The 144,179-nt window shown below is 42.0% G+C and overlaps 1 protein-coding gene across 4 annotated transcripts; it reads right to left on the bottom strand.

The window, feature by feature from the left end:
* Window positions 1–66,528: 66,528 nt before the first annotated feature.
* On the bottom strand, window positions 66,529–137,445 carry LOC121538373 (neural cell adhesion molecule L1-like protein). Of its 4 annotated transcripts, none has more exons than XM_041846305.2 (31): window positions 137,214–137,444; window positions 134,491–134,690; window positions 134,009–134,117; window positions 133,699–133,886; window positions 133,430–133,552; window positions 132,134–132,304; window positions 131,572–131,610; window positions 131,145–131,262; window positions 130,805–130,986; window positions 130,116–130,250; window positions 129,525–129,665; window positions 128,774–128,885; window positions 127,705–127,871; window positions 127,085–127,247; window positions 126,757–126,881; window positions 126,181–126,282; window positions 115,012–115,209; window positions 114,743–114,813; window positions 114,379–114,601; window positions 110,110–110,225; window positions 102,056–102,260; window positions 101,528–101,650; window positions 99,957–100,136; window positions 91,865–91,903; window positions 90,851–90,913; window positions 90,359–90,472; window positions 87,895–88,056; window positions 87,381–87,512; window positions 84,739–84,811; window positions 84,493–84,561; window positions 66,529–67,324 (listed from the first exon to the last, which is right to left on the bottom strand). In XM_041846305.2, the coding sequence occupies exons 2-31, from the start codon at window positions 134,570–134,572 to the stop codon at window positions 67,135–67,137; spliced, it is 3,915 nt and encodes a 1,304-aa protein (XP_041702239.1). In that variant the 5' UTR covers window positions 134,573–134,690; window positions 137,214–137,444; the 3' UTR covers window positions 66,529–67,134. The 4 variants fall into 4 exon arrangements, with proteins under 4 accessions (XP_041702239.1, XP_041702240.1, XP_041702242.1 ...); XM_041846307.2 differs by having other exon boundaries at window positions 67,249–67,324; window positions 84,479–84,561; window positions 137,214–137,445; XM_041846306.2 differs by lacking the exon at window positions 84,493–84,561 and having other exon boundaries at window positions 137,214–137,443.
* Between the last annotated feature and the right edge of the window lie 6,734 nt (window positions 137,446–144,179).

Raw genomic sequence — 144,179 nt, 5'->3', positions numbered from 1 at the left:
TGAGGGGTTGATAGTAGCGCCTCTAGACCTATTAGGTCTGATGATTCAGGAAGCACATGGGTTAGCTAATGTTGCAAGGGGGAGGTTAGGAGAAAGATCACAAAGGAGTATGGTTTTTGGGCACCATATTTGCTTGAACAGGTTGACTATGTCATAGGCAGGTGCACAATCTGTCTGAAAAATAATGTTCGCAGGGGTGTGACTGTTCTTCCTGGTTACATTCCTACACCAAGAGGTGCACAGGATGTCCAACCAAGCGAAAAGATGCTCAATCGGTTGCCAAGTTCTTGTGTAAAGAAGTCATAAGCAGGTGGGGACTACCCGATCGAATATCCTCAGATAATGAGAAGGAATTCGTGGATAAATCAGTGAAATTGATGTTGCAAAAATTGGGAATTAAGCAACGTCTTGGAGCAGTTTATCACCCACAAAGTCAAGGGATTTGTGAAAAAATGAACGGTGTCTTGAAAAATCGCATTGTCAAAATTTGTCAGCATACAGGTCTAAACTGGATAGCGGTGCTTCCTTTAGCATTAATGGTGTGTCGCTCAAGTGAGTTGCGTGATCTACGTATGACACCCCATGAACTGGTAACAGGAAGAAGGATGCCTACGCCTTGTTTGCGAACAAGCGGAAAGGGTCCAAGTTTGGCTCTTTTGGAAGATGAAATAAGAGCATACGTTACATATATGGCCAATTTTCATAAAAAGTTGTCGACATATGTTTCTGACAGACAAAGAAAAGAAGAGGTGCAGGAGAAGCTTGATGAGCAAAAAAGGAGTACAGTGCAACCTGGGGACAAGGTGTTCGTGAAGGTATTTAGAAGGAAGTGGTATAACGAACGTCGTGAAGGACCATTTGAAGTTGTTCGTAGTACTGGAACAGCTGTCCAGGTTAAAGGGTCTCCAACGTGGTATCATTTGTCACATTGTGTTAAAGCGCCTGGAGAAGAGGTGCCACGCGCAGAGAGACACGATGTTGAAGGCTCAAGAGAGCAGGATGGAGATAGGGGAGAACAGGCAGAAGGAGAGATGCATGACAATATCCAGAGTGAAAACCCAGAAGGAGAGATTGTCCATGTTGTGGACAATGTTGATGATAATGTTTACACTTCTGATGATGCCAGAGATGACTCTGCAATGGATGGAAAGGAAAGGAGATTTGGGGACATTGATTTTCAATACGTCCCAGAAACAACAGGGAATATTTCAGTGGAATGTGAAGCAGCGGAGATCAACAAGGGCAACTCTGTTACAGGAGAAGCTGGTGATTCGGTTAGACAAAGTAGGCCCAGACCAGTTAGGAGAAAAGTCAGACCAAAACGTTACGAAAACTAGGGTTGAAGTGACTCTAGGACAGTCAGCTCAGCTCCCATGTCAGTGCACGAGAGAGAACAGTGGTGAAGGGAAATTTAGAGTTCAGTGGGAAGATAGATATGGCAGGAGTTTAGATCTGTTAGGAGCAGTTGCATTGAGAAAGTATGTGTTGCTGAATGATAAGAGAAGACTGAAGATTGAGGGTGATTGCAGTCTTTATGTGTACAATTCCCAGCAGGAGGATCAAGGTAAATATAAATGTATTTTTTATAATCCACAGTTTGAAAGTGAGGGATTAGAGTTGGGACTGAGAGTTAATGTAGTGACACTAGTGGTGATAGATGGAAATACAAGTAAAGAGCTCAAAGCTGTAGGGAAAATAGATGAATCAACAACAATGACATCAACACTTCAGCCTAATACAACAACAGTGAGAAGCAATTCAACTCTTTCAACATTGACAGTTATTAAAGCTATAAATGTATCACATTTGATTACAATGGCGCCTCAGACAATCGCTCCAACACCAATTTTAGTAGAAAAGAGACAGACACCAACAACAACTTTTCTGAAACTAAACGATGTAGTAAGAGTGACTCAAAATTTTATGATACGGATGGAGAGTGCTGTGAATGGTAGTAAGGATAGTGTTGAAATAGGAGAGCAGATGGTAGTAGAGAATGATGTAGATTCATCTGAAATAGTGAAGAATACTATCCTGGAGGTAAAGGATGAGTTCTTTAATTTTGATGGAACACCAGAAGATATATCTGATCAATACCGCTTGTTAGGGAAGAGAGAAACTAAATGGAAGGCATATGGATTTGATTCTTCTGTTTTGCAAATTAAAGATGGATGGGCATGTAGGAATCTATGGTTCCAGCAGTTAACTCATTCTGTAAGATCAGTGAGGAATCTTGAGGGTCCATGTCTGTTTGTAATGAATACTCGGACAGAGTGGTAAGATCCAATCGCAGAATAGCGACGCTTTATTCGAGTACAGACAAGGGAATAGCTTAATCGTGGTCGGGCGGGCTGTGGTCAAAACCGGGCCAGGCATAGACAGGCAGAGGTACCAAGGGAGCGGGCGTAGTCGTAGTCGAGGGCACAGGCACAGGGTCAGAGTACGGTAATCACTGGGATAGACAAGCAGAGGGTTAAGCAATACGGGGAGTCAATCAACAAGGCACAGGTCGGATACACGGGTAATCAAAAACAACAAACTCTCTCTCTCTCTCTCTCGGAACAAAACGCTTAGCAAGTCACAAAGGAACAATACCTCGCACCGACTGAACTTCTGAGCACACCTTAAATCCTGCCCTAATTACGGACAGGTGTGCTCAGAACTCAGGTGAACCAGATCGAGTCTGATGACTCCCCCTCTCTGTAGATCGGGGAAGTGTCAGACTCTGTCTGGACCCAGCCAACCCCCGATCCCTTACAGTATCCCCCTCCCCAGGGCCGGCTCCTGACGGCCTTCTACCTCTACCGGGTGGTCTTCCTCTGGGTCGGGGTCCGGGATGATCTGGGTGTTCAGCGTGGAAAGTGGCCTTGAGAGCGGGGTCTAGTATGTCCTTAGCAGGGACCCAGGACCGTTCCTCAGGTCCATATCCCTCCCAGTCCACGAGATATTCGATGCCCCCTCGTCTCCGTCTTGACTCCAGTATCTCGTGGACTGTATAGGTGGTGTCCTGTTCATCTTCCAAAGGTGGTGTAGTAGGTTGTTGAGCGATGGGTGGGTACATCGGGCTATAATGGACAGGTTTCAACAGGGAGACGTGGAACGTAGGATTTATCCTGTAGTGTCGAGGGAGTAACAGACGGTAGGTGACAGGGTTAATACGTCTCTGTACCTTGAACGGACCAATGTACCTGGGTTGGAGCTTCTTGCAGCTCCGTCGGAACCGCAGGTCTCGGGTAGACAGCCACACTCGTTGCCCGGGTTGATAAGTGGGAGTAGGTCTCCGGCGTCGGTCGGCGTAGGTCTTTTGCTGTTGTGAGGCTTGACTGAGATGTTGATGGGCCGTCTCCCAGACCTGCGCACTCCGACGGAACCACTCGTCCACCGCCGGTACCATCCCTGATGCGGTATCCCACGGGAACAGGGGTGGTTGATACCCTAGAACACACTGGAAGGGCGTTAGGCGTAGGGAGGTGTGAATGAGTGAGTTCTGAGCATACTCTACCCAAGGAATGAATCGGCTCCACTCTTGCGGCTGCCGCGAACATTGTTGCCGTAGATATTTCCCAATTTCCTGGTTCAGCCGTTCTGTCTGCCCATTGGCCTGGGGATGATATCCGGAGGTTAGGCTAACCGAGATGCCCAAGCGTTCGCAGAAGGCCTTCCATACCCGGGATACAAACTGGGGTCCCCGGTCGGAAACAATATCCTCCGGGACACCAAACTGCCGGAACACCTGGGTAAACATAGTCTCAGCCATCTGAGTGGCGTTAGGCAACGGGTCATGGGTACCAACCGGCACATCTTGGAGAAACGATCGATGACCACGAGAATTACAGTATGGCCCTCTGATTCTGGTAGGTCGGTAACAAAGTCCATAGCAATGTGCGACCAGGGTCGTTGAGGAGTTGGCAATGGCATCAGCTTACCCTCCGGTAGTGCACGAGGTACCTTGGACTGAGCACATACTGGACAGGATAAGACATAGTCTCTGACGTCATCTGTGAGGGAATCCCACCAGTATTTTCGGCTGATGAGTCGTGCAGTTCGAGTGATTCGGGATGACCAGATCCCAGCGACGTGTGGCACCATTCCATCAGTTGAGGTCGAAGCGGAGCTGGTACAAACACTTTTGACTCCGGGGTTTCTGGAGGGGCTGGTTCCGATTGTAGGCTCTCCTGAATAGTGTCATCGATAGCCCACCTCACAGGACCAGCACGGCAACTCCTGGGGAGGATAGGTTCTGGTTCCACGGGTCTTTCCGCGCTCGGGAACTGTCGGTAAAGCGCGTCCGCCTTACCATTCTTGGACCCGGGGATATAAGAGACAGTGAATCGGAAACGGTTGAAGAATAAAGACCACCTTGCCTGTCGGGGAGTTCAGTCGTTTAGCACTGTGAAGATACTCCAGGTTGCGGTGGTCCGTGAGCACTTGGAACGGATGCTCTGCTCCCTCCAACCAATGTCTCCACTCCTCCAGTGCTAACTTCACCGCCAGTAGTTCACGATTACCCACGTCGTAGTTCTGCTCGGCCGAATTCAGTTTCTTTGAAAAGAAAGCACAGGGTCGTGATTTAGGCGGCTCACCTTGGCGTTGGGATAACACGGCTCCCACTCCAACCTCCGAGGCGTCCACTTCCACGATAAACGGCAAGGTAGGGTCCGGCTGACATAAAATAGGAGCGGTGGTAAAGCGTTGCTTCAACGTTTCAAACGCACGCACTGCCCCCTCCGTCCAGTTCAGACCGCGACCCTTGTAGCTGGTCATCGCCGACAGGGGAGCTGCGGTGGTGCTGAAATTACGCACGAACCGTCTATAGTAATTGGCAAACCCCAAGAATCTCTGGAGCTCTTTCACCGTCTGGGGTTGAGGCCAATCTTGTACCGCTTGTACCTTGGATGCATCCAGTTTAACCCCGTCGGGAGTGAGTATGGCCCCAAGGAAGGAAATCGTGGTGACATGGAACTCACTCTTCTCTGCCTTCACGAACAGAGAGTGGTGTAGGAGCCGATCCAGAACCTGTCGTACATGGGACACATGTTCACTCAGAGAGTTAGAATAGATTAGGATGTCATCAATGTACACTATCACAAAGCGATCAATCATGTCCCTGAAAATGTCATTCATGAACGCCTGGGATACTGAGGGCGCGTTGGTAAGTCCATAGGGCATGACACAATATTCATAGTGTCCTCGATGTGTGATGAAGGCGGTCTTCCATTCATCCCCTTCTCTAATGCGCACCAGATTGTACGCACTCCTGAGGTCCAGTTTACTGTAGATAGAGGCCTGCCCCACCTGCTCGAGGGCTGCTGGGATCAACGGAAGAGGGTAACGATTTTTTATGGTAATATCGTTCAAACCTCGATAGTCTATACAAGGACGCAGTCCGCCATCCTTTTTCTTCACGAAGAAAAAACTGGATGCGGCAGGAGACGTAGATGGGCGAATGGCCCCTTGCTGTAGCGCCTCATCAACATACTTGCTCATCGATTCTCGTTCCGGCTGTGACAACGGGTAGATTCTTCCACGAGGAGGTGTAGCCCTGGATAGCAGATCAATCGCACAGTCCCAGGCCCGATGAGGTGGTAATACGGTAGCCCTCTCCTTGGAGAACACCTGCGCGTAATCCTGGTATTCTGTTGGCACAACAGTAGACACCGCACCCTGCGCATCCTCCACAGTAGACGTTTTGCAAGGTAACTTGAGGCACTCTGCCCTACATACCTCACTCCAAGCTGTGATATCGGCAGATTTCCAGGAGATGACCGGATCATGGGTGACGAGCCAGGGGTGGCCGAGAACTAGCGGCTCCCGTGGAGCGGAGATGACGAACAAAATGATGTCCTCATGGTGTATGGAGCCCACTTGTAACTTGATTACCTCAGTACGGTGCGTAATGAACCCCGTGCCCATGGGTTCACCGTCTAGCGCGTTGACTCGCAGGGGAGGTTGAATTGGGATAAGTTGAACTCCCAATTCCTCAGCGAGACCCATATCCAGAAAGCTGGCAGCTGCTCCGGAATCAATAAGTCACTTTCTCTCCGACAGATAAGGTAACTGGCACATACATTTGTTTCGATGTAATGTTCAAAACTTGAGTCTCACTCACCGGTTTGGCAGTTCCGAGGCGATATCCTGGGGTACGGTTTGGTCGTACCGGACATAGACGAACGAAATGACCCGACTGACCACAATACAGGCATAGTCCGTCTTGCCGACGTTGTTGTCTCACCGAACCTTGTAGAGGTGACCGTCCCAGTTGCATAGGTTCCTCTTCAGATTCTCTCCTCCGCTCTGTCGATTGCTTAGGACCAGTGATCGAGGGCTCCCCGGACTGTGGATACCTTGTGTTGCACTATAAGATTATCAATAGAGATGGCTATTTTGATAAACTCATGTAGCGCAGTGATATCTCCTCGACAAGCCAACTCAGTCTGTACGTCCTTACGCAGCCCTCTTTGGAAAACGGTGAGCAACGCAGTCTCGCTCCATCCACTACCGGCTGCTATAGTACGGAACTCTAAAGCGTAGTCGGCTACTGTGCGACGGCCCTGCTGAAGTTCGCATAGTTGGTCTCCCACACTACGCCCAGATACTGGGTGGTCGAACACCTCTTGGAACAGTCTCTTGAACTGAACTTCCGCATTCAACTCGGGGACCTCAGCTGCCCAAAGCGCAGTAGCCCAATCCAGTGCTCTTCCCGTTAGCAGAGAAATCATGAAATCCACCCTGCTACGGTCATCGGGAAACATAGTACGATTATACGACATATACAGGGACGTCTGGAGTAGAAACCCCTGACATTTGCCAGGTTCCCCGTCGTACCTAGTCGGTAGAGAAATCGGAGGTGTAGGACGAGGACTGACCGTGCTCGGGGTGGTGCCTTCAGCTGCACAAGCGTTGAGTAGCTGTAGGAATTCATCCATGCGTTTCTCCTGTATCTCCCATCGCCTCTGTAATTCCGCTGGATCCATGGTAATGGCGAGGTATTCTGTAATGAATACTCGGACAGAGTGGTAAGATCCAATCGCAGAATAGCGATGCTTTATTAGAGTACAGACAAGGGAATAGCTTAATCGTGGTCGGGCGGGCTGTGGTCAAAACCGGGCCAGGCATAGACAGGCAGAGGTACCAAGGGAGCGGGCGTAGTCGTAGTCGAGGGCACAGGCACAGGGTCAGAGTACGGTAATCACTGGGATAGACAAGCAGAGGGTTAAGCAATACGGGGAGTCAATCAACAAGGCACAGGTCGGATACACGGGTAATCAAAAACAACAAACTCTCTCTCTCTCTCTCTCTCTCTCTCTCTCTCTCTCTCTCTCTCTCTCGGAACAAAACGCTTAGCAAGTCACAAAGGAACAATACCTCGCACCGACTGAACTTCTGAGCACACCTTAAATCCTGCCCTAATTACGGACAGGTGTGCTCAGAACTCAGGTGAACCAGATCGAGTCTGATGACTCCCCCTCTCTGTAGATCGGGGAAGTGTCAGACTCTGTCTGGACCCAGCCAACCCCCGATCCCTTACACTGTTGAGAATTCCAGCACGAGATACATGGGGTTCAATCTTAGAGACGGTGGCTCAACCTCTATCAAGTACGTGTCAATCTTATGCTTTATCATGGCTGTTGTATCAGCAACAATCATTAACAGATATAATAATGTCGTGGTCGAAGCATTTGTTTAGGCCTAGGTTTAAGTGTTCTTGGTTAAATGAATTACCCTATGTGAATTTGTTAGATCGAAGGAAAATCAGTTAACAGCGATTCCTGAAGCATTGGAGGTGAAACCCGTGAGGGCTAAAAGCTGTTTTTGTTCAAATAAAACATATGATGGACCGGGTATGTTTATGGGAATATCAGATTGTGATGATTATATGATGACTTTGGGTAAGCATGAACGTAAGGTTAGTAATGAGAAATATAATGTAACTTTTTATGTTCCATTTAGTAAGAAGAGCAGGACTTTGATGGTGAAAGATCAGCTTTTGCCTGGCAATGTGACTATTGGGAATTTTAGAGATATTTGGTGGGTTTGTGGTGATAAAGCATATATATTCTTACCCTATGGATGGACAGGATGTTGTTACATGTCGACGTTGAAGCTTCCATATGAGGTTTTTACCATTAAAAGAGGGGAAGCACCGGACACAGATAAATCTGATTCTAGGTTTGGAAATAGGGTGAAAATGGACATGGCGAAATGTCATAGTCTGGAAGCCTACCATTGGAGGATAAGTCTAGGAGAGAATGTAACATTTTTGGCAGATCACATTGATAATATTACCTATACTTTGCAGGGTTTTGCAAATGAAACGATAAGAGGGTTTAACCTTCTGTCAAATACTCAAAGAAGTTACAAACATGACATGGCTCTTGACTATATTTTAGCAAAACAAGGTGGCTTATGTTTGGCTATGAACTTGACGGGGGATGATTGTTATACTTTGATCCCCGATAGTTCCGATAATATCACTAGTGTTATAGATGCATTGAAGAATATAAGGGATGCGTTTGGTAGATCTGAAGGAGCTGGATAGTCAGCGAAGGCTTGGTTGCAAGATCAGTTAGGCCCAGTGGGAGCAGTGATAGCTCAGATTTTAGTGGCCGCTCTTATAGCGCTGTGTGTGATGTTTTGCTTTTGTACTTTGTTATTGACTTTTGCGAAGGCTATGATATTGAGATGGGTTGGAGTTGTGATGCCTGGAGACAACACTCAGATGCCGTTGTTAACTGTTACTGATCTAGATGGAGATGAACAAGTGGGACTGGATGGCGTATTGATGGATAGATATCCATTTTGAATATCCGATCATTTTTCTCATGTCTTTACATATTATTGTGATATTTAGTATTTTCTTATGAATCAAAGGGGGGAAATGGAATGTGATTCATTTTATATATCATTTTTATATTATTGTTGATATTGATGTTTTAATTTGCATGTGTTGTTTTGCAAAAGATACTGGTTGGTGTTTTCTTTTCTTCCAGAAGCATATGGGGGAATGTGTAGAGGGGATTCAAATACTCAAACATGGACAATATGAATGGACTGGAAGAAGTGGAACAAGGAAGGTGTGGAAATGTTCAGATTCCATCATCGACGTTTCATTGAAAGTTGACACTGCTGAGGAGATGCAGTGTAGTGGACTACATTCCAGTGTCTGCAATGACATATAGACATATTTGCATGTGTAATACATAATTTGTGTCATATTCTTTCTGTATAAATTTTTTGAAGAATTATGTTTTCTGTTGTTGGGTACATGTGGGGACCTCAGATGTTTTTGTTTATTTCGTGGATGCTTAGGGATATTGGGTATGGGCAGGGACAGAGAGAATCCACAGGAGGGTCCGATGGGTCGACCAGCCTGAATGTGGACATTTTTGATTGTATTTTGTTTTCTGAGGCTTTCATGTGTATTAAATTGCATCATAGTTTAAAATGCATTGATAAAGATTTATGAATTGATCTGGAGTACTTAGGTGGTCGCCTGGGGCAGAGGGGCCGTGAGAGAATTTTACTGTCTTGATTGATTGATGGATATTTGGAAAGAAAGCTGCCAGACAGGTTTTTCGCTCTCACACTCCATAAAGATTTGTTCATATTTCATAGAAATGTATTTACACTCCATAGAAAAATGTGTTTACTCTCCATAAATGTTGGTTTATTGCTAAAGTTACTCAATAAGATAAATTGTTATTTGTCATAATCATATTCTTTTTGTTTTTGAGACTTAATTAGTCTCGAAGGGGGGAAATATATAGTGTCTAAACAGTTTATGACTTTGCTGACGTTTGCAAATGGTGTGTTAGAGGAAGTCTGTTATGTGGAGGCCTGGGATTGGTTTATGGGAAAACCACCCATATCATGTTACAGATTATAAATACCATGGTTGGAACAAAGGACGAGGAGGAACAAAATATTAGAGATTGGGTCAGTTGTTCTCCAGATGTCTGCAGGAGTCTGTAAATTGACGCTGAAATCTTTGATGTAATAAACTATTATAATCAAGGACAGTGTCAGCGGATTTCTTGTCATCACAGCATAATTAGCATCGTTATTTCGATACCACAACTGGGTCTTTGTAACCGGACAAGAGACGCTCTTTGGAAATGGATGGATACAAGCGAAAGGGGGTATGCAGGTAGGCCTATGTGAATTGGGAATAATGTAAAAGCCTCACGAGAAGACCATTTAGAAACATTTTATGGATAGGCTACTTGGCTAATGCATGGCCAGGATAAGAAAGACACCTGACGCATTTCTGTTGAACCAGCTTTCGTTATAGTATGGTAAGTGTAGCTTACTGAGGGCTTGGTTTTTAATCTAATGAAACGGAAAACAAATATGAGGGTCACTGACATCATCGCATCTCTTGTTCTAATATGGGCACATGGGCAAGTAGCCGACATAGAGGGGTTTTTATGCACATCCAAAATAATAACAAGAGCTGGCAAAAATTATGTACACTGAACAAAAATACTGTATAAATGCAACATGTAAAGTGTTAGTCCCATGTTTCATGAGCTGAAATAAAATTTCCCAGCAGTATTCCTCTCAAATTCTATGCACAAATTTGTTTACATTCCTGTTGGCGAGTGTTTCTCCTTTGCCAAGAAAATCCATCCACCTGACAGGTATGGCATATCAAGAAGCTGATTAAACAGCATGATCATTACACAGATGCACCTTTATTGTGAACAATAAAAAGCCACTCTAAAATGTGCAGTTTTGTCACACAACACAATGCCACAGATGTCTCAAGTTTTGAGGGAGCATGCAATTGGCATGCTGACTGCAGGAATGTCCACCAGAGCTGTTGCCAGAGAATGTAATGTACAATGTCGTTTTAGAGAATTTGGCAGTTCGTCCAACAGGCCTCACAACCGCAGACCACATATAACCATGCCAGCCCAGGACCTCCACATCCGGCTTTTTCACCTGCGGGATTGTCTGAAACCAGCCACCCGGACAGCTGATGAAACTGTGGGTTTCCATAACCGAATAATTTCTGCACAAACTGTCAGAAACCGTCTCAGGGAAGCTCATCTGCGTGCTCGTCATCCACACAGAGTGTCTTGACCTGACTGCAGTTCGGCGTTATAACCGACTTCAGTGGGCAAGTGCTCACCTTTGATTGACACTGGCACGCTGGAGAAGTGTGCTCTTCACGGATTCATCCCGGTTTCAACTGTACCGGGCAGATGGCAGACAGCGTGTATGGCGTTGTGTGGGCCGTGGTTTGCTGATGTCAACGTTTTTAACAGAGCGACCCATGGTGGCGGTGAGGTTATGGTATAGGCAAGCATAAGCTACGGACAGCGAACACAATTGCATTTTATCGATGGCAATTTGAATGCACAGAGATACCGTGACGAGATCCTGAGGCCCATTGTCGTGTCATTCATCTGCTGCCATCACGTTTCAGCATGATAATGCGCGGTCCAATGTTGCAAGGATCTGTACACAATTCCTGGAAGCTGAAAGTGTCCCAGTTCTTCCATGTCCTGCATACCAGACATGTCACCCATTGAGCAGTTTGGGATGCTCTGGATCGACGTGTACGACTGCGTGTTCCAGTTCCTGCTAATATCCAGCAACTTCGCACAGTCATTGAAGAGGAGTGGGACAACATTCCACAGGTCACAATCAACAGCCTGTTCAACTCTATGAGAAGGAGATGTGTCATGCTGCATGAGCAGTGGCGATTGTAGCATGTCAATCTTGGTTGGGCAAAAAAATATATATATATTTGATGCATGCCAGCAAAGCCACTACACAACACAACACTAAACAATAAATTAATTGCACTATAACGGTGACAAACGGTGCCCACAAACTGTTAGGGCCTTCATAAAGCTGTCCCAACAGCAGAGTCCCAACAGCAGTCCCAACACCTTACCACTGCTACACCTGGAGCCTTGTCTGGCAGCGAAACAGTTCATTCAGCCTAATTTACTACCTTTAAAAAAAACATAGCTGATATGGCTGACTTGCTTAAACAAATGTGGTTTCTACTGACAATTGAGATGTACAAACTATGGCATAAGGGGATGATGAGCGGATAAGAGGCAATCCGTAATTTCGATTAAGACATTAATGTGCGAGCTAGGACGGACGTAGTCAATATAACTATTTGTTCAGCACTTTTGAAATGTACAGCGACAGAATTCAGAACATGGGGCTGTTCTTACAGTATTCTCCCTGTACACCAAGTCAGAACCGTAGGATAAATGAAGGGGGCATATAAGCAGACAATGAAAGTTCTTACAATATTCGATGATTACATTTCTCTAAAACAGGCTATAGGCTACATGTGCACCACCAAGTCACAACAGTAGGGAAAGGGGACCAAATTATTAGGGTGAGGCACATGGGCTACTAACAGCTTACTACACAACATACACTTAGTATTACTTTCTTAGCTACAGTATACATATCTCCCTGGCATATTACATCATTTATGCAGTAGCATACAAAACATTTTTGGACTCACCTTGTTGTGCTGGGCTCACTTGAACAGGAAGGTGGCGTGGCGGTCCTTCGTGGGCAAATTTTGTCATCAAACTTTGTCATCAAAGTCTGACATTCTCTGGATTTATGGTGCTTTCAAGACAACTGGGAACTCTGAAAAAAAACAAGGTCGAATCATGATGACGTCAGTGATCTTCAGGTCGGAGCTCTAGAAAGAGGCCCAAGTTCCCGACTTACAATTCCGAGTTGGATGACCGTTCAAAACATATTTTCCCAGTCGGAGCTCGTTTTTTCCAGTGTTGAATGTTTATATTTTTAAGATTGGAAAAGAGACCCTTAAACCCAGACTTGGACCACATACCCACTCCACTGAATAGCAGGCTAGTGATTGCTTTGCAACGCTTGCAGGTAGCCACTGATTCCTTCCAAACCACTCATAGTTGAATTTGCGATTTCCAACTTGTTGTGTAATGTTTCTGTCCAATAGCCGATGAGCACCGATAAATTGTATCTATAATTTCTCTTCATGACAAGGATTACAAAGGATTTACCAGTAGATTGTCGACTTGATTCATGATGATGACTGCTAGCTAAGATCTTGAAAGTATGATGTTGACATGATCAGTCCAATCAAAGCTACTATAGATATAACGTGATTTGACGTCATTTTATCTGTATCTAATGACCTTGAACCTTCTTGATGGGCACTTCTAATGTAACTCTATGGCAGCACCCAAGGGGTTAGAATTTTCGAGCTCTACCCTTAGATTTGGCGGGAACGTAGTGTCCCAATGAGTGACTGTACACTGAGCCAATCACGGCGCAACTAGAGAACATTACCAACCCCTACGCTCCGTATTTTCCACTGGCTGCCCCACCACCATTGAAAGCACTGAGCTAGGCTGAAACACTTGCATTTTGGAGCAGCCTTTCTCAAGAAAGCAAAAAAGAGACCAAGTTTGTATGCGGCTTTATTAACTCAATTATTATTATTTATTTACATTGTTTGCAAACTGATATGTGACACGTGTTAATGCCAAAATAACATGCAAAACAGGCAACCCCACCTGCCCTGAATGACGGGTCGCCACTCTGCATGAGGCAAATGGTGGTCATACCAGATACTGACTGGTTTTCTGAGCCACACCCCTACCTTTTTTTAAAGGTATCTGTGACCAACAGATGCATATCTGTATTCCCAGTCATGTGAAATCCATAGATTAGGGCCTAATGAATTTATTTCAATTTACTGATTTCCTTATTTACCTGTAACTCAGTAAAATCTGTGAAATTGTTGCATGTTGTGTTTATATTTTTCTTCAGTGTACAATACATAGATATAAAGGGGATGTCAGCTCGATGTTTGCGGATCCCAAACTTGATATTTCAATAAAGCTTTGGGGATAAAGATTAATTGCAAAGCGGTCTAACAAGCCAAACCCTTTATTGATAGTCTTGGCTACTTGGCGAATGCATTGGGAAAGGACAAAAAAAAGCCTTCATTGAGGGGAGGGGAGGGGAGTGGAGGGGAGGCTATGCTTGGTTTTTAATCAAATGAAAAAAATGGGAAAAACATTAGTTTTTTATGTTTCTAAATACGAGGTTCATGGGCACAAAAAGCACATCTCTCTTGTTCTATTAGCATGTGGGCACTGTGCATCATGGCTGGACAGGCTGCGGTTCCGCTGTCAAAATCCATGCAATAACCAACCACTTTACCGCTAAGACCTGCTTTTGGTGAGTCTTAAATCTCCCCATTTGTGTTGAATGAAATTGCCACTTTTGCACTAGTTTTTAAGGACACACCTCAAATATTGCACCCCTCCCACCTCAGCGCAAGCGAGCTGATGTTAGACAGGCGAAAGGGGTAGAAAATGCCAGAGCGTTTTTACATCCTGAAATTGCCAACTAAATTGCCAACTAACTAAAACAGGATTCAGGGATGAGTGTAAGGATGAGCGACTTTTAATGTTGCATAGGTCTTTTTTTACCCCATGGGAAGAAGTGTGAAGCAGATGGCCTACTACATTTATAGGCTGCCATAAACCCATGACTCATGTTTCACACTGATACAAAACAAATGGCTAAATCTGCCTGTATCTATACAACCCAGTGGAATGTGGTCCTCTGTAGCTCAGCTGGTAGAGCACGGCGCTTGTAATGCCAGGGTAGTGGGTTTGATCCCCGGGACCACCCATACACAAAAAAATGTATGCACGCATGACTTTAAGTCGCTTTGGATAAAAGCGTCTGCTAAATTGCATATTATTATTATGAGTATTAGTCAACTCATAATAATTCCACTGACTAAGTGACTCACTCTGGGCTCTTATATTGCCCTCTCTGATAAACTGAAAAATCACCCAGTAAGTATAGCTTGGGGTGGTGGCCAATCAGTATGCACTTCACATGTAGGCTCCATATCAGTGTAGGCCAAGAGAGGCACAATGATTAATATATTAAATTGCCATGATGAAGGATATCATAGCATGTACAGGACATTACAGATACAGATGTAAAAACACATTAAAATGGTCACTGATTAAACCTGTGCAAGTTCCCTGCTCTAAAACCACAAGCCTTTATTTGTTTTTCAAATTGGAAATATAACTACAAATACAACATGGTGCAGAATTATGGGCAATTACTCTCCTTTCATGCATATTTCACCAAACAATTTCATACATATAAAATCAAATATTATTACAGATCAAAAAGAAAACAGAAAATAAGCACATTGTGTGCAGGATTCATTCATCGGTATCACCACAATCCAATTCCATGTATTCAATACATAGGCTGGTCTCCTCATACGTTTGTAGACTTTCTAAATAAGGAAAGGTGAATACAGTAGTGGTCAAAAGTTCTGAGAATGACACAAATATTAATTTTCACAAAGTCTGCGGCCTCAGTTTTAATGATGGCAATTTGCATATACTCCAGAATGTTATGAAGAGTGATCAGATGAATTGCAATTAATTGCAAAGACCCTCTTTGCCATGAAAATGAACTTAATCCCAAATAAACATTTCCACTGCATTTCAGCCCTGCCACAAAAGGACCAGCTGACATCATGTCAGTGATTCTCTCGTTAACACAGGTGAGAGTGTTGACGAGGACAAGGCTGGAGATCACTCTGTCATGCTGATTGAGTTAGAATAACAGACTGGAAGCTTTAAAAGGAGGGTGGTGCTTGAAATCATTGCTCTTCCTCTGTTAACCATGGTTACCTGCAAGGAAACACGTGCCGTCATCATTGCTTTGCACAAAAAGGGCTTCACAGGCAAGGATTTATATAACACCAGGGACAGACTAATATTCTGCAAAAGGTACAGGGATTGGACTGCTGAGGACTGGGGTAAAGTCAATTTTCTCTGATGAATCCCCTTTCCGATTGTTTGGGGCATCTGGAAAAAAGCTTGTCCGTAGAAGACAAGGTGAGCGCTACCATCAGTCCTGTGTTATGCCAACAGTAAAGCATCCTGAGACCATTCATGTGTGGGGTTGCTTCTCAGCCAAGGGAGTGGGCTCACTCACAATTTTGCCTAAGAACACAGCCATGAATAAAGAATGGTACCATCACATCCTCTGAGAGCAACTTCTCCTAACCATCCAAGAACAGTTTGGTGACGAACAATGCCTTTTCCAGCATGATGGAGCACCTTGCCATAAGGAAAAATTGATAACTAAGTGGCTCGGGGAACAAAACATCAACATTTTGGGTCCATGGCCAGGAAACTCCCCACACCTTAATCCCATTGAGAACTTGTGGTCAATCCTCAAGAGGCGGGTGGACAAACAAAAACCCACAAATTCTGACAAACTCCAAGCATTGATTATGCAAGAATGGGCTGCCATCAGTCAGGATGTGGGCCAGAAGTTAATTGACAGCATGCCAGGGGGCGGATTGCAGAGGTCTTGAAAAAGAAGTGTCAACACTGCAAATATTGACTCTTTGCATAAACTTAATGTAATTGTCAATAAAAGCCTTTGACACTTATGGAATGCTTGTAATTATACTTCAGTATACCATAGTAACATCTGACAAAAATATCTAAAAACACTGAAGCAGCTAACTTTGTGAAGACCAATACTTGTGTCATTCTCAAAACTTTTGACCACGACTGTACAGTGGAGGAACACAACTCATAATGTATAGGCCTCAATCCACACCAAAGCAACGTTTTGTAGTGGAAGGTCACAATGTTGGAGATGATGACTTATGAATAACCTAAAGTTACTTAGTAACTAAACTTTATTCTCTGCATCTTTAAAATAAATATTTTTAAAAAATATTTAAAAATATTTAAAAATAATAAATATCTCTGCATGTTCGCAATGTTGTAGAATTTTTTAAAACAATTAGACAGCCTCCATTGCCTAGATCTTTGCCCATTCAGACATTTTCTTGTTTACAAACAGAAGTCACGTTCGAGTGATGCACGCGCTTCCCAGCACCAAAAAGCTCTGTAGCAGGATAGCTAACGCTAAAGTCGGGACATTGACAAACTTAACAGTGAGTGAATGATGACCATGAAAACACGCAAGACTGATGGCTATAGCTACAGGTAACTGCCAAAATAATGGAAACGCTTGAGTAAATGAGGGATACAAAGTATATTGAAAGCAGACGCTTCCACACAGGTCTGGATCCTGAATTAATTAAGCAATTAACATCCCATCATGCTTAGGATCATGTATAACAATTGCTGGGCAGGCCATTATTTTGGCTACCATGGCAATACACCCATCCCAGGGCATGAGTGGTCACTGAATTGTTTGATGAGCATGAAGATGTAAACCATATGCCATGGCCGTCTGTGACCAGATCCCAACCCAATTGAACACTTATGAGAGATTTTGTAGCGGCGCCTGAGACAGCGTTATCCACCACCATCAACAAAACACCAAATTATGGAATTTTTGTGGAAGAATGGTGTCGCATCCTTCCAATAGAGTTTTACTCCCTTGTAGAATCTATGCAAAGGTGCATTGAAGCTGTTGTGGCTCAACGCCCTATTAAGACACTATGTTGGTGTTTCCTTGATTTTGGCAGTTACCTGTATGTTCAACAAGTTTATTATTCTTCTGGCTTTATCTGGCTCTATTTGTGATATTTTACCTTGCCTCGCTGGCTTGCTAGCTTGCTAGGTAATCAACCTCTAATGACATCTGCAATGTTGTAGATGATAACCATCTGATTACGTGTTTGTTGACTTGCAGAAGCTTTATTTGAAGTTGCATATGATCGTATCCACTGCTAAGTAGACAAAGATTTTTCTGATTCTGTACTGCAAGAACAACTTTTCATGACGCAGCAGGGAAATGGGTCTATATTGTACCTGATTTACTACTGATAAAGACATTTACAGATTTGTACAGTAGTATTTACTGATTGCCGGAAACAGTGAACACATTTGCAACATTAAAAAGGCTAATGTTTTAAAACTCTAAGCATATTGTCAATTGTAGTACAACAAACAAATTCACAAAGTCAAATTTTCACTGCACCAAATCACTCTTTCAATTTGGATACATATTCCATCTGAGAATCTGCTTTTCAAAATGAAATATTCACATTACTTTTGATATGATTTTCTTGTCATTTGTTAACAATACATTTAACTATCACTTAATCAAACTGCTCAAAACTGATAACTACTGAACCAAAATTATGTACTGCGTAGTTACCATATAATTAAATAACTGCTGAACACTGTAAACTTCTATATTTTTACATCAATTAATTTTGGAAGGTAAAACCAAATCATATGTGGATGTGGCTTTAATTACTGCATCATCATCCTCCATCAGCCGATGTGCTTCAATAGGACAAAGTGGACAGAGTCACTCTATGTGCTACCATTTTTAATTATAGTGTAGTGTACAATGCACTGCTGAAATACCTGGGTTGTTTATAACAATATGTTCCACTCATTATCTGAACTTCATTTATACACTGTAAGCTCTAGAATGCATTTTAAGCCAATCAGAAATGAGCATTCAACAATGCCATGGTATGAAGTCAAATACAAAGCAATTCAAAAATAACAGTTTTGAAATGTGTATCTTGTATTTTTTGCTATTGGATTAAATGTTAGTTCAAATTAAACAGTGAGCCTATCATTATCATATGTATTGGTGACTAAAGAAATGTTCTCATGGTATTTCACCAAAAACTGTTTTTGCATGAATGACTCAGGGGTGAAAGATATGTTCAACTCCAATTAATACATAATCAAAGGTTCTGAAAATAAGACAGGGAGTTTTACAAGTGTTATCAGTTGAGCGTTTTGTATTTAAAGAGTTTTGAAAAAATACCGCTTAGATCTGAAAAACGCGCCAAAGTGATAAAAAAAAACAGTAATTGTATTTACATTTTTGGAAAAGTGGGCCAAAGATATGCAATCCAGGTACAAATGCAAGAAAATTATCAGACATTATGCAAATGCATTTAAGCATTACGATCATTATTATTTTTGCTTTAGGTATGCTTAACCACAGTTCCAAGACATGCTTGTACATCAGTTTTGAGTTTTGTACCAAGAGTTTAGAAAATATACCAGTGATTGAAGTGATTGAAAAAAACTGTAAGCATTTGATCATAGTTGTTCTGCTATAGGTACATTTAAACACAGTTCCAATTTCTTTTTTTACGCGATTGTGAAAAACTTGGCCGCGATTGCCTAGATTTTTCCATATACAGTGGGGAAAAAAAGTATTTAGTCAGCCACCAATTGTGCAAGTTCTCCCACTTAAAAAGATGAGAGAGGCCTGTAATTTTCATCATAGGTACACGTCAACTATGACAGACAAATTGAGAAAAAAAAATTCAGAACATCACATTGTAGGATTTTTAATGAATTTATTTGCAAATTATGGTGGAAAATAAGTATTTGTTCACCTACAAACAAGCAAGATGTCTGGCTCTCACAGACCTGTAACTTCTTCTTTAAGAGGCTCCTCTGTCCTCCACTCGTTACCTGTATTAATGGCACCTGTTTGAACTTGTTATCAGTATGAAAGACACCTGTCCACAACCTCAAACAGTCACACTCCAAACTCCATTATGGCCAAGACCAAAGAGCTGTCAAAGGACACCAGAAACAAAATTGTAGACCTGCACCAGGCTGGGAAGACTGAATCTGCAATAGGTAAGCAGCTTGGTTTGAAGAAATCAACTGTGGGAGCAATTATTAGGAAATGGAAGACATACAAGACCACTGATAATCTCCCTCAATCTGGGGCTCCACGCAAGATCTCACCCCATGGGGTCAAAATGATCACAAGAACGGTGAGCAAAAATCCCAGAACCACACGGGGGACCTAGTGAATGACCTGCAGAGAGCTGGGACCAAAGTAACAAAGCCTACCATCAGTAATACACTACGCCGCCAGGGACTCAAATCCTGCAATGCCATATGTGTCCCCCTGCTTAAGCCAGTACATGTCCAGGCCCGTCTGAAGTTTGCTAGAGTGCATTTGGATGATCCAGAAGAGGATTGGGAGAATGTCATATGGTCAGATGAAACCAAAATAGAACTGTTTGGTAAAAACTCAACTCGTCGTGTTTGGAGGACAAAGAATGCTGAGTTGCATCCAAAGAACACCATACCTACTGTGAAGCATCGGGGTGGAAACATCATGCTTTGGGGCTGTTTTTCTGCAAAGGGACCAGGACGACTGATCCGTGTAAAGGAAAGAATGAATGGGGCCATGTATTGTGAGATTTTGAGTGAAAACCTCCTTCCATCAGCAAGGGCATTGAAGATGAAACGTGGCTGGGTCTTTCAGCATGACAATGATCCCAAACACACCGCCCGGGCAACGAAGGAGTGGCTTCGTAAGAAGCATTTCAAGGTCCTGGAGTGGCTCTAGCCAGTCTCCAGATCTCAACCCCATAGAAAATCTTTGGAGGGAGTTGAAAGTCTGTGTTGCCCAGCAACAGCCCCAAAACATCACTGCTCTAGAGGAGATCTGCATGGAGGAATGGGCCAAAATACCAGCAACAGTGTGTGAAAACCTTGTGAAGACTTACAGAAAACGTTTGACCTGTGTCATTGCCAACAAAGGGTATATAACAAAGTATTGAGAAACTTTTGTTATTGACCAAATACTTATTTTCCACCATCATTTGCAAATAAATTCATTAAAAATCCTACAATGTGATTTTCTGGATTTTTATTTCTCAGTTTGTCTGTCATAGTTGACGTGTACCTATGATGAAAATTACCGGCCTCTCTCATCTTTTTAAGTGGGAGAACTTGCACAATTGGTGGCTGACTAAATACTTTTTACCCCCACTGTATAAGATAACAGGAAAACAATATTATATCATTGTTGAAATGACCATGGAACAGCTGCAAATATGGCAGATTGTATATATATATATATATATATATATATATATATATATATATATATATATATATTTTTTAAAACGTTTTCAGATAGTATAGATTCACATCCACATATTTGTGCCTTTGAAATCTTGTACAAGATCCAAACATTTACTCTTATTTGTATACCTATATGTACAGTAATGCAAAGCTCATTTAGCTCTTCTGATCTTGGATCAGATTTTTTATCAGATCTTTACTACAAAATCAAAACAATGATGTATGCTTAATACAGTGTAAAGCTAGTCTCATTAATATCTCAGGGCTCTCGTGCACAGAGTCACATTAGTAGAAATCACGTTACAAGTTATATTCTGCATGTGGCTAAATAGAAAAGCGGAGAAGAAACAAGAAACTATGCTGATGAGACGTTTGTATACCTTCCCACTATGCCCGTAGAATAGGAAACAATGTGAATTATGTTATGCTTACTGGATAAAGTTAAAGCGAGCATTCAGACCAGCCTTACTGATTTAACCTACACAACCGACACCGCCTAAACAAAAGCAATGATAAACTATGCGTTTGGCGGTTACCGCAGGTTAATGGTGATCTGATTGAATCCTGGCCTAAGATATAGTGTCATAATTAATGAAGTTGTATTTAAATGCAGGTTAAGTTATAGTTATGTTACTCTTATTTGGTTACGGGCTCTGCCGTAATGTTAGTCTGCATCTTTTAGAGTAAATAATACTATTTGTTCCGTATGACTTTATGAGGCTTCATTTATCCTCCATTGTCTCTAGACATTGATACACAACAGAGGTGTAACTCCCTCAATCAGTGGTCAGTCATCCCACTGTGGAATCCATCAAGTCTGCTTCATTCACTTCTGTTCTTTGCAGCCATCTTCTACACATTTCTGCCTGTGAGAAATCTCTCCTAACAAGCATGATTACTCGAAAGCCTCTTACTGTCCTTTCCCATTATACTCACTGAGCTGTGATAAACCAGATTCTATGCCCAAGAATTCTGAGTGTTAAATGATGCCCTCTTTTTGCTACTTAATGTATGCTAGGGATTTTTCGGTCATGACGCTATTTGTGTACCTTTGTCAAAAATCCACTTCTATTGTCCTGTTGCCAAATTTAACAACATATTTTTAGCAGAGATTAGTATATAATGTATACGATATGATACAGTAGTTTCGTTTGTGTTATGTAAAGTATTTTCAAACAAAAGAGCACACAAAACTAGACAGCAAGTGCAAAAGAAATCAGATTTGATGGCTTTTTAACCTTTTCACACAGCAAATATCTTTATTTCTTTCCTCCATTTTAAGTAATCATTAATTTATTATGATTCCTGGGTGGAGAGAGCATGTAGAGGCCGAGTGCCATCACTTAAACATTTAGCAGTTGATAGCACCTCTATGGGGTCAAGTATTTGAAAATAACTCTAGTATGCAATTTACAAAGACAGTTACATCTACTTATTCTACTAATGTGTTTTTGAGATAGTATATTTTTTTCTGTCTGTCAGCTGATGTGTGCAAAGGAAAAACCGTCCCACTGTTATCTCGCAGACCAACCAAGGTGCATGAATTGAAGAACAAACAGAATATACAAGAGATATTCAGCCAATCTTAAGAAAAATGTAAGTAAAAAAAAAGTGCTTCTTTATTATTTAAAAAACCTACAGTCATGTAAGAAGAGCTAGTTGTTTAGAATATACATACATTATATTGTTGAGGATATAAAAGGAGTGAACTGGAGTGTAATCATTAGTCCAAAACTTTTTGCAACGGAAACCATTAACTCCAAACAGAAAACGTTTTCCAACGAAAACGAGAGATTCTATTGGACAAATTCAAGTAGGCCCCTCCTGGTTTTGTTTTGTTTAATTCTGTTTGGTTCTGTTTGGTTCCTAGTGAATACACCCCTGGTGTTGGGAAGTGTATTATGCAAGGAAATAGTATTATTCTCTTCAAGGACTTTGGATAAGGAGCATCAATGGAGCTTTACCATTTCCTCATAATATTTCAATATTTCATATTCTGTCTACTTCATAGTCTCTCTAGCAGACAATAGCACATATCATATTGTGTAGTACCATACAACACAATGCATTACCTGCATAGGTAGTCAGTTGGATCCAAAGAGATAGACTTGCTGGCTGGCATCATTCCCAGTTTCTTACATTGAACATGGTAAATCTTATTGTCACTTCTATTATATTTTATTGAGGGTACATGTGTTTTGCACTCAATGATATACTGTTTCTGGACACCTTCCATGTTACTGAGTAGGGTATAATCAGAAAACAACACAATGGGCCATAAACATCCCACATGAAAAACTACTGTTGTTTACTATGGTATAAATACTGTAGCATTACTATATTTATACACTATAGTATTCACTGTAGTGTTTTTGCAGATATAACTGTAGTATACTGTAGTATTTACTGTAGTGTTTTTGCGGACATTACTGTAGTATTTACTGTAGTGTTTTTGCGGACATTACTGTAGTATACTGCAGTATTTACTGTAGTGTTTTTGCGGACATTAATGTAGTAGGCCTAGCATTTTGTCATGTGGGTATGAGGGTGTTAACCATGACTTATTTCCATCAATAAAATGTTATTCATGGAATGATTCCCAGCTTTCCAACATGATACATCAGATTTTTTTCAGTGGCTGCATATTTACAGTACACCACATTAATTGTGTACATGATTGTCATTGCACAGTAGAGTAATATGGATAAATAAATGCCATTAGAGTAATATGGATAAATAAATGCCATTATTTACAAAGTTATCATGGTACACATACATTTATTTGCAGGACTATCATAGTACACACCAAGGTATTGTTGTCGATTTTCTAAACAGAGTCCACAAGACACAGAACTCTGTGGCCTTTTGCAAAACAGTAAAGGCGTTTTCAAAATGTAGTTGCCTTCTCAAAACGTAAATACATTCATCAAAATTATATTATACCGTCAAAATTGCAAATACGTTCATCAACAGAACACTACTGCCTGCAAAAAGATGAACGCAACCATACTTATCTCTTGAGTCCAAGCAGACAAAACAGAAAGTTAGTCTGTGTTTGAAAAATCCCAGTAGATCAATACATTTTCTTTGCAGTCACTAAATCATGATGATCAAAATTGGAAGTGCAACTATCCAAAGGTGCAGAATTATGGGCAATTACTCTCATTTTATGCATATTTCACCAAACAATTGCATACACATAAAATGTTATTCCTTATATATATGTACATCTTTTTTTAATAAGCACAGGATTCATTCATCAATATCATCTCAATCCAATTCCATGTATTCAATACAAAGGTTGGTTTGCTCATAGTGTTGTAGAATTTCAATTGGCGCACAGAAACACAAACCACAATAGAAATAAGGAAAGGTGAATATAATAGAGGAACACAACTGATATGAATGTATACTCCTAAATCCACACAAAAGCAAAGCTCTATAATGGACGGTCACAATGTTGGAAATGTTGACTTAGGAGTAATATTGTCCGCAATATTGTAAAAAATCTTAAGAATTAGACAGTCCCCATTGCCTAGATCTTTCCATATATTGTACATGGTACGACACTAATGGAATGATTTAGAATTTCTTGCAGTAGTATTTATTGATTTGCCAGAAACATCTAACACAATTGCACACATTTATCTTCTGATGAAAACAAGATGTTAATATTCTGTGAACAAAACACTTAACAGTGAATTTTGTATACACTGATGACATTTGAAATTTAATGTTTTCCAAAAGGTGGTCTAAGATATGCAAGTCAGGTACTAAGGCAAGAAAATTATCATTGATCATTGCTATAGATATGTTTCAACACATATCCAAGGATTGCTTGTACGCGATTGAGAAAAACTGTAATTGTCACACCCTGATCCATTTCACCTGTCTTTGTGATTGTCTCCACCCCCCTCCAGGTGTCGCCCATCCTCCCCATTATCCCCAGTGTATTTATACCTGTGTTTTCTGTTTGGCTGTTGCCTGTTCATTTTGTTTGTCAAGCCTACCAGCGTTTTCCCCCTTGCTCCTGTCTTTTCTAAAGTTCCTGTTTTCTAGTTTTGACAATTTTTCCTGCCCTGACCCTGAGCCTGCCTGTCGTCCTTTACCTTGTCCCACCACACTGGGTTACTGACCTCTGCCTGCCCTGACCCTGAGACTGCTTGCCGTTCTGTACCTTTTGGACTCTGATCTGGATTACTGACCTCTGCCTGCCCTTGACCTGTCGTTTTGCCTGCCCCCGTTCTAGTAATAAACTTTTGTTACTTCGACACTGTCTGCATCTGGGTCTTCCCTAAAATGTGTTGGTAATGACTGAAAGGTACTACAGTGTGTAGTGTATTCTACAGTATACATGTACTACAACATTCTTTAGTAAGTACAGTACTACACGATTGAGGGATACTACAGTGTGTAATATAGTATTCTACAAAATTCTATAGTAAGCACTACACGATCTAGGAATACTACAGTGTGGAGTACATTATTCTACACTATACTACAGTTTACTACAGAATACTACATATTTCTATAGTAAGTACTATAGTAAATTGCAGTATTTTTTTATGTGGGAGCAGACAACAATCAGAGGGCCATTTCTTCCACTGTCCATTATGTAGTCTCACACGAAAAGTTGCAGGTACACTGTAAACAATTTATAGATTAACTACTTGTTAGTGGAAGGTTCCTCTTTTGTAATACTAATTACCCTTTTCATCAATAGACTAAGACTTTGGGTGTGTTTCTTTTACATCTTTCTTTTTGGATTTCATCCATGTAGCTGCCACTCAAACAGATAAAATGCAGCTAAACCGCATGCATGCCTTTATGGTGAGTATTTTGTCAAAACAGTTTTGAAGTCAGCCATGTCATCATCAACATATCCATCCCTGCCCTTCTCACGGGGGCATAATGAGGGTATGAAGTCACTGAAATAAAAACTAATAATTTGATTAGAAAACATCTAAAGAGGACGCAGTCTTCAGAAAGCGATACTGTTGTAATATGAGTTGGAATGGAGTGTTTGTAAGGTGTAATAATTATTGAGAAATAATTTAAGTTTGGACAGTTGTGAAATTTTGGCCTTACCCAGGCCTCATACACTAGAACGATTAATCTAGATGCTACAAAGCCAGTCTTGGTGTCATTTGAAACCTTACTCTGTGTGTTCTGATATATTAATAGTGTTCAAAATAAGAAGACAATATCCTTCTTAAATAAATGTATGGATACTTCAAAATATAAACATGAATATGTTAAATATCTAGAATATTGTGTTCATTTTTAGACATTGTTTTAAACAATACTGTACTGTATTTTTGAGTGGAACATCTCTTTAATTGGAGTGGAGGTTTGACTTTTGAGTACCATGAATCTTGATGATCTGTGTGTTTGAGTGTCAGTAAACTGGGGATCAATGTGTAAACAAAGCAGAGGTTGGCTAACTACAGCAGAAATGGCCCACATCATAGACTTGGGGGTTTTCTACGAAGCTGGATAGAGGAGTTAGCGATCAAATTTTTGTCAATTCTGAGATCAACTCGGTACACTGTTGACACAAAGGTGGCTCACCTTTTAGCCAGGTAAATGTCTAATTTACTTATTTTAAATGTAAAACCTCACGCACAGTAAAACTTTCGTATAACTTAATACAATTATTTTATCGATAGGAGTGGGAAAAAGTTGCTTGTGTATTGATAAGCACACAAAAGTTCACCAAAGACGACTAACGATACATGTAATAAAATATGGCACTTCTAATAGACTTTGCCCACCTAGCCTGCCAAATTTGCAAGATAGCTTTTCTTTCATGTTGATTTCTGCAAAAAATGAAAATGTGGCACTGACTCGGCCATGGATTGCTGTTTCAGCATTATCTCAATGATAGTTTGGAGTTTGATTTGTGCAGTTACAAGCTTTGCTTGAATTAGCGGCAGCTGCAGGATCAATATCCACCTTCGGAACATGGATGAACCCTGAGCTGGAATGTGATGCTAACTCAAGCTAGCTTTATAAAATTAGATGGGTAATGGTTGGGTGTTTTACAATATTTATTGAATATCTCTCTATCATCTATCTCTCTTTATCTCGCTCTCTCTCTCTCACACACACGCGTGCACACATACACGCGCGCACACACACACAATATATTGAAATATTGGAGCATACAATGTGTTTTGTATGATCACACTGGGATGTTTTCCTCCCCAGCATTTTAGGTGACCAAGCAAAATCTCTTATCATTTCAGTTGAGGTGTCCCACTTTCAGACAGAGAGAATTATGGGAAGTGATCAATGGGGGAAGAAAGTCCTGATACAACAGCGCTGGGTATCACAGAAACAGTAATTCCGTTCATGCATTATTCATTGCTGCTGTAAGATACAGTATGTGAGGGTTCAAGATTATTTGTACTTGAAACACGGTAGTGCAACTGCCAGCCTGTCCTAGAAAGCCCAAAGGTAATACCTCAGCATTTGAAAAGAGAACAAAACCCTTTGCATTGTAGCTCTCCTAGAATCCTAAATATGTTTTTCACTTATGATTGCGTAAATTTCAGGTTGATACTGTAAGTAAACAGACCTATCGAGACACAGCACAGCATAGAAAAACTGTTGGAGGGGAATCAAAAACGCACAACACAGTAAAGCCTCCTGTAGGCCTCCTGTAGCTCAGTTGGTAGAGCATGGCACTTGCAACGCCAGGCTTGTGGGTTCGATTCCCACGGGGGGCCAGTATGAAAATTGCATGCACTCACTAAAACTGTAAATCGCTCTGGATAAGAGTGTCTGCTAAATGACTAAAATGTAAAGCCGTGGACATCCCATGTTTATTTGAAGAGGACAGAAGGCAATGTTCTGTTTGTGGGGGCTTTAACATTCATTATGGTGATTATCAGTGGCAGCAGCGATGACTCCAGAATGCTGTGTCCACGAAGCTATCGTCAAAGAGGCACATGGTTCACCCACTGTGGCCTGCATTTACACGCACAACAATGTGTGTACACTTATGCTACACCACAGACTGTGCCTGAATACATAAACTGAGATTTGTCTCTCTGCTGTGACTTGTTACTGGGTGTTGTGGTGTTCTCTGTAGCTGTAAGCATCAACATCTCTACATCCCCACATGGGGGTGAGAATGAGGAATTATCAGCCAACTCCAACTCAACTCCAATATTCTCCTGAGAATCCAAAGTTGCTTCTGTAAAAATACATTCAAACAGCTGGCAAAATATATATCCTCTGCTCTTTAAAGGGGCAATCTGCATTGGGACATACATTTTAAATTAATGACATATAACCATTGATTTTTGAAGAACATAACTTATAAATGCTTAGTTCAACTGTTGCTCCCCGCATCAGAAACCCAAATATAAGCTTGTTTTATTCCTTTGTTTGTAAACAATGTGATTGTAACATGATTAAAAGTATAATTTTGCTCTCTCTGTCTATGTATTTGAGAGTGGTTACATTTAAACAAGCCCCATTCCACAGCTGTTTACCAAATCAGTGGCGTGGTGACCGCTTTGTTGTTGTTTGAACTGCAGATTGCCCCTTTATAATAATAATAATATGCCATTTAGCAGACGCTTTTATCCAAAGCGACTTACCTTTAAAGGTACAATCGAATTGGTCATATTTACTGCTGTTCAATGGCATTTAAAATGTACACAACCAAAGAGAAAACACATTGCTGTAAAGTGTAATGTGTTGCGATTGGATTGTTGACCTTGGTATGTGTGAACTCTGCCTGATTGAGGTGAAATGTTTCATTGCTGTTCAGAAAGAGGCCTTAATTAAAAGTCCTCAACTCAGCTACTATCTTTATTCATCCACTTCTCTAATAAAGTAGGCTATTGCGCCAAAGGAGTCCCTCTTTCATCTCCACACGATATGGTTTTCTTTTTGCTTTAAAGTCCCAGTGCAGTCAAAATTCTGTTTTTCTGATGAAACTAACACTGTAAAAGTGTGAAAAAATTTGATCATTGTTATTTCCTGATAGTTGCTTATCGAGAATGCAATCTACACAGGACCTTCTAATCAACAGGTTTGCATGGGAGGGAGTTTCAGATTTCCATGGTGACATCACCATGCGGTAAATTGGTTCATAGACCAATAACAAAGAGAGCTCCAAACAGAGAGCTCCAAACCACTCCCATACAGTCCCAGCAAAATCATTTATTGAGAAATCGTTTTTTTGCTAAAAAGACCCTTCGCTAAGCCCGCCCCCCTTGGTTACTGTTGCAACCTCGGACAACATTTCCCGGGAAGCCCAATTCCCCATTCAACCACCGGCGAAATCCCCTCACAATGATCTCAAACTGTGTTTCTAATACACAATGAAATTAAACACAGACTACCCCTTGCTAATCAGGAAACTCTTGGGTATGTTGTGGAGGACTGTCATTACAATTGATTCACGGGAACCTGGTAAAATTAGGTTTGTAATGTACAGTTGCAAGCCACTGAATGACTCTGAATTCACTGTCATCATGCAGTCAAAGCTATAACTTTTGGAGCTAACTAGTCATATCCTGATGTCGAAATCAGATGGGAGTTGTATTCATGACATTGCTAACTTAGCTAGCTTTTGAGAAAACAAGTTATATTAAGTGGCTAGCTAGCGAGCTAGCGTTATCAACGTTTGGTGTTCAATGAGACTGAGCGCTAACTAACCATCAACAGGCTCTGCATTTCAGAAATCACAGTAGCAAGTACTCCTGTTCAATTATTTAACATTTAACCATTTATTTTCTTAAGAAAAGTATCCGTTTTTGCCATTGCCCTCACTGGCTTTCATGCGATTTAAACGTGATGTTGTCCGAGGTGTCGGACTCGACGACAGTTGCTATCCATTGGAGCGCTGCGATTGGTTGCCCCAAATTCTGGGGCGGGGCTTAGTGAAAGGTCAATTGTTACCCAGAAATGATTTGATATTGATACAAAACCGGTTGCATTGGGCCTTTAAACTTTACTTTTCTGGCTTGAGTCTATTTTCAAATGGTTTTTTACTTTTTTTTCTTCTTTTTTTTCAAACTGTGGTTTGTTGGCTATCTGGCTCTGTATTAAATAATTTCACATGGACAACAGGATCAAAAAGTGTAATACACCCTATACAGTTCTGCAACGTATGCAAATAGAGGTGTTTAATGAAGGCATCATGAATATTTCATGAATAGGTTGCACTGCAGCAACAAATTAATAGAAAATAAATTGCTGGAAAAAACCTTTGACGATCTGAATATCCCCCCTCTGTTTGATATCTCCCCACTCATCAGTTGCTTATTAATAAACCTCAACACTTTGAAGTAAAACTGCATCACACACAAGTAAAACTGCATCACACATAATTACATAGAGGAATAGCAGAGCTCTGTTACCCACTGTCCACTTTTCTCTTGCCACCTATGAGCCCTCCAACACAGTTCTCTGAGAGATCATCAGGTTGGGTTTTCATTGCACTGTGGACTGGCCTTTTGTGGCTAGAGTTTATGGTTCCAGAGGTGAGCCATGTGCAAGATTGCAAGGTCTAGAAATTGTTATGCTCACATTTGTGCTTGGACACTCAAAAGGGGTGCAATTGCGTACCAATACAATATTCCCATTGATTTTGATATATCGTGACGTACTCGCAAATAAATTAAAATGTTCAGCAAAGAAACAATGCAGAATGATTACTAATAATGATATTGGTGAAAGCAGTTTCAACTGAAGCAGTCTAGATACCAGTTGGATATTCTATTGAGGCTTTGATAATCTTTCTAACATGGCGTAAAGTGTATGTGCCAGTTCCTTGCTTTGTCAGCCCAAGGCTCAACAGACAAGGTGATAATTATTCACATCCTATGCAGCACTTTAAAGTCTCTTATCTAATCCTCACAATGTAGTCTAGTCAAGTTGGAGTGAAATCAAACTACTTTGGCCTAAGGATGCTTGGCATAATATTAAAAGGGGAACTCTTTTCATAAACAGCGTAGCTACATATTGTTTGTACTTTATTTCAGCTAACTTTGTATCACAGAATATGTTGTACTTCACAGAGGTGGAAAACACAGGCTTTCCTGGCTTCTTTCCTCGCAAGACAGTTACGTCAGACCATGGTTTGATCCGCTACATTGTTGCCCATTAAGAGTGTAAACATATTGTTGAAGGGACTAAGGCCAAGATCCATTCCAATCCGGTCGCGGGTTATAGGCATTGCACCCCGGCTTCACGAAAGAAGGGCGCAGCTCTGCACTGACTTTGCTGTCAGCCTCAACTTTCCTTTCAGACACCGGCTACACCCTTGTTGTGTTGTAGGCTCAGTAACGAGGACATGATGGGTATAATTAAGGGTACGTTTACTCGGCAAGCTTAGCCCTCCATCACAGCCTCTTCATCAGCACATACATACTCTTCTTCTCCCTATCTGAAATCCTGTTCTCATTGTACTTCCGTTCTGTGTTAGAATAGGTAGAATAAAATAGCTGTATGTCTCTAGTGGTAAACTTGGGTAGTGCAGCATAACAACATATTTCCCTCTTGTGAAAGTAAAGCTCTCTCAAAGCATAACCCAAATAAAACATTCCACAATTCTTGAATTGAACAGTTTTTCTTATACAAAGCACAGAATAATAACACTGTTAAAACCCACAGCATAGTAACCCTAACGACAGTAACATCAGAATATCTACATTGACACTTAAGCAGTCAATTACAGTACTCACAATCTTTCAGATTTTACTGAATATAGTATTTTAGCCAAGCCGGGCTTCATCTGATTCTCGCCTGACTCTGAGCATCAATTTGAATAGTCTGTTGCGAGTGCAAGGGCACTTGTAGATGAGCAGCACCATTTAATAGTGTGTCCTGCTCAGGACACAATAAGAGATGCGACGCATTCCATGTCTTTCCATCGTCAAGGACATATGTGCTTGGTCCTTTCGTTTGGATAACTTTGCTTGACGCACTGTAATTTGGTGCACCCTTTTTGACATGAAAGATACGTTTTACGCGCATGATCTCCCTCTTTGATGATTGATCGTTTCGACCCCCATTTGGCATCCGTGTAGGACAGGGTTCCCCAACTGGCGGCCTGAAAAAATAAAATACAAATAAAGCATTTTCATTGTTGGACATAAAAGGCTGTAAAAAAAACACCAGGAAATCAGCTCCAAGTGATTTTAATTTAAGACATCTGTTCCCAAGTATTCCCACGCATAATAGAGAGACACAACGTGACCTTCTACAAATGTAAGCAAGGTTTGAAATGATTGTTTTAGTCAAACATTATATCTGTTTGGACTTCTTGCGGTCAATTGGCAGTCTACAAATTATTTGTAATTATGTTCCGGCCCCTGACCATCCGCTCAAGAAAAAATCGGCCCGTGGCTGAATCTAGTTGATGATCCCTGGTGTAGAATTTCACTTTTTCTTGTGTGGCACGCACTCTGGTACGCAGCACACAGGGCGCAACGGCAGTAGGGCATGAGCTGTCGTTCACTAGTGCATGAGGAAGTGTTGGACATATGGTTTCCAGCGCTTTCCCTCTTGCATCGCCATTTGGAGACAGTTTTTCAGAACGCGGTTCCAGTGTTCCATGGCGCTATTTGCTTGTGGGTAGTATCCAGTGGCGGCTGGTGAAAAATATTCTCGGTGGGGCTGTGCCATACTTTTTTTTTCCTGTAACCATCGCGATATATTTTAACACAAACTGCAGGACAGCAGTGCTCAGTGAAACATTCAGTAATTATTTAATGCCAATATTAAAAAGTTGAGGCATTCTTACACAAAAACATATTACACAAACACAAGCCTTTCATTTGCATTTAAAGTGAACTTTTCACCATTGGTAGTAAACAGGCAACGCAACAGGCATGCTGTCAGAACAGAGTGGAAAGTGGACAATAACATGAAATTATTATAAAGTTTATAGGAAATCTTACACTGTATAAAAGGATGTATAATATAGAAATGGATATCAAGTGGATGAACTCAAACCTTTGACTGGAAGAATAGCATACAGTATTTTATGATCATACTAAATGTGACTAATTGTTAATGTGCTCCAGAACTGCAACAATTAATTGATACAAAACAACATATATACAGTAATATTAGCAAAGACACTATTAAGACTTTCTAGAGTACCATATATAACTGGATTTTTATGCTAAGGTCAACTATATACAAAGAAACATGCGGCCAGAGCTGCTCTGTGTGTGTGTGTCTGTCATCTTATTTGTACAGGAATTTTGCCCGTCTGTCCTTCTGAGTGGCAAACCTCTCAATGACCCTTTGATTAAAGTCAGGAATGTCCCTGACAAGTTTCTTCTCCATGGAGAGCATGGCCAGAGCGTTCAGGCGATCCTGTGTCATGCTGTTTCTCAGGAAGGTCTTGATCCTTTTCAGTGTAGAGAAGCACCTTTCTGACTCAGCAGTTGTCATGGGTGTGGTGATGAGGATCTTGAGGAGGCTGGCAGTCTCTGTGAAAGTGCTCTGAAGGTTGTTCTCCATGAAGAACTGGTACAGGGGCACTGCACCACTACAAGCCTTGAACTCACTGTTCTCATAGATGAGGGACAGTTCGGTTTTGAGCTTGGCCTTGTTCAACATGGGGTACGCCTCCACGGTTGTTTCAAGCGCTGTATCGGGAACTTCACACTGTGTTGTGGGAACAACTCTCCGTGCAATAGTGTTGCGCTGATGAGGTGCTGGGTGAAGGAGAACCTCTCTTTGGCATGACTCAGGATGGTATCACATACCTGTAAAGATACATCATCAGCTTTAATTTGCAATTAAGCTATTTTGATGCAAGTGATCCTGACTGACACATGCCTATGTCCAACTCAAGTATATGATTACCAAGGTGCTGATTGTTCAGGGTTTTGGCTACATACTACCAGGCCTGAAAAAAGTTCTAGGGGGAAACACTGACAATTACATCACAACTTACCTCTATAGCCAACCTCTGTTGTTCTCCTGGTCCCAGCATCCTCCGTCGCTTGATGGGCTGTTGCTGCTCGTCAGATGCGCTGTCCCCACACAAAGAGGGAATTGAGGCCCTGGGTCCAAAAAATAAAGTTTAATTTGATAACTTGCAATCAGACTTCTTAACTCACTGTAATTCCCCCTCAACACACAACCAGTGACTTTTATATATATATATATATATATATATATATATATATATATATATATATATCCGCCCGACAGACAGACAGACAGACAGACAGACAGACAGACAGACAGACAGACAGACAGATAGTGTGTATATACACACAAACTATGTCTAGTAACTGCTTTTAACCTGTGATGTACATAATTAACTGATGTTATTACGTTTTAAAGCCTTTTTCTATTACATTTGTGAGAGGGATGCAACATCATTTTGTTCTGCTGTGCACTTAGCAATAAAGTTAATCTTCAATAACAACTAGGCCTCTTCTAGAAATTGACCTGGTGGACACCTGAATAATTATTACAAACTGTGTAGTACTTTCCTGCATTATTATCAACGTCTGATTGTGTCTTCTCTTTCCTTTTAAAATACTAAAACAAATATAATTGTGACGGCTCTATGATAATCACTCACTTTGATGACCAGACACATTTAGGCTTTTAAACTGTTGTAAGTGAACTATTCATCTTTCTAACAACATCTTTATCAGCCAATAGTAAATATAGTTATTTACCTGATTGTTAGCATGCTGTCTGTGAACCTCTGGACAAGTGCTTTAATGAAGACAGGGTCGATGTTCCTCTTCTGCAGCTGGCTGAAAAGCATGTCCACATTTGGCATGATCTTGTGGAACAGTGCCAGGAAAAAACAGAAAGCCTCGTCTTGAGCATCCTCACAAAGCCCCCCGCCTCTCTGACAGTCGGGGCATCAAAGTTCCCAGAGTCTCTGATGGTCTGGAAACACGTTAGGAGGTCATCCCTGTACTCGTACACAGTGTTTACAGCGCGACTGTGGAAGTTCCACCGTGTTGTAGAGGCTCTGGGAGTCTATGCGCAACCACTTCGTCAAGCACGGTGGTTCGCTTGGGGAGACCTGGAGAAGAAAGCAGAAAATCCTGCAAGGTCGGAAAAGAAAGTGCCGATCCTGGGGATGCGTGAAGTAGCCTGCTGCATGATGAGGTTCAGCTGATGTGCATAGCAGTGGACGTAGTGCGCATTTTCGTACACATCCACTATTTTACGCTGCACTCCGCCGGTGGCTCCCCTCATCACACTTGCTCCGTCGTAAGCCTGGGCAATAAGTTTGGCCTTTTGTCCATGTGAGAGTATGGTGCTGAGCCTCTCCAGCAGCGCTGTAGCGATGGTGTCGGCGGTTCGCGTTCTCGATCAAAATGAACTCGAAAAAACGCTCTTGGACGTTACTTTTAGCATCGATGTAGCGTATCACAAGCACCAACTGGCAGTGGGTGGAAAGCGTCAGTCGTCTCGTCAGCTTGAATGGCGATAAAATCAGCACTCTTTACTTCCTCCAGGATGTAATCCTTAAGCACTGACAGCATACAGTCCAACAGCTCGTTCTGTATCGTCTTTGACGTGCCCTTAAAAACGGTAGCTGTCTTCAGGTGCTCCTCCAGCACACTGTCGAGGGAGGCAACAAAATCCACTAAGCCCCGGAAAATGCCGGGGTTGTCCGAGGGAGTCAGTCTCCTCGTGCCCACGTAAGGCCAACTCAAAAGCCCCACAGAACTTCACACAATCGATAATTTTGGATAGAATGTGCCTGTTTTTATCCACCTCCTCATTGTGTTTCCTCACCGCAATCCTGTGGCCGTCATCCAGCTGCGTAGCAATGTTCACCCTTCCTAATACAGCTAGCTTTACAGAGTTGTCCATGTGTGCCCTGGTGTTCTCATGTTTCTTTACCTTCTCTGACAGGTGCTTCATATCCCTCACTCCGGTACCTGTCCATGCTGAATCTGACCCCGTCGTTTTAAAAAGCAAGCACGGAAAGCAAAATAAAGCATTAGCATCAGTGCACCCAGCTAGCCAAGCCTTCCTGGTGTACCAGCTACGGGAGAAGCCGTGCATATACTGCTTCCCCTTTCTCGCTAGCCTGCTGTCTGATTGAGAGGTCAGGTTGATCTGGGCCCAGCTCTTTCACCCGAACTTTCTCTGACAAAGTTCTCCTCTCAAACGGATCTTGGAGGAGAGATTTCACCGAGTTAGGGTTGGGTCTTGGAGGAGTAACGTTTGCGCTCGCCATTGTCGTCTAGTAAAAATGGCGCCACTGGAGCCCGGTCCTTATTTTATCAGGGCGAGCTTGGGGCGATAAAATAATCGCCCTCCTTGGATTCGAATTAAAATCGCTGATTAGCTACATTTTATGTCATACATTCATATCTTAAATTAGCACTTGGCTTAACTGCTACGTAGACCCGCCTCCTCTGGGCACTTTCTGTATCGCCCAGAGCTGACGAGGCGTTTGACAGGCAGAGGAAAGGTTGCGAATATGATTTTCTATCATATCTTACACATATTACTGTGTGCATTCCATATTTCAAACACACAAATATTGACATACTGATGTTTTTATTATTATTATTATTATTTTTATTTATTTTTTATTTTTTATTTTTAAATAATTTTATTTAAGGGGGCGGCGCCCTAGCGCCCTCTATCGGCCAGCCGCCACTGGTAGTATCCACACTTTCGAGTTTTTAACATCTCTGTCATGGAGGAAGAGTCCATTCCTTTGAAGTTAATTGGGCACCATTATCGCTTACGATTTCGAAGCAATTTCCGTTGCGACTGAACGCATCAGTTAAGAATTTAATGACAGTCTGGGTAGTTACATTACTGGTAAACGCAACCTCAGACCATTTACTGTAGTAATCCACAAGGGTAATCGCATAACGACTATCTGCTGGGGCAGTATCAAACAGACCAACAATGTCAATTCCAAGTTTTTGCCATGGGCCTTCAAGAAGGGTAACGGGCTAGAGAGGCCCGACGTGCATCTTTTCAGTTTTGTCATTTGTCTGACAGAGTTGACATGTTGATATTGTAGTTTGTACGGACGTGTCCATTCCAGGCCACCAGTGGAGCTCACAGAGCCATTGTTTTTTTCAGACGACTCCCTGGTGGCTGTCAACCAGTCTGTGATGCAGCATAATGGGCACTAGCAGGCGGTTTGGACCACATTACACTAAACAGTCTTCTACAGAGAGATCCTCCCGAATGGGAAAGTAAGGTACCAATTCTGGGGAATTTTTTTTTCTCCTTTTGGGCCAGCCTTTTTTAATCTGGCTTCGTAAAGCACACAGTTCTGGGCATGTAGCACATTCGGAGGAGAACTCAGCCACTGACAGTGCGTTAAGGTCAGTGAATAGCAGGGCCACTAACACATTTTCGTCTGAGGGGAGGGGCAGATGTGACAGGCAATCAGCAATTCAGTTTACTGATCCAGGCCTGTACAGAATGTCATATGTGAAGTACAGTAAGCAAGCAGACCATCTCGCAATGCGCATTCCGGGGCGACCGACGCCTTTTGAGTCCAATAGGGTAGTAAGGGCCTGATGATCACTTCGTAGTGTAAAACGTGTACCCCACAGGAACGTTCGTCACTGCTCAACCGACCACACACAGGCAAGCGCTTCCTTTTCTACTATAGAGTATTTTGTGCTTGGTTGCGGAGAGGTAACGGGATGCAAACACCACTGTGCATTCTGTTCCATATGGATGTATTTGCGTAAGCACACCACCCAAGCCATATTTTGATGCATCTGTGGACACCAGGGTAGGAAGAGCAGGGTTGAATATAGCAAGGGTAGAGCTATTGACAATCATCCGTCCACGTGAAAGGGTCATCTGTCCTGAGGCGTGCACATGCTCGACCTCTGTAGAGTAGTTGCAGACAAATTTGGAGTACCACCCAGTTAAGCCAAGGAAGGAGCGCAGGGTGGTAGAATTGGAAGGAGCAGGGGCCTTGAGAATGGCACTGACATGTCGGTCATCAGGTAGTAGTCCTTGTGCAGTAATGGTATGACCAAGGAAGGTCAGGCTCGTTTTGTTGAAGTGACTATTTTCTTTGTTTAGCAGCAGACCGGCGCTATCCAAGGTGCTGAGAACGGCTTGCAAGTTGCGGTCATGTTCTTCTTTCGTTTATCCGTATATTATGATGTCGTCCAGGTAGGCTTGTGCACCTTGTATGTTCTGCAGTAGGGAGGACATCATCTTTTGAAAAGCAGCAGGGGCTGAGGCTAAACCGTAGGAGACCCGGCGGAATCTGAAAAGGCCATCATGCGTAATGAACGCTGTTAAGTCCCGGCTGTCATCGTGAAGGAGTACCTGATGGTAGGCACTAGCCAAATCAATGGTTGAGAACACAGTAGAGCCTTGTTTCTCAGCGAAGATATCTTCCATGTGAGGAAGAGGATAACTGTCAATGATCACTGCTTTGTTTGGCATGCGCAAATCCACACACATGCGGGTATCTCCATTTTTCTTTTTGGTAACCACTATGGGTGAAACCCACAGGGAGGCATCGATTTTCTCAATGACATCAGAGTTTAGTAAGCGAACCAGGTCAGCAGTGATCGCTTTTTTAACAGACAGTGGTAGTCAACGTAGTTCTTGTTGCACAGGAGTAACGTCATCTTTGACTTTCACACGGTGAATGAACCCTTTGGCACACCCTAGTTTCGGCGCGCTGGGAGTTGCCAGTTGCTGTACCTTAACATGCGTAGGAGGGGACATTACAGTATTACCAGCGATATGCAGACTCAAGGCCGTAACTAAGTCCATGCCTAGCAAAGGCGTTCCCTTTTCCACGATGAAGACGGAGGCTGCTAATGCTGCCACCAGGTTTTCAATAAAATATTCAGCAGTATAATCTTAAATTCTGCGCTCTTTAACCTCCACTCTCTACAGAAGTGGTTTCAGCCCGCCCTTCAGAGTGTTTGCGTGCTCCTCTATGAAAACAATGTGTTCTTTATGGATGTGTGCCATTAAAAATAAGGACTGTTATGCTATTCTCTGTTGTGAATGCTTCTCGCCTTGCATAGAAGCGCGCTTCCTTGAAGATCCTCAAAGATTTAAGTGCATCACGAGAAACACCTGTCATATTTCCCCTCGCTGTGAACCTAAGACAGGGTGTCTATTATTTATTAGGATTTCACAGTAAACATGTCACTTTCTCCTCCATTGGCTCCTATCTAACAGGCTTCTTGAACTAAACAGTCAATTGCATGAGATAAATTTGACTTCTTACCTTCCAACTCACGTGCAAGTATATTCTGCGCCTTGATTGCCTTACTATGGTGGTCCTTACATTCCTAAACACTGAACTGTTTCAGCCAATGGTCCATATCATGTGTGTATTGTCCTTCTTATAATTTAACCATAATTAGACAGCCAGCCAAACTCCATTCAAAAACTGAACCAGAGTCACGGATAGGCTTCCATAAACCTCAAGTGTTTAATAGATGAAACGGAGTGAAACTGAAACATACAAAATAATGAAATTACTGATACAGCTCAGCCTATACAGTGCCTTCAGAAAGTATTCACACGCATTGAGGTTTTCAAAATGTTGTTTTGTTACAGCCTGCATTTAAAATACATTAAATTGATATTTTGTGTCATTGGCCTACACACAATACCCTATAATGACAAAGTGGAATTATGTTTTTAGGAATTTTTACAAATTAATAAAAAATGAAACGCTGAAATGTCTTGAGTCAATAAGTATTCAACCCCTTTGTTATGGCAAGCCTAAATATATTCAGGAGTAAAAATGTGCTTAACAAGTCACATAATAAGTTGCATGGACTCACTCTGTGTGCAATAATAGTGTTTAACATGATTTTTGAATTACTACATCATCTCTGTACCCCACACATACAATTATCTGTAAGGTCACTCAGTTGAGCAGTGAATTTCACAGATTCAACCACAAAGACCAGGGAGGTTTTCCAATGCTTCACAAAGAAGGGCACCTATTTGTAGATGGGTAAAACATTTTAAAGTAGACATTGAATATCCCTTTGAGCATGGTGAAGTTATTAATAACACTTTGGATGGTGTATCAATACACCAAGTCACTACAAAGGCAGTTGCCGGAGAGGAAGGAAACTGCTCAGGGATTTCACCATGAGGCCAATAATGACTTTAAAACAGTTACAGAGTTTAATAGCTGTGATAGGAGAAAGCTGGGGATGGATCAACAAACTTTGTAGTTACTCCACAATACTAACCTAAATGAGAGTGAAAAGAAGGAAGCCTGTATAGAGTAAAATTATTCCAAAACATGCATCCTGTTTGCAATAAGGCACTAAAGTAAAAATGCAAAAAAAATGTGGCAGAAATTAACTTTATCTCTTGAATACAAAGCGTTCTGTTTGGGGCAAATCCAACACAACACATCACTGAGTACCACTCTTCATATTTTCAAGCATGGTGGTGGCTGCATCATGTTATGGGTATACTTGTCATCGGCAAGGACTAGGGAGTTTTTAGGATAAAAAGAAACGGAATAGAGCTAAGCATAAATTCACCTTTCAGCAGGACAATAACCTAAAACACAAGGCCAAATATATATTGGAATTGCTTACCAAGACAAAATGGAATGTTTCTGAGTGGCCTAGTCACAGTTTGGACTTAAATCAGCTTGAAAATCTATGGCAATACTTGAAAATGACTGTCTAGCAATGATCAACAACCAACTTGACAGAGCTTGAATTAAAAAAATTATAATGTGCAAATATTGTACAATGCAGGTGTGCAAAGCTCTTAGTGACTTACCCAGAAATACTCACAGCTATATTCGCTGCCAAAGGTGATTGTAACATGTATTGACTCAGGGGTTTGAATACTTATGTAAACTACAGATCTCTGCCCACACCGACCCGACAAGTAGGCGTGCAATGGATTATGGTCATTGTAGTTAATTACCATGTTTTCTGCGCTAAATTATGCAGAATATTGGCCTGTTGGAAACTACAACTCCCTACTAGATCGCACAGTTAGGGCTTGATCTTATTTTGTTATAGAGAAACTGCGCATTGAGCTCAGATAAAAAAAAAAGTAGAAAGCTGCTCATGTGACACTCAAGGCCTTCCTTTGTGAGGCTTTGAGTAGAATTATCTTTTGTTGTTGTTCAGTGGTTTTAGCATTCCACTGAGAAAGCAATTTTAAAACGGATGAAGGGGTAATCCCCTACAATGCGGGATTATCTCTTAAAATGACCTTTATCTTGCCATGAGGCACCCAAGTGCTTTTCAACTGCACTGCCCCTAGTCTTGTTTGATTACTGCTAGAGTGCCTATTTAAGCTTGCGGGGCTATGGGTATACAGATGGCAGAATACTGTATGCAAACCACAAGATAATGGGCGGCAGGGCATTGTGAAGACTCAGAGAAAGTCCATTAAAGGAAGGATTGCTGTCAGTTTTCTTAAAGAAAACCATCAATCAAAACCATGATCACAATTGCAATTTATTTGGATGCAGTGTCAGGATTCAATCACAACATTCTTGGATGCAACTTTCATTAAAGAAACATGTCAAAAGTTTCAGTGGCTAATATAGAGCTTTCAACTGAAAGGTTTTCAATGGGGAATTTGAAATTAAAGCAATTTGTCATGCTCATATTTACTGTATGCTATGTTTGCCTTCAATTTCTCAATTTGTCGCTTGTCACTTGCCTGGACCTCTGTCATAGTGTGTCTCTATAAACCACAGTGTGTCTCTATTCGTATCACTCGACCCCTTGTGGGATAATTGTCAAGTAGATTAGGGACATAAGTGCTGGTCTCTTCCTTTTGAGTTTCGTTTGATCAAGTGACATCATTTGGTCCAACTTTAAGTCACAATTATGGTTGATCTTTGGTATACTCTCTTTTATAGCTATCCAAAATCATTGTCATAGTATAACCTGGCAGATCTACTGTAAGCACACTATGGCCTATAGGAAGCAGGGGATGGATAACGTGCTTGCCTCAAAAGTGAAATATGCTAAATTCGCAACAATATGAATAACACCATTCATAGAGTTGTGTAAAAAGAGACATACACATCATATACATGTGGCTGAATTCAGTAGAATATTATCAAACGTAGCCTCCAAATATTTAGCCGTTATCTCTGAAATACATAAAGTGTCCGCATGCGTTATCCATACAGTAATATGGAAATATTGATTAAGGATAGAAATGCTAATAAAATCCAGATTTGAACTCTTCCACAATCGTACTAAACCGTGGTAATAAAATGGGATGTAAGGGTGAATGGCATTTGCATTTCCATTGGCTATTGGTTTATTTCTAAGTGTTACAGTACATTCAACAGAATGTGTCCAGTTCAGTACCGGAGAAGAGAAGACTCCACACTTTGACTTCTACTAGCAGTTACAACAACAAGAAAATAGCTTGAAGTGTGGTGTCCAAATATTGGTGGAGTAAACTAATAAAATAATGGATGACCTGACCAGAGAGGTCCAGGTCCTGAAGAACAGTTTGCAGTTCTCCCAGGGTCAGCTCGATGAGTTTAAACAGGAGAACGACAAGATGACAGCAATCTGTAAGTCATTGAGAGACGATGTTAGTTCTGTATGCGAATCCATGATAACAATGACGGAGAAATCCGATTATCTCGAGGGACAATCAAGGCGGAAGAACATGGTTGTGGATGGAATTACAGAATCTCCACATGAGACCTGGACGGAGTCTGAGGACAAAATGAGGTAAATTATCTCTGAGAAACTGAAGATGGACCACAGGAAGATTGAGGTGGAGCGCGCCCACAGGACTGGAAAACCCACCACCCAGGTGACAGGCCCAGGACGATAGTGGTCAAGTTCTTGAGGTTCAAGGTCAAGGTAGCTGTTCTGGAAAGTGCCAAGAACTTGAGAGGAACGTACATCTTCCTCAATGAGGACTATCCTGAAGCTGTGCACCAGAAGAGGAAAGAAGTTATCCCAGCCATGAAAGCTGCCAGAGCGTGTGGGGACATTGCTTACATCCACTATGACAGGCTCATTGTCCACCCTCCCTCCCAAAAGCCTGGAAGGGACGAGAGAGCCAAGCCTATGGGTTCGTAGCTTCAACCCCGCAGCACACACACACACTTACACACACTAACTGATTAATGGACTGCTGAATGTATATTGTTTTCTCCTGCTTTGTTTTCTCCTTTCCATATTTTGTCTATCTCTGATAAGCTACCCAGGAAAGGGCTGAAAATAGCCCATATTAATATACACTACATGACTTACGGGGGACTTGCTTCGATTCAGCCACAAGAGCATTAGTGAGGTCAGGCATTGATGTTGGGCAATTTGGCCCGCAGTCGGCGTTCCAATTCATCCTAAAGGTGTTCGATGGGGTTGAGGTCAGGGCTCTGTGCAGGCCAGTCAAGTTCTTCCACACCGATCTCGACAAACCATTTCTGTATGGACCTCACTTTGTGCACGGAGGCATTGTCATGCTGAAACAGGAAAACTGTTGCCAGAAAGTTGTAAGCACAGAAACGTCCAGAATGTCAATGTATGCTAAAGCGTTAAGATTTCCATTTACTGGAACTAAGGGGCCTAACCTGAACCATGAAAAACAACCGCAGAATATTATTCCCCTGTAGCTCAGTTGGTAGAGCATGGCGCTTGCAACGCCAGGGTTGTGTGTTCGTTTCCCACTGAGGGGGCACTATGAAAATGTATGCACTCACTAACTGTAAGTTGCTCTGGATAAGGGCATCTGCTAAATGACTTAAAATGCTAATCGAATCGAAAATCGAATCAAACACTTCATGAGAGCCCATGAGCTCTATTAAAAAGAGCAGGATCCCATCAGCTTTCTATAGGCTAGGCCTACCATATTTATTTCTCAACCTTCCTAATATTAAGCACATTGCTTATCTTTAAAACAGGAGTATAGCCTACCTGGCTGGCATGAAAATGAACCATGGAAAAGCGTCCTCCAATCGCTATTTAAGTGCATAGATGACATTTATTTTTCCCCCACTGCCCCCGTTTCGAGACAGGTGCATGATAATGGTCCATTCTAAATCAAAACAAATTTCACACATATATTATTTAGTATATGTAAAGACAAGGTTAAATCAAGAATAGTGTGATGGGTGCGCTTATAATGTGAAGAAATAGCCTAATAGTTTATCAATAGTTTAATCTAAACGTTCTCATCTGTTACATCAGGCTCATTGCTTAAAACAGGTTTTTTTTATGCTAGTGGTTGTATTCATTTGGGATCTATCACATCCCACAACTGTCCCGGACTATATTTGGAATATTTATTTCTCGCACAGAATAGAATAGGTCAACTTTTGTACTATGGGGGATAGTAGATTGACATAGACTAGTGCTTTTGCTATTTATTAGGCCTCCTCATCTTGTTGGCTGACAAAACGTTTTTTGTGGACAGTTCTTCCAATATCTTCAATATGCGCCTGGATAAGGACATGCGCAGTTGAGTCCCTGATGTGTCTGTCTTCACTTGTAGCCTGTGAGAAAGACCCTATCACGTGACTGAGAGCCATGTGAGTGAGAAGTGTCACTGAGAGCCATGTGAGTGAGAGGTGCTTCGGCACGCAGCGGGGAGAAGGGAATTATAATTATTACATTCAGCCCAAGGGCATAATAGCTACTGGCCACAAAAGGCATGGCATTTTTAAAGGGGATTATGGCCACACAAAGGGGATGCAGCCAGGAATTCGAGACATTATCAAGTGCTTGTCAAATTGTGAATGAGAGATTGATGAAGTGTGTACAGCCTGCACAAAAAAACTAAGCAGAGTTCATGCCTTTCATGCGTCTTTCTTTAAATCATCATTTGAGTTGCATCATGCAGCCTCAGAATGTATTAAAAATCAAAACATATAGCCCACATTTGTATCACAACTAAAGTTACATAAATAACTCTAAATTAAGCATATAGGAGTACCTGTTTCTTTGTTAACCGCTCAACACAGAATAGCCGCATGTTCGCACTCCCTCAAATCAATTGGAGAAAATATCCTTTCTATTATATTCAGCTATGTTCAATTGTTTTCTTCATACTATAAAAAGGAAAAGGTAGGGTTATTACAGTAATTACAGTGAGGGAAAAAAGTATTTGATCCCCTGCTGATTTTGTAAGTTTGCCCACTGATAAAGAAATGATCAGTCTATAATTTTAATGGTAGGTTTATTTGAACAGTGAGAGACAGAATAACAACAAAAAAATCCAGAAAGACGCATGTAAAAAATGTTATAAATTGATTTGCATTTGAATGAGGGAAAAAAGTATTTGACCCCCTCTCAATCAGAAAGATTTCTGGCTCCCAGGTGTCTTTTATACAGGTAACGAGCTGAGATTAGGAGCACACTCTTAAAGGGAGTGCTCCTAATCTCAGCTTGTTACCTGTATAAAAGACACCTGTCCACAGAAGCAATCAATCAATCCGATTCCAAACTCTCCACCATGGCCAAGACCAAAGAGGTCTCCAAGGATATCAGGGACAAGATTGTAGACCTACACAAGGCTGGAATGGGCTACAAGACCATCGCCAAGCAGCTTGGTGAGAAGGTGACAACAGTTGGTGCGATTATTCGCAAATGGAAGAAACACAAAATAACTGTCAATCTCCCTCGGCCTGGGGCTCCATGCAAGATCTCACCTCGTGGAGTTGCAATGAGAACGGTGAGGAATTAGCCCAGAACTACACGGGAGGATATTGTCAATGATCTCAAGGCAGCTGGGACCATAGTCACCAAGAAAACAATTGGTAACACACTACGCCGTGAAGGACTGAAATCCTGCAGCGCCCGCAAGGTCCCCCTGCTCAAGAAAGCACATATACAGGCCTGTCTGAAGTTTGCCAATGAACATCTGAATGATTCAGAGGAGAACTGGGTGAAAGTGTTGTGGTCAGATGAGACCAAAATGGAGCTCTTTGGCATCAACTCAACTCGTGTTTGGAGGAGGAGGAATGCTGCCATGACCCCAAGAACACCATCCCCACCGTCAAACATGGAGGTGGAAACATTATGCTTTGGGGGTGTTTTTCTGCAAAGGGGACAGGACAACTTCACCCCATCAAAGGGACGATGGACGGCGCCATGTACCGTCAAATCTTGAGTGAGAACCTCCTTCCCTCAGCCAGGGCATTGAAAATGGGTCATGGATGGGTATTCCAGCATGACAATCACCCAAAACACACGGCCAAGGCAACAAAGGAGTGGCTCAAGAAGAAGGACATTAAGGTCCTGGAGTGGCCTAGCCAGTCTCCAGACCTTAATCCCATATAAAATATATGGAGGGAGCTGAAGGTTCGAGTTGCCAAACGTCAGCCTCAAAACCTTAATAACTTGGAGAAGATCTGCAAAGAGGAGTGGGACAAAATCCCTCCTGAGATGTGTGCAAACCTGGTGGCCAACTACAAGAAAGGTCTGACCTCTGTGATTGCCAACAAGGGTTTTGCCACCAAGCACTAAGTCATGTTTTGCAGAGGGGTCAAATACTTATTTCCCTCATTCAAATGCACATCAATTTATAACATTTTTGACATGCGTTTTTCTGGATTTTTGTTGTTGTTATTCTGTCTTTCACTGTTCAAATAAACTTACCATTAAAATTATAGACTGATCATGTCTTTGTCAGTGGGCAAACGTACAAAATCAAATACTTTTTTCCCTCACTGTATATAAAATAATGCCATGGAATTCTAAGAAAATCTTGTCTGCTAAATGAACTCTTGTAGCCCACAGCCATATGACATAGCCAGATCAGGGCCTAACATAAGGACAACGCAGAGTATGCTATTCTGTTCTTCTGAAATATACTACATTTTCTTCATATCTTTCTTTTGACCTGCCTAAAATAAATAATGGCTTTATTGTGATGTTGTAGGCTATATTACATGGATTTATTAGACTTTTTTAAATGTAGATGTTCCAAAGGTCTGCATCAGTGGCTTGTAGGCTATGTGTGGAAGACAGGAGATGCTAAACGTGTTTATGTTAATTCACGGTCAATTACCGTGAGACCAGCAGTTATTTTCTTGACAATAACCGGCTGACAAAATGTCATGATTGCCACAGCCCTAGTGTGGCCTATCGCTTCGCAGCTGAGCCGTTGTTGCTCCTAGACGTTTCCACTTCACAATAACAGCACTTACAGTTGAGCGGGGCAGCTCTAGCTGGGCAGAAATTTTATGAACTGACTTGTTGGAAAGGTGGCATCCTATGACGGTGCCACGTTGAAAGTCACTGAGCTCTTCAGTATGGGCCATTCTACTGTCAATGTTTGTCTATGGAGATTGCATGGCTGTGTGCTCGGTTTTATACACCTGTCAGCAACGGGTGTGGCTTTAAATAGCCGAATCCACTAAAGGGGGGGTGTCCACATACTTTTGTATATATAATGTATGTAGCCTTAGAAATAAGGTTCATGAACTCAATAACTTGCTCAATCAGATAACATTTATATATTAGCCATTACTGAGACTCACTTAGATAATTAATTTGATGATACAGCAGTAGCAATACAAGGATATAACATCTATAGAAGAGACGTGTTGCTGTATATATTCAGAGCCATATCCCTGTAATGCTTAGAGAAGATCTTATGTCAAGTGTTATTGAAGTGTTGTGGTTGCAGGTTCACCTGGCACATCTAAAGCTTTTTCTTTTGGGTTGTTGCTATAGGCCATCAAGTGCTAACAGTCAGTATCTAAATAATATGTGTGAAATGCTTGATAGTGTATGTGATGTAAACAGAGAGGCCTACTTTCTTGGGGACCTGAATATTGACTGGTTTTCATCAAGCTGTCTGCTCAAGAGGACGCTTCTCACTGTAACCAGTGCCTGTAATCTGGTTCAGGTTATTAATCAACCTACCAGGTGTTTACAAACACTACAGGAACAAGATCCTCCACATGTATTGATAACAATTTTAATAATACTGTAGAACTTTGTTCTAAAGCTATATCCGCACCCATTGGATGCAGTGATCACAATATAGTAGCTATATCCAGGAAAGCCAAAGTTCCAAAAACTGGGCCTAAAATAGTGTATAAGATTTTGCTGTGACTCTTATGTGGATGATGAAAGAAATATTTGTTGGTCTGCTCAAATCAAATCACATTGTATTTGTCACATGCGCCGAATACAACAGGTGTAGACCTTACAGTGAAATGCTTACTTACAAGCCCTTAAACAACAATGCATTTTTAAGAAAGAATAACAAAAGAATCACACAAAAAAAGACAATAAAATAATACTAAATAAAAGTAACAAATAACTAAAGAGCAGCAGTAAATATAACAATAGCGAGGCTATATACAGGGGGTACCAGTACCGAGTCAATGTGCGGGGGCACCGGTTAGTCGAAGTAATTAAGGTGATTAATAAAGAGCATCCAGACACTGCACTTGATGAATTTATTAAAATGCTTCTTCCAATTATTGATAAACATGCACCTGTTAAGAAACTGACTGTTAGAACTGTTAAGGCTCCATGGATTGATGAGGAATTGAAAAACTGTATGGTTGAAAGAGATTGGGCAAACAGAGTGGATAATAAGTCTGACTGCACATCTGACGGGCTGACTTACTGCAAATTGAGAAATTATGTGACTAAACTCAACAAAAAGAAGAAGAAACTGTATTATGAAGCCAAGATCAATGATATAAAAAATGATGGAAAAATAATTTGGAGTACTTCAATGAAATTATGGGCAGAAACAAATTCAGCTCCATCTTTCATCGAATCAGATGGCTTCATCACAAAACCATTTGATGTTGCCAATTATTTTGGTAAAGTGAGCAAACAACGAACAATGAGCCATCGTACTCATGCATAAAAAAACAAATAATGAAAGAAAAGCATTGTAAGTTTGAATTTTGTAAAGTTAGTGTTGGAGAGGTGGAAAAATTATTGTTATAGATCAATAATGACAAACCTCCTGGCATTGACAACTTAGATGGAAAGCTACTGAGGATGGTAGCTGACACTATAGCCACTCCTATCTGCCATATCTTCAATCTGAGCCTAGAGGAAAAAATTGTTTAAAGTGGGTAGATCAGCTTTAATATTGTAGATAGATTGTGGCTTCTATCAATGTAATTGTCTGCATCATTTCCAATCCCCTATATATATATTTGTTGTAAATATACACTACCGTTCAATGTTTGGGGTCACTTAGAAATGTCCTTGTTTTCGAAAGAAAATCATTTTTTTTGTCCATTAAAATAACATCAAATTGATCAGAAATACAGTGTAGACATTGTTAATGTTGTAAATGGCTATTGTAGCTGGAAACGTTATATTAAGAATGTGAAATGTCAGAATAACAGTAGAGATAATTATTTATTTAAGCTTTTATTTATTTCATCACATTCCCAGTGGGTCAGAAGTTTACATACACTCAATTAGTATTTGGTAGCATTGCCTTTAAATTGTTTAACTTTGGTCAAACGTTCCGGGTAGCCTTCCACAAGCTTCCCACAATAAGTTGGGTGAATTTTGTCCCATTCCTCCTGACAGACCTGGTGTAACTGAGTCAGGTTTGAAGGCTTCCTTGCTCGCACACGCTTTTTCAGTTCTGCCCACACATTTTCTATAGGATTCAGGTCAGGGCTTTGTGATGGCCACTCCAATACCTTGACTTTGTTGTCCTTAAGCCATTTTGCCACAACTTTGGAAGTATGCTTGGTGTCATTGTCCATTTGGAAGACCCATTTGCGACCAAGCTTTAACTTCCTGACTGATGTCTTGAGATGTTGCTTCAATATATCCACATAATTTTCCTTCCACATGATGCCTTCTATTTTGTGAAGTGCACCAGTCCCTCCTGCAGCAAAGCACCCCCACAACATGATGCTGCCACCCCGTGCTTCACGGTTGGGATGGTGTTCTTCGGCTTGCAATCCACACCCTTTTTCCTCCAAACATAATGATGGTCATTATGGCCAAACAGTTAAAAAAAATTTCACCAGACCAGAGGACATTTCTCCAAAAAGTACAATCTTTGTCCCCATGTGCAGTTGCAAACCGTAGTCTGGCTTTTTTATGCCGGCTTTGGAGCAGTGGCTTCTTCCTTGCTGAGCGGCCTTTCAGGTTATGTCGATATAGGACTAGTTTTACTGTGGATATAGATACTTTTGTACCTGTTTCCTCCAGCATCTTCACAAGGTCCTTTGCTGTTGTTCTGGGATTGATTTGCACTTTTTGCACCAAAGCACGTTCATCTCTAGGAGACAGAACACGTCTCCTTCCTGAGCGGTATGACGGCTGCGTGGTCCCATGGTGTTTATACTTGCGTACTATTGTTTGTACAGATGAACGTGGTACCTTCAGGTGTTTGGAAATTGCTCCCAATGATGAACCAGACTTGCGGAGGTCTACCATTTTTTTCTGAGGTCTTGGCTGATTTCTTTTCATTTTCCCATGATGTCAAGCAAAGAGGCACTGAGTTTGAAGGTAGGCCTTGAAATACATCCACAGGTACACCTCCAATTGACTCAAACAATGTCAATTAGCCTATCAGAAGCTTCTAAATCCATGACATCATTTTCTGGAATTTCCCAAGCTGTTTAAAGGCACAGTCAACTTAGTGTATGTAAACTTCTGACCCACTGGAATTGTGATACAGTGAATTACAAGTGAAATAATCTGTATGTAAACAATTGTTGGAAAAATTACTTGTGTCATGCACAAAGTAGATGCCCTAACCGACTTGCCAAAACTATAGTTTGTTAACAAGAAATTTGTGGAGTGGTTGAAAAACGATTTTTAATGACTCCAACCTAAATGTATGTAAACTTCCGACTTAAACTGTATAACTTCTATTGGTTGCAAGAATGTTGTATAATGATTGAAATGGAAAAACTAAGTTTTGAATCCGGCATCGTTTTGTGTATCAGTTCATAAACCATGTGCCATGGAATCGATACATCGAAAAACTCCTCCCAACTGTTTTGCAACAAGTCTGATACAGCTGTCAATTTTTTTTTTTTGGGGGGGGGGTTCTCCAAAAATAATATATTTTCAATCAATTAGTATATTTGAGTTTAACCATAATATTTGTTCTAATATTTGTTCTGTCTTTTCTGGTGGATTAAACTGAAATTGCAACCAGCTTTCTATTGCTTGTTTAAAAAATTGCTATTTTTTGGAGATGATTTCATGTTCAAATAACCTAAAGTGAGAGGTTGTAATCTGAATGGGAAAAGGCCATTCATGAACATGGGGTGAGCCATTCTTACCAATCTGCTAGAGAACCAGTTTGTTTTTAAGTATAGTTTTTGTAGGACTGAAGCATTTAGTGAGCGGTCCAATGCTTTAATATTTAATCATTTCTGCCCTCCGAATTCATATTCATTGTATACAGTGGGGGAAAAAAGTATTTAGTCAGCCACCAATTGTGCAAGTTCTCCCACTTAAAAAGATGAGAGAGGCCTGTAATTTTCATCATAGGTACACGTCATCTATGACAGACAAATTGAGATTTTTTTCTCTCCAGAAAATCACATTGTAGGATTTTTAATGAATTTATTTGCAAATGATGTTGGAAAATAAGTATTTGGTCACCTACAAACAAGCAAGATTTCTGGCTCTCACAGACCTGTAACTTCTTCTTTAAGAGGCTCCTCTGTCCTCCACTCGTTACCTGTATTAATGGCACCTGTTTGAACTTGTTATCAGTATAAAAGACACCTGTCCACAACCTCAAACAGTCACACTCCAAACTCCACTATGGCCAAGACCAAAGAGCTGTCAAAGGACACCAGAAACAAAATTGTAGACCTGCACCAGGCTGGGAAGACTGAATCTACAATAGGTAAGCAGCTTGGTTTGAAGAAATCAACTGTGGGAGCAATTATTAGGAAATGGAAGACATACAAGACCACTGATAATCTCCCTCGATCTGGGGCTCCACGCAAGATCAAAATGATCACAAGAACGGTGAGCAAAAATCCCAGAACCACACGCGGGGACCTAGTGAATGACCTGCAGAGAGCTGGGACCAAAGTAACAAAGCCTACCATCAGTAACACACTACGCTGCCAGGGACTCAAATCCTGCAGTGCCAGACGTGTCCCCCTGCTTAAGCCAGTACATGTTCAGGCCCGTCTGAAGTTTGCTAGAGTGCATTTGGATGATCCAGAAGAGGATTGGGAGAATGTCATATGGTCAGATGAAACCAAAATATAACTTTTTGGTAAAAGCTCAACTCGTCGTGTTTGGAGGACAAAGAATGCTGAGTTGCATCCAAAGAACACCAAACCTACTGTGAAACATGGGGGTGGAAACATCATGCTTTGGGGCTGTTTTTCTGCAAAGGGACCAGGACGACTGATCCGTGTAAAGGAAAGAATGAATGGGGCCATGTATCGTGAGATTTTGAGTGAAAACCTCCTTCCATCAGCAAGGGCATTGAAGATGAAACGTGGCTGGGTCTTTCAGCATGACAATGATCCCAAACACACCGCCCGGCACACAAGGAGTGGCTTCGTAAGAAGCATTTCAAGGTCCTGGAGTGGCCTAGCCAGTCTCCAGATCTCAACCCCATAGAAAATCTTTGGAGGGAGTTGAAAGTCTGTGTTGCCCAGCGACAGCCCCAAAACATCACTGCTCTAGAGGAGATCTGCATGGAGGAATGGGCCCAAATACCAGCAACAGTGTGTGAAAACCTTGTGAAGACTTACAGAAAACGTTTGACCTGTGTCATTGCCAACATCGGGTATATAACAAAGTATTGAGAAACATTTGTTATTGACCAAATACTTATTTTCCACCATAATTTGCAAATAAATTCATTAAAAATCCTACAATGTGATATTCTGGATTTATTTTCTCTCATTTTGTCTGTCATAGTTGACGTGTACCCTATGATGAAAATTACAGGCCTCTCTCATCTTTTTAAGTGGGAGAACTTGCACAATTGGTGGCTGACTAAATACTTTTTTCCCCCACTGTACATGTAAACAGGGCTGATAAGTGACTGGTAGCAGGAATATATAACTACATCTGGTAATATACTAATGGTAAAATATACATGTAAACAGGAGTAATAATGACCAGTAGCAGGATAAATAGATAAATACTAATGTTATTGGAAATCAATAATCAATGGACAGCAGCGTAATGGAGTAATACATCTCATCAATAACATTTTAGCAGCAGCGTAGTTTGTGTCTGAGTGGGTAGAGACCTGTGGCTGGGCATAGGGTCAGTGTGGATAGTCTGTGGGAGAGGGAGAGCAGTAGTTGTTAGCCATTTAACAGTCTTATAGCCAGGGGATGGAAGCTGTTTAGGAGTCTGTTGGTCTGAGCCTTGATGTACCACCATAATTTGCAAATAAATTCATAAAAAATCCTACAATGTGATTTTCTGGATTTGTTTTCCTCATTTTGTCTGTCATAGTTGACGTGTACCTATGATGAAAATTACAGGCCTCTCTCATCTTTATAAGTGGGAGAACTTGCACAATTGGTGGCTGACTAAATACTTTTTTCCCCCACTGTAAATGTAAACAGGGCTGATAAGTGACTTTAATTTTGTCTTGCTTGCCGTTCCAAATAAAGTTGATTTTTTTTCTTCTCATATAATTTCAAAAACAAGTCGTTAGGTGTAGGCAGGGCCATAAGTAAATAGGTAAACTGGAATATGAGAGCAAAATTATACCTAATTTGGCTAACTTTCTATTAAAATGTATTGTAGTGAGATCATTTCTTTCTTTCGGGATATGAATACCGAGTATGTCCACTTCATCGTCAGACAATGTAAGTTGTATTTTTTAGAGATCCAATACGTTATATGGTGCACTTGTCATAATTCAGTTTTAATCCAGAGAGGTTAGAAAATTAATCTAGATCATCTATGAGGCTGTGCAGGGATCCAAATTGCGGATTTAAAAGAACACATGAACGTCAGTGTACAATGACACATTTGTTTTTAAACCCTAGATTTCTAGCCCCTTGATATTATTGTTGGATCTGATTTTAACAGCTAACATTTCAATGGCCATAATAAATAGATATGCCGATAATGAGCAGCCTTGTTTTACTCATCTTGACAATTTCATACTTTCTGAGAAGTAGCCATTATTTACTATTTTACACGTGGGGTTACTATACATAACTTTAACCCATTGAATAAGAGATTCTCCTAAATTAAAATAGCCCAGGCATTTATATATAAATTCCAGTCGTACTTTATCAAAGGCCTTTTCAAAGTCAGCTGTGAATTCCAGGCCTGGTTTCCCAGAGTTTTCATAGTGTTCTATTGTTTCAAGTACTTGTCTTATATTATCTCCAATGTATCATCCATGTAAAAAACCTGTCCGATTAGGATGAATAATATCCAACAATACCTTTTTAATGATATGCGCTATTCATTTTGCTAGGATTTTGGCATCACAACACTGAAGTGTAAGGGGTCTCCATATTTACCATCTGGGTCCTGTTTCAGTAATATTGAAATCAGACCTTCTTGCTGAGTATGTGATAGTCTACCATTTTCATAGGAGTGGTTAAAACATGTTAATAAGGGACCTTTGAGTACATAAACAATTATGTTTAGTTTTCCCGGACTTTAAGGCTTTAATTGCATCTAAAAGTTCCTCATCTGCAATTAGGCCTTCACGTGAGTCTTTATGTATAGCTGTTAATGTTACACTATTAATGAAAATAAAAATAAAAATCCTTACAATTAACTTCAGTTAGTGGAAATGGAGACTGAAATAAAAACACATGCTTAAAGTACTTTGCTTCCCCTTTCAAAATATCCTTTAGCATTTCTATGTTGAAGATAATTAATTTCCTGCATTTTTCCCCATATTCCATCCAGTTCACTTTATTTTTTATAATATATTACACTTGATCTTTCTTGAATAAATTCCTCCATTTCTTTTTGTTTTTCCTCTAACTTATTCTGTGCCTCTATGTTACAGTTTATTGTGACCCATCTTCCCAAGCACCTCTGTGCAGTCAGACTGTTTGATTATTCTGTGCCACCAGGGCCACAATAATATGCCCCCTCTCTGATTGTCTGAGTGTGACTCCCTCCCCATGGGTTACTGCAGCCAGTGTTGTCAGCACTGCCACTACCTGGGTGGAGTACTCCACCGGAATTCCTACCAGCTAGGTACGAGGTCGTCAAGGTTCTCATTAGCAGCTTTGAGAAAATCCTTGTGTATTATGCTCACCCATCCGGGGGCTTTGGCTTTTTGGACCTACCCTGCCAGGCAGGCTCAGACTCTTGAGGGGGTAGTCCTGCTTTAGTGGGTCTCTGACCGCGTTCACCTTTCTGTCATGGCTGCGTAGGCTACTTGCAGTAGGCCTATAAAATGGATAAGGACTTTTCCATAGTGGGTGGGTTGCTCAGGTCGGTGTCTAGGATATAGGGTTGGCACTGTTCCATCATGATAGGGCAAAAATATACAAGCTATATATTTTATTTAAAAATGTATACCCCATACAGTGCCTTGCAAAAGTATTCATCCCCCTTGGCATTTTTCCTATTTTGTTGCATTACAACCTGTAATTTAAATGGATTTTTATTTGGGTTTCATGTAATGAACATACACAAAATAGTCCAAATTGATGAAAAAAATAACTTGTTTCAAAAACGTCTAAAAAATAAATAATGGAAAAGTGGTTAGTGCATATGTATTCACCCCCTTTGCTATGAAGCCCCTAAATAAGAAGTCACATAATTAGTTTATAAAGTCCACCTGTGTGCAATCTAAGTGTCACATGATCTGTCACATGATCTTAGTATATATGCACCTGTTCTGAAAGGCCCCAGAGTCTGCAACACCACTAAGCAAGGGGCACCACCAAGCAAGCGGCACCATGAAGACCAGGGAGCTCCCAAACAGGTCAGGGACAAAGTTGTGGAGAAGTACAGATCAGGGTTGAGTTATAAAAAAATATCTGAAACTTTGAACATCCCACAGAGCACCATTAAATCCATTATTTAAAAAATGGAAAGAATATGGCACCACAACAAACCTGCCAAGAGAGGGCCGCCCACCAAAATTCACGGACCAGGCAAGGAGGGCATTAATCAGAGAGGCAACAAAGAGACCAAAGATAACCCTGAAGGAGCTGCAAAGCTCCACAGCAGAGATTGGAGTATCTGTCCATAGGACCACTTTAAGCCGTAAACTACACAGAGCTGGGCTTTACGGAAGAGTGGCCAGAAAAAAGCAATTGCTTAAAGAAAAAAATAAGCAAACATGTTTGGTGTTTGCCAAAAACAATGTGGGAGACTCCCCAAATATATGTAAGAAGGCACTCTGGTCAGATGAGACTAAAATTGAGCTTTTTGGCCATCAAGGAAAACGCTATGTCTGGCACAAACCCAACACCTCTCATCACCCCGAGAACACCATCCCCACAGTGAAGTATGGTGGTGGCAGCATCATGCTGTGGGGATGTTTTTCATCGGCAGGGACTTGGAAACTGGTCAGAATTGAAGGAATGATGGATGGCGCTAAATACAGGGAAATTCTTGAGGGAAACCTGTTTCAGTCTTCCAGAGATTTGAGACTGGGACGGAGATTCACCTTCCAGCAGGACAATGACCCTAAGCATACTGCTAAAGCAACACTTGAGTGGTTTAAGGGGAAACATTTAAATGTCTTGGAATGGCCTAGTCAAAGCCCAGACCTCAATCCAATTGAGAATCTGTGGTATGACTTAAAGGTTGCTGTACACCAGCGGAACCCATCCAACTTGAAGGAGCTGGAGCAGTTTTGCCTTGAAGAATGGGTAAAAATCCCAGTGGCTAGATGTGCCAAGCTTATAGACACATACCCCAAGAGACTTGCAGCTGTAATTGCTGCAAAAGGTGGGGGGGTTTATGCACGCTCAAGTTTTCAGTTTTTTGTCTTATTTCTTGTTCGTTCCACAATAACAAATATTTTACATCTTCAAAGTGGTAGGCATGTTGTGTAAATCAAATGATACAACCCCCCCAAAAATCATTTTTAATTCAAGGTTGTAAGGCAACAAAATAGGAAAAATGCCATGGGGGGTGAATACTTTCGCAAGCCTCTGTATCTGCACATAATTGAAGACTCTCACTCTGTCACAACTTCTGCTAGCAAACACACATGGGCTCTGGCATTTGCAACCATTTTCCTTACTCACTCACTTAACTCCAATCACACTAAACACACAGGCACCCCATCTTCCTACACACCCGCACTCCCCTCACATATACCCGTACATACCCACATACTGTGCCTTTTATGTCCTCTGTTTGTCGTGTTTTTATTTCTACCTTGTGGATTCCTGCCTAATTTCGGGCTTTGGTTACTTTTGTGTTCCAGTTCCTTGTATTTCGGGATTTATTATTTCATGAATTGTCCTATCTATATAAATACTATAGATAGAAAATAGAATACAAATTATTTTACAACATTCCCTGTCTTGAATAGTTTAGTGTATTTATAGTTTCTTTATTAGTTGTTGTATTCTATTATTTCCGTGGATTTTTTTTATTACAATCCCTACCATTAATAGTGTTGGATGTTCCATTTGATTTAGAATAGCAATGGAGTGGTCTTGGTGTCTCGGAACAGTCGGTTATCAATGTATAGCTTGTCGACCATGAGAGCTACACGTCTCCATTTAGTCTATTGTCTTTGAAGAGTGGATACAGTACTTTGCATCGTTCTGCGATTTCCTTTGGGAACTGAACGTTCATGCCTATTTTAAAGCCGGCAAGTCTTTTGCCCAGGCTTTTAACCATTATTTTATCTTTAAAGGATACACATTTGGCAACGATGGCTCACTGAGCCTAGAGGAAAGTCTTTGTCCTCAGGCCTGGAGGGAAGCCAAAGCCATTCCGCTACCCAAGAGTGGGAAAGTGGCCTTTACTGGTTCTAACAGCAGACCTATCAGCTTGCTGCCAGCTCTTGGAAAAAATGGTATTTGACCAAATACATTGCAATTGCTCTGTAAACAAATTAACAATAGACTTTCAGCATGCTTATAGAGAAGGGCACTCAACGATAATAAGTGCAGCCTTTGATATTATTGACCATAACCTGTTGTTATGGCTTTTCAACCTCTGCCATATTGTGGATTCAGAGCTATCTCTCTAATAGAAAATAGTTTTTTTTTTATGGAAGCTTCTCTAATGTCAAGTGTGGTGTACTGCAGGGCAGCTCTCTAGGCTTTCTAGTCTTTTCTATTTTTACCAATGACATGCCACTGGCATTAAACAAAACATGTGTGTCCATGTATGCTGATAATTCAACCATATATGCATCAGCAACCACAGCTAATGAAGTCACTGAAACCCTTAAAAATTAGTTGCAGTCTGTTCTGGAATGGGTGGCCAGTAGTAAACAGGTCCTGAACATCTCTAAAACTAAGAGAATTGTATTTGGTATAAATCATTCCCTAAATTCTAGACCTCAGCTGAATCTGGTAATGACTGGTGTGGCTGTTGAACAAGTTGATGGTGTTACCTTAGATTGTAAACTGTCAGGGTCGAAACATATAGATTCAATGGTGGTAAAGATGGGGAAAGGTCTGTCCGTAATAAAGAGATGCTCTGCTTTTTTGGCACCACACTACACAAAGCAAGTCCTGCAGGCTCTAGTTTGATCATATCTTGATTATTGTCCAGTCATATGGCCAAGTGCTGCAAATAAATACTTAGTTAAGCTGCAGCTGGCCCAGAACAGAGCCGCACGTCTTGCTCTTCATTGTAATCAAAGGGCTAAGATTAGTGCCAGTCTCTCTTGGTTAAGAGTTGAGGAAAGACTGACTGTGTCACTTCTTGTTTTTATAAGAAACATTAATGTGCTGGAAATTCCAAATTGTTTGCATAGTCAACTTCCACACAGCACTGACAAACACTTACCCCACAAGTCATGCCACCAGGGGTCTTGTCACTGTCCCCAGGTCCAGAACAAATTCAAGGAAACGTACATTATTATACAGAGCCATGAGTGTATGGAACTCCCTTCCATCTTATATAGCACAGGTGAACAGCAAACCTGGTTTCAAAAAACAAATAAAGCAACACCTCACGGCACAATGCCTCTCCCCATGTGACCTACTTGTTGTGTGTATGTACTGACATGTGTGTGTAACTGATAGATGCACACTACCAGTCAAATGTTTGGACACACCTACTCATTTTTTACATTGTAGAATAATAGTGAAAACATCAAAACTATGAAATAACACATACGGAATCATGTAGTAACCAAAAAAGTGTTAAACAAAATATATTTTATATTTGAGATTCGTCAAATAGCCACCCTTTGCCTTGATGACAGCTTTGCACACTCTTGGCATTCTCTCAACCAGCTTCATGAGGTAGTCACCTGGAATGCATTTAAATTAACAGGTGTGCCTTCCTAAAAGTTATTTTGTGGAATTTCTTTCCTTCTTAATGCGTTTGAGCCAATCAGTTGTGTTGTGACAAGGTAGTGGGGTATACAGAAGATATCCCTATTTGGTAAAATACCAAGTCCATATTATGGAAAGAACAGCTCAAATAAGCAAAGAGAAATGACAGTCCATCATTATTTTAAGACATGAAGGTCAGTCAATCCGGAATATTTTTTGTGAAACGTGGTGTGGGTGAACGGATGATCCCCGCATGTGTAGTTCCCACCGTAAAGCATGGAGGAGGAGGTGTTATAAATAAATCACAGACAGTGTCACCAGCAAAGCACCCCCACACCATAACACCTCCTCCTCCATGCTTTACGGTGGGAAATACACGTGGAGATCATCCGTTCACCCACACCGCCTCTCACAAAGACACAGTGGTTGGAACCAAAAATCAATCATTTGGACTCCTGACCAAAGGACAAATTTCCACCGGTCTAATGTCCATTGCGTATGTTTCTTGGCCCAAGCAAGTCTCTTTTTCTTATTGATGTCCTTTAGTAGTGGTTTCTTTGCAGCAATTCAGCCATGAAGGCCTGATTCACACAGTATCCTCTGAACAGTTGATGTTGAGATGTGTCTGTTACTTGAACTCTGTGAAGCATTTATTTGGGCTGCAATTTCTGAGGCTGGTATCTCTAATGAACTTATCCTCTGCAGCAGAGGTAACTCTGTGTCTTCCATTCCTGTGGCGGTCCTCATGAGAGCCAGTTTCATCATAGCGCTTGATGGTTTTTGCGACTGCACTTGAAGAAACTAAAAGTTCTTGAAATGTTCCGTATTGACTGACCTTCATGTCTTAAAGTAATGATGGACTGTCATTTCTCTTTGCTTATTTGAGCTGTTCTTGCCATAATATGGACTTGGTCTTTTACCAAATAGGGCTATCTTCTGTATACCCCCCCTACCTTGTCACAACACAACTGATTGGCTCAAACGCATTAAGAAGGAAAGAAATTCCACAAATTAACTTTTAAGAAGGCACACCTGTTAATTGAAATGCATTCCAGGTGACTACCCCATGAAGCTGGTTGAGAGAATGCCAAGAGTGTGCAAAGCTGTCATCAAGAAAAAGGGTGGCTATTTGAAGAATCTCAAATATAAAATATATTTTGATTTGTTTAACACTTTTTTGGTTACTACATGATTCCATATGTGTTATTTCATGTCTTCACTATTATTCTACAATGTATTTTTTTTTCTAAAATAAAGAAAAACCCTTGAATGAGTAGGTGTGTCCAAACTTTTGACTGGTAATGTATATCTACAACTTGCACACCCACACGTAGACGTACGTAAGTGGTGTAAAAAGTATTAAGAGAAATTAATAGTATAATGGGTTACTAGATTTGATAAAGTAACAATGTATAAATGTATAATGGGTTACTAGAGTTTTTGACAATTTCCAATTATTGTTACTAAATTCTATAGTTTGGGTAGCACAAGTGATTTCAGCAAGAAGGTAATGTCATCTAAAACAATAATCTGTTTCCATTACGTGGAACTGTGTCCAGAATTGAAGTAGATCCAAGTAAATGTTTTTAGTACCGAATATTGAGCTGATAAGCCAGCATCAACTTTTTGAAGGTCCTAGCAGATTTGTTAAAGAACTGGTTTCATATTTTGACTAGTTGATGTCACAGGGACATATGTCAATGCAACAGCTCAAAATGATAAGATTACAAAAGAGGCGCTCTGGGATTGTTTACTTTAGAAGGTGCCTATTCCGCTTAACGGGACACTGTATCATCTGATGTGTCTTACGTATGATTTTGTATATGCATGGTTTTATCAAGACTTCCTGCCCAAGATGCAGTAAACTCAATTAAGATTAAGAATTTTTAGGACTGATTAAGATGTGCAAACTAAGTACATATTATTTTCTTTCTTCCAGGACTGATGGAATGTCCGCTACCAATATATATTTTATCAATGATTCTGTATCTCTCCCTTTGAAATGCTTTCTGAGGCAGGTGCCTTGGGGGAACAGTTAGTATAAAGGTACCCGAATCCAGCTGTTAAGGGAGCTCTGAAAATAAGTAAGGCCTGGCAATTTTGTTTGTTTTTAGCACCCACACACAACCCACCTGTTAATGAATATTTGTTAGTGGTGATAATACTGATTTATTGTGTGGGGTCTTTTTATTTTTGGTTTTAGTGGGTTTTTCACAGGTTAGAAAGGATGCACCTTAAAGGGCACACAAATCGGGTTAGAAAGGATGCACCTTAAAGGGCACACAAATCGGGTTAGAAAGGATGCACCTGAAAGGGCACACAAATGACATTTTCTGAAGTATCTATTGTCAGAGTATTGGTTGAACACATGTACATTCTCTTGATAAGAAATGTACTGAAAAACCCAATGCAAACCTGGTACACAAAATGTTTGAAATGTTGAAATATCTTTAAATAATGAGTCTGGGGCACAGGGAAAGAAAAGGGAAAGAAACACTCACTTAATGGGGTTGAATGACCTATGACCTCTTTTCTGACATTCTGGTGAGGCCTGATCACCCTTACTAGAAAGACTAGAGACATTGGGTGAGATTTAAATGGGTGGTAAACACTGAGAAATAGGTTTATAATTTTCAACAGTCCTATGTGTGATTCAGACAGCGAGAAGGACAGAGATAGAGTGCTGCCCCGGAATGAGGGACACCTGTCTCTAGTCTATATTACCATTACCTTATGGGATACAATTATTTCCTTATGGAGTAATCATTAGTTGTAATTTGATTTGTTATTCTAATTAGTAAATTTTTTACTTAACAGGCAGTGTTGTTGTTTTGTTTGGACACATGAATCACGATGTGAGTCATGTGTCCAAAGGGGGAATTACCAGTCCCCTGGGGCCCTTTGGTAAATATGCAAATAGATAGCGTCGTCCAAGGTAGGGGATGGTTTGGCCGGCAGGGATGTGGGTTCGTTTCCCACGGGGGGCCAGTATGACAAAAAAAAAAAAAATCTCTGGATAAGAGCATCTGCTAAATGACTAAAGATGTAAAACATTTAAAAGAAATGTTGCAAACCGTAGTCTGGCTTTTTTATGGAGGTTTTGGAGCAGTGGCTTCTTCCTTGCTGAGTGGCCTTTCAGGTTATGTCGATATAGGACTAGTTTTACTGTGGATATAGATACTTTTGTACCTGTTTCCTCCAGCATCTTCACAAGGTCCTTTGCTGTTGTTCTGGGATTGATTTGCACTTTTCGCACCAAAGTACATTCATCTCTAGGAGACAGAACACGTCTCCTTCCTGAGCGGTATGACGGCTGCGTGGTCCCATGGTGTTTATACTTGCGTACTATTGTTTGTACAGATGAACGTGGTACCTTCAGGCGTTTGGAAATTGCTCCCAAGGATGAACCAGACTTGTGGAGGTCTACAATTTTTTTATTGAGGTCTTGGCTGATTTCTTTTGATTTTCCCATGATGTCAAGCAAAGAGGCACTGAGTTTGAAGGTAGGCCTTGAAATACATCCACAGGTACACCTCCAATTGACTCAAACAATGTCAATTAGCCTATCAGAAGCTTCTAAAGCCATGACATTATTTTCTGGAATTTTCCAAGCTGTTTAAAGGCACAGTCAACTTAGTGTATGTAAACTTCTGACCCACTGGAATTGTGATACAGTGAATTATAAGTGAAATAATCTGTCTGTAAACAATTGTTGGAAAAATTACTTGTGTCATGCACAAAGTAGATGTCCTAACCGACTTGCCAAAACTATAGTTTGAACCATTATTCAGAAACCATGGCATGAACCATTATTATTAACAAGACATTTGTGGAGTGGTTGAAAAATGAGTTTTATTGACTCCAACCTAAGTGTATGTAAACTTCCGACTTCAACGGTACAGTGATGTGAAGTATTAAAGGGGCAGTGCAGTCAAGAACTAGATTTTCCTGTTATTTGGATGATATTTTGTCACGATCGTCTTGAAAAGATGCGGGCCAAGGCGCAGCGTGAGATGCGTACATATTTTATTTAGTACACCACAGCGAACAAAACAACAAACGATACGTGAAGTCCTACGGTACAAACACAAACCAAAAGGAACAAGAAACCACACCAAACGAATGCCTTACGGCTACCTAAGTATGGCTCCCAATCAGAGACAACGAGCTTCAGCCGTCTCTGATTGGGAGCCACCCTGGCCAACATAGAAATACAAAAACTAGAAACTCACACCCTGGCTCAACATACGAGAGTCCCCAGAGCCAGGGCGTGACAGTACCCCCCCAAAGGCGCGGACTCCGACCGCGCCAACCAAACACAACAGGGGAGGGACCGGGTGGGCACTCCGCCTCGGCGGCGGATCCGGCTCCGGGCATGACCCCCACTCCCTCTCTAACCCCCCAAAGCGCCCCTGGTCCGGTCTGGCCCTGCTGGCCGGAGCTGGACTAAATACTGGTGGAGCGGATTGCTCTAGCTCCGGAGTGGAGCAGCTGACCGGTGCCGGACCAGACACCGGTGGAACAGGTACGGGCTGTACCGGACTGACGACGCGCACCACAGGCTTGGTGCGGGGAGCAGGGACAGGCCGGACCGGGCTGACGACGCGCACCACAGGCTTGGTGCGGGGAGCAGGGACAGGCCGGACCGGGCTGACGACGCGCACCATTGGCTTGGTGCGGGGAGCAGGGACGGGCCGAACCGGGCTGACGAAGCGCACCACTGGCTTGGTGCGGGGAGCAGGAACAGGCCGGACTGGGCTGACGACGCGCACCATTGGCTTGGTGCGGGGAGCAGGAACAGGCCGGGCCGGGCTGGCGACGCGCACCATTGGCTTGGTGCGGGGAGCAGGAACAGGCCGGGCCGGGCTGGGCTGGCGACGCGCACCATAGGATTGGTGCGGGGAGCAGGAACAGGCCGGGCCGGGCTGGCGACGCGCACCATTGGCTTGGTGCGGGTAGCAGGAGCAGGCCAGACCGGGCTGGCGACGCGCATCACAGGCTCGGTGCGAGGGACAGGAACAAGCCGGACCGGGCTGGGAACACACACCACTGGCCCTACGCGGGGATCAGGAACGGGCCGGACCGGACTGGCAACACACCCCAGTACCTCTCGCCGTGCCTCAACACTCTCCTTCCCCCTGGTGACCAGTGGCCCCCGTAACCTGGCGGCCTCCTCTGCTAACCGCTCTATTGCGGCCTCCCGCTGCCTCGTCGTCCACGGCGTGAGCCCCCCCCTAAACATTTTCTGGGCGTCTCTCTCCCCCGTGGACCCGGCCTCCATGGCTCTCGCCATACTCTCGCTCATCTGCTCCCACGTCCAACCTCTCTCCTCATCACGCTGCTTGACCCAGTCGTGGTGGTTTCTTCTGTCACGATTGTCTTGAAAAGATGCGGGCCAAGGCGCAGCGTGAGATGCGTACATATTTTATTTAGTACACCACAGCGAACAAAACAACAAACGATACGTGAAGTCCTATGATACAAACACAAACCAAAAGGAACAAGAAACCACACCAAACGAATGCCTTACGGCTACCTAAGTATGGCTCCCAATCAGAGACAACGAGCTTCAGCCGTCTCTGATTGGGAGCCACCCTGGCCAACATAGAAATACAAAAACTAGAAACTCACACCCTGGCTCAACATACGAGAGTCCCCAGAGCCAGGGCGTGACATATTTCCACACTGTGAGGTCGAAATAACACTATAAAATTGTGAAAATGATGATAATGCTCTTTTTGTGTAAGAGCTGTTTGAAAAGAATGTCTGGAATTTCAGCCTGTTCAGGTGGGATAGAGTTTTTGGCCAAGATCATGACATCACAATCTGGTCTTATTATTCTGACCAATATCTTTTATTTGCATGTGTAATCCTCCTACCTTGAAGGGGTAAGCGGGGCAGGCTCTAGAGCAGCGTTACTCAACTCTTACCCTGCTGGTTTTCTGTTCTACCTGATAATTGCACACACCTGGTGTCCCAGGTCTAAATCAGTCCCTGATTAGAAGGAAACAATGAAAAAATTCAGTGGAACTGGCTTCGCGGTCCAGAGTTGAGTTTGAGGGCTCTAGAGTCTAGACCAGGGGTATTCAACTCTTACCCTACGAGGTCCAGAGCCTGCTGGTTTTCTGTTATACCTGATAATTAATTGCACAAACCTGGTGTCCCAGATCAAAATCAGTCCCTGATTATAGGAGAACAATGAAAAAACACAGTGGATCTGGTTTCGAGGTCCAGAGTTGAGTGTGAGGGGTCTAGACGATCCTATTCGACAATCAGGGCTGTGTATGTAAAGTAAATATATTTAAATTTGTATCAACACCCACACGATCAGACTGAGAATTTCAATGGCAAAAGGGAAATAAATGAGAAAAAATATATTTGGAGTTATTTTCATGAAATAAACAAACACAGTTATGTATTAGACATACAGTGATGATTTAAAAATATATGCATGGGGGCTTTTAACATTGTGAAAATTAAATATACAGAAGTAGGCACAAGTAATTACGTAAAGGTCACGTCAAAAAGTGCAGCCAGAATAACAGCAAAGTAGCTGCATTTGCATTTGTTTAAGCTGTTTTCTAGTGACATGTATTTGGATACATCCATAACAATGAGCTAATGAGGCATAAATGTGCTCACTCGTCAGGACACTGTTGTTCAGAGGAGCTAGCCAACAACACAGCTAACACAATCACTTCAAACTGAAGCTGGAAAGACTGCAAACTAGCTGCACTTCGTTTCGTTTGAGCTTTTTTCAATTGACATTTCTCTGTACATATCCATAAAAATGATGCTAGCTGATTCATGATTTCGCTGCCTGCCTTTCTGTCTCGTACCGACTCCCGACACGTTCATTACTATGGGACAGCTGGAGATCGAATTTGAATATTGAAACAATGTTGCAAATGTCGGAGAGATGGCAAGGTATATACAAATCTCCGCTGTTGAAAACGAAATGTTAGTCTAAAAGAAATATGATTATTTTATAGTGGAGCTCAAGTTTATAAATAGCTTGGCTGGGCTGATGAGACAGTGGATTGCGCAGTCAGATGGAACAGAGTAAATAGGCATTTTAACGTCATAGATTTAGCCGGTGGTAAGTGGTGGAATAGACACTGGCTGGAATGCAGTTTTAACCAATCAGCGTTCAGGATTAGACCCTCCCGTTGTATAATTCCCTATAACCCACGGGATATCAGCTCGGTAGAATTCAATGGCTATATTTCATTCTTACATGTTCTGTTTGAGCTGCTTTTGAAAGCAAAAGTTGAATTGAAAACATTTCTACCAGCAAATGAACACATTGCTAGTGGCAAATGTGTTAAATTATAGACATGGTATAAAAGGGATAATCAACTTGGGGCTCTATGCGTTCTCTGGAATATAATGCAACTCAGTGGAAGGTCAGTTCCACTCCACTAGTGCGTTGTGGAACACACCGTCCACGCCATTCATTATTTTCCATAGAACGCATAGCCCCTCATTGATTATGCCTTACATAATACACACTCTAGAATGCCCTTCAAGCTAATCAGAAACAAGTGTTCAACCATGCCATGGTATAAAGAATATTTATGCCACATAGCTGTTCGGACCTTTTCGAGAAAGTAAAAACAGAAGAAATCATGTTTCGTTATTAATGACACCTTATCAAATGTTAATATGGCAGTATCCATATGTGTCTGCTGTCTACCTTTCCCTTTTAAAGATCTATATAGTGTATTTATATTGAAACTGCAGTGGTCCAATCCTGTCTACAAAATGTGAAATAACTCCTAATGAATCCATCACAATGTGGAGGTACAAAATAAATATGCATCATAGACAATTGTGATTGACAGGAATTTAACATTTCTGATTAACGTCATGCATCACTCAGATGATGCCATTCATTTCCCTTTGCTGTGACACACCTTTCAGTGAAGTCCAAAGGAAGCATTTGTCTCTTTACGCAGTGACCGGGCTGGGTCCATTGGACTCTCCTACAGAGCCTCTGTTTTTGTGGCCAGAGTATTCACCGATAAACGAGCCGTCTTCGTTGAACTGACATTCTTCTTCGTCCCCGTGGTCGCTGTCCCGTCCCATGCCCCCGTCCAGGGAACATTGGCTAGCCTTAAGTGGGTTTTCATCGCTGTCACTGTCACACAGCACAAAGGAAAGAGGCTCATTATATACACACACACACACACACACACACACAGACGTCCGCATATACACCAGTGTTCATTTTAGCTGCTATTTTAGATTTTGTTTGAGTCTTAAGGCGTCAGCATGCTTCAGTTCGGCTGGCGTGCTCGCATACTCCCTTAAAATACCTTCTCTTGAAAAACAAGAAAAAAGCAGCAACAGTACTGTTATTTTATTTTGAGACGCCGTAGCCAATGTAGACTTCGGCTACTTGCTCAAAATAGTCTGAATGAATCTAAGATAACTCAAGAAATCTGTCATTAATTTAGATGTTTTTGCAGAGGAGATCTTAGTCACGGAATTTTACATCTAACTAAGATGTTTGGTGCAGTATTTGTCAATGAACAACAAAGACTTTATTGAATTATCCCTACTGTTGACCAATCACCGACTAAGGGGTGTAGACTTCGGCTACCGACTTCGGCTACCGACTTCGGTTTGCTTCCAGAAAACAATGTGTGTGCCCGAACAGCCAAAGAAAACCTCACTGAACTCTTCCGAACTGTTTCGGCCCGGAAGTATGCGGAACGCCTTTAGTCTTTTGACTAAAATACCTTAGTCACATTTTAGTCATTACATCCTTCTTATTTTTTGTTATCATCAGTCAACTAAAAGTCTGGACAGTTTTAGTCTAGTTTCAGTCAGTCATTTTTTTCATTAAATAATTAATATTTACCTCTAACTTCCATCATGTGCAAATTCCGATAGCCTTGTCCAACTACAATACCCTCCTATATCTTAGCTGGCAACATTGCTATTGTGGTAGATTGTAGTCTATGGTTAATTCTGGCTATGGTTACAAAGCTAGATGCAGTTTAAACAATTTACAGCTCCGATTCTCTCCTCATCATAACCGTCCAAGGGGAATGAATTACAGTGATTCACTTAAAGAGGGAAGAATCTGAGCTTTCCAACAATGCCAGAATTATTACAGTACTAATAATATTTAGCAAATAGTACATGCCAGGCGGTGTCTGAGAAATGCCCGATAAACTGACAAAGACTGTTCTCCATGCTCCCGTCCAGCAGGCGGTACCTACCGGTACATCAAGGCTCAGACCAACAGACTCCTAAACAGCTTCCATCCCCTGGCTATAAGACTGTTAAATGGCTAACAACTACTGCTCTCCCTCTCCCACAGACTATCCACACTGACCCTATGCCCAGCCACAGGTCTCTACCCACTCAGACACAAACTACGCTGCTGCTAAAATGTTATTGATGAGATGTATTACTCCATTACGCTGCTGTCCATTGATTATTGATTTCCAATAACATTAGTATTTATCTATTTATCCTGCTACTGGTCATTATTACTCCTGTTTACATGTATATTTTACCATTAGTATATTACCAGATGTAGTTATATATTCCTGCTACCAGTCACTTTGTATGTATAAACCCACAACCACTCCAGTACCCCTGCACATTGAATAAGATACTGGCACTGATGTTTCTTTAACTCACATCGTAGTTCTTGTGTGTTTTTTATTGTATTCTATTTTCTATTATTATCAACAGTATATTATTATTATTATCACTGTATTGTTGGGAAAGCGCTCTCAATTTCACTGTAGGGGAGAGTGGGGTAAGGTGAGCCAGCCTTGTTTCTAGGAAAATTAATAAATCATTTGACCAAATATTTAGGAAGAGGTCATAATTTCATGGAGTCTGTGAAGGAATAAACCACATGGAAAAAGTGGTAAGCAAGTTAGGCCCAAAAACGGATTTTCACCAAGTCAAATAAATGTATTGTGTTAGAGGTTTCATGATGCTTGTACCTAAACCAAAGTAGATACTTTTGTTCTATACATCAGTTGGGGTCTCTATAAGCTTCAATAAACCTAGCATGAAAGTGTATATTAGCCCTATGTGGGCTAATATAGTCAAAATGTTTGCCTTGAGGTAAATTGAGCCAATGGCCATGGGGTAAGTTGAGCCAATGGCAAGTTGAGTAAATTGAAGCGTTTTCTTCCCAGGCGTAATGCAAGGCATTATCTCTAGGATGTGAGGTAACCACAGGGCCTGGCCTACGTTAAAAGTGTTTTAAAAAGTACAACGTGTTTGTTAGGTGTTAAGCCTGTGTTAAAAGATGCTTAAAATTATTAAAAGACAAAAAGCGATTGTGATTGTGTAGAATTGTGTTTGGGAAAATAAAGATGGACATGGTTTTAAAAAGGTAGTGGTAATACTTCATTCACTACAGAAATGTGTAGGCCGCTTAACTTATCCTGTGTCAAGATAAAATATTTTTGGACAAGCTATGTGTAGTAACATGACAAGGAATGCCCACACGCATTTCAATATTACTTTCCTTTACTTTCAACCTATCATAACCTTTCAATATATATATATATATATATATGTTTGAAGTCGGAAGTTTACACATTAAAACTTGTTTTTCAACCACTCCTCAAATGTATTGTTTACAAACTATAGTTTTGGCAAGTCGGTTAGGACATCTACTTTGTGCATGACACAAGTAATTCTTCCAACAATTGTTTACAGACAGATTATTTCACTTATAATTAACTTTACGTACACTAAGTTGACTGTGCCTTTAAACAGCTTGGAAAATTCGAGAAATTGATTTCATGGCTTTAGAAGCTTTTGATAGGCTAATTGATATCATTTGAGTCAATTGGAGGTGTACCTGTGGATGTATTTCAAGGCCTACCTTCAAACTCAGTGCCTCTTTGCTTGACTTCATGGGAAAATCTAAAGAAATCAGCCAAGAACTCAGAAAAACAATTGTAGACCTCCACAAGTCTGGTTCATCCTTGGGAGCAATTTCCAAACGTCTGAAGGTACCATTTTTATCTGTACAAACAATAGTATGCAAGTATAAACACAATGGGACCGTGCAGCCGTCATACCACTCAGGAAGGAGACGTGTTCTGTCTCCTAGAGATGAACGTACTTTGGTGCGAAAGTGCAAATTAATCTCAGAACAACAGCAAAGGACCTTTTGAAGATGCTGGAGGAAACAGGTACACAAGTATCTATATCCACAGTAAAACGAGTCCTATATCGACATAACCTGAAAGGCCGCTCAGCAAGGAAGAAGCCACTTCTCCAAAAACGCCATAAAAAAGCCAGACTATGGTTTGCAACTGCACATGGGGACAAAGATCGTACTTTTTGGAGAAATGTCCTCTGGTCTGATGAAACAAAAATAGAACTGTTTGGCCATAATGACCATCGTTATGTTTGGAGGAAAAATGGGGTGGATTGCAAGCCGAAGAACACCATCCCAACCGTGAAGCACGGGGGTGGCAGCATCAGTGGGGGTGCTTTGCTGCAGGAGGGACTGCTGCACTTCACAAAATAGATGGCGTCATGAGGAAGGAAAATTATGTGGATATATTGAAGCAACATCTCAAGACATCAGTCAGGAAGTTATAGCTTGGTCGCAAATGGGTCTTCCAAATGGACAATGACCCCAAGCATACTTCCAAATTTGTGGCAAAATGGCTTAAGGACACAAAGTCAAGGTATTGGAGTGGCCATCACAAAGCCCTGACCTGAATCCTATAGAACATTTGTGGGCAGAACTGAAAAAGCGTGTGCGAGCAAGGAGGCCTACAAACCTGACTCAATTACACCAGCTCTGTCAGGAGGAATGGGCCAAAATTCACGCAACTTATTGTGGGAAGCTAATGGAAGGCTACCCGAAACGTTTGACCCAAGTTAAACAATTTAAAGGCAATGCTACCAAATACTAATTGAGTGTACGTAAACTTCTGACCCACTGGGAATGTGATGAAAGAAATAAAAGCTGAAATAAATCATTCTCTCTACTATTATTCTGACATTTCACATTCTTAAAATAAAAGGGTGATCCTAACTGACCTAAAACAGGGAATTTTTACTAGGAATTGTGAAAAACTGAGTTTAAATGTATTTGGCTAAGGTGTATGTAAACTTCCAACTTCAACTGTATATTTGGGGGATTGGAAGTGATGCAGACAATTACATTTATGGAAGTTAAAATCTATCTGCAATATTAAAGCTGATCTACCCCCTACAAAAGTAAATAAGGTGTGCCTTCTTAAAAGTAATTTGTGGAATTTATTTCCTTCTTAATGCGTTTGAGCCAATCAATTGTGGTGTGACAAAGTAAGGGTGGTATACAGAAGATAGCCCTATTTGGTAAAAGACCAAGTCCATATTATGGCAAGAACAGCTCAAATAAGCAAAGAGAAATGACAGTCCATCATTACTATAAGACATGAAGGTCAGTCAATACGGAACATTTCAAGAACTTTGAAAGTGTCTTCAAGTTCAGTCGCAAAAATCATCAAGCGCTATTATGAAACTGGCTCTCATGAGGACCGCCACAGGAAAGGAAGACCCAGAGTTACCTCTGCTGCAGAGGATAAGTTCATTAGAGTTACCAGCCTCAGAAATTGCAGCCCAAATAACTGCTTCGCAGAGTTCAAGTAACAGACACATCTCAACATCAACTATTCAGGGGAGACTTGTCACGGATTCTGCCGAGGCTGCTCCTCCTCCTTGCTCGGGCAGGCTTCGGCGTTCGCCGTCCCCGGAGTACTAGCTGCCACCGTTACATGTTTCTGTGTTTGATTGCTTTTGTCTGTCTATTGCACCTGTGTCCGTTTGTGTCTGATTATGTGTCCTATAAGTTGCCTGTTTTGTGTTGTTATTCGCCTGTCCGTTAGTGCTGCGTGTTTTCTCTGTTTGTTGTTTTTGTAGTTTACGCAGAGTTTGCGTAATCGCTCGCCTCTGGTTTATGTTGAGGCCGTTCATTTGTATTGTGCCTTGTGTTGCACTAGTAAACTTTGTTGGACTAAGCTTCGGTGTCCTGCGCCTGACTCCCACACCACATTCACCTCAGCCATTGACAGAACAACACACCACATATGGAGTCAGCAGGAGCAGCGGCGGCACCCAAGTCGCTGGAGGATCGGATCAGCGACCAAGACACCATGATCCGGCAACTTGGGGCCGCCATGAACGAGGTGTCCAACACTCTGCGCCGGTTGGTTACGGGAGAGGTGCCCACGCCTTCGCACACCTTACCATCACCATCGGCCAGTCCTCCTCTCCCAGCACCGGAACCCAGTGGCATTCGGCTCTCGCTCCCGAGGGCATATGATGGTTCTGCAGCCGGGTGTCAGGGGTTCCTCCTGCAGGTGGAACTCTACCTGGCCACCATACACCCGGCGCCCTCGGGATACGAGAGCGTCTCCGCCCTCATCTCCTGTCTATCTGGCAAGGCGTTGGAGTGGGCCAACGCCGAATGGAGGGGAATAGACGCCGCCACCATCACCTACGCGGAGTTCTCCCGCCGCTTCAGGGCTGTGTTCGATCATCCACCTGAGGGGAAGGCGGCGGGGGAGCGTCTGTTCCACCTCCGACAGGGGAAGAGGAGTGCACAGGAGTTTGCCCTGGAGTTCCGGACTCTAGCAGCGGATGCGGGGTGGAATGAGAGGGCCCTCATCGACCATTACCGGTGTAGTCTACGAGAGGACGTTTGTCGTGAGCTGGCCTGCAGGGACACCAACCTATCCTTCGACCAGTTGGTGGACATTTCCATCCGTCTCGACACCCTGCTGGCTACCCGCGGACGTCCCGAGTGGGGGTCGTCCATTCCACCCTCCAGCACCTCCGAGCCGATTCCCATGGAGCTCGGGGGTGCTGGCGCTAGGGAGAGGAGGAGAGAGAACCCGAGGGGGGCCGTCCCCTGCACCAACTGTGGCCGTGGAGGACACACTGCGGCTAGGTGCTGGGGAGGGTCTCCTGGGAGAGGGGACAACAGGTCACGCACTGGGGAGTCATTTCAGGTGAGTAGGCGCCCCACTTACCCAGAGCTCTCTGTTGGTCACCTGTGTATACCTGTGAGATTTCCACAGGTGGCACCTCATTCCCAGCATAGTAGATTCAGGCGCAGCTGGGAATTTTGTTGATCGTGAATTTTGTTATAAAAGGTTAGGAATTCCCCTTCGGCCGGTAGAAGCCCCCTTTCCTGTTCATGCCCTAGACAGCCGGCCGCTGGGGTCGGGGTTGATCAGAGAAGTCACAGCACCACTTAAGATGACGACGCAGGGGGGTCATGAGGAGATCATTCAGTTTTATCTGATCGACTCTCCTGCGTATCCCGTGGTGCTGGGGCTTCCCTGGTTAAGCGCCCATGATCCTACCATTGCGTGGCAACAGAGGGCTCTTATGGAGTGGTCTGCCCAGTGTGTAGGGAGATGTCTAGGTGTTTCCTTAGGGGCGACCTCGGTGGAGAGTCCGAACCAAGTGCCCGCAATGCGCATTCCCCCTGAATATGAGGATTTAGCACTTGTGTTCAGCAAAACTAGGGCAACACGGCTACCACCTCATAGACAGGGGGATTGTGCGATAGATCTCCAAACGGGAGCGGCACTTCCGCGGAGTCGTGTGTATCCCCTGTCTCAAGAGGAGACAGCGGCTATGGAGACTTACATAGCCGAGTCCTTGGCACAGGGATACATACGGTCTTCCACTTCCCCGGTTTCCTCGAGTTTCTTCTTTGTGAAGAAGAAGGACGGGGGTTTGCGCCCGTGTATTGATTACCGTAGTCTCAATCAGATCACGGTTAAGTACAGTTACCCTCTTCCTCTGATTGCGACTATGACGGAGTCATTACGCAGGAGCGCGGTTCTTCACAAAGTTGGATCTCAGGAGCGCGCATAATCTGGTGCGCATTAGGGAGGGGGGATGAATGGAAAACAGCATTTAGCACCACCTCAGGTCATTACGAGTATCTCGTCATGCCATACGGGTTAATGAATGCTCCTTCAGTCTTCCAATCCTTTGTTGGCGAGATTTTCCGGGACATGCATGGGCAGGGTGTGGTAGTATACATCGACGACATCCTAGTGTACTCTTCTACACGAGCCGAGCATGTAGCCCTGGTGCGCCGAGTGTTGAGGAGGCTGTTGGAGCATGACTTGTATGTTAAGGCAGAGAAATGCTTGTTCTTCCAGGAGTCTGTCTCCTTTTTGGGTTATCGGTTGCCCGCGTCTGGTGTGAAGATAGAGGTTGACCGCGTGTCGGCCGTGCGTAATTGGCAAACTCCAACCACTGTAAAAGAGGTGCAGCAGTTTTTGGGTTTTGCTAATTACTACCGGAGGTTTATCCGGGGCTTTGGACAGGTGGCAGCTCCCATTACGTCCCTGCTAAAGGGGGGTCCGGTGCGTTTGCAGTGGTCAGCTGAGGCGGACAGGGCGTTTGGTAAACTTAAGAACCTGTTCACTTCGGCTCCGATGCTGGCGCATCCTGACCCCGCTTTACCATTCCAAGTTGAGGTAGACGCGTCCGAGGCTGGTATTGGGGCAGTCCTGTCGCAACGGTCCGGCACGCCACCTAAACTCCGCCCCTGTGCGTTCTATTCTAAGAAGCTCAGCCCGGCGGAGCGCAATTATGACGTAGGGGACAGGGAGCTGTTAGCTGTAGTCCAGGTCCTAAAGGTGTGGAGGCATTGGCTTGAGGGGGCTCAACACCCTTTCCTCATTCTGACTGACCACCGTAACCTGGAGTACATCCGGGCAGCTAGGAGATTGAACCCTCGTCAGGCTAGGTGGAACATGTTCCTGACCCGGTTTGTTTTTAAGATCACATACATCCCAGGGTCCCAGAACGGTAAGGCAGACGCCCTGTCCCGGCGGTATGACACAGAGGAGAGGTCCATTGAGCCTACTCCCATACTGCCGGAGTCTTGTCTGGTGGCTCCGGTGGTGTGGGAGGTCGATCGGAGATCGAGCGGGCACTGCGTTGCCGACCCTACTCCCCCAGAGTGTCCGGTGGGGCGGACGTATGTTCCGCTCGAGGTTCGTGACCGCCTTATTTATTGGGCTCATACATCACCCTCCTCTGGACATCCAGGTATTGGCCGGACAGTGCACTGCCTTAGCGTGAAATACTGGTGGCCAACGTTAGCTAGGGATGTGAGGGTTTATGTCTCCTCCTGCTCGGTGTGCGCCCAGTGTAAGGCGCCTAGACATTTGCCCAGGGGAAAGTTACATCCCCTGCCCGTTCCACAACGACCATGGTCCCACCTCTCGGTGAATTTTGTAACTGACCTTCCCCCCTCCCAGGGGAATACCACTATTTTGGTCGTTGTGGATCGGTTTTCTAAGGCCTGTCGTCTCCTCCCAATGCCGGGTCTCCCTACTGCCCTACAGACCGCTGAGGCCCTATTCACCCACGTTTTCCGGCACTATGGGGTGCCCGAGGATATAGTGTCTGACCGAGGTCCCCAGTTCACCTCCAGAGTCTGGGGGGCGTTCATGGAACGCTTGGGGGTCTCGGTGAGCCTTACCTCGGGTTACCACCCAGAGAGCAATGGGCAGGTAGAACGAGTCAACCAGGATGTGGGTAGGTTTCTGAGGTCCTATTGCCAGGGCCGGCCGGAGGAGTGGTCTAGGTATCTCCCCTGGGCAGAGATGGCACAGAACTCTCTCCGCCACTCCTCCACTAATCTAACCCCTTTCCAGTGTGTGTTGGGGTATCAGCCGGTCCTGGCACCATGGCACGAGAGCCAGATCGAGGCCCCTGCGGTGGACGAATGGATTCGGCGCTCGGAGGAGACGTGGAACGCTGCTCATGTCCATCTGCAGCGGGCCATCCGTCGACAGAAGGCGAGCGCCGATCGCCACCGCAGTGAGGGTCCGGTGTACGCACCGGGAGATCGAGTCTGGCTCTCGACTCGAAACCTGCCCCTCCGCCTGCCCTGCCGGAAGCTGGGTCGGCGGTTTGTGGGGCCCTTTAAAGTCCTGAGGAGATTGAACGAGGTGTGTTACAGGTTACAACTGCCTATTGATTATAAGAATATTAACCCCTCGTTCCATGTGTCTCTTCTCAGGCCGGTGGTAGCTGGTCCACTCCAAGAAGGTGAGATAGGAGAGACCCCTCCGCCCCTCTGGACATGGAGGGAGCTCCGGCGCACACGGTCAGGACCATCTTGGACTCGAGACGTCGGATGGGGGGTCTCCAGTATCTCGTGGAGTGGGAGGGGTACGGTCCGGAGGAACGGTGCTGGGTGCCTAGGAGGGATATCCTAGATCCATCTCTCCTGACTGAGTTCCACCGTGGTCATCCCACGCGCCCGGCTCCGCGCCTCCTGGTCGTCCCCCGAGGCCGGGTCGGCGCGCGGCTGGAGCCGCGCGTCAAGGGGGGGGTACTGTCACGGATTCTGCCGAGGCTGCTCCTCCTCCTTGCTCGGGCAGGCTTCGGCGTTCGCCGTCCCAGGAGTACTAGCTGCCACCGTTAGATGTTTCTGTGTTTGATTGCTTTTGTCTGTCTATTGCACCTGTGTCCGTTTGTGTCTGATTATGTGTCCTATAAGTTGCCTGTTTTGTGTTGGTTAGTTTGTGTGTTGTTATTCGCCTGTCCGTTAGTGCTACGTGTTTTCTCTGTTTGTTGTTTTTGTAGTTTACGCAGAGTTTGCGTAATCGCTCGCCTCTGGTTTATGTTGAGGCCGTTCATTTGTAATGTGCCTTGTGTTGCACTAGTAAACTTTGTTGGACTAAGCTTCGGTGTCCTGCGCCTGACTCCCACACCACATTCACCTCAGCCATTGACAGAACAACACACCACATATGGAGTCAGCAGGAGCAGCGGCGGCACCCAAGTCGCTGGAGGATCAGATCAGCGACCAAGACACCATGATCCGGCAACTTGGGGCCGCCATGAACGAGGTGTCCAACACTCTGCGCCGGTTGGTTACGGGAGAGGTGCCCACGCCTTCGCACACCTTACCATCACCATCACTAAGCTTCGGTGTCCTGCGCCTGACTCCCACACCACATTCACCTCAGCCATTGACAAGACTGAGTGAATCAGGCTTTCATGGTCGAATTGCTGCAAAGAAACCACTACTAAATGACACCAAGAAGAAGAAGAGGCTTGCTTGGGCCAAGAAACACGAGCAATGGAGTTACATGTAGCCATGGCTCTATGTAGTACTGTGCACCTCCCATAGTCTGTTCTTGACCTGGGGATTGTTAGACTGGTGAAAATCTGTCCTTTGGTCTGATGAGTCCAAATTTGAGATTTTTGGTTCCAACCGCCGTGTCTTTGTGAAACACAGAGTAGGTGAATGGATGATCTCCACATGTGTAGTTCCCACCGTAAAGCATTGAGGAGGAGGTGTTATGGTGTGGGGGTGCTTTGCTGGTGACACTGTCTGTGAATTATTTAGAATTCAAGGCACACTTAACCAGCATGGCTACCACAGCATTCTGCAGAAATACGCCATCCCATCTGGTTTGGGCTTAGTGGGACTATCATTTGTTTTTCAACACGACAATGACCCAACACATCTCCAGGCTCTGTAAGGGCTTTTTGACCAAGAAGGAGAGTGATGGAGTGCTGCATCAGATGACCTGTCCTCCACAATCCCACGACCTCAACCCAATTGGGATGGTTTGGGATGAGTCGGACCGCAGAGTGAAGGAAAAGCAGCCAACAAGTGCTCAGCATATGTGGGAACTCCTTCAAGACTGTTGGAAAAGCATTCCAGGTGAAGCTGGTTGAGAGAATGCCAAGAGTGTGCAAAGCTGTCATCAAGGCAAAGGGTGGCTATTTGAAGAATCTCAAATATAAAATATATTTTGATTTGTTTAACACTTTTTTGGTTACTACATGATTCCATATGTGTTATTTCATAGTTTTGATGTCTTCACTATTATTCTACAATGTAGAAAATAGTAGAAATAAAGAAAAACCCTTGAATGAGTAGGTGTGTCCAAACTTTTGACTGGTACTGTATATATCAAATATATCAATTTTTTTTAAACATATTTTTCTGTATTATGTTCCCCTAACCCTACCATCCCTCACTTCATTGGAGTAATCTAATGGAAAACAACTCGTAGGCTTCTACCTCCAGCTTATACATACTATATACATTTTACGGACACAGTATATTTTACAATAGTCATCTTTTGTTTGTTTTTATTCCCATCCTTCAGCTCCCCTCTTCTGAAAATGTCACGACTTCCTCTGAAGCTGCCTCTTCTCCTTGTTCGGGCAGGCTTCGGCATTCGGGCAGGCTTCGTCCTTCTAGCCACTGCCGCTCCATGTCTCATCATTCCATTTGTTTTGTCTTGCACACCTGGTTCATATCCCCTCATTAGTACATGTATAAGTGTTCCCTCTGCCCCCCTTGTCCTTGTGGGTGGTTGTTTATTGTGAGGAGAGAGTAGCTCTGTTGAGCTACGTGTATTTTTGTATTGCCGGGGTATATTTTCCCCGTGTGCTTGTTTTGTTCTGTTTGACGCTATCCACCGTAACTATGTGCTACGGAATAAACTCTGTAATCTGTGATTTACCCTCCAGCGCCTGACTCCTTCAAATCACCTATCAATTACAATTGGCTTAGAACAGGACAGCACGACTGGCCCTTAAATGTACAGTGAGGGTAAAAAGTATTTGATCCCCTGCTGATTTTGTACGTTTGCCCACTGACAAAGACATGATCAGTCTATAATTTTAATGGTAGGTTTATTTGAACAGTGAGAGACAGAATAACAACAAAAATATCCAGAAAAACGCATGTCAAAAATGTTATAAATTGAAATAAGTATTTGATCCCTCTGCAAAACATGACTTAGTACTTGGTGGCAAAACCCTTGTTGGCAATCAGAGGTCAGACGTTTCTTGTAGTTGGCCACCAGGTTTGCACACATCTCAGGAGGGAGTTTGTCCCACTCATCTTTGCAGATCTTCTCCAAGGCATTAAGGTTTCGAGGCTGACGTTTGGCAACTCGAACCTTCAGCTCCCTCCATAGATGTTCTATGGGATTAAGGTCTGGAGACTGGCTAGGCCACTCCAGGACCTTAATGTGCTTCCTCTTGAGCCACTCCTTTGTTGCCTTGGCTGTGTGTTTTGGGTCATTGTCATGCTGGAATACCCATCCACGACCCATTTTCAATGTCCTGGCTGAGGGAAGGAGGTTCTCACCCAAGATTTGACGGCCCCTTTGATGCGGTGAAGTTGTCCTGTCCCCTTAGAAGAAAAACACCCCCTAAGCATAATGTGTCCACCTCCATGTTTGACGGTGGGGATGGTGTTCTTGGGGTCATAGGCAGCAGTCCTCCTCCTCCAAACACGGCGAGTTGAGTTGATGCCAAAGAGCTCCATTTTGGTCTCATCTGACCACAACACTTTCACCCAGTTCTCCTCTGAATCATTCATTGGCAAACTTCAGACAGGCCTGTATATGTGCTTTATTGAGCAGGGGGACATTGCAGGCGCTGCATGGTTTCAGTCCTTCACGGCGTAGTGTGTTACCAATTGTTTTCTTGGTGACTATGGTCCCAGCTGCCTTGAGATCATTGACAAGATCCTCCCGTGTAGTTCTGGGCTGATTCCTCACCGTTCTCATGATCATTGCCACTCCACGAGGTGAGATCTTGCATGGAGCCCCAGGCCGAGGGAGATTAACAGTTATTTTGTGTTTCTTCCATTTGCGAATAATCACACAAACTGTTGTCACCTTCTCACCAAGCTGCTTGGCGATGGTCTTGTAGCCCACTCCAGCTTTGTGTAGGTCTACAATCTTGTCCCTCACATCCTTACAGAGCTCTTTGGTCTTGGCCATGGTGGAGAGTTTGGAATCTGATTGATTGATTGCTTCTGTGGACAGGTGTCTTTTATACAGGTAACAAGCTGAGATTAGGAGCACTCCCTTTAAGAGTCTGTTCCTAATCTCAGCTCGTTACCTGTATAAAAGACACCTGGGAGCCAGAAATCTTTCTGAATGAGAGGGGGTCAAATACTTATTTCCCTCATTAAAATGCAAATCAATTTATAACATTTTTGACATGCGTTTTTCTGGATTTTTTTGTTGTTGTCACGCCCTGGCTCTGGGGACTCTTAGATGTTGAGCCAGGGTGTGGATTTTCTATGTGTTATTTTCTATGTTTTGTTCTAGTTCGTGTATTTCTATGTTGGCCTGGGTGGTTCCCAATCAGAGGCAGCTGTAGCTTGTTGTCTCTGATTGGGAACCATACTTAGGCAGCCTGTTGGCACTAGTTATTTGTGGGATCTTGATCCGTAAGGTTTGTTGTTTAACCTAGGACTTCACGTATCGTTTGTTTTGGTTGGTGTTGTACATTTAATAAAGTATATACGCCTATCACGCTGCGCCTTGGTCCGTGTCTAATAACGATCGTGACAGTTGTTATTCTTTCTCTCACTGTTCAAATAAACCTACCATTAAAATTATAGACTGATCATTTATTTGTCAGTGGGCAAACGTACAAAATCAGCAGGGGATCAAATACTTTTTTCCCTCACTGTACACGGAGAGCTAACATTAATAATATGCATGTAAATCTCTCATGGCTCAAAGTGGAGGAGAGATTGACATCATCACTACTTGTTTTTGTAAGAAGTGTTGACATGCTGAATGCACCGAGGTGTCTGTTTAAACTACTAGCACAGACACCAATGCATACCCCACAAGACATGCCACCAGAGGTCTCTTCACAATCCCCAGGTCAAGAACAGACTATGGGAGGCGCACAGTACTACATAGAGCCATGGCTACATGTAACTCTATTCCACATCAGGTAACTGATGCAAGCAGTAGAATCAGACTTAAAAAACAGCTGCAAATACACCTTATGGAACAGCGGGGACTGTGAAGAGACACACAGACACGCACTCTACACACACGTACACATTAATTTTGTATTGTATATATATGATAGTAGAGTAGTGGCCTGAGGGAACACAATGTGTTGTGAAAAGTGTTATGAAATGTAATGTCATGTAATATTTTAAAATGTATATAACTTCCTTAATGTTGCTGGACCCCAGGAAGAGTAGCTGCTGCCTTGGATTTATATTAAGAAGCAAAGTGGAAACAGCATCGTAGTCATCCACATTGTTGCATGTGCTGCATTGACCACCCAGACTGAACGCAAGTGTCTCGTGGTCGAGCAACAACAAATGCGCTCCTTGAGTGACAAGGAGTGGGGCTATGTCTGTGTCAAAAGCAGCATGGAAAGAGAGAGAGCAGAGAGAGATGACTCAAGTAGCAGAGTAAACTATAAAAATAGACGTTACACATGGCGTATCACAGTTAACAAACAAAACATTCAAATACCGTTACAGAAGGTTAAGTAAAAACCCAAACTGGTCTGTGCAATAATACCGGTATATAGTCAATTATAAAATGGGTGGTTCGAGCCCTGAATGCTGATGGGCTGACAGCCGTGGTATATCAGACCGTATACCATGGTTATGACAAAACATGTATTTTTGTTCTAATTACATTGGTAACCAGTTTATAATAGCAATAAGGCACCTCGGGGTTTGTGGTATATGGCCAATATACCACGGCTAAGGGCTGTATCCAGGCACTCCGCGTTGCGTCGCGCATAAGAACAGCCCTTAGGCGTGGTATATTGGCCATATATCACACCCCCTCTGGGCTTTTTTTTTAAAATACGGTATACTGCCCAGCCCTAACCCAAACAACAGAATGGTGTGGGTGAATACCGGTCATTAAAAATATTAATGAAAGTAAACCGCTGATTGGCCTCCCGAGTGGCGCCGTGGTCTAAGGCACTGCATCGCAGTGCTAGCTGTGCCACTAGAGATCCTGGTTCAAATCCAGGCTTTGTCGTAGCCGGCCGCGACCGGGAGACCCATGTGGCGGCGCAGAATTGGCCCAGGGTAGGGGAGGGAATGGCCGGCAGGGATGTAGCTCAGTTGGTAGAGCATGGCGTTTGCAACGCCAGGGTTGTGGGTTCGATTCCCACGGGGAGTATGAAAAATATATAAATAATGTATGCACTAACTGTAAGTCGCTCTGGATAAGAGCGTCTGCTAAATGACTAAAAATGTAAATGTAAAAAATGATTGCCCAGCTCAGCCAATGAGCCAACATTACGTCACGTTATATAAGTAAATAGCAAGCATCTTTGAAACAGCTGTTTGAGATACAAGTTTGAGGTCGGGTTTTTGAAGTATTTTTTCTAAAATGTATGCTTTGGCCACAAATACGAGTAAAGGACGAGTCAACATTATTTGGTTATGAGTTAATAGAATATACACTTTTGAAAGCAAGATTTTCACTGGACAGTTACTTTAAATATTCTGCAAAGGCATGCATGCGTATGCTTGAACAAAACAGATAAAAAAGACACTTCATGGCAAATGTAATGTCCATTAGTCTCGTGGAATTCTAATCTCATCACATTTTCTTCAACTGAAATAAAAACTAATTTGTTATATCTATTGGGTTTTTTTCATGGCATCTCGTCACGTTATCGTCATTAGTTTTTGTCAGGGAAAATAGATAATTGCCAAATATGTTTTGTTATATGTAGTTATTGTTGACTAAATTAAAGATGCCCTATGCAGAAATCGCATCTAATAGTTTGCCTAATTTCAGTTTATGTGACAAAATAAGCAAGTATAGTGTAGAGAATCATTGTACCATCTAAACCATGGATGGGCAACTGGCGCCCTTTTGTAGTTTATTTTATTTATTAATTACATTTTTGGGGAACTCAGTCGGGGTCTCCACTTACTGTTGAGAGTTAGAATACACAAGGTGCAATTTCGAAATGTGGTTGTGCATCAACAGTCACTCAATTAGCCCATGTCAGCAATTTGTTTGGGGATTGGTAAAATTAGTCTAGCGGCCAGTTATCTAATGTAGCCACTGCAACCCCTCATGATGAGTTCAGGTTTTTTTGTGGCCCCCACCCCCATCAAAGTTGCCCATCCCTGATCTAAACCGCTGTGAAATATATTTTCCACAACCAAGAATATTGTATTTTCAGCTGTTTGAAGCTGGTGTACAAAACCAAAAGTAAAAGATGCAAAAATGAAACTTCAAAATGGGAAGCATAGAAATAGCGCACATAGAACAGATCTACTGATTCTTAGACTTGCTTTCAATGAGAATGACAGATCTATAACACACAATTTGGTCGGGTAGCCCAAAAAGTTACATATTGCCGCTTTAACACTGATATACACACACGAGCACACACACATGCGCACACAAACAAACTCACAGATGTGTGCACACATGCACACGGAAACACACACAGCTAGCATGGCTTTAACACAGCGGGTGGTGGTGGGGGTTTGATGGGGAAAGGGTGGATGGGGGGCAAGGGAGGCAGGGTGAGGCTACCACCGTACAATCACTTCACTTCACTAATTGCTAATTGCCCAGGCTTCAGGACAGAAGGCAATTTCAAATCCCTTTAGATGGAAATTGCCAGAGTGCTGCTCATTCCGTACAGAGTGGCCATATGCAATCCCAGACAAACAGCCTGTCATTCCTAGTATTACCAGGGGAGCACGCCAGGGCCAAGGAGATTAGATGCCAATTTCAGACTGGGCACATGGCCAGCTTGCAGGTGTCTCTCGACAAGACAAAGGGTCACCTCAGTACCAAGGATTTCTCATCCCCCTCACGAATGCCCAGGCCCATCAATATTTGGTAATACTCTACATTATCTCTGTCCCATTCAGCATTCATAATTCAGTGTGATATGATCATTTATCAAATGGTTCCACGTACTGAATAGCCGTGACAAACATGAGACAATTGATTTGGGGAAGCATTAAGATATAGATGTGTAGATTTATATATCAGGCCTGTTAGAAATGATTTTCAATCATCTATTCAATCATCCAACATAAATTAACCTTTATGTATGATATTAGTTAACTTTTCAGGTTACATTGGCCTAATTTTAATTGCTATCAATCTCTCTTTCTTTTTTCTACATCAGAGCTTGAAAACAAATGCCTTTATAACACTAAGTGTTATGGTTACTGGTGCATCACTGATGGAAGTGCATCACTGATTTTTGATGACTTGGGTTCAATTCCAAAATATGTCTCGCCTTTGACCACGCGTTTAGTTTTTTTTTTTAGCTTTCAAATTCAGATTTGAAGGAAGTCTTTTGTCCTGCATGTCTCAGACACAATCACATTTTACAGCACATCTACTACATAGGGATTTGACGCAAGCGCACATGCACCCACCCAGACACACATTGACAAAACAAATACTGTACACACTTGGTTCCCACTCTACTGTACCATATCAATTGAAGGACAACAACTACCTACATTTTTTTATTTACTTAGCTGCAAACTGTTGGGAACTTTCATTTCTGTGCTGATCCAAGAAAAGCGCATGCATGTAAGGTTTTCTTTCGGGACAAGAGAAATGTACAGTAAGGAAATCATGATATATATAGAAGTTGTTCTAATCTCATTGCCACTAAGCTCAATCTTAAATATATTATAGTGAAAATACATATTGCTGTCAATGTAAGCACTTCCATATTAAATCTCACCATTCTCAAGAACAATAGCGAATTGCTCACCTGTAATCACAGAATATGTCATCATTCATGCCCTGGGACTCAACTTCAGGGTGGAGATCCTCCTTTTCCTTTACTGTAAGATTGAAACATGTTCTATTAGGCTACTACCAGAAAGCTCTATACAGACTCTTATAATGTTTATTCAATTACATTTAAGGGAAGGAGATTGGGGTAACACTTCATAATATTTTCATGAAAAATTATTTATACATTCATAAGCATTACAAGCATTACCATTCATAAAGATTAGGAACATGTATTATAATGTATAAAGCATTTATAAGCATTTTTACACATTTATAAGCATTTATATTGTCTTATTCATGAAAGTTAATAGAAAATGTAACCGGACATCATTCAAAACGACACTGTGGCAGATCCCAGTTGTGAGAAAGTAACATTGTCCCTGCACAGAGAAAAAGCAGGTCCTACCTACAGTACAAAACATGATTATTTTGATTGACCAAATGACATGAATCAGGAAGAAGCAGTGTGGTTTTCCAGGAGTACATGTTTGAATGCATTCCATCCCTGAGATATTGAGTGATAGGATTAACCTTTATAGGGTTCTTCAGATTGTCTCCATAGGGGAACCCTTTTTGGTGCTAGGTAAACCCTTTTCAGAGGGTTCTACCTAGAACCCTCTACTGTATGAAGGGTTCTTCCTAGAATCCTCTATAAATGGTTCTACCAATCATCTAAAGGTTCTTCCTAGAACCCTCTACGAACGGTTCGACCAATAACTATTTTAACTTTGAAGGGTTCCTCCTAGAACCCTATGGTTCAACCACCCTTATTAGCCTTTAAAATTAAACTCTTTATGACAATACATTACATATATCAAAGGCCTTTCTTCAAGGGCCTAGTTATACTCTAACACAGTAGTCTGAAACTCCTGGTTTACAGGCCACATCAGGCATTCAAGTCCTGCAACCCACATTCAGAATGACTGAAAGGGTAGGAAAGATTGATTAATGAGACTACTAAATCATCTAAACTGGAACAGCCATCTCAGTAAAGGGTGAAATAAGTCTAACTACTAACAGATTGGATTCATCTCTTACATATACTGTATGTAAGATATAAAAAGGTTATTGGTAGAACCCTTCATAGAGGGTTCTATGATTAAACCTTCATAGAGGGTTCTAAGTAGAACAATTTACAGAGGGTTCTATGAAGAATGTAGTTTTCATGCGAAATCTGAGAAGCTTCATATATGAACAGGTAACTGCCAAAATAAAGGAAATACTTGAGTTGAGAGCTGTTATGGTGTGGGTTTCATTTTCCTGGTAAGGTTTAGGTCCACTCAAGAGGGCAAGGTAAACAAAAACACTAATAAATACAAAGCCATTCTGAGTGATCACCTTCAACCTATGGTGAAGCATTTCTATACTGATGGGAGTAGTCTCTTTCAGGATGACAATGCCCCAATCCACAGGCCACAAGTGGTCATTGAATGGTTAGATGAGCATGAAAACGATGTAAACCATATGCCATGGCCGTCTCTGTCACCAGATCTCAACCCAATTGAAATTTATGGGAGATTCTAGAGCGGCGCCTGAGATAGCGTTTTCCACAACAGTCAACAAAACACCAAATTATGGGAATTTCTCGTGGAAGAATGGTGTCGCATCCCTCCAATAGAGTTTCAGACACTTGTAGAATCTATGCCAAGGCGCATTGACACTGTTCTGGCAGCTCGTGGTGGCCCGACGCTCTATTAAGACACTTTATGTTGGTGTTTCCTTTATTTTGGCAGTTACCTGTATGTCACAACACATGTGTAACACAAATGTGTAATTTTCTCAATGTTGAAACCACAGAAAAATATGAACAACAAACAACAAATGACCAAAAATATCTCCTCAACCATCCTGAGTGCTCTTTTGTGCATCTGTACAAAATGATTTCCAACAGCTCCTTGTGTAAATATGATTAAAAAGTAAAGGGGCTTTCGAGAGAGACAAAGGAGAGGGGTTTCATGAAAAGCATGAGGACAAGTAAAGGAGGGAATCCAGGGGTGATGAAATATTCAGTGTTCATGTCAACAGCTCCCGCAGGTGGAGAGGGGAGGAGTGGTGAGAGCGAAAGAGAGTGGGTGCGACAGCAGCACCTTTGTGAGGCCGAGACGGGTGCACAAAGGCTAGAGAAGAGCCGGGGTCTGGTGCAGGTGAGAGGGGGAACAAAGCCAGCTGATTCCAACCTGTCTTGACAACCCCAGTAATCAGCGGTGCCGGGCTGGGACAGGAGGGCCACAGCACAGAGAGAAGGGACAATTGGGACGGAAAGAAGGCCTCTAGCACCTCGCTGACGGTTCACACACAGGGTTGAATGGGGTTTGTCTGATTTCCCACATGCGTGGAGGGATTGGCATGCACAGTATGTAAAGTGCATTACCACACAGCTGAAGCTGTTGGCCAGGTTTGGGGTCCATTTTGATTTCACTCAATCAATAAATTAACAGACATTACATTTGTGAATAAATAAAAAATCCCAGTTGAAAACAATAGGGTAATGTTCGGTTGACGAGTTGAACAGCAATTTATTTCCTCTACTGAATTAAATAGACGCCAAAACCGGTGATGTTCAAAGATGAAACTGACCTTGGACACTGGAAGACATGTTTGGGTGAGGTGGCGTACCTGCATATTTGCCACCTTTGTTGCGGGTCACGAAGCATGCGATGAGCACGGTGAGGGTGAGGAGAGCCATGGCGCACATCATCCCGATGAACCAGCCCTGGGTGGAAACTCCCCCGTGAAGACTGGCCAAACCTAACCCACCCCAAACAGACACATGGGGTTAGTTTGTCCCATTCCCTAAACAACTCATATAAAAACTAGTACATTAGAAAACAGATAGCAGGAAAACTGCTTGGCATATGAACCATATGGAAGTCCGTTGAGGTCATGAAAATAACAATTTTTTCTCAACAGACCTCCATAGTACAATGATATCCCCCATTGTTAGTTTTTTTCACTTTCCCCTGGTAACATTTGTCAATCACTTCTAAAATAATATTAAATGAAGGACTTCTCACCACAGACGCTGTCGATAATTGTCGATAAATGCTTGTCAATGTGGAATTAAGTTGTTGTGGGTGGAAATGACAGTTGATGGCTACCAATTACACACCATGGGACTATTCTCTCTTACCTTTGACTCTGGTCTGTATAATGTCTTCGAAAATACTAGCATTATCGAGCCATGACTTAGCCATGAGACGCACAGTGTACACCGTCCCAGGCTCCAGCCCTTCAATCATGTGGAAATTCTTAGAAGTGTTTACTGCTTCTGAAATCCTCCAGTTACCTTCACCTACAGGATTCGCACAACCATCATCATGTGTTATTATTCAGGCTAGCAGCACATAGTAAGGACTATCGCCATGCTAAACACTACTTCTATGACAACACAACACTGTAAAATACATTGTTTACAGTATAAATGCATTGCAAGTTACTGAAATGCAATAGCAGTCAGTTCGTGCATACAGTACAGTCAAGCCCTATATATACTTATGACTTGGGCTGTGTCGGTTATGACATTTTGTCAGCTGGTGATTGTCAAGCAATAACTGCCGGTCTCACTGTAATTGACCGTTAATGAACATAAACACATTTAGCATCTCCTGTCTTCCACACATAGCCTACAAGCCACTGATGCAGACCTTTGGAACATCTACATTAAAAAAAGTATAATAAATCCATGTAATATAACTTCCATTATTTATTTTAGACAGGTGTAAAGAAACATGATAAGAAGAAAATGTAGTCTATTTCAGAAGAACAGAATAGCATACTCTGCAATGTCCTTATGTTAGGCCCTGATCTGGCTATGCAATATGGCTGTGGACTACACTAGTTCATTTAGCAGGCAAGATTTGCTCTGAATTCCGTAGCATTATTTTATAGTATAAAGAATGCAATTGAACATAGCTGAATAAAATAGAAAGGATATTTTCTCCAAACGAGAGGGAGTGCGCACATGCGGCTATTCTGTGTTGAGCGGTTAACAAAGAAACAGGTACTCCTATATGCTTAATTTAGAGTTATTTATGTAACTTTAGTTGTGATACAAATGTTGGGCTATATGTTTTGATTTTTATTACATTCTAAGGCTGCATGATGTGACTAATGACGATTTGTAAAAAGTTGCATGAAAGGCATCAGTATATCATTCACAATTTGACAAGCACTTGATAATGCCTCGGATTTCCCGGCTGCATCCCCTTTGTGTGGCCATAATCCCCCTAAAAAAATCCATGCATTTTGCGGCCAGTAGCCGTTATGCCCTTGGGCTGAATATAATAATTATAATTCCATTCTCCCCGCTGCGTGCCGAAGCACACATAGCTCTCAGTCACTTGATTGGGTCTTTCTCACAGGCTACAAGTGAAGACAGACACATCGGGGACGCACCTGCGCGCGACTTTATCCAATTCCGTGGCACATATTGAAGATATTGGAAGAACTTTCCACATGTACTTTTCGTCAGCCAACAAGATGAGCAGGCCTAACGAACAGCAAAAGCACTAGCCTATGTCAATCTACTATCCCCCATAGTACAAAAGTTGACCTATTCTATTCTGTGCGAGAAATAAATATTCCAAACATAGTCTGGGACAGTTGTGGGATGCGATAGATCCCAAATTAATTCAACCACTAGCATAAAAAAAACGGTTTTATGCAATGAGCCTGACGCAACAGATGAGAACATTTAGCTTAAAATGTTGATAAACTATTAGGCTATTTCTTCACATTATAAGCGCAGCAATGTGCACACAGCAGTAGGCTATAAGCGAGAATGTTCCATTAGCAGGAAAACACAATTCTCAAAAGTGACCACAAATGCGATTATGCATGTAGTGCTTTTATTATAAAGGGGCATTTTTATGGTGAAAATTATCTTCCCCAAACTTTAAACTCAAAGCTGCGTATGTATGCCAGTTAGGCTCTGCACCCATTGTAAAGCGGATTAATGTGCTTCATTTTAAGAAGTTATATGGCCACTTTAGTTGTGATACAAACCTTATCAAAACATATAGGCCTATGGGCTAGGCTACATGAGGTGCGACTATGATTTGAAAAGGTTGCCCAAAAAGAAGCATGCGCTGTTTGCCTTAAGCTGGGCATCATTCCCAAGTGATAATATCTCATTCAGAAGTGATAGGCTAATATTGTCACCCATCACACTATTCTTGATTTAATCTTGTCTTTACATATACTAAATCATATACTGTATGTGTGAAATTTGTTTTGATTTAGAATTGACCATTATCATGCATGTCTCGAAATAGGGGCAGCAAAAAAAAAAAACCAAATAATTTCCATTGATGTCAGAGTGATTAGAGAGACAATAGAGTGTGGGGTACCAGGCAGTTAGCACGTTTGGTAGGCTACTAACGACCATCAGCAGCATCAGAGCTTGGAGAAGCCTAATTACCATGACTAAACGGTCACATGGAATTTGACTGCCATCATGACTCGTGATCGCCGGTGTGGCAGTAACACAGTCACCGTAACAGTCCTACTTATGACATATAACAACATTTAAAACAGAGCAACACACTGTTCTACTTTAAGGAAAACTAAGCTGTGGGGGTTAGAGAGTAGCTTACGGTTATTCATATAAGCGACATAAAGCTGAGAGTCCTGTTGCTCGTCCCTGGCAGTCCAGCTGATTTTTGCAAAGGTGTCACTCACATAGGAGCTTATGTTCAACAGGGCTGGGACTGATAAAGAGAGAAGAAAGGAAGGGGAGAGAAAAGAGAGGCAGGGAAGAGAGGAGTAGTGAAGCCAAATAGGATCCCCCAAGTAAAGAACACTGCAGCCACTAGGCACCCTTCAAGGAGAATGTTAGAAAGCAAGGCAGGCAGCCTCTACTTGATTGTGTGGAATTGGATTTGGTGTACAGGGAGATATAGAATGTAGGCAAGTCATCTGAGCTGCCATTTCTGACATCCCACATGCAATAATATCTAAATACATCCGACTACTTAATGTCTGGAAATGGTATTGTTGTCGGAGACACAGAGTGGAAAATTAATCATAATAGAAATATAGCAAGGAACAAAGGAGCATCATAGTAGAAGTGTGAGTATGTAGTATACCTAAGGAGGAAAGAGTTGCATTCACAGGAATCGAGCTGGGAGGAATGAGAGAGCAGTTCTGCCCTGAAATGAAAGACGCACCTCAAGTTCCAATGTACCCATTGAAATAGTTTCTACATTTCTACAATTGTCTTGTTTACGTAATGACCAATTTCAATTGTACTTTGTCAACATTTACACAACATCTACAACGAAGGTCTACTAGTGGTAGGCTGAGTGCCAGGTATCAATGTAGTGTTATTGAATGCTGAAACAATTATGTGTCCAGGCTATACAAATTGATATCTCGCCACCAATTACAAATGACAATTTATGGTTAGAAATTACGCTGCTACCACTACTGTATACTACAGTGGCGTCATTCAACACATTTTTATGAAGGGCCACTGATGGCCAAATTCTATATTTTTGCATTAATTCCATATCTTGTTTTACTACAAGCCTAAATCCCAGAATTAGACTAGCGAGCAAAGCTGGTTGAAATGATGTCAAAATAATTGTAAAACAGATTCTAATGACATAATTTCAACCAGTTTTGCCCGCCGGGAAGGGGGCATGTGCCTCTTTAGTTTCGATGGGCATGACACCACTGGTATACTGTTACTAATGTTAGGCCAACATTAGCGCAATTATCAACACACTACTACCCTACCGGAAATGTCACACACAATTAACACATTCCGTTTGCAATTCTAACATGTTCCAATGGCATGTGAAATTACTTGATAAACAATTTCCAAAACATTTGAAATATATTAAGGAACTAAAAATCCACTCCAAACTATAGCTTTTAACGTAATTGTGAAAGCAAAGATGGGGTAGAATGCATTTTACATTCAACATGTTACAATTCAATGTGTTGCAATAAAATGTGTTATTGTGTAATTAATGTATTTCTAACACATTTTTAACGTGTAGATTTCCGGTAAGGTACTACTACCACAACTACCACAACTACCGCTATCTGTATCTGGTATTCTATCCAGGAAGCCTATGGAGGCTCTTGATACATACTCCTCTCAGTGGGTGCCACAGCTGGAGTGGAGGAGAAATCTTCAGAGGGAGAAGAGTTCAAATAAGGCACCACATCACAAACATGAGGAAAGCTAGTCTCCAGGCACAGTCAAACACCAAATACCATACACACGTGTACGTACGCACGGATGCATGCACGCATGCATACACACACAGACACACACACAGCCATAATCAATCATTAATACACACAAAAACTACAACCGTCATCTATCAATGTTGATGACAGCCAAATGGTACATTTTTAATCAGTCATAGACATATGCTAGTGATACACAAAGCACAACACTAAAGCCAGGCATTGACCTTTTCAAAACAACTGACATGATGAAATGTGCTTTATGAAGAGCTTACACTGAGTATACCAAACATTAGGAACACCTTCCTAATATTGAGTTGCACCCCCTTTTGCCCTCAGAACAGCCTCAATTCGTCGGGCATGGACTCTACAAGGTGTCGAAAGCGTCTCACAGGGATGCTGGCCCATGTTGACTCCAATGCTTCCCACAGTTGTGTCAAGTTGGCTGGATGTCCTTTGGGTGGTGGACCATTCTTGATTCACACAGGAAACTGTTGAGCGTGAAAAACCCAGCAGCGTTGCAGTTCTTGACACAAACCGGTGCGCCTGGCACCTACTACCATACCTCATTCAAATACATTTTTTGTCTTGCCAATTCACCCTCTGAATGGCACACATACACACATACACAATCCATGTCTCGATTGTCTCAAGGCTTAAAAATCCTTATTTAACCTGTTTCCTCCCATTTATCTACACTGATTGAAGTGGATTTAACAAGTGACATTAATAAGGGATCATAGCTTTCACCTGGATTCACCTGGCCAGTCTATGTCATGGAATGAGCAGGTGTTCTTAATGTTTTGTTTCTCCCCAGAATCTTTTTACGTGTCTATTTTCAAAGAATAAAGCTAAAAACATGAACAACTTCATAGTTAAGAACACTATAAAAATATGGAAAGAAAATTAAACGTATTCTACAAAAATCAATATCACTCCCTAAAACACAAATTTATGGAACAATCCTTGGATAGCTTTTCAGAATTCACTGATAAATTGGTCCACATGGACAACTAAAGGCATAGAATGACTTGGTAACAGGAAATACATTTATTTCCATGACAGAATTAAAAAGTAATTTTGGACTGAACAATGTAGATAGTTTCAAATACATGCAACTTAAAAGTTACACATCACGAAATTTCGATTTGAAATCTTTTGGACATCAGAGCAACCTTGAGGGAATCTTATTTGAGTCAGAAAAGGATGTTCATATGATAGGGAAGATATACAAAACCTTGCAGAGAGCATATCCAACTGACAATCTCTCAGAAAAAAAATATAAACTATTAGAACCAAGACTTAAAAAGAACTGATGTTGGCACAAGATGAAGGGAAAGTTGGAGCATAACTAACGAAATTACAGTTAACGACAATTTACGCTTAATCCAGTATAAACTAATGTATAGAATTTATTATACAACAGACAAAATTCACAAACTCTACAGCACAAGGGCAGTCATGTGTTAAGTGTAAAACTAATAATGACTCAATAATCCATGCTTTCTGGGAATGTTATAAAGTCCGGAAATTGTGGGCGTAGCTAGAAAGTTGGCTGTCAGAAGTATTACAATGCAAACTTACTTTTAATCCATCTGTCTGCATATTTCAAGACATGGGATGTGGGGGTGTAGTGAGATACCCGATGGGTTGGACGATTCTCTTCTCATCACTCATCTTGAAATCCGCCATCATTAACACAATGGAAAAATCTAATGATTTATTATTTAAATATTGAAAGTGCGTGGGCTACAGAGAGAAACAAAATGGTGCAGTTTGTGGCCATGTGGCGGAAAGTGATGCAGGCCCTGGAGATTGGGGTGTGTGCTAGTGGTTCTGGGCAGGTGTGATGTAGTTGATGTTTGTATGATGTAGTAATTTGTATGTGTATGTTTTGTATTCTTTATAAAATATCAAATAAAATCTTTTTAAAAAATGTATAAAGGATCATAGCTTTCACCTGGACTCACCTGGTCAGTCTATGTTATGGAAAGAGCAGGTGTTCCTAATGTTTTGTGAACTTAGTGTAATTGAATATCTGGAGAAACACTGTTTTTCTGAGGGAATTTTGGTAGGAGGTTTAGCTATTTGTCTTAAATTCAACATACTATTTTTTTTCTTCACTTTTTTGTTACACCATTATCCCATGAGGAGACAGACAAAAATAGATAGATGGTTTTAGACCAGTTGAAGAGTCCAACACATTGTTCTGATATCACTGCTGTTGTGTCCTTGTATCACAGCTGTTGTTCTTATTCAGTTTCTCAGTAGTTTCTCTCTTTCTATTTCCTGTGTACCATACTCTTCTTTCTTTCTCTCACTCATGTCTCTCTCTCTCTCTCTCTCTTCTCACTCATGTCTCTCTCTCTCTCTCTCTCTCTCTCTCTCACTCATGTCTCTCTCTCTCTCTCTCTCTCTCTCTCTCTCTCTCTCTCATGTCTCTCTCTCTCTCATGTCTCTCTCTCTCTCTCTCTCTCTCTCTCTCTCTCTCTCTCTCTCTCTCTCTCTCTCTCTCTCTCTCTCTCTCTCTCTCTCTCTCTCTCTCTCTCTCTCTCAGGCACAGACACCCACCCACACTCAAATACAAACAGAAACAAAACATACACACCCCTCTTTCCCATATTCCCATGATGCATCTCACAGTACCATGAATGTTCCATTGTATGTAGTATCAACTCCATACTCTCTATCACCTCCCATCAATGTCTCCAAACTCATTGTGTTCCAGCTCCCCTATTGCCATACATACAGTTTTTCTCAATTGCTAAAACACTAAACCCTATTGTCTGAACCAAATGCTCAGTTGCCTGAACCCACTGATTGAATCAATCACTCTTTTGGCAAAACCATAAGCGCTTTTCACCTGTTTAGACATAACTTGCCAACACATTTTCATTGTGATGCACCCGTGCTGCATAATGGTGAGCACAGGTGACAAAAGTCAAACATAATTAGAGCACAGGTGTCACCACTTGAACACAACAACTCAAAATTGATCACACTTGTGGCTAATGATGTGAGGGAACATATACAGTAAGCCAGTTCAGAGAGCACTGGTTTGTGAGGCCCTACAATGGATAGAAATCTGAGAGGAAGAGTTCGTGTGAGAGGAGGTCGAGGTGGTCGAGGTGGTCAGCGAAGACAAAGAACAGTAATATCTGATGAAATCAGAGCTACTGTGATTGACCATGTTCTTGTCCATGGTATGAGCATGAGGGAGGCTGGACAAAGGGTACAACCAAACATCAGTAGATTCACTGTGTCCACCATAATCCGAAGATTTAGAGAAGAGAACAGGTAATTACCTTTTTTTGACATTATAGTACAGTATGTAAATGTTGACAGCAATTACTGTATGACATACTTTATACTGTACCACAGTATACTGTAAGTAAATATATGTTTCAGTACATCACTGTACCAATGTACTGTAGTATTGTAATGGAGGGTTGGTCTAACTGTTTGTAGGCCTAGTATTCCATGTATATTTTTTGTAACTCCATGTTCTCTTTTTGTAGAATTGAAAGACTGCCACATGGGGGTGGGAGGACAGGTATGTTCTCCCCACACCAAGAGACCCTAATTGTTGATATGGTCCGTGAGAACAATGCCATTAAACTGAGCGAAATTCAGCAGAAGATCATTGAGGACCATTTAAATTTTGAGGGTATCAACAGTGTCAGCCTCTCTACTGTTGATCGTGTCCTCAAGCGCAACAGACTGCGCATGAAACAGCTATACAGAGTGCCCTTTGATCGCAACTCAGACAGAGTCAAAGAGCAAAGATTCCAGTATGTACAGGTTGGCATATATCCAGACACATTCAATGTTGATTACTCTAAGTAGTGATTTACTGTAGTGGCCTAAATCACTTTTTCCGTATCACTTACAAAACTATATATATTTCTACAGAGGGTTTTTCAACTGGATGCAATGGAAAGACCCCATCAATACATCTACATAGATGAAGCTGGGTTTAATCTCACCAAAAGGAGAAGGAGAGGCCGTAATGTGATTGGCCATCGGGCCATTGTTGGTGTTCCTGGGCAGCGTGGTGGCAATGTCACATTACAGTTTTTGCCCATTGCTTACACACTAAAACCGAATGCTTAGACCAAAGCCTCAATACCTAAACTTCTTGTAGCATAGCTTAAACACAGTGTAACCATAGCTTAAACACAATGTCAACTTTGCACTTTGTTTGCAATTCTGTAACACACTTATTGTGAAACACTACACACGTTTTCTTACATTAGACACTTTGTTCAAAAACGAAATCACCTGTTATCATTGGGAAAACACTCTGTTCAAAATGCATAACTCATCTGGCAATTGTATGCACTTACATACACACCTGAAAACACTTGCACAGAAAACAGAACACCAATCAGTCTGAGCCTTAGCACTACAAATAGGCCTCAGGTAAGCCATTTTTAGAACTTTGCAAGCATGGAGGCAATGAGAGTCAGAGTAAGAGGAGGACAAAGAGAGAGAGGAGTCGGATGAGGAAGTGGACGTGGAAGAGGACGAGGACCAGTGCGGAGACGTATATCAGATGACATCAGGGCTACTCTGGTGGACCATGTGATAAATCATGGCCTGTCCATGAGGGAGGCTGGGCAAAGAGTCCACCCTAACCTCAGTCGCTACACAGTAGCATCGATAATAAGGACATTCCGACTGGAGAACAGGTATATCTTCAAGTTTCTACTCCAGACTGTACCTACTGTATGTGTCACATGAGTCTGTATCATATTACAGTATTACTGTACTAACTATACTATACAAAAATGGGTAGTGCTGTGAAGTACTGTATATGTAAAGGAATACCATTGTGATGTTGCAGTACTGTGTACAGTTTGAAAGTACAGTATGTGAAAAATAACCTAACCAATGACATCTAGTGGTGGCATTTTCTACAGAATGGTTGGACGACCTCCTCAAGGTGGAAGGGAAACGGCTCTTCACTCAACAACAAGAGCTTGCCATCATTGAAATAAATAAAATAAATAAATAAATAAATAAAAATAATTGAAATGGTGCGAGAAAATAATCCAACTTTGAGAGGAACAGTGTCAGGGTCAAGGATCTGCGCCATGATTATGTGCAGGTATGTGTCACTTTACTTTACAAACTATATATTGTGATGTGGGTTTATGCTGCCACCTGCCCTGCCTGTAGCTTGTAGTTTTTGTCTATACTCACCCAAACCAGCCCCTACTTGTGTGAAAATATAGACATTGTAGTTACTGTATGTGTTTTCAGTAACACTATTCAATATTTTCTGTTACAGACAGTTCTGGAGTTTGATGCCGCCGAACTGCCGCATGAGTTCATCTACGTGGATGAGGCAGGCTTCAATCTGGCCAAAACCAGGCGTCGGGCCGTAACGTAGTTGGACAAAGGGCTGTTGTAAATGTCCCTGGGCAGCGTGGGGGAAATATCACCTTGTGTGCTGCAATTAGTGTCCAAGGAGTCCTGCATCATCATGCCACTCTAGGTCCCTACAATACAGGACAGATCATTGCATTTTTTCCCCCAATAGCAATTTAACCAGTAATTGTTTAGTTTTTTTACTTGTTTTGTTGCTAAATTTGATGTTAAGAATTTCTGTAAGAACGTTTGTTTTTTTGTAAAAACTTTTTTGTAAATACTGTTTGATTACTGCAGAAATTCTACTTTTGAGTTTTACAGACGACAATGACAATAAAATGACAATAAAAATAGAAACACAAAGACTGCAGTGTTTTATATAAAGCCCATCAGTGTGTTGCTGCTGATATGAAAGAGTCATTCAAATGTTGCTTGTGTGTATGGTTTTGTTGCAAGAATTTCATTTTTAGAAAGGAGTGTTAAGTTTTGATTGCAGTGTTTCATTTTGGCATATATCTGAGTTGTTAATCTCCAAGTGCTATGTCTGATTGGCTTGTGTGTTGAGTTTTGACATAATGAGCCAAATTCTGCAAAAAGTGTGTAAGCAATAGGCAAAAACTGTATGTGCTGCCATCAGCAATCATGGGGTTGTCCACCATCATGCCAACCTGGGGCCCTACCACACTCACCAGCTCCTCATTTTCCTCAATCACATGCGAGATGCTTTGTTAGGGCAGCAGGATGAGCATCCCATCTATGTTGTTGTTTGGGACAATGTGAGTTTTCACAGAGCCCTCCAGGTTAGAGAGTGGTACAATATGAACCAAGGTTTTATCAATCTTTCTTCTTTCCTACCCCATTGAGAATTCTTCTCTGCACCCTTACCAGGGTTCGCACTGTTCCTGTGTACATATGTGGAGGCATGCCAAGCCTGGATACGGCATGCCAGGGGTTTTTTCCCCGTTGCCTGGCCAGACAAAATGTGGCCTGTGATGTGGATGAAGTCCTGTGGCCTGACCCAGTACGGAGACATGATGCTGTGGCTGAGTAATGCACTTATTTGTATATTTTTGTACTTTATTTTTACATGGGCTTACTGTACACAAGTGGCAAACGCATAAGATTTCTGTTTGTTTTTACAAGTGCTACATGTAAATGCACAAGATTTCTGTTTTGTCTTTTTGTACAAGTGCTAAATGCACAGTTTTTTTTGTTTTGCAACATGCATTTAGCCTACAGTGAACAATAAACATTTATTTCTGCAGCTTCATGTCCTGAGCATTGTGTTTTCTATTTTTCTACGTAGTGTTTAGTGACTGTTCAGTAGTGTTTTTTATTTTGATTGACTCGGGGCACGATTTGACAACATAGTTCAGTTTTGAGCACAGATTGAACTGTTTTGAGGTGAAAGTTTGGTTTTGCAAGAAGAGTCTGAGGTTTTGTGAATGTAGCTTGAAAATTGGGTTTTGTGTTCACAGTTAAGTGAAAAGGAGAGCAGCTTTCAAGAAATGTGTCTTAGCAATCGAGAAAAACTGTAAATCTTGTAGATTGCAATGACTGGCCGGAAGGAAAACGTGCCTAATAGGCCTTTCTATCTCCATTCAGAGCCATATACTCTACCATGTTCACTAATGACAGACACTATAGTGTCTCAATAGCAGCACTGACTGCAGGCACAGACTACAACTCCCTTCAACACTTCAAAAATGGGTTGTCTCAACAATGAGTTCTCATTCAACTTCATCAACATGGCTGCCTGATGTTTGCTAAAAGTTGTCAGCGTACACAGTTTGTCTCATAATCTAGATGTCAACCACAAAACAACAAAAGGGTTTGAAGCTGTTGTTGAATCTTTGTTTGCATATTTATTGGCATAACACTGTAGTGTAAGCTATACATGTGTAGTAGTATTTGGCTTGACATGAATGGATGCGATTTCAAAACAACATCTGCAGGTGTAGGAGAAAGTTTAGGTAAATTTTATATTACCTCGTTTTGTCTGCTAGTTAGTTGTAGGCTAACATCAATTTCCTTAAGAAAGCAGATCGCTAGCTAGCTGGCTAAAAACAAAGCTTTGCTAGCAAGCTAGCCTTTTAACTTCCCACATCTCCCCCATATGATATAATACATTTATCATTAAATAATGCCTATTTTTAACCTACAACATTATCCCAGTTTGATATGTTGCTTGAATGCGTTCGCTCCCATTTCAGCAAAAAAATATAACCAAATATTTCCTCACGGCAAGATAGCAGATAACTGCTGTAAAAACTTCTGCTTTACCATTTTTAAATAGCCTAGAATCACATTATTATTACTTCTAAACAAAAAACCTTTTGGGGATGCTAATAAATCAACAATGTTGTTTGGATTATTGTTTGAAGAGTCGTTGAGATTATATTTGGTCATGACTGCAAAATAGGCTACTTATTTGATGCAGCAGTTGATAGAATGCCAAGCTCACTAGGAGGAGGTAATACAAGCATACCGATGCCTACTACAAGTAACCGTAGCTGCGTTGCGTAGTGTTTTGTTGCGTAGCGTAAAGTATTCATTGAGCTTAGCACAGCCATCAACTCCCTCAACCATGATCCATCCCCCTGTGGATTAGCTACTCACTTGCTTCTGTGACCATGCTACCCTCCTCCATGCGCTGGGGTCCGCAACCCACCCTGGTGCAGGCGCTCAGGTAGAACATGTACTCGCTCATCTCCCCCAGGCCCTGCAGGAGCCACTGGGTGGTGTCGGCACTGCTGACGTTCACCTCCTGCATGTCCCCCACCGCCAACGTCTCATTTACTATAGAAGAAGAAGAAAATAATAGAAGCCATTTAGCAGATGCTTTTATGCAAAGCGACTTACAGTCATACGTGCATAACTATTTATAAAAAAATACGTATGGGTGGTCCCAGGAATCAAACCCACTAAGCCAGCATTGCAAGCGCCATGCTCTACCAACTGAGCTACAGAGGACCACCCAAGAAGAAGATATACACACACATATACAAAAATACACATTTGTTTGGAGAGGCTGGAGCAGAGAAAATCTCATTTAGCTCACAGTCACAAACATTCACATGACACAGGTCTTGACTTTTGTGCAAGGAGTTTTGTGAGCTGACTATGTGAGCTGATGAGGAAAACAAGGCCCTAGTTATAAGACTTGACTAATATGCTGTAATTAGGCCCCAGAAGTTTTCATGGTCAGGTCTTGTGGTAAATAAATGGAGAGGTTAGTGTTACAGTATTTTACCCATCGATTACAGATTCCAATTACTGCACTTACAAATCACTGTCTCCCTATTTTCTGTATTAGTGCCTTTCCATGTTATTCCTAAAGACTTTGAGTTGCTCTGAAGCAGCATGTACATAAAGAGATACCTCTATACAATGATAACGTTTAATAAGATTTCCTTGTTGAATTTTTTTTATTGTAATATATTTGCCAGCCTGTTAGGCTCTCTGAACCAGTTCTATTGTAATGCTCATATTCCCACTGGCTCCTTGTACTTTAATATCAGTGAAATGCTGATATCTGATGACAAGCACTGAAAAGGGCGTGCTGGCTGCATTCAGACGCTCGACTGGCTCAGTGGGTGCTAGAACAACTGCAGGGGAGGGTCTCCCATAACATTTCACACAAAGACTCCAGAAATGTCAGGGAAATAAAATATGCAGGCAAAAGGAAAATGTAATGAATGTGATGAAAGCCTCTTGCCTCAGTGTTCTCTCCATAAGATGTGTTCTCTTCATATAAGATGTGAATGGTTTTATTTGAATTCCATGTGATAGAAATCATACAATCACATATGAACACTAGTCATGTCTTCTTTTGATTTAGTAAACAGCAATTACATTTTAAATGCCTAAAGAGGTAACCCTCTGCCAGTGGGCAATACCAATAACTGAGCTTTAGAGAGAAACCAATTGAACATTGAGTATTTAAACAGCACCATCTAGTGCAGGTTTTGATAGTGCAGCTATTGGAACAACAGCAAACTGTACTACAGTAAATGACCAGTCTAAAGTGACCGCTAGGTAATAGGAGGTCAAGAGTGTACGTTAAGTAATATTCAACTGGTAATATTGGGGTGAAGTTGTGTGTACATACTCATCTACTGTAGTAATAGTAGGGTGGTCATATGAGTACATACTCATCTAGTAATACTAGGGTTGTCGTGTGTACATACTGAGTTGGTACTGCAGGAGATATCCTGTAAGGATGCCGTTGGCCTCAAAGGGGGGTGCCCACACCAGGGTGATAGAGTCTCTCTGGGCGTTTGACACTGTCAGAATGGGCACTTGTTCAGGAACTGGCAAAACATAGAAAAACAAACAAACATTACACATTCAGCCTACAATCCGTCATAATCATATTGAACATACTGCTTAAGCTTACTTTGCTGTGAAATCTATAGGCTTTAGCGTTCACATATTTTGAGCCTCTTTTTTTCAGCAAGGCACACAATCAATTATTTTGCTGTTTGCTTAATATGTATTAATATACAGTATAAGGCATACACTCTCACTTACAGTAACATGTTGTGTTCTGTGACGACACTACTACAGTTCTCAGGGCGGGTGATGTCACTGCAAGATGGCTACTACTAGAGCACACAACTAACTACCTCACATCTGCTAGACAAACTTTGCATTGTTGTACTGTTATGCCTTGTAGTAAACCTGTGAGTACACACAGCCCTCTGCCAAATATTTACCTCCTTCTGGAGTCTGGAAGGTGACAGGGTCACTATTGGGGCCGTTGCCCCGCTTGTTGAAGACGTTGACGGTCAGTCTGTACTCCGAGAAGGGTCTGAGGCCAGTGACCATGGCATGGCTCCTGTTCCCCGGGAACGTCAGGAAATGTCTCTCCTCAGGAATTCTGTTGGAATGTAGGAGACTCCGTTTCCTCAGCCAGTGCACCTGAGAGAGGGATAGAAATGGAAGAGACTTAGCTGGCAGCCATTTTGAAGACGATTTTCAAATGACAAAAGGTTTGTTTGTGATGGAGGTTGTTTCACAGGAAAAATGTTATTTATTTATTTATTTTGTATATCTTTTTATTGGACGTATACACTCCCCTCCATATGTACTTGGACAGTGAAGCTAACCATTTTAATTTGGCTCTATACTCCAGCATTTTAGATTTGAGATTGAATGTTTCATATTAGGCGACAGTACAGAATGTAAGCATGTCTTGTGCCATTTTGGAGTCACTTTTATGGTAAGTAAGAATATAATATGTTTCTGAACACTTCTACATCCATGTGGATGCTACCATGATTATGAATAATCATGAATGATTTGTGAATAAGGATGAGTGAGAAGGTTACAGAGGCACAAAGATCATACCCCCCAAAAAAATGCTAACCACCCATGTTATTGGTAATGGTGAGAGGTTAGCATTTTTTGTTGTAGCTTCTGAACGGCATCTCACTCATCATTATTTATGATTCATTCATGATTTTTCTTAATCATGGTATTATCAGGATTAATTTAGAAGTGTTCAGAAAGATCTCATCTACTCACTTATAAAGAAAATTACCCCAGTCATCATTCACCATTCAGTTACCATTGAGCAAAACATAACCCAAAACACAACCAAAACAAACTGCAAATGAGTTTGTATAGTCGCAAGTTTGATGTAGTCAATGCATGCAAGCAATACTATATGGGACCAAATACTAAACTTTTTTAATACATTATAAGTGAATATGTTCAAATACTTATTAATTCTTCAAATGGTGGGACTAGATACATAAAGTTCTTTCATTTCTAAACAGTAAAACAGATATTTATGAAAATACCCTCAAATAAAAGGTGACATTCTGTACTGTCGCCTTATATGAAACAATTGATCTCAAATCCCCAAATCTGGAGTATAAAGCCAAATTTAAAAATGTTGCTTCAATGTTCAAATACTTATGGAGGGGAGTGTAAGAGCATTCAATTTACAATTCTTGACGTAGGTACACACAATGTGTTTGTCTGATGAGTTCCAATTGCTTCATTAGAAGTGTTGCTTTTTCACAGTATTTTACACTGAACAAAAATATAAACACAACATATGTTGGACCCCTGTTTCATGAGCTGAAATAAAAGATCCCAGAAATTTTCCATACGCACAAAAACCTTATTTCTCTCAGATTTTGTGCACAAATTTGTTTACATCCCTGTTAGTGAGCATTTCTCCTTTGCCAAGATAATCCATCCACCTGACAGGTGTGGCATATCAATAAGCTGATTAAACAGCATGATCATTACACAGGTGCACCTTGTGCTTGGGACAAGAAAAGGCCACTCTAAAATGTGCAGTTTTGTCACACAACACAATGCCACAGGCGAAGGGGCAGGTTTCGAGTCGAGAGCCAGACTCGATCTCCAGGTGCGTATACTGGACCCTCACTGCGGTGGATGAGTGGTTTCGGCGCTCGGAGGAGACGTGGAACGCTGCACACGTACATCTGCAGCGGGCTATCCATAGGCAGAAGGCGAGCACTGATCTCCACCGCAGTGAGGGTCCAGTATACGCACCTGGAGATCGAGTCTGGCTCTCGACTCGAAACCTGCCCCTTCACCTGCCCTGCCGGAAGCTTGGTCAGCGGTTTGTGGGGCCATTTAAAGTCCTGAGGAGATTGAACGAGGTATGTTACAAGTTACAACTGCCTAATGATTATCACATTAACCCCTCGTTCCATGTGTCTCTCCTCAGGCCGGTGGTAGCTGGTCCACTCCAGGACAGTGAGATAAGAGAGACTCCTCCGCCCCCACTGGACATCGAGGGGGCTCCGGCGTACTCAGTCCGGTCCATCGTGGATTCGAGACGTCGGATGGGGGGTCTACAATATCTCATGGAGTGGGAGGGGTACGGTCTGGAGGAACGGTGCTGGGTGTCTAGGAGGGACATTTTAGATCCCTCCCTCCTGACGGAGTTCTACTGTAGTCACCCCACGCGCCCTGCTCCGTGTCCTCCTGGCCGTCCCCGAGGCCGGGGTCAAGGGTGGGGGTACTGTCACGAATACCGCCGAGGCTGCTCCTCCTCCTTTCTCCAGCGCCAGCACCCCCGAGCTCGGAGGTGCTGGGGGATGGAATGGACGGCCCCAACTCTGGACGTCCGCGGGTGGCCAGCAGGGTATCCAGACGGATTGACATGTCCACCAACTGGTCGAAGGTCAGATTGGTGTCCCTGCAGGCCAACTCTCGTCGAACTTCCTCACGCAGGCTGCACCGATAGTGGTCGATGAGGGCCCTCTCATTCCACCCCGCATCCGCCGCTAGAGTCCGGAAGTCCAGGGCGAACTCCTGTGCGCTCCTCTTCCCCTGCCGAAGGTGGAACAGACGCTCCCCTGCCGCTTTACCCTCAGGGGGATGATCGAAAACAGCCCTGAAGCGGCGGGAGAACTCCGCGTTGCTGATTGTGGCGGTGTCTATTCCCCTCCATTCGGCATTGGCCCACTCCAACGCCTTGCCGGAGAGACAGGAGATGAGGGCGGAAACGCTCTCGTATCCCGAGGGCGCCGGGTGTATGGTTGCCAGGTAGAGTTCCACCTGAAGGAGGAACCCCTGACACCCGGCTGCGGTGCCATCATATGCCCTCGGGAGCGAGAGCCGAATCCCACTGGACTCCGGAGCTGGTCTGGTGGGGCTGGCCGATGGTGGTGGTGAGGTAGGAGGAGGTGTGGGCAAGCCTCCTCTCTCCCATCGGCGCAGGGTGTTCATGACCTCTGGCATGGCGGATCCGAGTTGCTGGATCCTGGCGTCCTGGCAGCTGACCCGATCCTCCAGCGACTCAGTCCCCGCCGCTGCTCCTGCTGACTCCATAGTAAAGGTGTGTTATTCTGTCACGTTGTTGATGTGGTGAAGTCAGGCGCAGGACACAGAGGATAAGTCAACACGACTTTACTGAGACTCATGAACAATACAAAGTAAATGGCCTCAAAAACACCGGAGGCGAACTAATACGCGCAATGCGTAAAATACTCTTAAACACAAAAGTACCGAACCTTGACACCAAACGACAGGCGGACAATAACATACAACTGCAAACAAAACCAAAGGAAACTTATAGGTGACATAATCAATACAGAAGACGAAACAGGTGCGACCAAATAGACAAGATCAAACAAACATCGAGAACATACAAGCAGTAGTAGCTAGTACTCCGGGGACGACGAACGCCGAAGCCTGCTTGAGCAAGGAGGAGGAGCAGCCTCGGCGGTATTCGTGACAGTATCTGTGATCAACAGATGCATATCTGTATTCCCAGTCATGTGAAATCCATAGATTAGGGCCTCATTTATTTATTTCAATTGACTGATTTCCTTATATGAACTGTAACTCAGTAAAATCTTTGAAATTGTTGCATGTTGCATTTATATTTTTGTTCAGTATATTTACAAAGCACCTTATGGTTCTCACTACTTTGTCAGGTAGGTCATTATTTAATGGTGGGGCTTTTGTATCCCTTGCCTTTGCAACCATGAAAAAATCTTTAAAATGGCAAATAGTTAAAAACATCATTCATGTTTTTGTTTAATTTGAACTGTTTATCAATGATCAAACATAATGCAAGTCCTTTATACTGAAACACGTTATTTGTATCTATTGTTTAAAGTATTTAGTGCAAGCAAATTCGTTTTTCCCAGAAGTAATGAGTAGAGTTGTTTTGGGGATTTATTATTTTGAATGCTAGAAAATAAACACATGTATTTAATATATTGTATAGATCATTAAAACAAAGAATGCTGTTAAAATCCCCTATTTGTTTTACAAATATAATGTGTCCCTAAGTTTTATGTCATTGGTGTTACCGACATAAAAATCACACATTACAAAGATATACAATTATTTGCTAATCACACCCTTATAGTTTGTCATACATTTGAGGATTCCAATGATGATTTGGTAGCCTGGGTACCAGTCTGTTTGAGTTATCATTCCACTCCTTGTCACTCATTGTCATGCTACCCATGTCATGTTTAGCATGACATGGAGTACAAGGAGTGGAATGTTAGCAAAACAGGTTCTGGATTTCAGGCTAATGATTTGGTGTTACTAAATAGAAAGTGTCATTGGTGTTACTCAATTTAAATGAAAGGAAATTACATTAGCAAAATGATTATCCCTCCTACTGGTTATCATAATGGGAAAAAAAGTGAAGTCATTAAGCTGCCATTTAAATTGATTTAAAATGGGAAGAAGCACCAAAATACATTTAAATAAAGAAAATATAGAAAAGAAAATCAACATTCCATGCCAAAATAGTGCCATTGATAATTGACTGCTGCTGACTAATGTTAACTAGGGCTGGGCGTTATAGCCAAAATATCATGTCACAATATTTTTCAAATTTTTGACGGTATGTCAATATTTGACAATATTTTGTTTTTTCATAATACAAGTTCTAAATATGCTTGATGAGTAGTGCATATCCCCAGGGTGGCAACAAATATATTCTAAGTGGTTTTAAATGGGGCTTTCTCGCTTCTGATTGTTTTATACAGTTCAATTAAACTTCAACCCAAAATATTTTTTTTGTTGCATTTTCATACATTTCTGCATTTACTTCACTCATTTATCATTTCCACACTGTAAAACATTTGTTTGTCTTTGTATGCCTCTATTTTATGAAAAAGTCACTTTTCTATGACCATGTATTTTCAATGGATTCAACGGCAGTTCATGCTTTCGCCACAAGGGGCATTGTACCGTTTTCGAAGGCGCTTTCGGCACCCTCACTAACTCCCAGGCAAGATTCATGGCAAAAAGTAAGTGTGCACCTTTGGTGCCAGCGCTGCCTCACATGGACTATTCACGGTATACAGTGCCTTCAGAAAGAATTCATACCCCTTGACTTATTCAACATTTTGTTGTGTTACAGCCTGAATTAAACATTAATTAAATGTATTGTTTTCCCCCCTACACACAATACCCCATAATGACAAAGTTAAAACATGTTTTTTTAAATGTTTTCATATTTATTGAAAATGAAATACAGTATTTTCATTTACACAAGTATTCACACCCCTGAGTCAATACATCTTAGAATCACCATTGACAGCTATTACAGCTGTGAGTCTTTCTGAGTAAGTCTCTAAGAGCTTTCCACCCTGGATTGTACAATATTTGCACGTTATTACTTTTAACATTCTTTAAGGTCTGTCAAGTTGGTTGTTGATCATTGCTAGATAGACATCAATTTTCATGTCTTGCCATTGATTTTCAAGCTGATTTAAGTCAAAACTGTAACTAGGCCACTCAGGAACATTCAATGTAATCTTGGTAAGCAACTCCAGTGTATATTTGGCCTTGTGTTTTAGGTTATTGTCCTGCTGAAAGGTGAATTTGTCTCCCAGTGTCTGTTGCAAAGCAGACTTAACCAGGTTTTTCTTTAGGATTTTGCTTGTGCTTCGCTCTATTCCGTTTATTTTTATCCTAAAAAACTCCCTAGTCCTTGCCGAGGACAAGCATACCCATAACATGATGCAGTTACCATCATACTTGAAAATATAAAGAGTGGTACTCAGTGATGCATTGTGTTGGATTTGCCCCAAACATAACACTTCGTATTCAGGACATAAAGTTAATTTCTTTGCCCCATATTTTGCAGTTTTACTTTATTCTGTACAGGCTTCCACGTTTTTCATGCTGTCATTTAGGTTAGTATTGTGGAGTAACTACAATGTTGTTGATCCATCCTATTTTTTCTCCTATCACAGCCATTCAACTCTGTAACTGTTTTAAAGTCACTATTGGCCTCATGGTAAAATCCCTGAGCGGTTTCCTTCCTCTCCGGCAACTGAGTTAGGAATGACGCCTGTATCTTTGTAGTGATGGGGTGTAATGATACACTATCCAAAGTGTAATTAATAACTTCACCATGCTCAAAGGGATATTCAATGTCAGCTTTTTTAATTTTGACCCATTTTCCAATAGGTGTCCTTCTTTGCGAGGTATTGGAAAACCTCCCTGGTCTTTGTGGTTGAATCTGTGTTTGAAATTCACTGCTCGACTGAAGGACCTTACAGATAATGGTATGTGTAGAGTACACTTATTATGTCACTTGTTAAGCAAATTTCGACTCCTGAACATATCTAGGCTTGCCATAACAAAGGGGTTGAATACTTATTGACAAGTCATTTCAGCTTTTAATTTTTAATTAATTTGTAAAAATATCTAAAAACATAATTCCACTTTGACATTATGGGGGTATTGTATGTAGGCCAGTGACACAAAATCTCAATTTAATACATTTTAAATTCAGGCTGTAGCACAACAAAATGTGGAAAATGTCCACATGTGAATACTTTCTGAAGGCAGTACCCTACATGTGCGCACCCGAAGCTCTTGCTAGCAAATTAGCAGTTCTCAACTGTTAGCAGTCTCTTACTGGCAATAAGAATGGACGATTGCCATAAGTTTTCGAGTTTCATCACTCAGTTATTTCATTTACATAACATCTAACAAACCAAATGTTCAAATACCGTTATGTAAGGTAAAGTAAAAATCCAAACCGGTCCGTGCATTAATAACGGTATATTGTAAAATGTGGTTTGCCACCAAGCCCTTATGCTAACTGCTAACTAACTTCAAAGTAAAACATGCTATGCCAAATGGGCACGTACTGTACACAAAATGGTAGAGTACACAGAGTACCCTGACTTGAGAAACACACAGGCAACTTTTAATTCAGCCTAAATATTCCACATTTTTGATTCTCAAATAAGAATACAGCCTGTAGAGTAGGCTACTCAGAGATATACAGTGGGGAGAACAAGTATTTGATACACTGCCGATTTTGCAGGTTTTCCTACTTACAAAGCATGTAGAGGTCTGTAATTTTTATCATAGGTACACTTCAACTGTGAGAGATGGAATCTAAAAAATCCAGAAAATCACATTGTATGATTTTTAAGTAATTAATTTGTTCTCCCCACTGTATATATAGGTGACCCAGTATTTCTCTTAGGTGAGACGCAAAGGCCCTACCTTGGGTGAAGAAGAGCAACAGAGCTAAGCAGATGGGCCCACCTCAAGTAAAATCCTGATAGAGAAACTTGGATAATGTTCATTAGGCCACACAATGGAAAGAAAAAAAACGTGTGTTTACATTAGACATTTTAGTCATTTAGCAGATGCTGGTTCCCAAACCATGGGTTGAGACCCACTTGTGGGTCGACACAGGGGTACAGTTGGGTCATGGAATGCCATTTTTTGTGCATTGTTACAAATCATTTCATTATCATAAAGTCAATTTCATAAAATTGGTCCCAAGAGCCCATACTCAAATGTACATTCAGTAAAATATTTTGAATCAATTTTATGAACTTATTCTTTGGTCTGGGTACATTTATTCCACCTGTCAACCCTTATGGTGGGTCACGACTCAAAAGACACTTGCTGGGTCACAAAGCAAAAACCCCTTAGGGCACTCTTAGAAAAAAAGGGTTATTCGATTGTCCCCATAGGAGAACCCTTTTTGGGTTTCAAGTAGAATCATTTGGTGGTAAAAAAGGTTACACTTAGAACCTTTAAGTGGTGAAAGGGATCCATGTAGAACCTTATATTAGTGAATGGGTTCCACTTGGAACCAAAAATAGTTATTTTCAGAGGTTTCTCCTATGGGGAGAATTTAAGAACCCTTTATGGTTCTAGGTTCCCACTCTCTCTTTTCTGAGAGAGTGGGAACCCCTTAGTGGACAAGTTAGTTCCTCCCTATTTCAGTCCATTTTCTTCCATTTGGTGCCTGATGAACACGACCCTGAACACTCACATTGTAGCCCCCCAGATGACCCCGCACTGTTGCCTGGGCAACCCTGGTCCAACTGACTCTGAGAAGGGTGGTGTTCAACACCTCCACTGCCACGTCCCGCGGGGCAGCTGTAGGGACTGGAGAGGACAGGCACCAATAAATAGCAATAGTACACACACCCGTACAAACACACACACACATACACACAGAAGACATAAAGGATAGGTAGCACATATTGACAAAGAAATACAACACCAAGAAGGAACAAACACACTATATAAAACAAAATCATTTCCACTTCCGTATGAAACTGTGGAGGGTACATACAGTGGGGAAAACAAGTATTTAGTCAGCCACCAATTGTGCAAGTTCTCCCACTTAAAAAGATGAGAGAGGCCTGTAATTTTCATCATAAGTACACATCAACTATGACAGACAAAATGAGAAAAAAAAATACAGAAAATCACATTGTAGGATTTTTAATGAATTTATTTGCAAATTATGGTGGAAAATAAGTATTTGGTCAATAACAAAAGTTTCTCAATACTTTGTTATATACCCTTTGTTGGCAATGACACAGGTCAAACGTTTTCTGTAAGTCTTCACAAGGTTTTCACACACTGTTGCTGGTATTTTGGCCCATTCCTCCATGCAGATCTCCTCTAGAGCAATGATGTTTTGGGACTTTCAACTCCCTCCAAAGATTTTCTATGGTGTTGAGATCTGGAGACTGGCTAGGCCACTCCAGGACCTTGAAATGCTTCTTACGAAGCCACTCCTTCGTTTCCCGGGCGGTGTGTTTGGGATCATTGTCATGCTGAAAGACCCAGCCACGTTTCATCTTCAATGCCCTTGCTGATGGAAGGAGGTTTTCACTCAAAATCTCACGATACATGGCCCCATTCATTCTTTCCTTTACACGGATCAGTCGTCCTGGTCCCTTTGCAGAAAAACAGCCCCAAAGCATGATGTTTCCACCCCCATGCTTCACAGTAGGTATGGTGTTCTTTGGATGCAACTCAGCATTCTTTGTCCTCCAAACATGACGAGTTGAGTTTTTACCAAAAAGTTATATTTTGGTTTCATCTGACCATATGACATTATCCCAATCCTCTTCTGGATCATCCAAATGCACTCTAGCAAACTTCAGACGGGCCTAGACATGTACTGGTTTAAGCAGGGGGACACGTCTCGCACTGCAGGATTTGAGTCCCTGCCGGCGTAGTGTGTTACTGATGGTAGGCTTTGTTACTTTGGTCCCAGCTCTCTGCAGGTCATTCACTAGGTCCCCCCGTGTGGTTCTGGGATTTTTGCTCACCGTTCTTGTGATCATTTTGACCCCACGGGGTGAGATCTTGCGTGGAGCCCCAGATCGAGGGAGATTATCAGTGGTCTTGTATGTCTTCCATTTCCTAATAATTGCTCCCACAGTTGATTTCTTCAAACCAAGCTGCTTACCTATTGCAGATTCAGTCTTCCCCAGCCTGGTGCAGGTCTACAATTTTGTTTCTGGTGTCCTTTCACAGCTCTTTGGTCTTGGCCATAGTGGAGTTTGGAGTGTGACTGTTTGAGGTTGTGGACAGGTGTCTTTTATACTGATAACAAGTTCAAACAGGTGCCATTAATACAGGTAATGAGTGGAGGACAGAGGAGCCTCTTAAAGAAGAAGTTACAGGACTGTGAGAGCCAGAAATCTTGCTTGTTTGTAGGTGACCAAATACTTATTTTCCACCATAATTTGCAAATAAATTCATTAAAAATCCTACAATGTGATTTTCTGGATGTTTTTTCCTCATTTTGTCTGTCATAGTATGATGAAAATTACAGGCCTCTCTCATCTTTTTTAAGTGGGAGAACTTGCACAATTGGTGGCTGACTAAATACTTTTTTTCCCCACTGTATTAGTATAGTCTATGTAGGTGGGTGGGGGATATAGTGTGGAGGGTGTAAAAAACAAAACTAAGATCCATTATGCTTTGTGTCATTATATGTAAAATCTCCCACTTTGCTCAGAAAAAGGTGAGAATTTGACTTGCAAACTCTCTGCAAAGTTTCACATTTTATACGTGAGGGGACTACTTGAAGTACACCTACAGTACCAGTCAAAAGTTTGGACACACCTACTCATTCAAGGGTTTTTCTTTATTTTTACTATTTTTTACATTGTAGAATAATAGTGCAGACATCAAAACTATGAAATAACACTTATGGAATCATGTAGTAACCAAAAAAGTGTTAAACAAATCAAAATATATTTTATATTTGAGATTCTTCAAATAGCCACCCTTTTCCTTGATAACAGCTTAGCACACTCTTGGCATTCCCTCAACCAGCTTCACCTAGAATGCTTTTCCAACAGTCTTGAAGGAGTTCCCACATATGCTGAGCACTTGTTGGCTGCTTTTCCTTCACTCTGCCGTCCGACACATCCCAAACCATCTCAATTGGGTTGAGGTCGTGGGATTGTGGAGGCCAGGTCATCTGATGCAGCACTCCATCACTCTCCTTCTTGGTCAAATAGCCCTTACACAGCCTGAAAGTGTGTTGGGTCATTGTCCTGTTGAAAACAATGATAGTCCCACTAAGCCCAAACCAGATGGGATGGCGTATCGCTGCAGAATGCTGTGGTAGCCATGCTGGTTAAGTGTGCCTTGAATTCTAAATAATTCACAGACAGTGTGACCAGCAAAGCACCCCCACACCATAACACCTCCTCCTCCATGCTTTACGGTGGGAACTACACATGCGGAGATCGTCCGTTCACCCTCACCGCTTCTCCCAAAGACGCGGCAGTTGGAACCAAATATCTCAAATTTGGACTCCAGACCAAAGGACACATTTCCACCGGTCTAATGTCCATTGCTCGTGTTTCTTGGGCCTAGCAGGTCTCTTCTTCTTATTGGTGTCCTTTAGTAGTGGTTTCTTTGCAGCAATTCGACCATGAAGGCCTGATTCACACAGTCCCCTCTGAACAGTTGATGTTGAGATGTCTGTTACTTGAACTCTGTGAAGCATTTATTTGGGCTGCAAAAAAAGGCTAGTAACTCTAATGAACTTATCCTCTGCAGCAGAGGTATCTCTGGGTCTTCCATTCCTGTGGCGGTCCTCATGAGAGCCAGTTTCATCATAGCGCTTGATGTTTTTTTGCGACTGCACTTGAAGAAACTTTCAAAGTTCTTGAAATGTTCCGTATTGACTGATGTTCATGTCTTAAAGTAACGATTGACTGTAATTTCTGTTTGCTTATTTGAGCTGTTCTTGCCATAATATGGACTTGGTATTTTACTAAATTGAGCTATCTTCTGTATACCCCCCCTACCTTGTCACAACACAACTGATTGGCGCAAACGCATTAAGAAGGAAAGAAATTCCACAAATTAACTTTTAGGAAGGCACACCTGTTAATTGAAATGGTTTCCAGGTGACTACCTCATGAAGCTGGTTGAGAGAATGCCAAGAGTGTGCAAAGCTGTCATCAAGGCAAAGGGTGGCTATTTGAAGAATCTCAAATATATGTTTAACACTTTTTTGGTTACTACATGATTCCATATGTGTTATTTCATAGTTTTGATGTCTTCACTATTATTCTACAATGTAAAAAAAATTCAAAATAAAGAAAAATCCTTGAATGAGTAGGTGTGTCCAAACTTTTGACTGGTAGTGTACATAGGACTGGGGTGATATCCAGAAAAAAAGATAGACACTTAACCTGATACATTATCCCGAAGACAATGCCAAAAGACAACTGAAGACAAGAATATGGGGGAGGGATAAGATGCAATGTTTACATAAATGAATAATTGGGCTCTTTGTCAAAAATGGCAGTTGGGTCACACATCAGAGAATAGTACTAGGATACACTAGAACACCGTCTGCACATCAGAACAGTAGATAAACAATGGAAACGTCAAATTTATGATACAACCAATTATGATTATTTGCATTATACAACTTAGATTAGTGCAGTACACTAGAAAAATTGTTTTGATTCACTGAATCATAGAAGAGCAACATGCCTCTCCTGGGTGGGCTTGGTGAAACACTCATCTCCTCTACTTGCACATTATGATACACCTATCCAGCCTTAAAAGTGTACATCCCAACAATATCTCCTTTCTCCTGAAGTGTGCACTCATTCACTATTTCCTTTCAAATCAGTGAAGAAACTGAATTTATACTATATATATTAGAGAAGTGAACGTACACACTTTGGGAGGAAGGACTGATAATTGGGACATATGAATGAAGTTGACTGGATTAAAGGAAACACTCTGGTGGTCTGTTACTCACGGTCTTCCCCGGAGTACCCTGTCACTACTTTGGGTTCCGGGCCCCAGCCGTGGCTGTTGCGACTCTGGATCTTGATCTCGTAGGGGACGAATGTGGGGGTGTTCTTGATGACAAAGGCGTGTCTTTTGACAAGATGCTCTTTCCAGACATCTTCTACGCCCAGTTTCCTGTAGCTCACCTTGTACTCCAGGCCTGGACCATTGTGCTCCACAGGCAATAGTGGCTGTGACAGAGGACAACACAACAGAAAGTACATCATCACACACATACAGTATCTACAACATACTGTACCTGTATCTAATACATACAGCATACAATTGTTGTCTTTAAAGGTAGCTATAGATGCAGTTATGAGCTCTCTCACCTCCCAACTGATATCCATTTGATGGGGCAGATGACCCTGAATTTTGATGTTTTCTGGGTTTTTATAAGGAGCTGTGAGGACATATGCATTATTATATACTTTGCTTTGAGTTGAGACAATTACAATAGGGTGCATATGGCCAAAAATGACTCTTCACATGACAATGGCCAGTTCATTAAAACCTTTGAAATCCGTCTTACCTAAATATAAAGTACACAGTTATAAACGTATAATAAGATGATTATAACAGGTTACAGAGAAAGTCAAACCTGCAGAAGGGGTTTTGTATCGGTCTGTGGGCTTGCTTGGGGGCCCTGTCCCAATGGCGTTAACTGCATACACTCTAAACTGGTAGTTCAGGTGGCCGTGTAATGTCAACACCGCTGTGGCCTGGTTGCCAGGGACTCGCTTGAGTTCTCGCCAGGTCCCAGGATCCCACTGGCTCTCCTCGTACTCCACTATGAACTCTGTGCTCGTACAGTATACAAATTCATAAATCAGCCATTCAGAAATAAATATACTTTGTACTGAAAAAGTACTACATTGTATGTCTATATTAGGAAATATCGAAATACACTATATGACCAAAAGTATGCTTGTTGAACATCTCATTCCAAAATCATGGCCATTAATATGGAGTTGGTCCCCCTTTTGCTGCTATAACAGCCTCCACTCTTCTGGGAAGGCTGTCCACTAGATGTTGGAACATTGCTGCGGGGACTTGCTTCCATTCAGCCACAAGAGCATTAGTGAGGTTGGGCACTGATGTTGGGCAATTAGGCCTGGCTCGCAGTCGGCGTTCCAATTCATCCCAAAAGTGTTAGATGGGGTTGAGGTCAGGGCTCTGTGCAGGCCAGTCAAGTTATTTCACACAGATCTCGACAAACCTTTTCTGTATGGACCTCGCTTTGTGCACGAGGGCATTGTCATGCTGAAAGAGTAAAGCGTCTTCCCCAAACTGTTGCCACAAATCTGGAAGCACAGAATTGTCTAGAACGTCATTGTATGCTGTAGCATTATGATTTCCCTTCACTGGAACGAAGGAGCCTAAACCATGAAAAACAGCCCGGACCATTATTCTTCCAACACCAAACTTTACAGTTGGCACTATGCATTCGGGCAGGTAAAGTTCTCCTGGCATCCACCAAACCCAGATTTGCCATCAGACTGCCAGATGGTGAAGTGTGATTCATCACTCCAGAGAATGCGTTTCCACTGCTCCAGAGTAAAATGGCGGCAAGCTTTACACCACTCCAGCTGACGCTTGGCATTGCGCATGGTGATCTTAGGCTTGTGTGCGGCTGCTCGGCAATGGAAACCCAGTTCAAGAAGCTCCCGACGAACAGTTATTGTGCTGACGTTGCTTCCAGAGGCAGTTTGGAACTTGGTAGTGAGTGTTGCAACCGAGGACAGACAAGTTTTATACTCCCATTCTGTGAGCTTGTGTGGCCTACCACTTCACGGCTGAGCCGTTGTTTTTTAACATAAAAATAAATAAAAATAATAATAATTATTTGGGGGGGTAGATCAGCTTAATATTGCAGAAAGATTGTAACTTCCATCAATGTAATTGTCTGCATCACTTCCAATCCCCCATGTTTATATATATATATATATATATATATATCTATATATATATATATATATATATATACAGTGGGGAAAAAAAGTATTTAGTCAGCCACCAATTGTGCAAGTTCTCCCACTTAAAAAGATGAGAGAGGCCTGTAATTTTCATCATAGGTACACGTCAACTATGACAGACAAATTGAGGAAAAAAATCCAGAAAATCACATTGTAGGATTTTTAATGAATTTATTTGCAAATGATGGTGGAAAATAAGTATTTGGTCACCTACAAACAAGCAAGATTTCTGGCTCTCACAGACCTGTAACTTCTTCTTTAAGAGGCTCCTCTGTCCTCCACTCGTTACCTGTATTAATGGCACCTGTTTGAACTTGTTATCAGTATAAAAGACACCTGTCCACAACCTCAAACAGTCACACTCCAAACTCCACTATGGCCAAGACCAAAGAGCTGTCAAAGGACACCAGAAACAAAATTGTAGACCTGCACCAGGCTGGGAAGACTGAATCTGCAATAGGTAAGCAGCTTGGTTTGAATAAATCAACTGTGGGAGCAATTATTAGGAAATGGAAGACATACAAGACCACTGATAATCTCCCTCGATCTGGGGCTCCACGCAAGATCTCACCCCGTGGGGTCAAAATGATCACAAGAACGGTGAGCAAAAATCCCAGAACCACACGGGGGGACCTAGTGAATGACCTGCAGAGAGCTGGGACCAAAGTAACAAAGCCTACCATCAGTAACACACTACGCCGCCAGGGACTCAAATCATGCAGTGCAAGATGTGTCCACCTGCTTAAGCCAGTACATGTCCAGGCCCGTCTGAAGTTTGCTAGAGTGCATTTGGATGATCCAGAAGAGGATTGGGAGAATGTCATATGGTCAGATGAAACCAAAATATAACTTTTTGGTAAAAACTCAACTCGTCGTGTTTGGAGGACAAAGAATGCTGAGTTGCATCCAAAGAACACCATACCTACTGTGAAGCATGGGGGTGGAAACATCATGCTTTGGGGCTGTTTTTCTGCAAAGGGACCAGGACGACTGATCCGTGTAAAGGAAAGAATGAATGGGGCCATGTATCATGAGATTTTGAGTGAAAACCTCCTTCCATCAGCAAGGGCATTGAAGATGAAACGTGGCTGGGTCTTTCAGCATGACAATGATCCCAAACACACCGCCCGGGCAACGAAGGAGTGGCTTCGTAATAAGCATTTCAAGGTCCTGGAGTGGCCTAGCCAGTCTCCACATCTCAACCCCATAGAAAATCTTTGGAGGGAGTTGAAAGTCCGTGTTGCCCAGCGACAGCCCCAAAACATCACTGCTCTAGAGGAGATCTGCATGGAGGAATGGACCAAAATACCAGCAACAGTGTGTGAAAACCTTGTGAACACTTACAGAAAACGTTTGACCTGTGTCATTGCCAACAAAGGGTATATAACAAAGTATTGAGAAACTTTTGTTATTGACCAAATACTTATTTTCCACCATAATTTGCAAATAAATTCATTAAAAATCCTACAAATGTGATTTTCAGGATTTTTTCTCTCATTTTGTCTGTCATAGTTGACGTGTACCTATGATGAAAATTACAGGCCTCTCTCATCTTTTTTAAGTTGGAGAACTTGCACAATTGGTGGCTGACTAAATACTTTTTTTCCCCACTGTATATACAGAGAGCTCCATAATTCACTGGACAGTGACCATTCTTTTGTTATTTTGGTTCTGTACTCTAGCACTTTGAGTTTGAAAGGATACAATGACAATGAGGGTGAAGTGCAGACTGTCAGCTTTAATTTGAGGGTATTTTCATACATATCGGATGAACCGTTTACGAATTATAGAAGCTTTTGTACATGGTCCCCCATTTTCGGGCATCAAAAATCATTGGACAGTTTAACATAATGTAGAATAAAGTAATCATTGTTAATATTTGGTCGCATATCCTTTGCATGCAATGACTGCTTGAAGTCTGCGATGCATCGCCATCACCAGACGCTGGGTATCTTCCCTGGTGATGCTCTGCCAGGCCTGTACTGCAGCCATCTTCAGTTCCTGCTTGTTTCGTGGACTTATTGCCTTAAGTCTCCTCTTCAGCATGTAAAATGCATGTTCAATTGGATTCAGATCTGGTGATTGACTCGGCCAGTCAAGGTTTTTCCACTTTTTGGCCATCAAAAACCCCTTTGTTGCTCTAGCAGTATGTTTAGGGTCATTGTCTTGTTGCGTGATTAAGTGCCGTCCAATGAGTTTGGAGGCATTTGGTTTTATCTGAGCAGATAAAATATTTCTGTAGACTTCAGAATTCATTGTTCTACTTCTGTCTGCAGTCACATCATCGATGAAGACAAGTGAGCCTGTTCCACTGGCAGCCATACAGGCCCAAGCCATAACACCCCCTCCACCATGTTTCATGGATGAGGTGGTATGCTTTGGATCATGGGCATTTCTTTTTTTCTCCACACTTTTGTCTTTCCATCACTCTGGTACATGTTAATCTTTGTCTCATCTGTCCACAATATTTTTTTCCAGAACTCTTGGGGTTCTTTTAGGTGCTTTTTAGCAAACTGTAATCTTGCCTTTCTGTTCTTCAGGCTTATCAGTGGTTTGCATCTTGTAGTGTACCCTCTGTAGTCCTGCTGGTGTAGTCTTCTGCGTATGGTAGACTTTGACACATCTACACCTGCATCCAGGAGAGTGTTTTTGATCTTTTGGGCTGTTATCAGGGGTTTTTTTCTTCACCATAGAGAGTATTCTCCGGTCATCCACTACAGTGGTCTTCCTCTGTCTACCGGGTCTTTTGACATAATTGAGTTCACCGGTTGTTTTTTTCTTGTTAATGATGAACAAAACTGTTGACTTGGGCATGGCCAGGGTTTTTGCAATGTTCCTGAATGATTGATTTTCATTTCTGAGCCTTATGACGGCCAACTTCATTTGCATCGACACTGCTGTCTTCCTCATGTTGTCACACCCCAATAACAACCTCCAAAGGTAATAGCAACGTCTAGAATCATTACTATTCATCAACAGCTCTCCTGCATTCACTAACGACACAAATGAATACACCTGCCTAACGACACACATCTGTGAAGCCAATTTAACAAATACTTGTAGTACCTTAAAATGGGGGGACCATGTACAAAAGGTGCTGTCATTTCTAAACGGTTCATCCGATATGTATGAAAATACCCTCAAATTAAAGCTGACAGTCTGCACTTCACGCTCATTGTCATTGTATCCTTTCAAACTCAAAGTGCTAGAGTACAGAACCAAAATAACAAAACAATGGTCACTGTCCAATGAATTATGGAGCTCACTGTATATATATATATTGTGATGTCACGAGAGGCTGTGTCCTGGAGGGACGTTACATCCCCCTGAGGTGGCTGCAAACCCAGACAGCTATGGCTCCATCTGCTGGTATGGTCGGGAACTCCACCCCTCTATGGCCAATCTTCCCACGCAGCTGAAACAAATGAGGAGCTGATGAGCTGAAGGTTTGGGAAAGGAAGAGACACAGTCTCCAACCTGGGCTCTCGGGAGGACAAGAGTGCTGCACGTCCACTTCCATGAGGAATATAAGGATTTGGAGATACTTACCTTTGGGAAATACTCACCTTTGGATATATGCACCTGTGGAAATACGTGAGAGACATTTGGAAGGACTTTTTGCTGGGTTGGCCACTAGCTGCAACGTGGACTACAGTAAGGCTGGGGAAAAGTTATCTGAGCGAGTGAGAATTATGTTTTTGGATGTGGAAGAGACATCCCTGAACTGTTAACCCTTAAAGAGCCACAAGAGAACAGAATTTGGTTATATTTTCGTTAATTTCCCAAGACCTATAATAAAATCCTTGTTTTGTTTGAACCTTGTCTCCTTGCACTACTTGAGCAATCCCGCTGAAAGCTGTGTAGCCTCTCGTGACGTCACAGATGGTGGAGAATACAGGCACGCTCAAGCGTTAATAGTGCATGTCAGAGGAGGATACCGAAGGTTTGATCACCCAGTTTTCCAAGTTGGCCGTAGGCTCCCCGCCGACTGAAATGGAGGACATATTGAAAGCCCTTGTTGCTGGCCAGCAAGCCCAGATGCAAGCAAACGTGGCTCTCTTGGAGGAGCAAAAGAAAGCCAACCTTCTGAAGGCAGAGGAATTGCAGTTGCAGAGACAGAGGGTTGTCCAAAATACCCGCCCAATAAAGGCAAGTGACTTTATATCTAAGATGAGAGCTACCGATGACATTGAGGCATACCTGCATGCATTTGAGGCCACGGCCACTAGGGAAGCCTGGCCCAAGCAACAGTGGGTTGGTCTGTTAGCCCCCTTTCTAACCGGGGAATCGCTGAATGCTGTCCGGGACCTGGGCCCTGACCAGGTTACTGACTATGATGCCCTGAAGTCTGAGATCCTCAGCAGATATGGACTCACAAAGTTTGGTATGGCCCAGCGCTTTCACAGCTGGACCTTCCAACCAGACCAACCTCCTCGGGCGCAGATGCATGAACTTGTCCGATCGCAAGGAAATGGCTGGATCCGCAGAGGAATACAGCAGCGGCGGTGGTGGAGGCCGTTGTGGTGGATCGTTACTCACGCGCCCTGCCTTATGAGGCAAAACGGTTCATCAGTCAACAGGCCTTGACCACGGCTGATCTGACCGTGGAAGCTGTGGAAAAGTACCAGGCCACAGCGGAGATGCTGAATGCTTCCCGAAAAGACCCCAGGAGTGCGGCCCCACCACAAATGGGAAGAACCCGTCCAAAGGACCCCAAGGTCTCGAACCCAGCCACGTCAGGACTTATCCCGGCTCCAGGGAGAGCCAGAAACCAGGCGGGTCCAAGAAGAGTACACCAGGAGGGGGGAAACTCGACAGTGTTACCGGTGTGGGGAGATGGGACATATCTCCTGGCAGTGTGGGAAACCAGCCGATGAACCTATGCCCACTGCGGAGTCCTCCAGCTCAGCACCCACACACCGTTTTGCCTCGCTCTTGGGAGTCGTAGATGGCGGCCCAGATCGACCCCCCCACCTGCCCGGTAACTGTGAATCACCATGATGTGGAGGCCTTACTGGATTCTGGTAGCCGGGCCACCCTGGTGCGTAAGGATTTGGTGGGCCCAACGTGTCTGACCCCGGGGAAAGTCCTCCCAGTTTCCTGTGTCCATGGGGACACCAGAGAATACCCCATTACTGAACTTACAATGACCAGCACACGGGGAACCATACACACGACGGCGGGGGTGGTTGATTCCCTCCCCGTCCCTGTCCTAATTGGACGAGACTGCCCAGCCTTTTACCCACTCTGGAGAGAGTCTCAGGAGAGGATAACCCGAGTACCTCGGAAACGGAGAGGCAAGACTCATCCTGGGAAGGCTCCGGTGCAATCCTCCGAGTTACTCACTCCCGCCCGGGCTCTGATAGGGATGGCAGGTGCCCAGACCGACACAGAGACGGAGCAACAGAATCTGGACAAAGAACTGTCTGGTCTGAAGGGGACCGCTGAGAGGTATCGTTTGTTAAAGCAACAGTTAGACATGAAGACAGAAGAGTTAGATAGCCTCCAGGCTAAACTCCAACAGAGCTCCTTCCCTAAGCAACAGGAGGAGCTGGAGAGGCTGCGCAGGACCATCGAGGAGTGTGAGGAGACCCTGCGCAGTAGTAAGGAGGTCCAGAAGAAGGCAGAGGAGAAGTACAAGGTGTTGGAGTACAAGATGAAGAATGCGGAGGCAGAGAGAGAGAAGGAACTGAAAGCTGCTCAACAGAAGCTAAACTCTGCTAAAACCAAGGCTGATGCGTTCAGTAAGAAACTCAAGGAGAGACAACAGGAGGCTGAGTCCCTGGTCCTAGAGTTGGAGGAGTTGAAGAGAGAGCAGTCTGGCAAGCACCACGGCAATGCGGACGCCCTCTCCCGGCGTGATGCCTTCTTCGCTGCCTTTACCCCGACGAGGACGTCGGTCCCGAGGAGGGGGATGTGTGATGTCACGAGAGGCTGTGTCCTGGAGGGACGTTACATCCCCCTGAGGTGGCTGCAAACCCAGACAGCTATGGCTCCATCTGCTGGTATGGTCGGGAACTCCACCCCTCTATGGCCAATCTTCCCACGCAGCTGAAACAAATGAGGAGCTGATGAGCTGAAGGTTTGGGAAAGGAAGAGACACAGTCTCCAACCTGGGCTCTCGGGAGGACAAGAGTGCTGCACGTCCACTTCCATGAGGAATATAAGGATTTGGAGATACTTACCTTTGGGAAATACTCACCTTTGGATATATGCACCTGTGGAAATACGTGAGAGACATTTGGAAGGACTTTTTGCTGGGTTGGCCACTAGCTGCAACGTGGACTACAGTAAGGCTGGGGAAAAGTTATCTGAGCGAGTGAGAATTATGTTTTTGGATGTGGAAGAGACATCCCTGAACTGTTAACCCTTAAAGAGCCACAAGAGAACAGAATTTGGTTATATTTTCGTTAATTTCCCAAGACCTATAATAAAATCCTTGTTTTGTTTGAACCTTGTCTCCTTGCACTACTTGAGCAATCCCGCTGAAAGCTGTGTAGCCTCTCGTGACGTCACAATATACATACATACATACATACATACACACACATACATACATACATACACATACATATACATATATATATATATATATATTTATATATATACATATACACACATACACACACACATACACACATACACACATACATACATATCCTTTAAAAATATATATTCCCCTTTATTACTTTCCAAACCCGCCACCCTTTCCCTACTTGGAGTAAACTAGTGAACAACAATGCTTAGACCTCTACTTCCAGCTTATACTTACTATCTACATTCTATGGACACAGTCAATCTTACAATAATTATATTTTGTATGTTTTTTCTCCTGAACTTATTGTACTCTCAACCTCTCTGATAATTTTCATGATGTCCATCCGGTTTGCTTCTATATGACATATCTTTCTAACTGTGCTCTTTCACAAAAGCTCCCAACCTACAACCTATATACTTATTATGGACACAGTATGCTTACATTATTAGTTATCTTGTTATTATTTGTTGTTAGTTGTTATTAGTCCCATCCTTCAATTCCATTCAACACCTCCCATCTATCTCTTAACACCATCCATATAGGATTTCTATTTGCCATATATATTTCAACTGTACTGTGATGTCTTACAAAAGTTCTGAACCTTTCTATTCTCATTGTTTCTACAGATTGTGAATTGAAAATAAACATTTTTGCTAAAAGTATTATTATGTTATTGATCGATTGACTATGATTTTTCAGATCACCCAGTAATGCTATCTGCAAGGTTAGCTCCAGGTAAATATTGCAATCCTTTAGCTATTCCTGGACCTCTGTCCAAAAACAAGCTACAAATGGACAGTACCAAAACAAATGATCTAATGATTCTGTCTCTTCGCAGCAAAATCTGCAGAGCTGGGAAGATTGTATCCCCCATATAAATAACATTCAATTGGTAGCAAGAATTTTATATAATAATTTAAATTTAAAGATTCTAAGTTTTGAATCCGGTGTCGTTTTGCGTATCAGTTCATAAACACTATGCCATGGGATCGGTACGTCAAAAATCTCTTCCCAACTATTTTGCAATCTATATGGGACGGCTGTCAATCCTTTGGTCCTTAAATGAAACTGATATACCTTTTTATTTATCACAGTTTTGCTTAACCAATTATGTTCTTTAATGCAAGGCCGACAGACAAGTTCCTTACTTTCTCCCCTTTCCACTTTCCTCTTCCATTTTTGCGGTAAGGCTGCAATTATTTGGTTGTAATTTTGGGTAGAGCAAACATTTCCATATGTTTTTGTTAGCTGCATGTGCGACATAACTCCACCAGTCCTACCGATGATATAATTTATGAAGATTATACCTTTTTTAAACATTTTGTCAAAAAAAAAAGGTTTTTTGTCAATTAGTATATTTTAGTTTAACCACAATATTTGTTGCATTAATTGTTCTGTCGTTTCTGGAGGATTAAATTGAAATTGCAACCAACTTTCTATGGCTTGTTTTAGAAATAGTGATATTTGGGAGATTATTTCCTTTTCAAATAACTGAAAGTGAGTGGTTGTAATCTGAATAAAGGGGAAAAGGCCATTCTTGAACATTGGGTGAGACAATCTTACTACTATGCAAGAGAACCAGTTCGGATTTAAGTATAACTTTTGTATGACTGAAGCTTTTAGTGATAGGTCTAATGCTTTAATATTTAATAATTTCTGTCCTCCGAATTCATATTCATTATATAAATAGGCCCGTTTAATTTTGTCTGGCTTGCCGTTCCGAATAAAATTGAATATTTTTTTCTCATATAATTTAAAAAACTGTTCGCTAGGCGTAGGCAAGACCATAAGCAAATAGGTAAACTGGGATAATACTGAGCCGTTGTTGCTCCTAGACGTTTCCACTTCACAATAGTGTACTTTTTGTGCGCATATATTTCACATTTTAGCAATCTCTTATTACAGTTTCAGGAAAGGGGTTATAATATATTGTGGAAGAACACCCCCAAGTGTTACATGACAATCCTAATGTTTTTACTACACAAAAATATAAACACAACATGTAAAGTGTTGGTCCTATGTTTCATGAACTGAAATAAAAGATCCCTGACATTTTACATACACACAAAAAGCTAATTTCTCTCAAATTGTTTGCACAAATTTGTTTACATCCCTGTTAGTGAGCATTTCTCCTTTGCCAATATAATCCATCCACGAGATTCTCAAGAAGCTGATTAAACAGCATAATTATTAGACAGGTGCACCTTGTGCTGGGGACATTAAAAGGCCACTCTCAAATGTGCAGTTTTGTCACACAACACAATGCCACAGATGTTTAAAGTTTTGAGGGAGTGTGCAATTGGCATGCTGACTGCAGGAATATCCACCAGAGCTGTTGCCAGATAATTGAATGTTCATTTCTCTACCATAAGCTGCCTCCAACAACGTTTTTTAAGAATTTGGCAGTACATCCAACCGGCCTCACAACCGCAGACCACGTGTATGGTGTCATGTGGGCAAGCGGTTTGCTGATGTCAACGTTGTGAACAGAGTGCCCCATGGTGACGGTGGGGTTATGGTATGGGCATGCATAAGCTACGGACAACAAAAACTATTGAATTTACCGTGACGAGATCCTGAGGCTCATTGTCGTGCCATTCATCCGCCACCATCTCCTCATATTTCAGCATGATAATGCACGGCCCCATGTCGCAAGGATCTGTACACAATTCCTGCAAATTAAAAATATCCCAGTTCTTCCATGGCCTGCATACTCACCAGACATGTCACCAATTGAGCATGTTTGGGATGCTGTGGATCGATGTGTACGACAGTGTGTTCCAGTTCCAGCCAATATCCAGCAACTTCGCACAGCCATTGAAGAGGAGTGGGACAACACAGGCCACAATCAACAGCCTGATCAACTCTATTGGAAGGAGATGTGTCGCACTGCATGAGGCAAATGGTGGTCACACCAGATACTGACTGGTATCGCCCCTACCTTTTTTTAAAGATATCTGTGACCAACAGATGCATATCTGTATTCCCAGTCATGTGAAATCCATAGATTAGGGCCTAATGAATTTATTTCAATTGACTGATTCCTTATATGAACTGTAACTCAGTAAAATCTTTGAAATTGTTCCATGTTGCGTTTATATTTTTGTTCAGCATATGTTTGTAGTATGCTGAAACTGGGACCACATTTGATCTTCTCTTTCTAGTCCCTCAGGTACGGTGTACATTTGAGGACATCCCTACTCCCTATGACATACGATTGAGGGTGAAGAAAGCTGACTGTGGTAGCCAGGCCTACCAGTGGCAGAGCTGTTGTGGTCGTCACCGGGTACCCAGGCCAACCGGACACTCCAGCTCTTTTGTTCAGACAGCTCCACATCCTCTGGCGCATCAGGGACATCTGAAACAACATAACAGCAACATTGCAGAATCATTGCAATCACATTACGATGGGGGGGGTTCACAGCTCATGATGGGGGGTGCATAGCTCCGGTCATTTGAGGACCGCAGTCCTGCTACATTTCGTCTTTGACCGCCTTTTATAGTAACTAGGGACTGACTTGACTGACCTGGGACATGCTCATTGGGGCATGCAATTGAAAACTTTTACAAATGTTTTGCAAAGGAAAACTAAAATGATAAATTCTTGTCCAGGTAGTCCTTCCCTCTATTTTCTTCAGTTTGGTGCCTAATGAACACAACCCAGGTAGGTGCACTCTCCAGCCAATCAGTAAGATCAATTTATTAAGCACTGTAGGTACAAAAGATAAATCAAAACCATCTGGACTGCGGACCTCCAGGGCCTGAATTTTGCACTTCAGCATTACAGACGTATTACAATGGCATTCCTAAAACTGACGGTGATGCTGCTTACCCAGTACTGTGACAAGTGCAGAGGCGGTGTCCTGGTCTAGATTGGTTCTGGCGATACATGTGTATGTTCCCTTGTCGCTTTGGTTTACATTGATAATGTGTAGCATTCCATTATCCAGAAAATATCTAATAATAAAAGCACATTTATAAAGAGAGACTCATAATACATTCACTTGTATCAGTGGTAACGCTGTCATTCTTAATAGGTGGTTTCTATGAATATTTCTGTATATCTTTGTGAGGTGATCCAACTTCCTACACTGTGGTAATAGTATAGTGATTAATACTTGTATACAAAATGGGGTAACAATCCCACTAGGGTATCTTACCTGGACTGTTCTGTGAATGGGGGTATCTGTTCCCCATCCTTGCTCCAGACTATTTGAAACTCCTTCCTAAGAGATATGTCATACTCTGCTTGGCATGTAAGCTGGGCTGTGGTGCCACTTAATATCAGCAGGTTCTGCGGCGGCTCCACGATTTGGGTGGGATCTGAAACATACAAATACATTTACCGGGTGAATAAAATAACATCTTATAATCTTCTGATGTTCAGTTATATTTGAAAATCTTGCGGGCCATACTTGAAGTCTCAAGCTAGCTATGTAAGTCAGGTGAGAGAGAGTTACAGACATTTTCCACACAAGAGAAATGAGAGAGAGGATAAAATGGGAAAACCATTGTTTTTTCTTGGAATTTCCCTGCGCAGTTTGCAAGTAATCGACATAGCAAGGTTGGCTGAATTGAACTATGTCCTGATGATAATGAATACCATAATTTCCCTGCTACCTTCCCTGTCACCACTGATCTGAAAGGACTAGATAGATAAAAGCAATTCGGATGAAAGCCAACATCCATATTATTTGTCCTAAACCCAATTCACTTTAAAGTGCAAATGAAAAAAGCAAATGATAATTCATTCAAAATGCTGTCCAAGGAGTTGAAATACCTTTGACGTCTAGCAAGGCTGTGATGGCTGATTTTCCCTCCGAATTGGTGGCGAAACACATGTATTCCCCACTGTCTTCTTTCCCTGCCTGGTTGATCTGCAGTGATCCATTCTTAAAAACTGAGAATTGTTCCCCCTCAACAGATTCCGTAGTTTCATCCTTGTTCCTAGAAGACAAGCATTTCAGAGTTGCCATTTGATAAGCTGTTTCCCTACTGGACATATACATGTTAAAACTGTGTTGGATATACAATAATCACACAAAAACAAATGTTATTGTAACACAAATTGAATTCTAATACGTTGTAAATGCATTCCACCCGTCTTTGCTTTCACAGACACCTGAAAAGCTTGTTTGAAGTGCAATTTTATTTCCTAAATACATTACAAATTTGGAAACAGGTTATCTATTCATTTAACATGTCATGGAACATGTTAGAATTGCAAGTGGAATTCATTTTGTGTGAATTTTCCAGTAGGGTTGGTTTGCACTTTTGTTAAGGTGTTGGAGAATGAGACTAGTTAAAAGACTAGTCAAGTTCATAAATGGAGAAACAAAATCACATTGGAACTCATGAGTCCTATATGAAATTTGAATGGGTCAATGTCAATGGGTCTAAGAGAGTCTTCCCTATCTAAACACACCAAAAGAGAAAGATTAGGGGTGATGTTACTGAAAGAGATAATCAGAATATAAGGAGATGAACAAAGGAAAAGTGTCACAGAACTCCGATAAATTAAGAATAGGGTGGTGTATGACATATAAAACAGCAGGAGAGAGAGAATTAAGGATGAATCAGGCATTGTTCACCACCAAAATAATAAACAATAATTAACAATAAACAAAAAACAATCGCTCCCTCACAAATTTGACTTCAAAACTGGATGGGTGCTGAATCCTTGTCCACAGTGAATCAAATGAACAGCACACCAAAGAGTGATTGTCAAAATTTCAGGGCAAAAACATTAAGTATTGAAGATATCCTTTTGCAGTGCTTTCTATACCAGTCACTACAGATGTTCACCAACAACAACAGTGGAGGAGAAATAGGCTGGTGGCTCAACTCACCAGGAAACAGTGGATGGAGGGGAGCTGAATACTTTGCAGTCCATGAGGATGTCCCTCCCTTGCACTACTGAATATCGCTGGTAATCCTTAGTCAGCATCCGAGGTGGGAGATCTGTGGGGGTAGCAAAAACACAATTACCGCTATATCTTGTATATTTTACTGTAACCATAACACAGGACAATAACAACAAAACAAAGCCTAAAGGAAGCAATCAACCATGGCACAGGTTAGTGATTGGTTTCTTGGTAATACTATCATGGGGAAGAATTTGGGTGGTTTTAGGGTTTTAGGTAAGCTGTTCAATGTGGTGCATTATCACCATTATAGGCCATAGAATTTCTAGTTTGAGAAAAGTAATTGTCAGCTTGGAATGTCCAAGCATAGCCTGGTCCAGGATCTGTTTGTGCTATACTGCTCTGCTTCTCGGATAGGACTGGTTGTGTGTGTGTTCTGTGGCCAGCAGAGGTTGCAACTGTACAATAAACACACATGCATACATTCCCACATGCCAACACTCACACTATTGTTTTATAAAGAATCACCATTATACTGTTCATCTTATGGAGAAATCACTGTCAGATCCATCCAACATCAGTAAAAATTTATAATAATATATTTATGTGGATATGACATCCATAAGCTCCCTATCAGACTTCCCAATTCAGTTTCTGGGTGAACCAGGGCTGTGATAGGCTGTGCTATAGTTACACACACACACACACACACAAAGTGCTAATGTCCAGTACTGACTTATGATCATGATGTTAATATTAGCCAGGATGGTGCCATGTCTGTTGGAGACTTCACACTGGTAGACGGCACTGTCCTCAGGCCTGGCCCTGTGCAACACTATGGTGTCATCAAGCACTTGTCTGTTCGATGACGGGCCATCTGAAAGAACCAGAAAGAAATGCTCAAAACCAAACACAAATGCAGATTCTATAGTACTGGCACTCCTTGTATATGGTCTGTATATTGCCTCGTTATTGTTATTTTATTGTGTTATTTTATTGTGTTACAATTTTCTTTTGATCTATTTGTTAATTTTCTTACTTTTTAACTGCATTGTTGGGAAAGGGCTCGTAAGTAAGCATTTCACGTTAAAGTCTACATCTGTTGAATTCGGCGCATGTCACAAATAACATTTGATTTGATTTGATTTATAGGATGCTGAGCAACAACTGGACCAAATTCAACACAGAGGAATGACTATTGCATTACACAAAACTACAAAGACCATTTTTGTATCCTATAGAGTCAAGTGAGGTGGGTGGATTGGACACTGAAGTAACTGGCAAGGACAGAGGTCAGGGTTCATATGTTAGGGGTCACCTCACTCACCGTCCAGAGGCTGTCCATTCCTCCTCCATGAGATAACCGGCCATGGCTTTCCCGAGGCAGAGCACTTGATGTGCACGTCAGAGCCAACAACAGCCAACTGGCCCTTGGGTGGCTCCGGCTGCCATCTTGGTGGCTCTGTGAGACATAAAGAGAGTCTTTGTCAGTCTAGAGTTGTGTTCCCCTGCTCAGATGTTGCTGACCCATGCCAGATCTTACAACGCCTGGATAGGTATTTTACGTATCAGCTAACCACATCATATTTTATAGCAATCTGGTGGCTGGCAGCACAGTCGATGATGTTGCATGCAACCATTGGTTGATGCATGCAACGTCTGAGCAGGGGAACACAACCTATGTAATGGCAACCATAATCCTTTGTATTTAACAAAGATGGCCGCCTAGAGATGTCTATCATTGTAAAGACGATACCTGACCTCTTCTAGAATGCTTTACGCTCTAATAAGAAATCAATGTTTTCCTTTGACAATGTAGCTGCTGTAGGTGAACGCAACGCCACAAGAGATTGTAGAGGTCTACAAAAACTCTTAAAAACTGAGGTCTAAAAAACCAAGCTGTCAAACATACACTGTATAACGAAGGGTGTAGGCTTCACTTGGACATTGTAGGGGGGACAACAAACTTTTTTGCAGGGGTCACACTGAAAGTATAACCTGACTCAGTCTACTCACCCTCCACCATGACGCTGAAGTAGTGGACCGTTTGTCCGACAGAGTTCCTCGCCGTACACATGTACTTCCCATCATCCTCCTCTTCAATGTTATTTATGGTTAAACATTTCCCGTAGTTTTTTATATTTGCCCGTTTCGGCAGCTTCTCTCCAAATAATTTCCATTCGATCACAGGAGTTGGACTGAGTAACAAGATGAGAGAAAACGAGATGTGAAAAATGATACACATATTATTCTATAAAAATGTAATAATACAACATGTTCTAAGCAGATCCAGTCACTGAAGTTATGAATATATATTATTTCATACTAAATTGAGAAATGATGTGACTCCACTTACAATCCCTCTGCTATACACTCTAGCACCAGCTCCTCTCCTTTCACCAGCCAAACCTCTGACTGACCACCAGAGGGTACCAGAAGGCTCGGCTTTCTCTCTGGAATGGCATAGCCGTCCACTGGCAGAAAAGGACAGGCATAAGATGTACATTAGGTCTATTTCTGAAACCTAGGAGCAACTGCAGTAGGTGTTTGTCCACACATGAGTCTTTTGGTACACACTCCTAGCATCTTTTTTAGTGTTTTTGTTAATAAAAAATTACACCCAGGTAAAATTGCATAGATTAATCTCATTCAATGTGTGCATGCTAAACATGCATTGACTTTTCCTATAAATAAGTCAGAGGATTTAATCAGTCAAATACTATGAACTGTAATGGGATATTATCATTCAGGTTCAAGTCAAATATAATGTTAAAGGAACTCACCACTGCTGTCACTGTCATCCAGCTCACCAGCAGGTTTTACTGAAATGTAAACAAAATATGAAAACTCACCTTGATCCAATGGAGCTCTGTCTATTGCTCTGATCTGAAGTACATGCCTGCACTTTTTGCACTTGCACACTTTGCACTTTATACTTAAAATAAAACCATATATAATGTTGATAGACTTTAGAATCCGACGATTGTCTTTGAGGTGTGTGGGGACAGCCCTCCTCCCTCTCCTTACAACATCATCACTGCATCTAGTGTCCTGAACATGACCTTTCAACTCCTACTCAACATGTAGGGCTGGGTTCTCAATCTGGAAGTAATATGTTGCTGACCGGTCTTGCAGATACCTGTTTAATCCGTTTTTACAAGTGCTACTTGTAATGTAAGTGTAGCGGGCCATAATGTTGCACTTAGAATATGAGGATGTCCTCTTGGTCTAATGTTTAAGATGTTGGGTTGGCGACCCAGGTTTAGAGGAAGGACTATAGCTTGCCTGTCCTAGTATAAAACAGGTTGAGAAACATTGATGTAAGGCATCCCACTGTCAACCTACAGCTCTTGACGACCACCGACATGGCTGTCTTCTGGACGATGGTGCGTATGGCGGAGAATGCGGCGAAGCAGCAGTAGTCTCTCCGGCTATCCTTCTCCAGGGCATTGGAGAAGTAGAGGTTGCCGTCTTGGCCCATGGACACCCTCTCATCCTGTTCAATATGTTGGAGACCTGGAGGAGACAATGGGTTGTGTTCATTAGGACACACAATGGAAAATGTTTTGCAACAGAAAGCGACAATTTGGGTTTCATATTGAACAAGGCGAAAATGTGTGTTTCTTATTGGAAGTGTAAAGGAAGAACTAGGGTCACATGACCTGACTAACCATACTGTGGCTTTAAATATGGCAGCCATTAAAAACAATTTCCCCAAGCTTTTCCCTTTATAGAGCAATGTAGGGAGAGTATTTGTTTGGATAGCTATTAGGTAAGAGTGGGGTTATAGAAGTAGGGTTTAATTGGTTGGTCTGTCCATTCACAGTTTTAGACATAGACTTGAATGGGAAAAATTCAAGCAATGGGGGAGGCCGATGACATCAGAGGGCACCATCAGACCAACTCCTTGAATGGCCTACTCCATAAAGTTTGCACTTGTGTCTAAAAAACACTATTTGCTGAAAACATATTTTTACTTTATTTATACGTGGGATATTGTTTTCAACAGGAAAAGTTCAAAAATAGCTGGTCCGCATTAACTAGCTCTGGTACAGACTGACTCAATTTAGATTTTCTTCAGGAAATTTCCTTTTCTAGTTTAATTGAATTATTATTTAATTTCTTATTTTTATTTGGACCTCTTTATGAGAAGCTCCTCTCAGCTCTAGAAAACATGCACTTCTATTTGAGCTCCTTGCCGAATTTAAAAGTGTGTGATTTGGCTAGATGGGCCTAAGCATATGGCCTTATTCCCATTGAGAAACTACTTCAGACAGTGCTGTGATGTCATTAGATCATAGACCTTCTTTTGGCTTTGTTGAGAAAAAGGTGACACTGAATGTCCAAATTTAAAGGGAACTACGTTGAGCGGCCCTAATTCTACTTGTGTAATAACAAAAAAGCAAATTTCCATTACTATGCAAATTTAAAACAACTACTGAATTACTACATAAGAACATGTCAATAATATTTTGTTACTTGAGTAATAACAATATTACAACAAAGGTATAGGAGCATCCTAATGTAAAGTGTTACAGTATTCTATTTCAATTGAAATGTGTATAAAGTGACATATTCCGTTCTAAACTATTTTCAGTTGGATGGTGCTGTAAAGATTGAACTAGTGGTCTATTTTCTCACCAATAGTCATCCAGTAGATCTGTCGAGGAGGGATCCCCTGTGGTGGGTTGCATTCCAGAATCACAGGCTGGCCCTCTTTAACAACGATTGGGGCAATCTTCTCTTTGGGGAACTTTGGGGTACCTGTGCAATGGTTAGGCATGTATGAAATATGTTTTACTAATGTCAACACCTTTAGATGGGATACAAAATGTAACACACACAGTCTTGCTGTAAGATGCAAAACTGTTCACTATGCCAGTTTCTTACAACATGAGAGTGGCACTCACTTGGTACAATGAGTTCAATTTCCTCCGATACTGCTGTTCCCAGATTGTTTGAAGCGTAGCACTGATACTTCCCCTGGAACTGCGCAAGGTGCCCGCTATGAATCACAAAACTCCCATTGTTTCTCTCTTTTTTGACCCCCAAGTCAAAGAGGGGTTCTATGGCCTGGCCATCTTTTGTCCATCTGTATCTGTTGGGGCAATTAAGCATTTTGTAATGCTTGGTTACAGATATGATAGCTAGAGATGCAACAATAAGCATAAGGGCAAAAAACAGGGAGATCCTAGGACGAATCACAGTCATCTCACTCACACTGGTTGTGGGTTGCCTTTGGCTTCACATCTCATGGAAAAACTGTCTTCAAAGGGGAAGGCAATGACAGGGCCAGGGGTCTGCACTGTTATGGTCGGTAGCTGCTCCACTGCGGGATGAAAAGATACATTGCAGATACAAAACATACATTCATCCCACCATATTGGTTTCATCAAACAAACACTTTAACAACTTGACTACCATTATCAGGATTTGGTCATGTTGTGTGCAATGTACAGCAGGAAATGTATAACTTGTGCTTGTTGGAAGATTCATATTGAGAAATTGGCATTCTAGCTTTGTGTCAAGAACTGCAACGCTGTTTCCCGTGTGCATTCCTGTGGAACACCTTTGACACCTTGTAGAGTCCATGCCCAGACTAATTGAGTCTGTTCTGAGAGCAAAAGGGGGGTTACAACTCAATATTAGGAAGGTGTGCTTAATGTGTACACTCAGTGTAGGTTGCCCATACTGCACTATACCTTCCAGGGGGATATCGAGGCCTCTGGCCCTGGAGGTCAAGGCCAAGAGGAAAGCAAGGCCCAAGCTCCACAGCGACCTCATCGCCCCACCGCTGTTGAGCAGAGACTGTCCAGGAGAGCAGGCGACACTACTGACAGCACCACGGCTTTGGCCCACAAGATCAGCTGATATCTGTCAACACTTGGAGGAGGGAGAGGACCTAGATGTGCAGAGACACAGGGAAATAAATAAAAACTGTCAGTAACCCAGTGGTGTGTACTCATGGATGCCAAGGGAAGCCAGGCTACCCCAAAAAGCATATAAAAGAATGTATCTTTCATCTCTCTGTGTTTCATAATTTTTCTTCAATTCGCAAGAGGCTGAATGTATCTCACTGGAGAAAGCATCCGAGCGAGCGAAACAGCGCCCCTCTTTTTCAGTATGTGTATCCCAAATATCTGATGCTGTCTGGTCAAAATGAGTATGACATTGTTTCCGCCCATAGCATTGAATGCAAGGGAAGCCAGCCAGCATTTGGTCTCCGTTGATAATAAAAAATAATAATAATAGCCAATCAGCGTTGAGCTAAACTGAGCGAGCTCAACTGTGAATGGTCCTGGCGCACCAAAAATAAGAACTTAAATTGTTACATCTCTTTTTGCCGTGGTCCTCCGGTGGCTAACTAGCTAAAATCCTCCCTTTCCTAAATTAGCCATGGATGGAAATAGGGATTTGGACTTGTGGTTTTACTTAATTCTCCGTACTGGCCAATGATTACAACGGCAATTCTGATCCAACCATAAATTACTACATTGTGCCCCTGGACTGAGAGGATGGAAGTTCAAAATGTAGCTAATGTAGTATGTTAATGTTAACTAGCTGGCCTGGCGCATCGTTGGCCATGAAAGGAAGTTAGACTAGCGTGCAAGCATTTTTGCCAGGTAGCCTAGGACAACAAAAACTAAAAGTGTGTACTGCATCACAGAGTCATGGACCGTTTCGGCAACATAAACAGCATCCCTATACTGACTTTGATTGGAGAAAAGTTAATCTTGAATTGCCCAAGGGGCAATTTGCTTTGCCTATACAATCAGTAAATAAACAGAAGCAGAGCAGTTCAATTGCCTATATGTACTAGTACAATCATATATAAAATGCATTGGGTACAGTTTGATAGACTACCCATCAGACAGTCTAAAATAATATAAATACAACTGGCAGCACCATTGCCCAAGCAAATACTGAAGAAAACCAGGCTAGGCAATCACCATGTCTTTCCTTACTCCAATCCAAGTATTGAAAGACAGTTAAACACTCTTCTGAATAACGGTAATGTCCTGTATCGCACATCCTCTCTCGACGGGTGTAATTCATTGGTACATCATTGTTGTAAAACATTCCAGTTGTTTGAGATTACCCCTGATTGTAAAACTGGGATGGTGGCATCAAATGGCATGCTTACAGTAAACCTTATTGGTACATAATATAAGATACTGCCATGGATGATTGCTAGAGAGGGTAGGCTTACGTTTGTTTATTGTAGCAAGCCTGTGGGTGCTGTGGGTTACAGATCTCCGAATGAACCAGCCCAGCCACAGTGGCATTGCCAAAGGGCTCACTCAACAAACTAATCTCTCAGTCACGAAAGCAGGACAACTATGTATCTCATGCCAACCTCCCACAATGGAGTGTGCCATTGCCGGTTGGTCCTAGTTAGTAATATGGGTTAATGCAGGTTAATATGGCAATTACTGTACACAAGGGCTAGGATTAGTCAAATTCAACAATTAGAGTCAAGTAACAGATTTGAAATTGCCCAATGTTCTCATTGAGGCTTAGTTTTCAATTTGTGAATTGAATTTAAATTGGAATTGAATAGTTGGTTGCCTTTTTGCGACAGACATAAACCTAATCTATGTTACAGCAACTACGGTATGGTAAAACAGTCACAGCATTGCACGATGTACCACATAAAAACATAACAAAACAACAACAAAAACACACACACAAAAAGACTCCAATATTTCTGTACATACTGAAAACCTGTGATTAGTTTATTTTTAATCGCAGAAAAAAAACAAAAAAAAACAGTTAAGAGTCCATAAGATGCGGGCAGCCTTGCTTAAAGTGACAGAATTTGACCCTTTATCCAGATTTAGTTGACCCTGACAACAAAGAATCAACATCATACCTGACCTTACCAAGGATGTAACTCATTCAAGCTAAACAAAGCCTCTGTTTCATATACGTAAATAACCTTTTGGATTATGCAAATTATTGGGCTTCCTCACGGTACAGTATGTGCATGGCAGATCATGCAATAACCTCCCAGTTTACATTTACTCAAATAGCCAAATTTGGATGAAATAAAACATTAATGAATTCATTAATGTGATATAGTCCATTCTAGCAGTATTGAAAAAACGCATGGCTTTGGGATATAAACAGGAAACATGCTCCCAACATTTGTTTGGAAGCAGAGGGATCTATTACCAGACAACGACAGGATAATGAACCCTAAAATCCCCAGGGATTGTGTTTACATGACCAATAGTCGGCCGAGGAATGAGTGTGGGTCCACCACACTGCTAATCCCTTTACCACAGCAACTCAAAACACACATTGTATTATACCTCATTACTTACTGACTTGAAATTCAAAACATACTATAATCATTAAAAAAAACGTATTTCCAAAGAACAACAACATAAAGTAAATGGCATGAAAAATAGAGTATACTCACTGGCATTTGTGTCATTTTTCAACTGTGGATGCCTATAGGCTGTGAGCAAATCAGCTGCACTGAAAGTCCATTTAAAAGCCTCAGAAATATGTGCTGTGCAAGTTCAGGCACACCGGACAGGAACAGACAGTGAGCATTCCAGCTCACCCTTCACGTTGCTTATTTTTCGCCCAGTGAATGCCTCTCACCCGCCCTTCCACTCAAGCGGCTAAAGGAGCTACGGGAGATTCACTGAAGTGACATATGTCGGCAAAGCCTCTCACTTGGCAAAGAGGCTCTCTAAGCCGCCCGACAATGACTTGGACAAAGCCACGGCCACAGGACTATTCACAGAGCATTAAAGAATAGGAGGAGAGGAAGTACAGGCATGCCTCTCTGTCCATACCCTCCTCACCCTGCACTACCACCCCATGCCTCCCTTCACTAAACATGTGCACGACGACATCCATTTACACCCACACAATTTGAATGATTATAATGCAATGGGTCTTAGCTCCATTGAAGAGAGGGGAGCAGTGGATGACATCTGCTTTCATCAAGCCTCATCTTTTGTAGTTGTGTACTGCACTGGCTTGAGGGGTCGATATTGTTGTTAGAGAAGGACATACATTGCACTCACTGCATTGTTTTTGGCACAGTGCTTTTAGCACAGTGTGAGCTATGGCTTTGTTACACAGTTAGGCTTGGGCGGTATACTGTATACTGGGTGTTTAGAAATACCAACGGTATGATTTTCAATACCATTTAAAAAAATACACTACATGACCAAAAGTATGTGGACACCTGCTCGTCAAACATCTCATTCCAAAATCATGGCCATTAATATGGAGTTGGTTCCCCCTTTGCTGCTATAACAGCCTCCACTCTTCTGGGAAGGCTTTCCACTACATGTTGGAACATTGCTGCGGGGACATGCTTCCATTCAGCTACAAGAGCATTAGTGAGGTCGGGCACTGATGTTGGGCAATTAGGCCTGGCTCACAGTCGGCATTCCCAATTCATCCCAAAGTTGTTCGATGGGGTTGAGGTCAGGGCTCTGTGTAGGCCAGTCAAGATCTTCCACACCGATCTCGACAAACCATTTCTGTATGGACCTCGCGTTCTGCACGGGGGCATTGTCATGCTGAAACAGGAAAGGGCCTTCGCCAAACTGTTGCCACAAAGTTGGAAGGACAGAATCGTCTAGAATGTAATTTTATGCTGTCGCGTTAAGATTTCCCTTCACTGGAAGTAAGGGGCCTAGCCCGAACCATGAAAAACAGCCCCAGACCATTATTCCTCCTCCACCAAACTTTACAGTTGTCACTATGCACTGGGGCTGGTAGCGTTCTCCTGGCTTCCGCCAAACCCAGATTCGTCCGACGGACTGCCAGATGGTGAAGCATGATTAATCACTCCAGAGAACGCGTTTCCACTGCTCCAGAGTCAAAATGGCGGCGAGCTTTAAACCATTCCAGCCGACGCTTCGCATTGCGCATGGTGATCTTACGCTTGTGCGGCTGCTCGGCCATGGAAACCAATTTCATGAAGCTCCCGACGAACAGTTCTTGTGTTGACGTTGCTTCCAGAGGCAGTTTGGAACTCGGTAGTGAGTGTTGCAACCAAGGACAGACGATTTTTACGCGCTAAATGCTTCTGCACTCAAAAGTCCCATTCTGTGAGCTAGTGTTGTCTACCACTTCACAGCTGAGCCGTTGTTGCTCCTAGACGTTTCCACTTCACAATAACAGCACTTACCGTTGACCGGGGCAGCTCTAGCAGGGCAGACATTTGACAAACTGACTTGTTGGAAAGGTGGATAGGGAGCCACATTGAAAGTCACTGAGCTCTTCAGTACAGGTCATTCTACTGCCAATGTTTGTCTATGGAGATTGCATGGCTGTGTGCTCGATTTTATATACCCTTCAGCAACGGATGTGGCTGAATTAGCTGAATCCACTAATTTGAAGTGGTGTCCACATACTTTTGGCCATATAGTGTAGCTGGGAGGGGTTCATCAGGACCACTGACAAAACAGTCATTAGTCTCAACTCGACTCTCAGCTGTGCAACCTACGTCATAAAATTTGGGCACCAGGCGTGTCCGTACAGCCTCTTCCTAGTTGTTTTTGGGAGGGGGGATGGATTTGTATGTTTGAAATCCATGGCATAGACTCTATCCATGTACAAACAAACCTACCTATAACCCTTTCATCCAAAGAAGAAACCCTTTTTGGAAGAAAGGGTCACACGAGGGTTCTACCATGAACCCTTTTCATCTGAAGAAGCTTTTTAACTGACCCCTGAACCCTTTCCAGAGGGTTTTAACTAGAACTATATAGGATTCTCCTCTGGGGACAAGCTGAAGAACCCTCTATGGTTCTAGTTAGAACCCTTTTTTCAAAGACTGTACTCAGAGAGACTACCCAGGTGTTTTCAAGGTCACTTCTGACCTATGACATTCTGCTTGTTAACTTAACATAGCCTTTGAAACAAGCAGTGAAACAAATCTTAATCATTAAAATTCCTGTTTGATGCCTTTCCAACAACAACAAAAACCCGGTGTGACGTAACACAGTTGCCCTTCCCTTTGTTTTGATGTATTTCCCCTCCGAACTTGTTTCTTGCCTATGGCGTTTTTTTTATATTTACTAGGCTTTGCATATATCTACCTTCCAGTACACTAAAAGGGCAGCACAGCAATTACACAATAGCACAATGATACAGCAGGACAAACATCCAAACAAACCAGATAGACTGACATTAAATAACTAGTTCAAAAACCTAAAAGGAATTTAGAAGACAAGCAACTGCACAACTATGTATAATCAAAATCAGAAAGGACATGGAGATACTGCATAACATGTAAACATCCTCCTGAGTGGCGCAGTGGTCTAAGGCACTGCATCGCAGTGCTAACTGTGCCACTAGAGATCCTGGTTCGAATCCAGGCTCTGTCGCAGCCGGCCGCGACCGGGAGACTCATGGGCGGCGCACAATTGGCCCAGCGTCGTCCAGGGTAGGGGAGGGAATGGCCGGCAGGGATGTAGCTCAGTTGATAGAGCATGGCGTTTGCAACGCCAGGGTTGTGGGTTCGATTCCCACGGGGGGCCAGTATAAAAAAAAGATGTATTCACTAACTGTAAGTCGCTCTGGATAAGAGCGTCTGCTAAATGACTAACATGTAAAATGTAAATGTAAACAACAGTATTGAAAGGCAGGTGCAATTAGGGTTGTACACCTGCTATACATATAGTGGTTACAGTGGAATTTACCAGGAGCATGAATTCACTCCAACATGGGTGAGGAACATACACACGTAGGCACAAACACACCCACATAGACACTTTCTCATTCTGTCAAATACAATCGCTGTCTACACAGGCATTGACAGAATCAACATGGATGAGATATTTCTGTATTTCATTTTAAATAAATGTGAAAAAAAAAAAAAAACATGTTTTCACTTTGTCATTATGGGATATTGTGTGTAGATGGGTGAGAAAGAGAATCGATGTAATAAATGTGGAATTCAGGCTGTAACACATCAAAATATGGAATAAGTCAAGGGGGATGAATACTTTCTGAAGGTAATGTATATATTTGATGAAACATTGAATTTGGCCTTACTGGTATTAGCCCACAGAAACGCATTGAAGAACACAATCATACATGGCAAAACAGATAGTTCATGTTTTGACGTATGTTTCCTATATCTGTAGAAAGCTCTTGACGTGGAAATTCATTTCTATTCATTTTTACCTTACTGTCACCGGTGACCTTCAGACGAGTTCTGTGAAGCTTGTGGACGTAGTAGAGTAAAACAGCCAACACGACCGTGTTTGTGAGTGTCTCAGCTTTCCATAGTGGGGTCATATTAGTTCAGACATTACAGAGGTTTTTCTGAGAAGATCGGTTTTCAGGATGTCTCCTGGCTATACAAACACCACTGTAGCTCTGCCACCTTCCACAGCTGATATGGAAGGCCAACACTGGCGGATGTAGTAGATTGAGACGCATCCCATGCAAAACCCCAGAAGTCTCTAAAGTCACAGATTTTTATGCAATTACATTGTTATGCTACTTAGATTTGTGGACATCGACTGTAATCCTGCTGTTATTAATTTTAGAGAGATTTAGTTGGGTTGACCGAATCAGGTAAAGTGGTACCCCTCATAAAAAACCTGCCATAGTGACAGTGAGTGTGTGTGTGGGCACACTTGTCTGTGTGTGTATGTGACTTACTGTCAAATACTTTTTTTACCTTTCAGGTTCTCTATTTTCCTTTTACGAAATATTTCATGAATTAAAGTATTGCTCAAACAAAGTCAAACATACTATAAACTTGAAAGCTACGACGTTCCATTATAATTAGTATATTTGATGTAGGCTACATATTTCCGTGTCGTTCCACGAAAAGAGTTCCCTTTGCGTACCTTTGATATTTTAAGTAGAAATTGTGCACCAATATTGAATTTTAAAAGCCCTTTAATATAGACCACATGGATAATTCAATAAATCTGATTTTTTAATCTGAATAAAGGATTGCTAAAGTGCCAAAATTCTGTATTTTGACATGTCCCTTCGTCAACCCTGTGTCTAGCAAAATTTGAATCCACTTAATCCCAACATTTCTCCAAGTTTCACCATCATTGTAAAGCCCTAATTATTTTGTTGCTTTGACTAAATAATTTCTGAAGATCATTATTCATTTAATGTTATTAGTGATTCATATACATCTGTCTCATTTTAAGGTCAACCGTGTTACGTGAACTGAACTCTTGTTTTAATATGGTGAAACTATTCCTTTTTAAATATTTATTTCAAAGGAAACATTGAACATCTTATAGTCAAATCATAGAGTAAAAGCAGATGAGCTGGTTCTACTATTTCTGGCAATTGTCTGTTTTGTGGTGGGAATATGAGCTGGTCGAGCACAACACGTCAACCCTGTTACCCATAGATAGGCTAGAAATGTTTTAACAATTTCTTTTTCCATTTCAGATTACATTCAATTGCCACTCCCTATTGCACACAACAAGCTTCCATTCCCCCTGTCACAAGGGGATTTGTTGCTGATTTAAGAAGAAATATTCAACCCTGTTACAGTCAAACCTGTTACTTTATTTGGCACTTAATAGGCACTTACTATAGTCATTTTTTATTTAATCTCTTGAGATGGGAAATCTAAAGTTTTTTGAGATCAAGTTACACTTCTCAAAAAGGCACCGAATTGGTGGAACGACCCTTCCACTGATTGCAAATGTTAATCACATTCCAGCGAGATTCTGCTTTCTTGGCATACATAACTGTGGTAAGTAAAATTAAGGATGACTCTCTTATCATTTGATGTATGGTTATGTGGTCAAAGCTTGAATTTCTTTAGCCATGTCTTTATCAATGTATGCGGACAACAAAAGCAATGCAAATAAAAGTATTAACCGTTATAAATGTTATAAACAGGGTGCCTCAGATCACAGCACTGGATGTTAACTTAGTTTCCAAGTATAATTTTTCAGAAATATGAAGGGAAAAAGGTCAGTTCCTTGGGTAACACTTGGATTGAGCCTTGCTGAAAAAGGATACATTACAGGACAGCACTGCATTTCCCAACATCACTAAAATAATAAGGAGTATTAGTCTCTCAATTTATCATAACATGACAACCGGCAAAAGTCAGAAAGAGACATGGCCTTACCTTTGAGGTCAGTATCTGCCAAACCTTACATGTACACCTTGTGCCCTCTCAAAAAGAGTGAGTATCTAAACAGGCACCACAGCCACAGCCTCGCTTCCACACTAACAACAGACAGCACCTGGCAGCTCTCTGACAGCAAGAGCCAACCTGTACTACCAGTATTATGTAAAGGCAGGGCTTGTAACTTGACAGACACGCACACACACTTGTTAGGTTAAGTGTGAAGTGTGCTAGAACTTCTCACATTTCAAAGACTGCTCCTTTCAAAGGTTCAAACTAAAACATTGAGACGCTGCTGCACGTGGACATTGTCAGATAACATTACTGTATTATACAGTGGAGGCTGCTGAGGGGAGGACGGCTCATAATAATGGCTGGAACGGAGCGAATGGAATGGCATCAAACACATGAAAACCATGTGTTTGATGTATTTGATACCATTCCACCAATTCCACTCCAGCCATTAACACGAGCCTGTCCTCCCCAATTATGGTGCCACGAACCTCCTGTGTTATTGTACTCACAGCGGCAGTCTATGTGAGCCAATTACTTAGTGTACACCCTTTTGACGCTACTCCCAGTTTTTGAATTGACCTGCAGCTGATGACAATATTGATTGTGGGATTTTGTGCGTGTCCACAGTCAATCAGTGTTTGCAATCAAATCAGTGTACAGTCATTTGAAGAGGTGAGTGAATGAGATATGAAGAATACTTACAGTACAGGGCTACTGCTATTGTTGTTATGCTCATGTATTAAACTTAGCTCTCATGCTTTCAATTGACCTTTCAACATTGCCGTTGTGTTTTTAGAGTGAATGTTCTCATTGTTGGTCTCGCCATATTTTGAAAAGTGTCATTCTGTAGAGTGGGAAAGAGCTCATTCATTCAGGGTTTAAGAGTTTAGCGGATTGTGTGAGGACATGGGAAGAGCCGTTGCTAAATATAATTTTGAAGCACGTGGCAGTATTGTAACACTTAAACCCCCAAACAAAAACTCCCTGTATTTTCTATTTTTTGGGGGAAATGAAGACTTCGGACAGGCTACTAACCACTCATTACCCTTTTTGTTGATTTCTTTCTTTACAATAAATATGGAAATAATCAAAGTGAGATGGAACAGTTAACAAAACTAAATATTCAGGATATACACAGGAATTCAGACTTTGTTATATCCTATTCCCCAATAGAATTACATTTTACAAAACACTTATAATGGTTTTTCACAGCTCCCCTTCATGGAACTCATCACTTGGCAGCACTTGAGAGTGACAATGAAAGGGCCATTCAGC

This window comes from Coregonus clupeaformis, chromosome 24, assembly GCF_020615455.1.
Source record: "Coregonus clupeaformis isolate EN_2021a chromosome 24, ASM2061545v1, whole genome shotgun sequence".
Classification (NCBI taxonomy): Eukaryota; Metazoa; Chordata; class Actinopteri; order Salmoniformes; family Salmonidae; genus Coregonus; species Coregonus clupeaformis.
Note: the sequence above shows the minus strand (reverse complement) of the source record. Positions and strands in the feature narration are given on the sequence as shown.

Excerpts from the sequence above, each read along its gene's own strand:
- LOC121538373 (XM_041846305.2), bottom strand. The coding sequence starts at position 134,572 with ATGAGGTCGCTGTGGAGCTTGGGCCTTGCTTTCCTCTTGGCCTTGACC. Across the intron at positions 127,248-127,704 it reads AGCCTTGCTAGACGTCAAAG|ATCCCACCCAAATCGTGGAG; the intron begins GTATTTCAACTC and ends TGTATGTTTCAG. Across the intron at positions 102,261-110,109 it reads GTCATCTGGGGGGCTACAAT|GTGCACTGGCTGAGGAAACG; the intron begins GTGAGTGTTCAG and ends TCCCTCTCTCAG.